The sequence below is a fragment of the Ictalurus punctatus genome, chromosome 12, assembly GCF_001660625.3.
Source record: "Ictalurus punctatus breed USDA103 chromosome 12, Coco_2.0, whole genome shotgun sequence".
Classification (NCBI taxonomy): Eukaryota; Metazoa; Chordata; class Actinopteri; order Siluriformes; family Ictaluridae; genus Ictalurus; species Ictalurus punctatus.
The window spans coordinates 5,066,205-5,210,383 of record NC_030427.2 but is presented as its reverse complement, the minus strand read 5'-3'; the positions used below and the strand labels follow the sequence as shown (position 1 = coordinate 5,210,383).

Genomic DNA, 144,179 nt, shown 5'->3' with positions numbered 1-144,179 from the left:
AGATGGTCTTCTGTAGCATGTCAAAGAGGAACTGCACCTGGAGCAGTGAGGTGGTATCGGCTGGGTGTGATGGCAAAGCCAGGAAGCCATGCTGGTGTGTGCGTGAGATCAGGTACTGTTCAAAGAGATGTGTCAGATGCTGTATGCAAGTCACCTGCAGAGTCAGAGTGCTTGAGCCATCCAACACAGAATCACCTATAAATGAAAGATAGAAAAAATGGTTAAACGCTGTATGGCCCCAATAGAGATTAAGCTTGGTGGAAGGGAACAAAAGGGACAGTACCATTATTCCGCAACAATGTGGCAAGGTTGTGCACAAGAGTGGACTGACACTTCTGGGTAGCAGACATCCTCAGGGAATTAACTGCCATTAAAATAAAATGTAAAGAAAGTACACATCTCAATCAACCAAATAACATTCATATGACAGATGGAGAACATGGTACAACTCGTCTAGGTTGGTGATCAGTTTTTCCTCAGTACTAGAAGACATCATTTAAAATTGTGATTTGGGAAAGCAACTGTCTCTTCAATTCTTCAATTTCATCTCATTTATAACACAAAACTGCAAAATAGCATTTTGAATTAAATTCCCATGCTATGTTTAAACACACATACGTACATGTTTTTTGAGTTGTCTCATATATATACACACACACACACACACACACACACACACATACATACATACATACATACATACATACATACATACATACATACATACATACATATATATATACACACACACACACACACACACACACACACACACACACACGTTAGACTAGACGACACGTTACCTAGCTTTCTGCCTAACAAGTTACATCAACGCATCAAACTTCGCTCATATATGTTCCTTTTCTTAAATGACAACGCTGATTACCTTCTGTGTCTACCAAAAAGCAGTCTGTGGACACAACGAAATCAATACTGAGACACTACAGTACGAGTCTAGTTGTGCTCATTTCAGCTTCCTTTTCACATTTTGCTGATACACTGTTTGTTGCTTACTGCTTCCTGTCATGTGAGGAAAACCGCCAAAATAAACAAACGGTGGCCTGGACATCCCAAACTAGTGGCATATGTCGAAACGCCAAGTGGTTGTCTGTAACCGATCAACACGTTACCGTTCTAGTTTTACCCAATATTGACATCCCAGCTCTCGCGGAAGTCTCCCGTATATTGTTAGCGAATCTTCTTCTTCTGCTTCTTCTTCCTGTACTTCCTGTATTGTCGGTTGGCAAACCAGGTTTTGGTGTATTACCCCCACCTACTGAACTGGAGTGGGGTACGTCAACGCTTAAGAAAAACAAAACAAAACAAAACAAAAACCTTATAATAATGATGATGATGATGAGAAATTAAATACTATTATCTTAGAATCTTGTATAATTTCCTGTTTCTTTTAGATATCTTAGCAAAGCTATTTAATTTTTTTTTATCCCCTCGCTGTTTACTCATTAGATGTTCCAAAGTCATATTCTTCTCACCTTCTTTCTGTACTTTTGTTTCCAGTATTTGTTATCTGTTGTATGCTGTTCACTGCCATAAACATGTTCAACATTTTCATTCATCCCACCTACATAATCCATTATTATGATTTTTTTTTTTTAATTTTATGCAGATTTCCATTCAATGCTGTGTGGCCTATTCTGAGTCTTGTTATAATTGCTTCGTCTCTTCTTATGAATGCAGTATCATTATTTTGTATTCCTACTTGGATTTTATACAGATGCCAACATCTCTCCTCCATATCCCACTGGTTTTGCCATGCTTCAATTAGAGCTTTTCTAATCGTTATTGGATCTGCTCCATTTATTATTATTATTATTATTATTATTATTATTATTATTATTATTTTCTCAAATGAATCGCATTTTAGAGGACCTAAACATACCCGAAAACTCACAAAACTTTCCAGACGCGTCAGAGCCGGTGAAAATTTACATCTGGTAGGGGTTCCAGAATTGAGTGTGACAAAATGGCTCGATAGCGCCACCTACAAAATTTCAATGATGTGCGCCTCACGCAACATTTCACCTACATGTACGACATTCAGTAAACATGTGTAACATGCCAAAACATACAAAAAAAAGTCTCTTGATCCCATGCCCTAAATTCAACAGGATGTCAACCATTTTGATTTTTCTCTTCAAGTTTTTGCCATTTCCAGGCCGAACTCTTCCTAGAAGTCATCCTCAAGATTTTATCAGATCAACATCATATTTGGTCAGTCTCATTTAAAGCCCTTGACAATGCTAAATTGCGAAGCTTTTGAGTTTTCGCTGCAAGTTGTTATAACTCAAACATATAATGTCTAATCTGCTCCAAACTTCAAGATTGATAAAAGTCCCAGCCTGAAGACATCTACATGCCAATATTCAGTTATAGTCATATAGTTATCAACATACGATGAGCAGGCTGCAGGCTGCAGCTCTGGCTAAAGGGGAGATCGTGACATAACACCCCCCCCCCCCCCCCCCCCCAAAGGGCACTCCAGAAAACACTCCTCTCCATTGGCGGTCCTGGCCCCCTGGCCAAAATGTCCAGCTGAGCAGTTAGGCAGAGCGACGTCCTCAACCGAGAAGGAAGGCAGAGCGATGTCCACAGTCGAGCAGGATGCCAGAGTGGCGTCCTCAGCTGATCAGAAAGGCCGAGTGGCGTCCTCAGCCGGGCAGAGAAGCGGAGTGCCTTCCTCAGCGGAGCGGTAAAGCCCAGTGATGCCCTCAGTGGAGCAAAAAAGCAGGGCCGATTCCTCAGCAGAGCAGGCAAGTAGTGCATGTAGTGCATGTTGATTGGCTGCTTCCGAGTATTCTTTCACGAATCAGTAACTGAGGCGGAAGCAACTGCAGTTGACAGAAGAGGGAGGAGAAAGAACAGAAACAAAACAAACACACTTGTCCATAGTAAACAATGTCTCAGTTATCAACATACGATGAGCATGTGCTCACTGAGCACTCACTCAACTTGCTCGTGCACACGCGCACCCCCCGGCACTCAAAGCGCGCGGCAGGCTGCAGCTCTGACTAAAAGGGAGATCGTGACACAGAACTGATGCGGGCAGCAAATACAAAAAAAAAAATTAGTCGGTCCACAAGTGGTAAAGAAGAAGAAGAACACCTACAAGCACACAGGAAAAACTACAGAAGATGGCGAAAAGTTTAGCTCCCCACTCTTTGAGAGGAAAGGTGGTAGGAGTCAAATATGGAAATACTTTGATTCTAGGCGGATAACAGCAAACATAATTGATGCTCTGAAGCCGGTGTGCAACTGATGCTATCGTTCATTTTAAACAAAGCGAGGAAACACCTCAAATTTGGCAAAGCAACTGAAAGACAGGCCCTATATTATGTTTGTTTGGGGCAGCTGGCATTGTGGCTGTGAAATCAGCTAATGTTATGCTCCATGTAATGTTTGCGATAGCCATTAATTGTTAACGACGTTAACACATTGCAATATCATAAACTACCTCCTAATGGACCACCATGCATCGCCATTCAGCCCGTGTCCTGTCAGCAAAATGTAGCCTAATGTCACAAATAATTATTGAAATATTAATGGTATTAATAAATCTTTTTGGCCTGCCACCATATCAGTCAATTTAAATTAATGGTTGCATTCAGAGTATAAGGGGTGGGTGGGTGTGTGTGTGCGTGCGCGCACGCGCGCGTGTTTAGGAGTGCAGCTTAGCACTTGTAGCCTCCACTGTTTCATTGTCAGAAGTGTTTGATAACTAAAATACCCCCCCCCCCCCTCTCTCTTTCTCTGTCTTTTTGCCAGTATCAGCCAGAGGAGGATGTCCTCGAGAAGAGTTTTTAATTGCACTTTTTAAATTTAATTTTTATACCACACCATGGTATCGACTTTGGTATCGAGTATCGTGTACTTGTGGTGGTATCAGTACCAACTACTAGATTTTTGGTATCGTGACGTCCCTAATTCTGTTTTTTTACTTCTTCTACTAATTTAAGGTCTACTGTTAGATTTCCATGTATCTCAGGAATCTCAGATTATGCCTTTCAGATCTTCCATCATGCCTTCCAGCCTGTTCTACAATTACTTCTATTAACTTTTAGTTCTGTGCTTAGAAAGTGTGGTTCTCCTCAGAGCACTTCAGATCGATCAGGGGAGCCTAAATGAACACACACTAACACATGCATGCTCAAATAGACATCCGAGTTTATTCATGCAGACCAAGAGTATTTTTACACATTGTTAACAGCAGTGCGTGTACAGTTTCTACTGGTGCAGGGGCCAGACAGATAGACAAAACAAAACACACAGCACACTATGAAAATAAGTCTTTTCAAGAGACAGAAAATACATGTGCCAGCTATAAGAAAGGATGGCAGTTGATCAGCTTATTTAAAGAGGTAATTAAATGTATACATTCATCATAGGTATTTAATAGCACAGAGACACACAAACAGAAACTATAACCCAGTATCCCCATATCTAAGGTGTCTTAATACAGTTCAAAATATGAGAGTACATGATATAAGAGAATTTCCTTTCATTTCTCTCTTTTATTCTTGCGTAGCATAGAATAAACCAAAAGGAATTCTCTAAAGTCATAGGTTAACATCACCCGTCCACAGAAAAGTCATGATATTGGTTTTGTGATGAGAACTAATACAAAAAAAACTATATGTATATGTGTAAAATGTGAATCAGGTCAGCCAGCGGGACAGGACTTCCTTCTTTGTAGACACGTTCACCCACGCTCAGACCTAGTCAGGGGTACAGGTACGTTCCTGAATGGGCAATCTGTCATAGAGAATAGGTGGAGGAAAAATAGAATGGACAGAGCTCATTTGTTAACAGCTTTTAACCAACTTGCATGTCTCCGGATCGGTCCTTCGGAGGTCGTAACACCTGGTCTCCTGGAACAAAAGGAGGTGTGGGTTACTGCGAGTGGTAAAGGTAATTTTAATTTAGCATGTACTTGCATGTCAAGCAATTTAGACACGTAGTCATCTAGATGAATATCGACACCACTTCCTGCAGACTGAGAAAGCTTAGTAGACATTTTCCAAGCCATGGGGAAAGTCGACCGAATAAATAACACCTCAAAGGGTGAAATGCCTGTGGTTTTAGATGGCGTCATTCGAATTTCAGTAAGAACGGCAGGTAAAAGGTCAGGCTAGGCAGTACTCCTTCGCCAAAATCCTGACGACAGTTTTAGCATTTTCCCTCACGCATAGAAAAGCCTCAACCCATTTAGAAAAACGGTCTACAATGACCAACAACATTCTATGCGGTCCAACGGTTGGCATATGGGTAAAATCGACCTGCAGACATTCAAAAGGCATCAAATGGCCTCTGCTTTACAGCAGAACCAGTGGCATTGTTTTGTAGACATATCAAACATCGTGAGAGATGTGTCTTTATTTGAGGACATAAGTCACGTATACAAAATTTGGAGGTCATATTAGACAACACTCCTGATAGGAACGTTGTGAGACACCGTCTTTGTTTTGACGATCGCGAGATTGGCAGGCTTAAAACACAATCCGTCTACAAAAACATACTTACTATTGAACAAAGGAGTATCAGAGAGATCAGATCGAATGCTACATGAAGAAACAATTTCTTTTAAACAATCATGATTTTCAGGTAAAGGAATGGTGTCATCCTGTGAATTTAGCAGACAAATTTAATGGTCAAATTTGCGGTAGCACAGAGAAAGGTTTCATAACCACTTCTGCGCTGAGCCATCATGTGTTGTATTTCAATGTTGGATAATACCTGAAGGGCCATGTGCAACACCAAAGGGTGACAGAAACCAATCATTCTGAATCTATTACCTACAGAGCAGCACTCCCAGCCACTGCCCAGCCACTGCCCGCAGACAGCCAGGTAATCCAGCATGTTCCTGTGCCACCCCCTGAGTGTTCATGAGTGGGCAGATGGTAAGGTTCACAGGAGTATGTGTCCCAGGAGTCAAAAGTGGATTGAATGTTCTACGATGGCCCTGAGCTGTTTTGTAGCGGGCAGTTGAGAAGTCATCACAACCGCCATCCGGCCGTCCGACAGCCTTCTCTGTCCTTTTGATAAGAGAAAACCCAAACATTTGACTTCTGTTTTACATAGGTGCAATTTTGTACGTGAAATCTTGAATCCATTGTGAGCCAGATGTTCTAGCAGTCTCAAGGTTGCAGTTCAGCAGCTTCTGACTCAGCAGTGATAAGAAGATCGTCCCGTATTGCAGTACACGAGCGTCGTCATGGAGATCTTGCAATGAGTCTCACCCCATGAGAAAACATGGGGCCAACGTAGCCCTTTGGCAGGCGTGTCCAGGTCAGCTGGCATCCCCATGCGTAAATGCAAACGTGGCTGAACACTGAAACAGCAGAGCACAATCTACCACGCTAAACCACGCATGGTGTGAAGGTATTAATGTAATGTAATAATAGAAGGCACATTGGAACAATAGGAGAAATACAACATTGAAACACAAGTTCCGCCTGAGGTCTTGTGTTGAACAGGCTTGGGAACAGGATTTATCAGGCGTGTTATACGGGCCTATACAGGGCTTCAAAACGCCTTGCTGTAACAGAGAATTAACAATAACATCATCAATGCCAAGGGCTTTCGATTCAGACAAGGGATATTGTTTTACATACACAGGATGAGAATGTTTTGACTTAGCTGATAGATCATTGCATGTCCTTGTGGTCTGCCCAGAGAGTTAGGCAGAGTCTGTAACCTTGGACCTGATTTTGAATGAGACACATTCTGACACATTGAACAGCTGATTTAGGAGATTTACTGCATTTCACAATTAGAGGTTTAGAAATTTAGAGCCCAAGAATGCAAAATTAAAAGGACACTCCGGCATGTTTACGAATTCATACGTGAAAATTAATTCATGATCCAAACGTTATAATAATTTGTACTCATATTCATAAATTCCCTGAATATTATATACAATGGCAATAGTAAGAAAGTCTTTTGTTTGCATTAAAATGACATATCAGTGTGCCGTTCTATCCGCGAGAGCAGCAGCAAGACCCTCTCTGGCCCACCCTGGCCCAGAGTACAGTAGTTCAATACATCCAAGGTGGGATTGCAGACATTGGGACCGTATGACTATATTTTATCTTGTTTAAGCCTATAAATTTCATAATTTCTTCTGCTTCCCATCGTATACTTTTTATATTTCCTCTTCTGTGTTCCCAAGATTTTGTAAATACTGCCTTGGATGTTGGATGTTCTTCATTATGTCCCTCCAGGGATACCTAATATACAATTTTTAGTTGTTTGCATCTTTCTTCTAATGGCATTTCTACCATTTTTACTTGCAGGGCAGCTTTGGGGGATGTTCTATATGCCCGCCGCATTATCTTAAAGTATGTGTCTGTACCACCTCAATCTTTTTCAGCAAGACTTGCTTGCCGAACCGTATATCATACTCCCATAATCTATGGCTGATCTAATAATAGCCAGATATGTATTTCTAAGAGACCTGCGGCTTGCACCCCATTTACTTCCTGCTAAAAATCTCATAGCTTTTAGTGCTTTCTTACACTTTGTCAACAGTTTTTCCACATGTGTATTAAATGTCAATTTTTCATACAACCAGACTCCAAAAGTTTTTACCACTGACACCTGTCGTGGAAATTAGACAACACTCGCAGACTTGTCCTCTGAGGTGAAAAAGTTTATTACAGAAGGATTAATACAGGATAGAAGAATGCAGGATAGAAGAAAGCACGATAGAATAATGAGAGTGCTCTGAGGCACTTGTGCTGAACATCTACTATATATAAGAAGCGTAGGGCACGATACACTTCTATGTACCAGTAAGGAACAGTTTGAGGCAGTTCAAACAAGCTTTGTTTCAGGGTCAAACCCTTAACAGAAAAACATGTTTGTGTCTCTGTAAGCAGATAAACATTCTGTACTAATCTAAATGACGTGACATGAGCTTCTTTGACGTTATCCGCAGATGAACATGAACAGAACAAGAACAAAACTATCACAAAGTAAAAATTTATTATTTCTCTCACATTTCCCCCTTTCATCATTACAAAATATGATAACTAAAATTAACAGAGAAATTACTATGTTTCGAATACATCAGAACATCAGAATTCTTTCACGGTTCAATTAAATTCATCATAAAACAGACATAATGAAGGCGTTAAGGCTGTTTTTGCATATATGGAGTATCCTGTGGTCAAGCAATCTCATGTAGGGTGAGAGTCATCCTGGTCAAAGGAATATTTACAATAGGCGTGAAATGGATTTCAATGGTTCATCATCGTCAATGTTATAGGGTGGATCTAGTACCCATTCACATTTAGGATACAAGTCAGGTTGGTCATCATAGAGATCGTAATCAGTCTTGGTCAACATCAGCGTTTAGGCATTAGTGATTTCAACGAGTGTGAGAGACTGCTCCGAACGAGAGAAACAATAAAAGGCAAAATGAGCAAGACAAGAAGAATCATTGCACCTTTTGGTAGACAGACGGTTAATATCCACGAGCCCCATCCCCCGTGTACTGAGTTCAGCCAATCAAACCTCGTCTCGCTAGTCTGCGGAGGGTTGCGTATCGCAGACCGTATGTGTTCAATGATAGAATAACCATTATGTGTCTGCATGACGAGGAGATGTGTTATGTTGTGTGGGTAGCACTGTTGGCAATGATTCTTATGCCTAAAGGCGATACAGAATGGTTTACAAAGGCGACCAATATCTTGGCATATGGGCTTTTAACTACTAATTGCCATCCAATCTGCACGATTTGGAATATTATAGCCTTAGCCTATAATAGCTCTTCGCCTTCTAGGACATCCATAAACCATTCCATTCCATTCCATCCAATATTAAAGTCTCTTCCTTCATGCACTTGCGATATGCAATGGAGGGTAGAGGGCGGCATAAAATCAACATAATTGTCCTTCATTTTATCATGTGCTGATGCCATCAGGCGATCTAGACTTGTTATACATGGACCATTGATAAACACAGCGCTCTGTTTCTTTAACGAACGGAGTTCCCAAAGATGAGTCATCAGTTACTGTTACTCCCTGAGATGAGGAGATTTTAGTGTAAAACACACATTAAGTCCCTGCCCAGTAGACTGACTAGACATGAAGACGAAATTAGGAATTGGTGGGTTACTCTTTTCTCATTTTCACATTCACAAACAAGCGGTTCAGACAAACGTTCTAATACTGAATGTCCCATTACACCCATGGAGAGCAGTGATCGTGAACTCATCTTAGGGGCTTTTTTAATTCACAGTGTTTTATTACTGAATACGTTGCCCCTGAGTCCACCAGAAAGGCAACATACATGGTAACTGTGTAAAGGAGAGGCACTGTATTTTAAAAGGTTAAGGGTCATGACTGGTTCAGACATTTGTGAATTGTCAGTCTGACTAATGTTGGATGTGGGTGTGTGCATATTTTCCTGTTCTTTGTGAGCTAACTCACAGTTTGGGTGTCTGATGTCATCTTTTCTGTTCCCAGGTGCCTCACCCTTCCTTTCCTCCGTTGGCTTCCTCTTGGTTCTGCTCTAGACAGTCTCTTGCAAAATGTCCAAGTTTTCCACAGATAAAACATGCAAAGTTGTACCTCTGGAGGTTGCCACCCAGCCTTCCTCGTCTGCGTCCTTTTGGTTTTCCTCTCCACCCTGTGCCTCTTCCTCTGCCTTCGTGTGCTGATGGCTTGCATCATGGTGAGAGAGGCTGTATGAAGGTCTCTTCCTCGCTTCTCCATCTTTCTTTCCTTTGCCTCTCGTAGGAGCTTCTTCGTGTGGATTGCATATCATTCTACCTGAGTCAGATTTCCAGTGTCCCAGGTGATGCTTTGACGTTTTACAAGAGCAGCAATCTTTGGTTTCATACCATTCATGAAGCTGTTTCTGAGATGTGCTTCCCATGCCGTGGCTTTGGCTTCTTGTCCATCTGCCAGTGCTACTGGCCTTAATTTGCATCATGGACTTCAGTGAGATAAGATAGATACTGGTACACAGTCTATGAATCTTGCTGCTTGCACTTTGCTATTTTTGTCAAGTCCATTCACACAGGAAAAAGCTTCAATTACTCGTTATTGGAGAGCTGCAATCGCTCCTGTGCAGGCTGCATTGCCATCCAGGTTCCAGTCTGCCATTGTCCAGGGTGGGTGGACAAGCACTGCCCCATCAGGGCCTGCCACTTCCAACATAGGTGCTATTATTACCTCATGTACAGATCTCTATGTATCTGGCTTGATTGGGGAGGTGTGGGCATGTGCTTTAGACAGTTGTTTTGTCCCCCTGAACTTGAGTCCTGATCTTGTGCCCAGCAGTGAGAAGTCCTGCATTTCATTTTCTGAGTAATCAGACAAAGCTTCCAGCGCAATGAGGTCTGGATAGAAATGTGGTTTGGATGATGGTGCTGAGGGACCCGCTTCTGCTGCTGATTGTGTTCGCCGTGGAGGGGTGGAATCCAGGTCAGGATCGGCTTTCTGTAACTTAGCACACTGAGAAACAGATGAGGGCCTTGCCTGACATTTTTTCTCTCTTTTATGTACCTCACGCTGACATTCACCAAATGCCTTCCAGTGAGCCAAAAACTGCACTTCGCTCTTTGTTTTAGGGGTCTCTCTCTCCTTTGTCTCCAAATTAAGTTTCTGTTGTTTTAACTGTCTGAGGCTAAAACTACCTATTTCTGGGAAAAAACACATTCTTTAACTCATACATCATATTGGTTCAAACATCCTTTTCCATAATTTACCAGCATAAGCTTGTGTGACATTAGGACCAACATACGAACAACCTGTGCCCTGTTTTAATTGCTTGTTTCAATATTCTTTTTGTGAAAGGATAAAATTCAGGCACACAAGGGCTATATGTAGTATATAACAGTGGTTCCCAAACGTTTTACAGTGACATAACCCCCAGGCATTTAATATCCTTTTGCATACCCCCTCTCTGAAACTGTGCTGTCTGACGATGGCATCCTCTGTATTGTTTTTATTTTTTTTTGGCCCCCCCAAGCATTATACCAGTTATATCAGCTGCAGCAGGAAGTATTAAGTCCACCACAATAGTATGTGGTTTGCCCGTCTTAGCCACTCTGCAACTCACCATGTAGGATGCTTCCAGACCCTTCCTATTTAGGGATTCCTACGCTGTTATAAAAGCCTTATTACCCCTGAGTTGTCTTAATTGTCTTTCAAAAAGCTCTCGAGGTTTATTTAGCAAAAAGGAAGTAGCATTCTTTGTTTCTAAATATCTGCACAGAAATGCTGGTTTCATGCAATTATGAACATTTACTATATATATGAAGCGCAGGGCACGATACACTACCGATAAGGAGCAGTTTTGAGGCAGTTCAAATAGGTCGAACCCTTAACAAAAAAACATTTTTGAGTCTCTGTAAGCAGATAAACATTCTGTACAAATCTAATTGACGTCAGAACCAGAAGATCTAATGCAGGGGTGTCAGACGTACGGCGCGCAGGCCCGCTAGTGGGTTCAATCCGGCCCGCAGAATGAATTTTGAAAGTGAAGAAATGCATAAAAGACACGAACTAGAAATTTTTAATAAAATGCTATTCCTAAATTATCCGCTAGTGGCACACTGTTGTAGTCAGAATAGAAGACGCGGCACACTCTGGGACTTGTTATTACTGTGTAGTCTACCCTACTTTCTACTCACCCCCACACCCTCATTAGTCAAAATGTCTTTGTCAAAAAGGAGAAAAGTGGATACAGAATGTAGAGTTTTCCAAGAAAAATGGACCGCTTCCTATTTATTCACAGAGATGAATGGGAAACCTATGTGCTTGGTGTGTATGCAACAATTTTCGGTGTTCAAGGAATATAATATTTGGCACCACTAAGAGACTCATCATGGCAAAAAATACGACAGCTTGCAAGGACAACTGAGAAGAGAGAAGATAAATGAATTGCTGGTGGGTCTGAGGAAGCAACGGTCCATTTTTACCTGGAGCTGAGAGTTCAGTGATGCAGCAGTAAAAGCCGGCTACCTAATTGCTAATGAAATAGCATTAGCATCAACACCGTATTTCAAAGGTGAGTTCGTTAAAACATGCATGATGAAGTCTGCAGAACTCGTGTTTTCTCAGTAATGAACATCAATACAACAAAACTGCGCTCAAGGTGGGCTGCTACTCAGGAGATGACGCCTGATATTGATGCACTTGTGCAGACCAAAAGATGCCTAGTTTCAGGAGCAAAAACAAAGTAGTCTAGACATGACTAACTCCTTTAAAATGCTGCTTCAGACACTGATTGCACTTAAAGAATACAGTCCTGTGAAAATGAATCCTTGATGTAATAATAGTTAAATGTAAATATGTAAATAGTTATATAATCTAAATATCAATCCTATTGTTCATACAATGCCATAAATTTTAAAGTGCAATACTACATTTTTCAGTTCCAAATACCTGTGACTTAAACTTTTTGCATTTGTACAAACACTGTGACCAGTTGTAATGCACACATGTAAATGATAATCAGAAGCAAATTGCACGTTTGCACATGTACTGCGAGAGATCTCTCTTTTTGCAAGCGGAATAGCGCCCTTTTATACTCTCCCCTCGCCTGCTGGATGGTGGAATTCTCCCATGCCGAGGGCCATTCACCGGCCGTGTGTGTGTCGCCGGCCCCGCCCCGCCGCCACATGTTCTCCGGCTGTCCAAAACATTGGTGGTGCAGAAGCGGAGCTGTCTCTTCAGCACCACCGCAGCAGTTGCGGGAGGAGCGATTTTAGTCTCTTGTGCGCCGGCTGTCAGTCCGTCGCGACAATACCCCCTCAGCTCCGAGCCTACTGCTGCCATGTGTCAGGCCCACAGTGCATCCCGTCACAAGAGACCATCTGCATTCCCATGGTGGGTCCCCGCCTGGTCCTGGACCTGGAAAGAGAAGTCCTGTAATGCGAGGAACCATCGGGTTACCCTGGTGTTAGTGTCCTTGGCCTTGGCCGTCCACTGTAGTGGGGCGTGGTCTGTAACCAGGACGAAGTGCCGACCGGCCAGGTAGTATCGTAGCTCTTCAATGGTCCACTTTATCACCAGGGCCTCTCTTTCCATGGCTGCATATTTCCTTTCAGCAGTGGACAACTTCCGACTGATGTAGAGGACCAGGTGTTCCTCTCCACCGAAGGTGTGTGAGAGAACTGCGCCCAGCCCGGTTTCGGATGCATCTGTGTGCACAGTGAATGTAAGTGCGAAGTCTGGGTTGCGTAGCACTGGGGTGCAGGTGAACGCTTCTTTCGGGGCTTGGAAGGCCCTTTCCGCTTCTGCTGACCACTTCACCCGGTCCGGCTGGCCCTTTTTCATGAGATCTGAGAGGGAGGAGGCTACAGAGGAGAAGTTAGGCACAAATTGGCGGTAGTACCCCGCCAACCCCAAGAAAGCACGTACCTGTTTTTTTTTTTATGTAGTCCGGGGATAGTCTGTTACTGCCTCAATTTTCTTCATCTGGGGCTTTGGTAGGCCCCGGCCGATACAGTACCCGAGGTACTGTGCCTCAGTCAGCCCCAAGTGGCACTTTTTGGTGTTGGCTGTCAGCCCGGACTTCCGGAGCTCTTTCAGGACCTCCCCTAGGGTGAAACAGGTGGTCCGACCAAGTGGAGGAGTGGATGACCCCATCGTCCAGGTAGGCAGCTGCGAAGGGACTATGGGGACACAGGACAATGTCCATCAGTCACTGGAACGTTGCTGGCGCCCCATGAAGCCCGAAAGGGAGAACCCAGTACTGCCAGTGGCCATTCACCATGCTGAAGGCCATCTTCGGTCTTGCCTCTGGGGCCAGGGCCACTTGCCAGTATCCTTTGGTTAGGTCCAGGGTGGATATGAACCAGGCCCTCCCCAGTCGCTCCACTAGGTCGTCCGGGATAGCTGTCAAATTCTGAGACCTGGTTCAGCTTCTGGAAGTCATTGCATAGCCGCATACTTCCGTCGGGTTTCGGCACAACTACGATGGGGCTGGATCAGAGGCTGTTGGATTCCTCAATGATGTTGTCCCACAGCATTCGGCCGATCTCCTCCTTGATAGCCTGGCGGCGGGCCTCCAGGACACGTTAGGGTCATTGTCGCACCACCACTCCCGGCCAGGTCTTGATCTCATGGTGGACCATCCCTGGGGAGGTAGAGAACACATCCGTGAATTGACCCACCAACTCTGATAACTCCTGTCTTTGCCTGGGAGTGAGGTCTTCACCCAGCTGGACCAAGGTACCCTCATCATGACCTGTGTCTCGGGCTGTGAACGCAGACACTACTGGCCCCGGCTCTACCCACTTCTTTAGCAGGTTTATGTGGTATGTTTGTGTCTCCACTCACTTAATGGGCTGTTGCAGGCGATAGTTTATGGCCCCCTTCTGCTCAAGGACCGTGTATAGCTCTTGCCTTCGGGCTAGGAACTTGCAGGAACTGTTCGGCACCAGTAGGAGCACCTGATCGCCAGGTTGGAAATCCCGAGGTTGTGTCGGGCGGTCGTACACTCGTTTCTGCTCCTCCTGGGCGGCTCTCATATGCTCCTGGACAATCAGGGCCACTCGGTCAATTTTCTCCTGCATCTCCTGCACGTACTCAATGACCGAGCAGAATGGGGAGGGCTTCCAGGCTTCCCAGGCCACATCCAGCAGCCCTTGGGGTCACCGTCCAAAGTGGAGTTCAAAGGGGGTAAAGCCCTTGGAGGCTTGGGGGCACTCCCGGACGGTGAAGAGGACGTAGGGTAGGAGGAGTTCCCAATTTCTCCCTTCCTCATTTACCACCCTCCGTAGCATCCACTTCAAGGTCTGGTTGAACTTCTCAACGAGCTCGCTGGTCTGGGGGTGGTAGACGGACGCCTTTAGGTGCTTAACCTGCAACAGCAGACACAGATCAGACATTAGTTTGGAGATGACAGGCATACCTTGGTCGGTCAAGATGTCCTTCGGTATCCCCACGTGGCTAAACAGGAACATCAGCTCTTTCGCAATGTTATGGGAGGTGGCTTTGTGGAGTGGCACCACCTCTGGGTATCAGGTGGCATAATCCAGGATGACGAGTATGTACTCGTGGCCCCAGCCGGATTTGGAGAGTGGCCCCACGAGGTCCATGCCTACCATCTCAAAGGGGACGCCTATGATGGTCAGAGGGATAAGGGGAGCCAGCGGGGGCCTCTCTGGGGCAGTGCGCTAGCACTGGGGGCACTGTTGGCAGAAGCCCCGGGCCTCTGCATCCATTCCCGGCCAGACAAAGCAGTCTTTTAGCTTTTCTAGGATGTTTTGTGCTCCCATGTGGCCCCTGAGCGGATGGGTGTGGGCCAGGTGCATCAGCATCTGCGTCTTGGTCTTGGGGACTACAAGGAGGTCCACGATCTCCCCTCAGTGACTGGCCAGTTGGTATAGGAGACTGCCCCAGCGAGGAAGTAGGAGGAGGGGAGCCTCTGGTTCGGGTTCTGGTCGACCCCTTCTATCTGCCACACCTGAGCCAAGCAGTGTTTTAGGCGGTCGTCCTCCTTCTGCTCCTACCCAAAGTTCCCCTGGTGGTTCACCTGTTGGAACACAGATGAGATCGGGTTAATATGTGTGTGCAGCTTACCTTCTACTGTGGCATCCCCCTCATCTTCCGCCAAGCAGGCCTGCCAGGCTCGTGTCTCTTTCGTTCACTGGGGCGCCCTGCTGGATTTTGGAGCTGGGCTGACCGGGAACCCTGGCCAGTCTCTTCCCAAAAGCAGCAGCACAGGGAGGTTGGGGATGATGCCAACTAGGAGTGGCCAGGTGCCTGTTTTACCCTGGATCTGGACCTTGGCTGCTGGGACTTCCCTGGTATCCCCATGGATGCAGGTTACGGTGATGGTCCCGTCCTGGAGTTCTTTTGGCAGGATTGTCGGCCGGGCGAGGGTCACCGTGCTCCCGGAGTCCAGCAGGGCAGTGACCGGGCTCCCTTCGACCCACACCGTCAGGGTAGGGGCTCTTGGCAGGTTCGGTGTGTGTGGAGGGCACACCCTGCCAGCCAGGGTTTCTGGGCCTTCTTTGGTGGCCCTAGGTCCGGCTCCGTTGGCAGGGGCTCGTCCCTGGGTCTCCCATAGGCAGGCGGGCTTTGGTGGTTCCCCCCTAGGGTAGCGCTGGCGGTCGGGCTGGTGGGGCAGGAATATTCTGGGCGGGCATCGGGACCACCCTCCTTCCCGGCCTAGTTCCAGGGTAGCCAAAGCGCGCTCCAGGGTGGCTAGGAGTTCCTTGGGTGTGCCCGGTTCCTGCACTCCCATGACCTGGCATTCTGTTGGTGGCAGAGCCCTTAGGAATCGGTCCATGGGCACCTTTTCTGCAACCTCGTTGGCGGTATATAGGTCAGGTTGAAGCCACCTCTTGGTTATGCTCAAGAGGGTGTCCATCTGCCCGTGTGGCTTGACCCCCGGCCAATAGTTCCACCAGTGGAACTCCGCCGCCACTTGGTGGGGGGGTTCGCACACACCACGCCAGGATCTCCTTCTTCACCTCCCCATAGTTGGCTGCTTCCTCCGGAGAGAGGGCGTAGTAGGCCATGTGCGCCTCCCCGGAGAGCAGTGGGTCGAGGTTGCGTGGCCACTCGTCGCTGTCCCAATCTTTGCGGCAGGCGATTCGTTCGAAGGTCTCTAGGTAGGCCTCAATTTCATCCTCGGGGGTCAGAGGGGGAAGCAGGCATTGGACCTCACGGCAGGGATCAGGGAGAGGCATGGCGGCTGTGGGGGTCATTGTTTTCAGGGCCACCATTTCCCGGGTCGTGGCCTGCAGGCTGTGCACCAGCTGCTGCGCCATGGCTTGCTGCGTCATGGCTGCTGCGTCATGGAGATTTGACTCCAGAAGATGCTGCAGCATGGGATCCATTTTATTTTATTTTATTTTATTTTATTTTATTTTATTTTATTTATTTATTTTTAAAGTGTTGTGTAGAGTGTGGGGCTTTAACAAGAAGGAAAAAAACAAAGGGGAAGGGGGGGAAGGAACTTTATCTCCCCCCTTTTTTTTTTTCAGGTGGGTGGGTCTGTGCTCATGCCCGCATCCTGCACCAGTTTAGGGAAACTAGCCAGCGGTGGGCGGAGAACAGACACATGGGAGGCTGTTTTGGTGTTGCCGTGGAGGATCTTATTCAGGACAGTCTGGTGGGTGTGAGTGGGTGCGTGTGTGTGCGTGTGCTTGCCTGTGGGCGTGCAATCATGTGGTGCGGGTCTCAGTTGTCTGCGGCCAGGGGACGGAGTCTTCGCTCGCATCTGAGTCGTCTGGGAAAAGAAAACACACACAATGATGATTAGTAAGCACGCACTCGCTGACAAGCATCCGTGAACACACATAGAGCCATGCGCACATGTACTGAGAGATCTCTCTTTTTGCAAGCGGAATAGAGCCCTTTTATACTCTCCCCTCGCCTGCTGGATTGTGGAATTCTCCCGTGCCGCGTGCCATTCACCTGCTGTCTGTGTGTCGGCGGCCCCGCCCCGCCGCCATGTGCTCTCCGGCTGTCCAAAACATTGGTGGTGCTGAAGCGGAGCTGTCTCTTCAGCACCACCGCGGCAGTCATGGGAGGAGTGATTTTAGTCTCTTGTGTGCCGGCTGTCGGTCCGTTGTGACAGAATGTCCTGCAGTGTGTAAGGATTCAAACAGTTCAGTTCGAAGCCTGGATGGTGAGTCATACAGTTTGCCGGGTCTGTAACCTGGTTCATTGATATTACAAACTAAGAAGGAAGACAAGCCAGTAATTGTTTATAAAAAATTGAAAAACATCGTATGGCCTCGTATTTGAAATGTTCAGATATGTGACAACTGCTAGTGTGGAAATGTTTCCCAAAAAGAATATTGAATAAAAACATGTTCACTTTATGTTGTAATTTATTATAGTACCTTTTTGTATTTCCAAGCAGCAGATGTTTTCATCTTTGCTGGGCATCATATGACAGTTTTCACATCTGCACCTAAACAAATTAGAAAGGTAAATTGCCTGAGTATCTATCTACATATAGCAGCTGTGTTAGCATGGTTATAGCATGGTTTTGCACTTCACAATGCGGCAGTCCGCCGACAGGGCAGCAGCGTGTCGGAATTTTATAACCTCATATCTGAAAGGTAAGAGAGTTACAAAATGAAAACTTACCACTGTGAAACGTTCAGCTCAAGTCGTGTTTTCAAACTTGCTTCCACTTGATCTGCTTGTTCATCTGCATTTTCAGATTCGGGATTGAACTGATATCGTAAAACTGACATGTTGTTTAGTTGCTTAGAATTTCTAAAGCTAACCCAAATGGCATTATATTCATGTCTCAAACGTGGGGGTTTTGGCCAATCACAACACAGCAGGTCAGCTGGTCAGAGAACTCTGGGCTTTTTGGAAGGAGGGGCTTTGCAGAAATCTGAGCAATTCAGGCAGCCTGGGTTTTGAGGTACTGCAATGATGTACATTATTTCATACTCACTTTTGTTGCCAGCGGTTTACACATTAATGGCTGAGTGTTGAGTTATTTTGAGGGGACAGCAAATTTACACTGTTACACAAGCTGTACACTCACTACTTTACATTGTAGCAAAGTGCCATTTCTTCAGTGTTGTCATATGAAAAGAGATAATCAAATATTTACAAAAATGTGAGGGGTGTACTCACTTTTGTGAGATACTGTATAGATGTCAGCAGCGAGCAGATTGTCTATGATGCAGTGGACAGTTGGAAAGAGATCGAACCAGTCGTTTGAGATGGGGAACACGTGAAGTGTGACAGGATTGGCAAAGATTCTGCTTAAACGCCGTATTAGGTGCGAGATGTCCAGCATGTTATACAAGTGCTTTACGGACTATGTCACTGTAGCTATCGCTGTAAATGGTTGCAATGTTGATCTGAGATGTTTAACAAAACTCATGAATCAGATGTGTCTTGTGAGAGGTATGGCGTGCAATTGGTCTGCTTTGTTGCATATGTGTATTAATACGTGCGATCCAATTTGTGCTTCTGTCACAAAAATACTAGACCTTGTGACTGAATGTGGCAAATGTATTAGAATTGTAGACATTTTATGTATGCATACATATGTGTATGGTTTATGTGTAATCCTTCTGTCAAGAAATGAACAGACTGTTTTCTGTTAAATAATCGATACATTTATTGCCTACATAGTTGAGAAAAACACTGATGTGTATAAAATTTCTACACTCCCTCGACGGTGTATGATAACATTGTTCTCTTTTACTTAAATAAATACCATTACATTTAAGTCCATCTGAGTTATTCTTTTGTGGAGACTAAAGTGTCGATATGTCGGAAGAAATGAAAAAAGTTTTTATTACACACCTTCTAACCTGGAGTCTTTATGTGGTAAAAAAAACGTTTAAAAGACAGCGTTTTTTAAAGCAACAGGAGTTCGTTTAACTGATAAACAAGTTTCGGATTGGCTTGCCGGCAAGGATGCTTACATGTTACACAGAACTGCGCTGTTAAAATACAAAAGAAATCGAGTTTTTGTTTATGGTATTGATATGCAGTTTCAAGCCAATCTGGTCGATATGTCTGGATATGCCAAGGAAAATGAAAACATTCATTTTCTGTTGACGTGCATACAGACCCTCCCTGCTATGGTGTTCTAGCAGGTTCAAGTACAAGACTTCGCTTCTAAGTGGCACCATGGAAGAGAGCGGGCCTGCACCCAGAGCACCAGTTTCTGAATATTAGCCGCCCAATAATAATACATGAAATTGGGCAAGCAGAGGCCACCACTTAGTCGACTCCTCTGAAGTGAAAATTTGGAAACCCTGGGAGTTTTCCCTGCCCATACAAAAGAGGAGATTAATTGGTCTATATTCTTGAAGAAAGATTTGGGTAAAAACAAAGGGATGGACTGGAAAAGGTAGAGGAATTTTGGAAGAATGTTAATTTTTACTGTGTTTATTCTACCAAGAGGGGATAATGGTAGAGCTGCCCATCTTTGGAAGGCCGACTTCATGTATGAAATTAAGGGTGTAAAATTCGCCACCATTAATGCAGAATAAGAATGGGTGACATTAACTCCGAGATATTTGAATTTTGAGTCCTCCAAATGAAAAGGTATTTCAGTCTGTTTTATTTTTTGGCCAGATTGGTTTATGGGTAAGCATTCACTCTTCTGTAGGTTCAGTTTATACCCGGAAAATTTCCCAAAGTCATTTAATATGCGTATTATCTCAGGACTAGATGCAATCGGATCTGTAACATAAAGTAGTAAGTCGTCAGCATATAGGGCTAGTTTATGTTCAATTCCTTTGCGAATTATACCCTGAAATACAGGAAGAGTTCTAAGCGCCATCGAGAGAGGCTCAATTGCTATGGCAAAAAGTAAGGGAGACAGAGGACATCCCTGGCACGTACCCCGTGACAGAGTAAAATAGGTAAGATTTAGCATCATTGGTATATATGGAAGCCTGTGGTTCCACATATAATAAACGGATCCATGATATCAGTCCATCCCCAAAGCCGAACCTCCTTAGCACCGTAAAAAGATATTCCCATTCGATCCTATCAAATTCCTTTTCTGCATCCAAAGAGATGACCACTTCAGATGAGGCACTGTTTTGTTTTGAATACAAAATGCTAAGTAAAGTACGAATATTAGAAAAGGAATGCCGTCCTTTTATAAACCCGGTTTGCTCCTCTGAAATAATGCTAGGGAGAACCCCCTCCAAACGAGAGGCCAAAAGTTTGGCTAAAATCTTGACATCAACATTGAGGAGGCTAATAGGTCTGTACGAATTACATAATGTTGGATCCTTCCCATCTTTGAGCAATAGAGTTATAGACGCTTGTCTCAATGTTTGTGGCACCGTCCCTAGTTCTAAGGACTCCTCGAATACAGCCAGAAGTAATGGGGCCAATACAACATGAAATTTCTTATAAAATTCGTCAGGAAACCTGTCCGGGCCAGGTGATTTCCTAGATTGCAATGAGTTGATTGAGTTAGTGATCTAAGGTTATGGGGCTGTCAAGCTCAGATGCCAATAGAGAGTCAACTCCGGGAAAATCAATATTTCCAAGAAAATGGTGCATGTTACCTGAATTGTCAGGAGATCCAGCTGTGTATAAAGAGAAGTAAAAACTTTTAAAAGTTGAATTAATTTCTACAGTATCCGAGGTTAATGCACCACTGGACTGCATAATCTGAGTGATAGAGCGCGAGGCCACTCGGCTACGCAGTTGGCGAGCCAACAACCTACTGACCTTATCTCCATATTCATAATAATTGCCACTTGTATGTAACAACAGCCTCTCCGCCTCACCTGTCGATAACAACTCGAACTCCACCTGCAAATTAAGCCTTTGTTTATGCAGCTCAGGGGTCGGGTTGAGAGCATATTGGTCATCAATGGCTCGAATATTATCCGATATCTCTTTTTTCTTATCCTTGCGTTGCTTACTGGCATGAGCAGAATAAGAGATTATCTGTCCCCTTAAGAAGGCCTTTAAAGTTTCCCAAAGTAAAGAGTAAGAGATTGTATCAGTTTGATTAGTAAGAAGAAAATCATCTATTGAAGTAGAAATATCCTTGCAAAACGCTGAATCGGATAGATGTAGAGAGTTAAGCCTCCATGGTGGACGAAAGGCGCGATGTGAAGGTAGAAGAATGTCAAGACTTAGAGGAGCATGGTCTGAAATAACAATTGGTAGATATTCAGAGTTTACAACCCGAGAAATTAGAGAGTTATTAATAAAAAAAGTAATCTATGCGAGAAAAAGATTTATGTACGTGAGAAAAAAAGAATATTTTCTCACTGTGGGGTTAAAATACCTCCACAGATCAATGTAACCATTCTGGTTACATTGTAAGGGTATCTGAGAGAAGACCACACATTTCTCTCACGCAAGCTGTTTCTCACCGCAGCAAAGGCCGCTCTCCTCTTAGCGACATTGGAGCTGAAGTCAGGAAATATGAAGACCTTAAGGACCTGATGGAAAAGTTGATTCCAATTCCCGCGTCGAACAACTTTTTCTCTGTCGTGAAAGTAGTGAAACCGCACAATCATCACTCTAGACTTCTGACTCTCTCGCTGCTCCTCCGAGGGCACGGGGCCAATGCGGTGTGCTCTATCCAGCAATGGAGCAGTCGTAAAGATTTCTGATCCGAGCACGTCCTAGAAAAATTTTGACATAAACGTTACCGGATCGCTCCCTTCTTCTCGTTCCGGACTACCGATTACCCGGAGATTGCAGCACCGCGAGTGGGACTCTAAATCCTCAACTTTCTCGGTGAGTTGTTTGTTAGCCGAAGTTAGCTTCAGCACCGTCTGTTCCAGTGCTACAATGCGGTCACTGTAATTGTTCAGGTGCTGGTCAAGCTCGTCCTTGTTATTCATGCCCGATTTAAAACTCTCAAACGACGCAACAACTGGGGCCAGAGCGGAGTCAATAGCTGCTTTCACCTGAACTGCGATGGTAGATGTTAGCTCCGCTATTAAAGTGTTGCGGAGATTTTCAAAATCCAGCGGTAGCTTGTCGCCATGACTCATCGTGCTCGGTGAAGATTTAGGTTTCCGTAGTCTTTCAGAAGCCATAATTCCTTTCTGGTTATAGCCGTGGACCGAGTAATTGAAAAGGAGCGCACCAAATGTCTTAGAAAAGATTCAGGTTGCCTGAAAAGTACAATTAAAAGATAAAATGCTCGGGAGCTCACTCCACTCGTGCCTTCTCACTTACATGCTCAGCCGGAAGTCCTCGGCCACTGTTTTTTAACAGGTTCCAGTTCACCCTGTCATACCGACCAGGATCCAAGAACACGAAAGCCAATGCCCTGTCTGGTCTGGACCACACAGAAGTTGTGAATAACCACAAAGAGTACATCATTCCCTCTCATGTATCATCAGTGCCCTAGAGTGGGCACTTGATCAAGAACTAGAGAACGTTCCCCAGTCACAAGTTCCCGAAACGGTACAGGTCACCCAGGGGCACAACGCACATACCATCTGCTACAGGGAAAGTACTGGTGGCCTAATATGGAAAGGGAAGTACACAGAGTGGTGGCATCCTGTTCCTTGTGTGCACAAAGTAAGGTACCACGGACACTTCCTGCTGGCAAGCTCAAACCCTTACCCTTAACAGAACGCCCATGGTCACATATATCTGTGGATTTTGTAACCGATCTACTCAAGTCCCAGGGAAACACAACCATTCTTGTCATGGTGGACCGATTCTCAAACTCAGTACGCTTCATTCCACTACATGCCCTGCCCACCGCCTTTATGACACCAGAGCTACTATTTCAACATGTTTTCAGGTATTTCGGCATTCCGGAGGAGGTAGTCTGCGACAGGGGCCCTCAATTCACCTCCAGGGTATGGTCCAGCTTTATGGAAAAGATGGGAATCACCGTGAATCTCACATCAGGTTATCATCCACAAGCTAAAGGCCAAGTGGAATGGGTCAACCAAGAATTAGGCCGATTCCTCCGAACTTTCTGTGCCTCTAACCCCGAAGATTGGAGCAAATTTCTGCCATGGGCCGAGTACGCCCAAAATTCTCTCCAACACTCTGCCACAAATCTCACCCCATTCCAGTGCATACTTGGATACCAACCTCCACTATTTCCCTGGAATGCGACTCCCACAGAATCACCTGCAGTATACCATTGGTTCCAACGTAGTGAGCAAGTCTGGGCCGACACACACCAGCGCCTGAGATGGACCACACACACACATACAAGTGCAAAGCTGATCACCACCGCAGTAAGCATCCATGTTACCAACCCGGCAATAGAGTATGGTTATCCACCAAGGACTTAAGACAACCACATAGCTGCAAGAAACTCACCCCGAGATATACTGGGCCCTTCAAGATCCTCAAACAAATCAATGAAGTTACCTATCGTCTGGAACTACCACGACACAGCCGCATCGCCCCCTCCTTCCATGTGTCACGTCTTAAGCCAGTTGTCACCGGACCTCTAGCCAGGGAAGTGCCCTCCAAAAGCCCTTCGATTCCACTGGAGATTGATGGACAACCAGCTTACTTTACTATCATCAACTCTAGGCACAGGAGGGTCAGGCTTGAATATTTAGTCGAGTGCGAGGGCTACGGAACAGAACAACAATGCTGGATTCCAAAACAAGACATATTGGATCTACAGCTCATTAAGGACTTCCATGCAACTCATCCTGATCTTCCGGTTCCACGACGCGGGGGAGACACAGAAAGAACTTTGCTCCTGGAGTGAGCCCTTGGGGACTCAGTTTCCCAAGAAGCAACACACACCTCCCACACACGCATGCGCTCACCTTCCCTGGAGTTCTAATCACACACACCTCTCACCAATCTCACACACACTCACACCACAGCATATAGAGACTCTTTCATCACAATGACTTTGCGAAGTATACGTTCAGTAGACTTGTTCTCTGTCGTTTTCCAAGCTGTTGTTTCTAGTGTTTGTTCGCTTAGTTTCCTTGACCTTAGCTTACGTTTCCGACTATGAATTCTGCCTTGCCCCCTATTGTTTTGTTAGCCCGATTGCCTGACTTCTGCCTGCCTTACGACCACGAACTTTGAACACCCCTTTATCTACGTATTGATCCTGTCGCCCACTTCTGCTTCCGTGATCCCCACGGTATGTGACAGCCAGAATGACCGCTGATACAGGTCGATAGGGGTTACCCCACATCACCCCTGGACATAAATTAGGTGTACCTACAGAACTGTTGGTCAGGGGAACACAAAGGTCATAAATCATCAAACAACTTTGACTGACAGTTTGACAACATGTATAACTACTCTCTGCTGATTTTGTTACTTACCTTTGAAATAGCTTTTACAAAAATCTTCAATTTGTCCACGAGCATTACTCACCAATTTGCTTGCTTCAAATTCAATTATGTATTACTGTCACGTGGTGTCTCAGAGGATCGTAAAAAATTAAGTTGCGTTTACTAAATTCCAGATTAATGTTGAATTCACAGAAATTTTACGTTATGAGTACATTAAAAAATCTTGTGTTGCAAATATACTGTAGCTTTAAATTAAGTAAATGTAACTTTTTAAGTAAAATATGTTTATTTTAATGATCAGTGTTTGCTGAAGGCAGGAATATATTTTTTTCAGTGTACTTTGAAATTTGTCCAAAATTTGACCTGCTTGTGGCACTAGAGCTTTGAGAGCTTGGGGTGCAGATTTGGTGTGTTTGTAGCTGAATGTGTGCTGAAGCTGCGTGCCAAATCTTTACTACACAGTTCTATTGGCTGCTATAATAAGCAGAATCCTTAGAAAAACAATAGGCGCCTTGCGCCATTGGTGCTCAGCCCCTAATAATGAGAAAAGGTAGAATAACAATAATGTCTATGCACCTTCAGTGCTTGGCCCCCTAATAATAATAATAATAATAATAATAATAATAATAAACACGATTACATGCTTTGAATATGACACAAAATAGAGCAGTAGCAAAGCTGAAGATGGTGTAGTTAATGACTGTATTCAGATTTACAGAAAGTTATAAAAGACTGTAATATTATTACCACAATTATATATTTCTCAGAAAGCATTACAAATCTACAGTGACACCTTTTGAAAATGACAGTAACAGTAAGAACATCTGTAATAATGCTGTAAAAACAAACATCCATTAGTGTACATTTTTTAATTATATTAAAAATGTCAAATATGTCATTTGGCCAGGGGTGCCCAAACATTTGCATACAACTGTTATACACTGTCAGTGTGAGCCCGATGTATATGCCATATTATTGTGAGACCATTTCTCTTGTCCACACATAAACTTCCTATGAGATCACTGCCTCTTCGTAGGATATAAATAAATACACTTGTAGGTTCAATAGCATTCACTATCCCTAGCCAATATAGCAGCTTTGTTACAATGCCGTTAAACTAGTAGCGGTCTGTGCATTTAGACTCACTTTAGGTGTGCTTATGTAATATTTTATTACAATTATTCCTAGGTAATATCATTTTATACAATAATGATAAAAATTTTCATATTTTTGTCAGTTCCAGTTTGCTAGCTAATATAGCTAATTCAGATAATTAACTCATTCAAAACTTTACGAGAAAGTCACAATGTTCACAAAAAACTGCCACTGACTTTGTCCAAAGAATTCGTTCTTACACAGTCCCACTAAACTTAATTGTGACTGGTTGGTTCACTATTCAGTCAGTCCAATGACCCAGTGATTTCCGACTACTGTGCCGGCTCACACTAGTGTGCCGTAAGAGATGATCAGGTGTGCCGTGAGAAATTATCCAATTTCACTTAATTAGTCTTAAAATTATTTTTTTTAAATGAACATTTATTAATTATTATCTGCAAATAATATGACATTGTCGAGTGTCAAGCTATCTTTCGTTCGGATTTACTTTCATCGGGGATGAGACAACACCGACTCCATTATGCTTGGTGTGTGGCGAGAAGCTGTCCAACAGCGCCATGGTGCCAAGCAAGCTTAAACGCCATCTCCAAACGAAACACCCCTCGCTTCAAAACAAACAGATGGACTATTTTGTTTGCCTGTGTGAAAACACAGAGAAACAGGAAACTTTTATGAGAAAAACCACAAAGGTAAATGAGAGACCTCAAAGGTAGTTACCTAGTTGCTGAACTTGTAGCTAAATGAAAAAAGTCCCACACTGTGGCAGAGACATTAATACTACCTGACTGCAAAGCCATTGTCAACGAGATGCTCGGCCCTGACGCAGTTAAAGACATATCTAAAGTACCGCTCTCAGATAACACAATTGCCAGATGTATTGATGACATGTCTACAGACATCGAAAGTCATGTTTTGGAAAAGATACACATCAGTAGGAAATTTGTGTTGCAACTTGATGAGTCTACGGATATTAGTGGACATTCTCAGCTCTTGGCCAAAGTGCATTTTGTGGATGGAGATGTCATTAGCAAAAACTTCCTATTTTACAAGGCACTGCCAGAACAAAACAACAGGAGAGGAAATTTTTCGGGTCACATCGGAATATCTTGACCAGGGAGTACTTACGTGGGAAAATTGCACAAGTATTTGCACTGATGGAGCCTCAGCCATGGTTGGGCGCACCAAAGGCTTCATTAGCAGAGTGAAGGAAAGAAACCCAAATCTTATTGTTATGCACTGCTTTTTGCACTGTGAGGCCCTTGTTGAAAAGACTTTACCAGCAAAACTAGTTCCTGTGTTGGATGATGTTGTGCGCATAGTGAACTTTCTAAAGACACGACCTTTGAAAAGTCGTATATTTGAATCTTTGTGTGAGGAAATGGGAGCGGAGTATAAAGCCTTATTCCTCCATACGGAGGTCCGATGGTTGTCGCGCAGCAAGGTGCTGGCCTGTGTGTATGAGCTGCGGGAGGAACTTAAAGTGTTTCTGATAAAGGAGAGGTCCGATTACTCAAATCTGTTTGCAAGTGATGAGTGGTGTGCAAAGCTGGCATACCTGGCAGATATATTTCATTATCTTAATGAACTGAACACACGGACGCAAGGCCGAAATGAAAATGTGCTTACAAGCACAGATAAAATGAATGGATTCCGTTTAAAGGTGCACCTCTGGCAACAACATGTGCAAAGTGCCAACCCTGATGTTCCCATCACAGAGAAATGGCAAGATCACACTGCTGCACTGTGCGAGGTAATAGGTAAACATCTGAAAACTCTTGAGGAGAAGTTGTCATTTTATTTCTCTTCAGCCTCCACCGAATGCCTTGACTGGGTTAGGGACCCCTACAGCTCAGCATCAGTTGTTGGAAAGGACACGAGTTTACAGGAGCAGGAGGAACTAACCGAATTTAAACAAGATCGTGGTTTAAAGCTAAGATTTGCTGATCTTCCTTTGGACAGTTTTTGGTTGTCTGCTGCCAGGGAGTTCCCCATTCTGGCCAACAAAGCTGTTTTGACATTGCTCCCATTTTCCACAACATATCTGTGTGAGCTGAGCTTTTCAAGCCTAACCGCTATAAAAAAAAAACTAAAAAAAAAAAACTAAAAACAGAGAGAGACTGAGAACTGTTGAAGACGAGCTTCGTGTGTGTCTTTCGTCAATTCCTGCCAGGATTTCGGCTTTGTGTTCATCTAAACAGGCCCATGTTTCACACTGAGTGAGTATAAATAAATTGAGAAACTATATTGTAATTATATATACTGTATTAGGCTACAGAGTGTCATTTTGTAACATTTTCCAATGTAAAAAAAAAATGTGCCGTGGCTCAAAAAAGGTTGAAAAACACTGCAATAACCAATACCTCAACTTGCTATTAATGTAAAAAACGCCCCCCCCCCTTTTCTTTCTTTCTTTCTTTCTTTCTTTTTTATTTTTTTTTTATCTCAGACATTAGTGATTGTCTAATACAGGGTCAATTCAGGCCATATAAACGTGTCAGACAGAATCACTTGCCCGCAAATCACGGAGGAAAAGTGCACATGTCCCCATGTCGCTGCTATGCTTCTGCCTACAGAAACGAAGCAGCTTGCGCGCATTTTTATATCGACCCAGATGCGCGCGATCCTCTCAGGATGTTGTGGTATGATGTCAGCGCTACACGAGCACCGATTGGACATTGTCTGCGAGCGCGCTTCTGTTGCCACTTTCTTTACCTGAAGCCGACGGAGGAGTGTAAAATACCCAATTACAATGTCGTACGTAATGCTGGAGTTGCTGTTGTTGCTGGGGTTTGCGGACGCCTCGCGTGCCGAGCTCGTGTTCCGCTGCCCAAGCTGCAGCGCCGAGCACCAGGCGGCGTGTCCCACTCTCACTGCAGAGAACTGCGGCGAGATCGTGCGTGAGCCGGGCTGCGGCTGCTGCCCAATCTGTGCACGCCGGGCCGGAGAGCTGTGTGGTGTGTACACACCGCGCTGCGCCAGCGGCCTCCGCTGTTACCCCGAGCCGGACTCGGAGCTGCCGCTAGATCAGCTAGTGCGCGGCCTCGGTCGCTGCGCACTCAGAGCGGACTCTGAGCCCAGCACGTTGAGCGCTGAACTTAGCGGTGAGTCATCCACCCATCTATCAATTATACATAAATTCGAGATGTATGCATGGATTCGCCCATTTTGCGCCAGGATTCATTGCACGACTTTAATAGTGTGTGCAAGACTCGCTTTTTTCTAAAACTTACACACACACACACACACACACACACACACACACACACACACACACACACACATTGTCTACTATCATAATTTGCTGTTTTAATATATTCGTGTTTATTTCTATAGCAAAAGATAGAGATTGATTAGAAAGGTGGACTTCGCTCCTTGACCCTTTCTGGCTGTAAATTTTTCACAGTGGGTGTTAAAGGAGTGTGGTTTGCGAGAAATCTCTCGCAGAGTGCCCTGTAGCTTAAGACATGTCAGGGTAAGAGAACAAATAAGCACATTTCATAGGAAAGACAGACTGGATCAAAATATTGTTGGAACATTTGGTACAAATGTGGTGCAAAAGAACATTTTTGCACTTTCAGGTCTTACTCTGCATCTCATTATTGTAATAGAACTGACACGTCTGCCTTTCAAATTAGACTCTTGGAGAGGATAGACTCATGAGGTTTCTAAAGGAAACAAATGCCTAATCTTTATTTTAAAAAATGGTGAAAATAACGAGTTATGTCAGTGCTGCTTATATTCATTTATTTTTTTTCAGTTTGACAACACTTTGTACTTGTGTTCATTTATTGTAGTGAGATTTTTTTCTTAATCACTTTACACATAATATATAAAGAAAGACTCTCAGTATAACACTATTTTGTTGATGTGATCACTGAAGAACTGAAAGGGGTCAAAAACATTTATTGTGCTTGTTTGGTTGTTCTTGTAAACAGATCTCATCTTATATAAAGAGGAAGCAGTGGTCATCCTTGGACAAATAAAACAGGCCTCAAACAGTCCCTGGCCACCTGGTAGAGCAGCTCAAAAATAAATTACCCATTTAGGAGGTCTATTCAGAGGTCTGATGAGAGAGGTTACCCGACAGACTGAAAATAGTCCCAAATAATCCCCTTGCTCTCTTTAAGAGCAGGTATGGCTAGCATCCCTGCTTGGTGGTTCAACAACTTGTATGCCAAAAATCTCACTGCACTGGGCTCCAAAATAAACTTGCAAGCTCCCTGCAGCTTGGAGATAGCACAAACAATGTCACAAATGTTTTTGAGCTGTGTAAGGCTGGCAGTGATGTGTGGGTGTACAGGAGGCATTAGCAGAACCGAGGAGCTCAGCAGAATTTGTAGAGGTCTGTTTTTGCATGATCCCCTCACATGGCTGTTTGCAGGACCAGGCTAAAGATGACAACTGTCTTCAAGTATGTAGACCATCAGTGTTTTGCATATCAGGTAGTAACAAATGTTCCTCCTGCATTCATGTAGTGGCTTGATTTATTGTTTATCTCTCTGTAAGCCTAAGATGGCTCATAGCAACAAGTCTGAACTATGATGTCAGCATGCTTACTTATTCCTTCTGTTTGGGACAAAATGACAAATGAAAGTGGAACAATACTAAAAGATTTTTGCAAGGTTTTGGTTTTAAGGTTATTAAAGGTTCTACACTCAGTGTTCAGTAATTGTGGTCCAAGCACTGACGATACAGGAACCCTGTTATTTTTGTTAGGATTTTCTGCTTCTTCTTCTTCTTCTTCTTCTTCTTCTGCAAAACTGATGGTGCAGACCAAACCATTGGACCTACAGATACGAAACTTGGTCAGTATGTAGTACTCCCTCTCGCTTATCAGGGAAGAGAGATTAGCCTGATAATTTTATGTTTTGACTCATATGTTGAATTCCAGAAGTTCTACAGTTAAAATGTATTTTTGCAATGTATTCATAGGCTTCTTCCAAACAAAAAAAATCCCTCAGAACCATCTAGCTCAACCCACTTGATTGTTTAGCTAATTTTTATAATACTATGAAGTACCTACTTTTGAGGACTTGTCCTAGGATGTTTGTCCTATCTTCACAATTTTGGTGTCAAAGCTACCCAGCAGAGTGTGACCCTCGATAATTATCAAAAACACGCTGAGATTTGTAAAGAATATGGTTGTCACGTGTCAATCAATTCAAATTCACAGCAAATCAATGAGGCAGAATGTAATTTACTCATACAGCTTTAACTCATGTGTCTCATGGATTTGTTTTATTTACAGGGCAAGATTCTGAGGTCATGTGCAAAGTTTGATGTGTAGTCATGCATAAGGAGCTGGGCTAAGGTTAGATTACATCTGATCGAGTTGAAACTTGGTATACTGCATCTACATGCTGTGTGTATGTGTGTGTATATATGAATGTCTCTCTCTCTCTCTCTCTCTTTCTCTCTCTCTCTCTCTCTCTCTCTCTCTATATATATATATATATATATATTTTTTTTTAAAAATTATATTATATGATAATCTGCAAGTGGATTTTTGACAAAGTCCTGGTTACTTAAAAACCTGGCTGCCATTGGCCAGTCATCTTTCAGCAGGCATTTGACAAGGTAAACACTGAGCTATTCTCATGAAACTTGAAATTATGTTCCCTCAAAGGACCCCCTATTGTCTCACTGAACTTGGCCTCTGGAGGCACTATTCATGTTTTTGCACGTGAAAACAAGCATATCTTTTGTAAAATAAGGGGTACAGTGAAACTTATTTTTTTCCCATGCTTTGTCTCCTTGCCCCCTTTATTGCCTTTTGGACCATTTAGTTCTGCCCATGCACATTTTTTGATAAGTTGCTTAATATACAAAACCTACTTTTGAGAACTTGACTTAGGATTTTTGCCCTAGCTTCACAATGTTGGTATCAAACTACTAGAGAGTGAACCTCAATGTTTTTTTCTCTTTCGGCTGCTCCCATTCGGGGTCATCACAGTGGATCACTGGCCACATATTTTGATTCAGTTCAGTTTTATTTGTATAGCTGTCACAGTTATGGAGACTTCAGAGACGGATGCACGTGCAGATTTAAAGTTTTAATAAATATGAGGACACAACATAAAAATACAATACATACAAGGCAAGAGAGCATAACCTGACAACAGAGGAGGAACAAAGCAAGACAAAGAATGTGGTGCAAACTGATTACATTCACACAGGTGCACGTTAACAGGAATAAGGATCAGGTGCAGGTGGTCATGTGACTGTGATGCAGAGGTGCAGTGGCTGCTGGGAACTTAAGTCCAGAGCTCCCTCTGGCAATACATGACAATAGACATTTGTCACAAAGCATCTCTACAGAAACGTACACAGTAAATTCAGGATATACATTTTAAATTGATAAATTTATCCCTAATGAGCAAGCCAGAGGCTTTTATCTCAAACCTGGTTGCTTCTGTAGATAAAGCATTAATTGTTGGTGATTTTAAGATTAATTTTGATAACCACTGAGAACAGGCGGTTGTGTCCATCTTAGATTCAGAAGGGTAATAGGATTCAGAATGTAATAGGACCCACTCATAATGGAGGTCACACTCTTGGCCTCATACTAACATACAAATTAAATATAGAAAATATTGTAATTTTTCCGCAGTCTGAAGTTGTCTCAGACCAATATCTTATCTCTTTCAAAATACGTATTGATCATAATATTTGCATCTCACCTCGCTACCACGTGAAACGTACCTTCACACCAGCTACTGCACCGAGCTTCATCAATAACCTCCCAGAGACGTCACTTAGATTTGGATCACCGTCTGATCCGATAGAACTTGATCAGGCGACTGAATGCTTAGAGTCAACGCTCCACTACACGCTAGATAGAGTGGCTCTACTCAAAAGAAAAATAATTAGAGAGAAAAAGCTAGCACCCTGGTATAACGATCAAATCAAACGTGTACCTTAAAACAGACCACTCGACAATTAGAACATAAATGGCGTCAAACCAAATTGGTAATATTTCAAACAGCATGGAAGGAGAACTTACTGAACTATAGACAATCTTTTAGTGATGCTAGAAAAGTCTGGCTCTCCACCTTAATAGAAGAAAACAAAAACAATTTGAGATTTCTATTCAACACAGTAGCAAAATTAACTAGGAATAAAACCACCGAAAGAAGCACCCAATCACTACATAGCAACAAAGATTTGTTTTACTCCTCTTAGAGAGACCAAATTAGCTTCATTAATATCTTCAGCGAAATCATCAACTTGCATACTCGATCCTTTCCCTACATGTTTCTTTAAACAGATTTGTCCTGGAGTAATTGAACCCCTTCTAAATATAATCAGTTCTTCCCTAAGCACTGGCTACAGTGAGGGAAAAAAGTATTTGATCCCCTGCTGATTTTGTACGTTTGCCCACTGACAAAGAAATGATCAGTCTATAATTTTAATGGTAGGTTTATTTGAACAGTGAGAGACAGAATAACAACAAAAAAATCCAGAAAAAACGCATGTCAAAAATGTTAGAAATTGATTTGCATTTTAATGAGGGAACTAAGTATTTGGCCCCCTCTCAATCAGAAAGATTTCTGGCTCCCAGGTGTCTTTTCTACAGGTAACGAGCTGAGATTAGGAACACACTCTTAAAACGAGTGCTCCTAATCTCAGCTTGTTACCTGTATAAAAGACACCTGTCCACAGAAGCAATCAATCAATCAGATTCCAAACTCTCCACCATGGCCAAGACCAAAGAGCTCTCCAAGGATGTCAGGGACAAGATTGTAGACCTACACAAGTCTGGAATGGGCTACAAGACCATTGCCAAGCAGCTTGGTGAGAAGGTGACAACAGTTGGTGCGATTATTCGCAAATGGAAGAAACACAAAAGAACTGTCAATCTCCCTCGGCCTGGGGCTCCATGCAAGATCTCACCTCGTAGAGTTGCAATGATCATGAGAACAGTGAGGAATCAGCCCAGAACTACACGGGAGGATCTTGTCAATGATCTCAAGGCAGCTGGGACTATAGTCACCAAGAAAACAATTGGTAACACTCTACGCCATGAAGGACTGAAATCCTACAGCACCCGCAAGGTCCGCTGCTCAAGAAAGCACATATACATGCCCGTCTGAAGTTTGCCAATGAACATCTGAATGATTCAGAGGACAACTGGGTGAAAGTGTTGTGGTCAGATGAGACCAAAATGGAGCTCTTTGGCATCAACTCAACTCGCCATGTTTGGAGGAGGAGCAATGCTGCCTATGACCCCAAGAACACCATCCCCACCGTCAAACATGGAGGTGGAAACATTATGCTTTGGGGGTGTTTTTCTGCTAAGGGGACAGGACAACTTCACCGCGTCAAAGGGACGATGGACGGGGCCATGTACCGTCAAATCTTGGGTGAGAACCTCCTTCCCTCAGCCAGGGCATTGAAAATGGGTCATGGATGGGTATTCCAGCATGACAATGACCCAAAACACACGGCCAAGTCAACAAAGGAGTGGCTCAAGAAGAAGCACATTAAGGTCCTGGAGTGGCCTAGCCAGTCTCCAGACCTTAATCCCATAGAAAATCTGTGGAGGGAGCTGAAGGTTCGAGTTGCCAAACGTCAGCCTTGAAACCTTAATGACTTGGAGAAGATCTGCAAAGAGGAGTGGGACAAAATCCCTCCTGAGATGTGTGCAAACCTGGTGGCCAACTGCAAGAAACGTCTGACCTCTGTGATTGCCAACAAGGGTTTTGCCACCTAGTACTAAGTCATGTTTTGCAGAGGGGTCAAATACTTATTTCCCTCATTAAAATGCAAATCAATTTCTAACATTTTTGACATGCGTTTTTTTTCTGGATTTTCTTGTTGTTATTCTGTCTCTCACTGTTTAAATAAATCTACCATTAAAATTATAATCTGATCATTTCTTTGTCAGTGGGCAAACGTACAAAATCAGCAGGGGATCAAATACTTTTTTCCCTCACTGTATGTACCTAAATCATTTAAATTAGCAGTTATTAAACCCCTGATTAAAAAACCTGACCTTGACCCCTCTCAAATGTCCAGCTATATCAAATCTCCCCTTCATCTCCAAGATATTAGAAAAGGTTGTAGCACAGCAGCTATGCTCGTACTTACAAAGGAACAACATTCATGAAATGTATCAGTCGGGGTTTAGACCTCATCACAGCACACTGACAGCGTTAGTTAAAGTAGTTAACGACCTACTACTGGCCTCTGATCAGGGTTGTGTCTCGTTGCTTGTATTACTTGACCTTAGTGCAGCTTTTGATACTATAGATCATACTATTCTCCTTGATAGATTAGAAAATGTTGTTGGCATTAAGGGAACAGTCCTCTCCTGGCTCAGGTCTTATCTGACCGATCGTTATCAGTTCGTAGATGTAAATGGCGACTTCTCGACGCATACCGAGGTTAAATTTGGTGTTCCACAAGGTTCTGTTTTAGGCCCACTGCTTTTTACATTATAAATGCTACCTCTTGGTCAAATTATTCATAAACATGGAATTAGCTTCCACTGTTATGCTGATGATACACAGCTGTATGTTTCAGAAAAGCCAGACGACAGACAGCAGCTTAATAAAGTTGTATGTGAATGTGTAAAAGACATTAGATGTTGGATGCTTATTAACTTCCTCTTACTTAATTCTGATAAGACAGAAGTACTTGTACTAGGACCACGTGTAGCTAGAAGTAAGCTTTCTGATTACACAGTAACCCTGGATGGACTTTACGTTTCATCATGTGCAGCAGTAAAAGACCTTGGAGTGATTATTGACTCCAGTCTACCATTTGATGCTCATGTAGATAATATTACTAGGATAGCCTTCTTTCAACTCAGAAATATTGCTAAGATAAGAAATATATTGTCACAACACGTTGCAGAAATTTTAGTTCATGCTTTCGTCACCTCTAGGCTAGAATATTGTAATGCCTTACTGTCTGGATGTTCCATTAGGAGCATAAACAAACTCCATTTAGTCCAGAATACAGCTGCTAGAGTCCTAACTAGAACCAGAAGATGCGACCACATCACCTCGATCTTATCAACACTGCATTGGCTCCCAGTGAAATCTCGCATTGATTATAAAATACTATTATTGAGTAATAAAGCACTAAACGGTCTCGCGCCACAGTTCCTAAGTGAACTTTTGGTTTTCTACGATCCGCCACACCTACTTAGATCAAAAGATGGAGGCTATTTGACGGCACCTCTGAATAGCGAAGGCTACAACAGGGGGAAGAGCTTTCTCTTATAGAGCCCCACAGTTATGGAACAGTCTTCCAATTAGTGTTTGGGACTCAGACACAGTCTCAATGTTTAAGTCTAGGCTTAAAATGTATTTGTTTTCTCAAGCCTACCATGACTAGACTTTCTGTTACGCTAAGCACAGTCTTAACAATCTGCTCTCTCCCTGTCCCCTTCTGTCGAGCCACACATGATTTTATGGAGATACTAGAGATCCTGATCCTTTCTGCTCTCCGGACCTGCCTGATCCGTTCAAATGCCCTATCTCTGGATGGAGCCCTCATCTACTCAAATTCTTGATGGACACACTCACTGTGGTTGCTGGGACTATGGCTGCTTCTAAGGCCAAACAGTCATGCAACCCTCCAGTGGGCTGGGTTTGTTTCCCTGACCAGGAATCAAACATATTTTTATTGCACTTTCACATTTAAATAAACAGACTGCTTCTTTCAGCTCCATGTTGTGCTTCATTCCGGCTAATGTACAAATCTTTGCATGTTCATTTAATCGTGGGCAGTCAAAATAGTAATTGCAATTGATATCCGATTAATTGTGCAGCCCTATATGAACCTCGATAATAATCAAAAACATGTTGGCATTTATAAATAATACGGCCACCACGTCAATTAATTCTAATGATGTAGAGCCCAATTTACTTAAACAGCTATAAGACAGGGTTATCTTTGAAATATTGCTGCCGAATTTGGTCATAATGTCTCATATACCACTCCCTACTCAGCCAAATGAAATGAAAAGAAATGATTGAAGTCATGAAGTCAAAGAAAACAAATAGTGCAAAGTGAACTAATGTAATAGTGGCCGTAATGACCATATAACAGATCCATACAGTTCAGTCAGAAAACGGCACCCCCCCCCCCCCTTATTTTTTATTTTTATTTATTTAACAAAAATAGAAAACAAAATAATAAAGGGGAAGAAAGAGGGTTTTTTTCCTTAGCGGTGAAGTTTATGGCAGGGTTCACGTGAGTGTTTAGATAGCAAAAACATTTATATATTTATAGGCAACTGGAACCTGTAAGTAGTTCAGATAGGAACTATTGCAGGATGAGACAAATAGTTGTTTATCTGCTAACTGTCCCATGCCCATGTCCTGAACAAAGATGTCGACTTCTGAAACAGAAGTCAGTAGTTTCTTCTCCACATTCGGAAGCGTGATATGCAGCTTGGCCGAGTAAAGAAGGGCGGGTTGAAGGCCTGTTTGTAGCGTTCGGACATAGTGCCTTTGAATTCAGCAAGCAGCTTTAAAACATCAGGCTGTAATCCTCATAGATGCAAATTGTGTGGCCTTGGTACACCAGATCTCCTTTTATCCAAGACTCACGGACAACTGTGTAGGAAAAACAGAAACATAGGATGACCGGCTGCAGTTTCTGGTCTCGGCCTGGTTTGGGCACGGGGCTCTGGTGTGCTTTGTCCAGTTCGGGAGGTGAGGGGAGAACCCAGAATGTCAGTGAGGAGCTGGAAAAAATCATGGCTGGACGCGGACCTTTGATCGACTCTGGTAAGCCCACTAACCAGATATTCTGGCATTTGCTGCAACCTATAAGGTCAGCAACTTCAGCCTTTAACCACACTATGACTACGTTTACATGGACAGCAATAATCTAATTACTGACCTTATTTTGAATAAGACAATACTGTGGTTAAGGTGTTTACATGAGTTGCTTTTAGAATATTCCTTTCATGTTCCCGTTTTACATTTTATAGAACAAAGATTGATTAACAGCACACGTCATTACATCCCCATGCCATGCTGTCCGACGTTCAATCCAGAATTTAATGTATAAACATAGTTTGTCTTCGTTATGGAACCGTATACAGTTTTGGGCATTTCATTTTTAATTTTACGAAAGCTTCAAGTGCAGTTAAGTATTTGCCATGCTAATAGACAACTGCTTGAAGCCATGGGCTGCGTCTGAAACAGCATACTTGCCTACTATATTGTAGCCAAAAGACATGCATTTCACTGACTATATAGTAGGTAAGTACGCAATTTTGGACGCAGCCATGCTCTCTTGTTTCCCGTCAAACGGTTGAGCATTGCTGTGTATGTATCCTGTCGCAAAATGCGGTGAAAACTCCCACACCACATTAATAATGTGTTATTAAGGTGTTTACATGTCTATAATGCACTTTGATAATGCGACTAAAACAGAAATACTCCAAATGTTTTAATTCGATTTGTGTTTACTTTGAGTATGACTTTAGTCGGATTAAGGTAATCAATAATCGCTGTTTACATGGTAGCTTCTTAATCAGAGTATTGTCTTAATCGGGTTAATACCGGATTATTGTTGTCCATGTAAACGTACTAATTGTCCCTCTCTTCAATGACAACCATACTGTCTGAACTGCTGAGTAACCTTACCTCATATGCAATCAGATTTGGTTCTTATGCTTGTTAATCAACCCTGTTGGGCTGGGCCTTGTTTTACTTTTTTACTTGTTTTAAGTTTGTGAACCCTTTAGAATCTTCTACATTTATGAATAAATATGACCTAAAACATCAGATTTTCACATAAGTCCTAAAAGTAGATAAAGAGGATCTAATCCATTTTTTATTTAAATATACAGAATATTATACTTGCTCATTTATTTATTGAGGAAAATGATCCAAACCTATGTTTTTAATATTTGGTGTAACCCCCTTGTGCAGCAATAACTGCAACTAAACATTTCTGGTAAGTGTTGATCAGTCCAGCACAACGGCTTGGAGGAATTTTTTTGCCATTGCTCAGTACAGAACAGCTTAAACTCTGGGAGTTTAGTGGGTTTCCTCACATGAATTGCTTGCCTCAGGTCCCTCCACAACATTTCTATTGAATTAAGGTCATGAATTTGACTTGGCCAATCCAAAACATTAACTTTACTCTTCTTTAACCATTCTTTGGTAGAATGACTTGTGTGCTTAGGGTCGTTGTCTTACTGCATGATCCACTTTCTCTTGAGATTCAGTTCATGAACTGTTGTCCTGACATTTTCCTTTAGAATTCTCTAGAATAATTCAGAATTCATTGTTCTGTCAATGATGGCAAGCCATGCAGGCCCAGAAGCAGCAAAACAGGCCCAAACCACTATACAACCACCACCATGTTCATATCTGGGATAAGGTTCTTATGCTTGAATGCAGTGTTTTCCTTTCTCAGAACATAAAGTTCTAATTTGGTCTCATCCATCCATTAAATATTTTTCCAATAGCCTTATGGCTTGTCCATGTGATCTTTAGCAAACTGCAGACAGGCAGCGATGTTCATTAGACTCATGAACATTAAAATTAGCCAATGTTTGAGAGGCCTTTAGTTGCTTAGAAGTTACCCTAGGTTCCTTTGTGATCTCATGGACTATTACACGTCTTGCTCTTGGAGTGATCTTTGTTGGTCAGCCACTCCTTATGGGTAACAATGGTATTGTATTTCCTCAATTTGTACATAATCTGTCTGATTGTTGATTGGGGGAGTCCAAACTCTTTAGGGATGATTTTATAACTTTTCCAGCCTGATGAGCATCAACAACTCTTTTTCTGAGGTCCTCAAAAATCTCCTTTGTTCACACCAACAAAGGAGATTTTTGAGGATGTTGGCTTTTTTGTTGGACAAAAAAGCCAACATAAGTTACACATTCATTAGATTAAGCAATCAGAATTAGATCAACAATTAAATAAATAAACTTTACATTTAACATCATGAAGTTTGCGCATGGCTCCGTCTAGCTGTCTGATGTTACACACAACACCAAAAAAATCAAAATCTTAAAAATACAACTTAACATGAAAAGCAAACATACATTGGATATTAAGAAGGTTTTTGTGTATTTTGTAGTAAATCTTCTCAAAGAAAAATAAAATACACTAAATCCTTTGCAGTTTGGTTCTCAGATAAATGTATTAATTTTTGAAGATGTTTATGTATTTTTTACTGAAAAAACAAGACAAATATACTGATGCTGTGTGACATGACCAAACATTTGTTTTACGTGTCCGTTGTTATATTTTACTTCCCTGAATTGCCAACTGTAAACTAATGTGTGAAACCTAACTAATTAGCCAGCTAGCTAGCTACCATTCAACATTGTGCCTAGGTAACTAGCTAATAAATTAACTATTGTGTTGCTGCAGCTAACTAGCTTCCTAACGTTAGACAAAGAGAAGTGACAGCAACACTAATGTCCTTTGAGACATTAGTTAAAGTGTTGAATAGGTACTTGCCATTGAAGTTTAAGTGGACGACGATGATGATAAAAACACACTGGCTGTGTCCAAAATCGCATAATATGCCTGTATGTACTGCATTTGAGGAAGTACGTACTAATCAGTATGTGTGTGTATTATGACTAGAATCCCAGACATACTACATCCGCCATGTTAGCATTGTCTGTGTGACTTTCGACATAATCATAAACACAAAAATCAAGTTACATGTAATATGTGCTCATGAAAAGTGGTTTACAGCTATTTTGAAAATCGGATCAAATATAGGTCCAATTTTGTACTGTAAAGAAAAATAACAAACAATGTGTACATGTCAGACACAAAGCTGATTTGACTTCCATTAATTGAACTTCAAATTTAAGCTAAATTTGAACCAATAGCCACACCAGTAGCAATTTTTGGAATTTTTGGAAAATAGAAATGTATGTTTGTAAGTCTAAATCAGAGCTGAAAATAGACTTTACGCTGTATAAAACTTTTACACTAGAAATATTGATTTGCCTAGAAAGTAGCAATATACACTGAAAAATGTTTTTTTGCATGAACCCAAGTTCTGTAGGTGCTAAGTTAAAGGCTGAATACATCTCAAAAGAAAGCTATAAGTGAAGATAGCCAGGGTACCATGAAAGTGGGTTCTCACACAATTTCCAATATTTTCCTGTTAATGGAGAACATGTAGTTATTTAAGCTGCAGACTGTAGAGCTGCAACAACTAATCGATAATAATTGATCGCTGTCAATGAATCTCATTATCGATTAGTTGGTCTGTGTGTGGCATGAGGCACATTTACTCTGCATTAATTCTGTTCTGAAAACACGCATCGGAGAGTACAGACCAAAGTTGTGTCCCAAATGACATACTATACACTTACACTATGCACTATATACTCTACCCTTTAGTGTATGAATTTTAGATGGGAATTATCATCTCAAATGGGGCACTAGCATTAATATAAGCCATTTCCCAGTCGATGGCCCGTGATATCAAATGCACATAATGCGACGCCACTAGCTTTAGGAGAATACCAAGAGTCAACAAAAATGCATTTCTTCAGTTTGTCAGCATTACATTTTATGCCCAACATGACCTCAGTCACCATCAGCTGAAGGCGTAATCATAAATTGAGAGCAGAAAAAAGTATGTGACCCAAGTCTGCTAAGGCATGGGAGCTTTTTATATTAAATGCCACGAAGAAGACTGTAACCTGCAAACTTTACAAAGTGAAGCTTGTGTAGCACGGAAGCACAACAGTGTTGCACGAGCACAAACTTATGTTTATATCCAAAATGCTACACTGTGCAAGGGGTTGGGGAAACTGTTTTTATTCAATTTATGTAATTCAACATGCCATTTTACCTTGAGAACATTCAGCACTATTATACTTCCATACCACACGCACAACTTAACACACCTATTGAGCAACAGACTATTTGGGATTTGCCAACCATGTCTGTTGTGGTTTCATGTAGGGCTCGGTAAAGGTGGCTTGTGTGGTTGTTTTCTTAGCCTTAGCATAATACCGGACCTGCATCCCCACTTTTGCTTCCTCTCCCTCCTCCGTCTGCGCCGCCTTCTGGACCCGACAACAATCCACGGAGAGCCCGGCAATCTCACTATGTCGTCTGGGATGTTGTGCGTGTGATGAAACATTCTCGTAATAGGTATGCGGTGTTGGTCCCCAATATCCATAAGGTTCTGACTTGTATAGCGGATGTTCGTGGAACCGATAATGCTCAAACAAATAATAAAGAAATAATACAAAAACAACGAAAGAGAGCACTGGAAAGGAGAGCCGTGAGCCGCAGCAACTGTGTGTGCCGCCATCTTGGATACCATCTTGGATCCAAGGTCTTGGAGGGTGGACAATTTCCCATAGACAGACTTTATGACAGACTTTAGGAACATAGTGTGAGCCATGACAAATTAATTTACCTTCTGATAAACTAAATGTAATATTTTCAGTTAATTTTACAGACTGTATACAAAAAACAACCGTTAACCTGTTCCACCTTGTAAACAAATACAATAAACCTCAATGTTCAGTGTTTGAAGTCTGCTCCTCTTAAATATATTTAAAGCTACACTATTAGACATTTTCCACTGTCATGGTTCTGGGCTGGAGTCAGTTCTCGAACCACTCTGTGTATATTGTGTATATATCTGAATAATCTCATATAGGATGTGATTGGGTGAGTTCATTTACCCGTCAGATGCAAAGTACTTTTGTTTAATGGTGTTCATTACTGATTTTTACGACTGAAACTGATCCAGATACCAATCTTTTTTTGTTTAAACTTTAATCAGGAGGTCAGTCATAAACAGTTCAATGTAAGCTCTCTGCTCATGGTCACTGTTAATTGAATTAAAATAATAGCAATGAGAAATACTGTTGGTTAATTGATAAATAAACAAGCATAAAATATTTATTTTTAAATATCTTAAACAATAGAGTCCTAATTAAAAGTAGATTAACACAAGCATGATCCATACTAGGAAAAAGGCTAATAGCTTTCTAAGGAAATAGAGAACTAAGCTTAATGTCAAATTGATATTAAATGCATGTGATTGGCTGTAAGTGTAGGAAGCGCTTGATTTGAGTGGAGAAAACAGCAGAGTTTTCTATGAGCGGAGGACGAACTTTAAACGTCAATATCGCAGTCGATCACGTTCATTTAATTGCGGGCAGTCAAAATTGTAATCGCGATCGATATTCGATTAATTGTGCAGCCCTAGTTTCATGTAACTAAAATTGAGGAAAAAATCACCAACTGAAGGCAGAAACACATACATGTTATAGCTGCAGAAGTCTTGAACCATGGTTTTTATCACTGGTCACAAGAATCTTGAATGTTTCTAGGCAGCAAAGCGACTAAACCCATGCCAAGCCAGGTAGACACTATTCTTCACTCACTTAGACTTTGTGCTCACCTATTAAGTTCCAAGAATAGTAAGGCTGACGTCCTCTCACGAATTCATGTCAGTTCATGCACCAAGGCACCCAGGCATCACAAGGACTGGGAGACTAGTAGAGAATAAGTTCTGGTGGGAAACATTTAGACAAGATGCCAAAAAGTATGTTAATGCTTGCTCTGTCTGTGCCCAAACCCATAACTCATGACAGTTACCCACAGGCCCTTTGCAACCTTTACCCATTTCACAATGACCTTGGTCACATATTACAATCGATTTTATCACTGATTCGCATTATTCACAGGGTCACACCACCATACATGACTGCTTCTCCAAGCCTGCCCAGAGCCCTTGAAACTGCTGAGATCTTGTCAGATCTCTGGCAAGATGTTTACAGGCTATATGAATTGACTGAGGACATAGTCTCAGATTGTGGTGTTCATTTCACCTCCTGGGTATGGCAAGTCTTTTGCAAAAGACTTATCAGTGTCAGTCAAATTACCATCCCCAATTTAATGGCCAAACAGAAAGACTCAGTCAAGATATAGGGAGGTTCCTGAGGGCTTCCTCCTGCAATCACCAGAATGACTGGAACAGGTTTCCTCCCTTAGATGTATATATCCAGAATTCCCTCATCCACTTGTCCACAGGCCTCACTCCATTTATGTGTGTGCTGTAGTACCAATCGCCACTGTCTACATGGTCGGGAGAGCCATCTAACGTGCTAGTGGTAGACAATTAGATGAGATGCAGCGCACATCTGTCTACAAAGAGCCGTCCAACTACATAAGAGCCTAGCAGACAGCCTAAGGTGCCCTCATCAACCTCTGCAACCTTGCCAGAGGGTCTGACGATTCACCTGAGAACTCTGACTAAAGCCTTTCAAAAGTCCCTTCAAAGTGATGAAATAGTTGAATTCAGTATTGTATAAACTAGAATGACCCCCACAATATAGAATCACACCCACATTCCATATGTAATTACTCAAACCATGTATCTCCATACCTACCCACCTGATGACTGGAGTTGAACCATCCCCTCCACTGGAGATCGAGGACACACCTGTGTACACAAGATGCTCCTCAACTCCAAGCAGTTGGGTATCACCTTATATTACCTGGCAGACTGGGAAGGCTCAAGAAACACTCCTGGGTTCCGGCAAAAGACATTCTTGAAAATTTTTTTGGGTTTGCAATAATAGCTTTTTTTTCCCTCATAACTTCATCACCCTTGGCCAATTTTCTTTCCCCTGGAATTTAGTTTTTGTGTAATTAAGAAATAACCCCCTGTCTGCCAGTTGTGTGCCTACTGTGGCCAGGCCTGATTTTCCTCCATAATGTTCATAGAAGAGCCAACTCCTAAAGTACCTAAACACCTGTCCCTTTTAATATCCATTTAGTGGAAGCCTGTTAATTCAATGTGGTATTCTTCCACTTTCACATGATACAGTTTGTATCATTTGTAAGATTTTGTATCAATTGTAAGATTTTGGTAGGCTGTTCTTACAAGACCACTTGCAGCTAATTTACCTACTCTCCTTTAAACACTCATTTTGGCTCTTTTTTGGGGCAGGTGAGGTGCTGGAGCTGCCGGAAGCAGAACAAACTGAAGTCCCTCCAATCAGAAGGCCCACAAAGGACAGCCAGTGGATGGGCCCTAAAGAGAGTGCGGTCATCCAGCACCGGCAGCAGATGAAGACCAAGATGAAGTATAAAACAGAGGAGCCCAAAGCACAACGCAGCAAGCTGGTAAGTGATGGAAAATGCAACTGAAATTGTGCAAAGTAATGAATAAGCTATAGTCAGGAACTGAATATGTGAAAAAAAGAATATGTAAATTGCCTGGTAGGTCTGAAAAATAAAGTGTCCACTAAGTATACATAGAGTACATAGTCAAAGGTTTGTGGACACCTGACTATGCCCAAACATGTTCCAGCATGATAATGTCCCTGTGCACAAAACGAGGTCCATGAAGACATGGCTTGCTAAAGTTGGAGTGGAAAAACTCAAGTGGCCTGCTCAAAGCTCTGACTTCAACCCCACTGAACACCTTTGGGATGAACTGGAATGCTTACTGCATCCCAGGCATCCTTGATGGTGTAGATCTGAGTTTTCTACAAAGCATTTACTTAACCCTTTAAAAAGCTTTTAATTTACATAACCTATATTTAAATTAAACCAAAAACACATGTATGCTGTAAAAAGGTGTTGTCACCACTTAGCTACGATAAATAATAATACATGTTTTTAATTGACATTATGGATGCATGGATTTGCTAAATACACTATAAAATAAACAGAGGTGTGTGGACACCAGACCACAGATTTAGTCCCCTTTTGCTGTTTTAATAACCTTCTGGGAAGGCTTTCTACTAGATTTTGGAGCACGGCCGTGGGGATTTTACCATTCAGCCACAAGAACATTAGTGAGGTTTAGGATGTCGGTCAAGTAGGCCAGGGGCGTAGTTCGCTTTCCAGTTCATCCCAAAGGTGTTCACTGAGATTGAGGTCAGGGCTTTGTGCAAGCCACTACAGTTCTTCCATTCCAACCTTGGCATCAGTAGTACTGATGTACTCTCAGTAGTTACTTCTCATTTACTAAACTTGAAAAATGAGCCCACTCTGGCAGTGCCGATAGCCCACCAACAGAGAATGATGATCAGAGTGAATGCAGCATGCTAGTGACCGCTATTAGCTGATGTAGGATCTTCTACTTGACAAAGCTATTTGAGTACCTCACCTATTTTGTGGTATCAGTCCCAGATGAATTAGACATTTGGAGGCACAGGTTACCCTTGTCTGACATCATTATTCAGAAGTCTTGAGTTTATTCAGTGACTTGATTTAATTGAGTCTGTTTGGTTAAATGATTTGCTGCAAGAGTCATTTGTCATCACACTATTGCTGAAACGTTTCATTGCAGAAAATGCAAAAGTGGACAGGTTGGCATATGCAGGATACACCACTGGCCACACTGGTGCCACTGCAAACACAGAACACTAAATGATTTGTGTCAGATCAGAGGTTGACCACATTTCCAGGACACGATTAAGTGAAAATGCTGAGGCATCTTACAGTTCATTGTCTGCCACCACTCAAGAGGAGTCCACCCCACAAAGTTGCAAGACTGACCCTGACCGACTGTTGCCAAAAGATTCAGAATATTTTCTGATAAAAAAAACGTAGTGAAGTATAAGCCAGATGATGGCACATGACATAAAACTCACGTAATGCAACACCACTAGCTTTAGCAGAATACCCAGGCTCATTGTTTCCTTTTATGCCCAACATGACCTCAGTCACCTCAGTGACAGCTGACAAAATTGTGTGACCTCCAAGTTCTCTAAGGTAGTGCAGCATTTTGTATTAAATGTAATGTAGAAAATTGTAACCTGCAAACTTTGCAAAGTCGGAGCTTGTGTAGCGCAGAAACATGAATGTGATGCAAGAGCACACACTTTGTTTATATCCACTGTTCAAGGGGTTGGGGAAACTAGTGAGAGTTGCTTAACAGGTTCAGTTTAAGTCAAGTTTGTCACTATATTATTTGCACGCTTGCAGTGTAACTTCTGTTGTTTATTATAATGGGAGTGATCTGTAAGTGTAAGTAAATCTATTAGTAATTAGGCCGTGTTGCTCCTCATTCACAGTGTAGATGTAGTGATCAACAGTGGGAGCGCATGTAAGATCTGTGTAAGATGTGTAACAGAAACCATAAGGTGCAGGGATTGTAGTTAAATTATCGGTTGCTTTTTTGTGCTTCCATGAAAAATAATGCATAAATACTATTATAAACTATATAATATACAATTATATAATTATGTATAAAAATGATTTTTAAGTCTGAAGTTTATATTTGTAACAGTTTGTGGAATATTTAAAAATAATCAAAAAAGCTATTTTATGGTTTTTAAACCGTTTTATCTAAAAAATAATTGGCCGATTACTCGATTATGAAAATAGTTTGTTGCAGCCTTAATCTAAATTCTTTTTTTCTTTGCATTTTGTTCAGCTGATTTTTAATGGGCGAAAATTATGGTCAAAGAAAACTGTACATGGTCACCTCACAGAAATATAGTGTCTGTAACAGAACGTACAGTATATGGGAGGGAATATAAGACTAAAACCAGGCTATTTTTATATCAATCATTGTAGCAGGCTCTTTCCCCAGGCAGTGCAACTGTCGTCAAATGTCATCACATTGAAATATTGGTAAGATATTATATGCCACACAATGTTTTAGTTTATCACTAATGTAATGTATTGTTTGTTTGTTTTTTTTCTTTAACACTATCTTATAATGTATGGGTTACATAGAAAATAGACTTTTTGGATCAGATTCCTTCAAAAATTCTATAAAGGGGTTCCATATTTTGAACAATTTTCAGGTTTTTCCTTAACAGTATGTGTGAGTTTTTGCATAGGCAGACAGTTAGACAACTCTAGTAACCACTGTTCAAAATTAGGGCTTTTTGTCTTTTTTCAGTGACGAGCATTTGGGAATTACATTTGGGAATATTTTGTTTTGATACCAATGACAGAAAGTCTAAAATCTTTTCCCAAAAAAGTTTGGGGACACTTCCATAAGCAATGATATAAAGTTCCTTCCTCTACGTTGCATTTTATTCATTGTAGGGGAATGTTGGGATTAAATTTATGTAGCAATTCAGGAGTTATGTATACTCTCATAATCCACTTGTATTGCAGGAGTTTAAACCTTATGTTAATGGTTTAGGTTTGGGCTTTTAAACAGATACTTTGCCATTCCTCATCTGTTATATTGTCACCTAAATCTTGAGACCAGGCCAGATGCTTATTTTCAGTAGTTTCCCTATTGTTAGAGGTAATTAGTCTATAAAACAAGAAGATTTGCCTACCACCATGAAACTGGTTTAAGGTGATTCTTTCTAAAGGTGACAAACCTGGTAAGAGAGGCGAATGAACTTGTGCCTTATTAATAAAATTCCTAATTTGTGTGTCATACTAAACAGTTTTAGATCTTCAACTGAAATACATAAAACAAAGGCACTCTGTGTAAACACACAATACAGTTTTTATTTATTTATTTATTTATTTATTTTATTGAAGCAAATAAAGTTTAATAAAAAAAAAAAAACTAATGAAACTTAAAATCTGGTTGTGCCACCTTTAGCAGCAATAAATGCAACCAAACAATTCTGATAACTGGAGATCAGACTTTCAATAACTTCTAGGATTAGGACTTACTCCTATGCTTTGGATCATTGTCTTGCTGCATAATCCAGTTGCATTTGAGTTTGTCATGGAAATTAGACAACACTCGCAGACTCGTCCTCTGAGGTGAAAAAGTTTTATTACAGAAAGTTGGTTAATACAGGATAGAACAAAGCAGGATAGAATAATGAGAGCGCTCTGAGGCGCTTGTGCTGAACAACTGCTATATATATGAAACGCAGAGCATGGTGCACTTCTGTGTACCGATAAGAAGCAGTTTGAGGTAGTTCAAACAGGCTTTGTTTCAGGTTCTCAGAAGATGTGCAGACGAACCTTGAACAGATAAACATGTTTGTGTCTCTGTAAGCAAATAAACATTCTGTACTAATCTAAATGACGTGACATGACCTTCTTTGACGTTATCCTCAGATGAAAATGAACAGAACAAGAACAAAACTATTACAAAGTAAAAATTAATTATTTCCATCACATTTCCCCCTTTTATCATTGCAAAATATGATAACTAAAATTAACAGACAAATTACTATGCCGTGAATACATCAGAGCTTCAGAATCCTTTCACGGTTCAACTGAATTCTTCATAAAACAAGCATAATGAAGGCGCTAAGGCTGTTTTTGCGTATATAAAGTATCCTGTGGTCAAGCAATCTCATGTAGGGTGAGAGTCATCCTGGTCAAAGGAATATTTACAATAGGTGTGAAATGGATGTCAATGGGTCGCCATTGTCAGTGTCGCTGGGAGGATCTAGTACCTAGTCAGGTTTAGGATACAAGTCAGGTTGGTCATCATAGGGATTGTAATCAGTCTTTGTCAACATCAGCATGAGAGACTGTTCCAAATGAGAGAAACAATACAAGGCAAAATGAGCAAGACAAGAAGAATTATTGCACCTATTGATAGACAGACGTTTAATATCCACAAGCCCCATCCCCCAGGTACTGAGTTTAGCCAATCAAACCCTGTCTCGCTAGTCTGCGGAGGGTTGTGTATCACAGACCGCATGTGTTCAATGATAGAATAACCATTATGTGTCTGCATGACGAGAGGATGTGTTATGTTGTGTGGGTAGCATTGTTGGCAATGATTCTTATGACCAAAGACGAAACAGAACGGTTTACAGAGGCAGCCAATGTCTTGGCATACGGGCTTCTAACTACTAATTGTTATATAATCTGCAGCAATAGTCTACTAAAGAACTTCGCGGGCTTATGTGGGACCTATTGAAATCACGTCGCCTTAGGCACTTAGACCCGTCACCACGATCAGTTAAATACCAAATTTGGGTAAAAGTGTGTGCGTCATGCATTCTTTCTGCCGCAACGATGTGATTGGCGTGATTGACAATAAGTCTTCCACACAGTACACTCCAATATCACGATTTGGTTTATCTTTCCATCTTAAGGGTCTACCCCCCTGGACCCCCAGTGTCCAGAGAGACTGGCTTTGTGGCCTTCTTTGGCAATATTCTGTAACAATTTAATGGTGTCAGTTTCACACTGTGCCCTGGAGAAAGCATTGAAGGTGCTAAGCTGTCCTTTAGCATTTGGTTGTATGTTAGTGACTCACAATACCTCTAACACAAGCGAGTGAAAGTGTCAGGACGTCCGTCAAATATGAATGCAAACCGAAACTGACTGTCTTTAAGAAGAGGTATACTGAAAAATGCATTAGCTAAATCTATGACTGAAAACCATTCGCTATTTGCTGGAACCTGGCTTAATATAGTGTAAGAATTTGGCACATCTGGAACTCTCTGTTTGACTGCTGCATTAACCGCTTTCAAATCTTGTACAAATCTCCATTCATCAGGTTGCAGGTTTTTTTTTGCTTCACTCACTGGAAATATTGGAATGCACACTGACGAATCAGGACCGGGAACAATGACCCCTGCTTTAAGTAGTGAATTAAATACTGGCCTAATTCCCTCAATAGCTTCTGATTTAAGAGGGTATTGAGATTGTCTGGGTCTAAAGTCAGATTTAGGCCTGATTACAACCGGTGGTGCACTTCTAATCAGGCCTACGTCATGTTTCCCTTAGGGCCACAGCCCGAGAAGCACCTTCTTCAATTGTTGGTGTATCTCTGGGGTGTGGGACTTGTCCCAAGCTTCAGAAACATTCCCTTGTCATGACAAATGACATCCCGGTTAACCCTGCACATTTCCAGAAAGAATTTTTTATAAACTCCCAGTGTCGGATTGTACCATATGTTGGAGGTGGGTTTCTGTTCCCAATCTGTAATTTTCCCATTCTCACATAATCTGACCCATGGTCCCACGACTTTCTACTGTTTGTTCGTTATTTTGGCTAAAGAGACGTGAGGTGCTGGTTCTGGGACAAAAAATACACACATCTGTGTGTCACTTAATTTGACTGAACATGCACAAAATTTGTCACACCAATATAGGTACAGCTCTTCCCTTTCTGGGATATCCATAAACCATTCTTTTTCAAACTCGGAATCTCTCCCTTTTTGCACTCGTGTAGTGCAATGGAGGGCAGAGGACAGCATAAAATGAACACACTTGTCCTTCATTTTATCATGTGCTCCTATCATTTTATCATTTTAGCACAGGCTCTAGGCTTGCTATGCATGGACCACTGATAAACACAGCACTCTGTTTCTTTGACAAACGGAGTTCCCTGAGTTGAGGAGATTTTAGTGTAAAACACACATTAAGTCCCTGCCCAGTAGATTGACTAGACATGAAGACGAAATTAGGAATTGGTGGGTTACTCTTTTCCCATTTTCACTTTCACAACATAGCGGTTCAGAGAAACATTCTAATACTGAATGTCCCGTCACACCCATGGAGCGCAGTGACCGTGAACTCATTTTCAGAGATTCTTTTAATTTGCAGTGTTTTATTACTTTGCTCCTGAATCTACCAAAAATGTTTCACTTTGTCCATTAATTACAAGAGTTAAACATGGTAACGGTGTAAAGGGAGAGGCATTATACTTTAAAAGGTTAAGGGTCATGACTGGTTCAGACATTTGTGAATTGTCAGTCTGACGAGTGTTGGATGTGGGTATGTGCATATGTTCCCGTTCTTTGTGAGTTAACTGATAGTTTGGGTGTCTGATGTCACCTCTTCTGTTCCCAGGTGCCTCATCCTTTTTCCGCAGATAAAACATGTGAAGTTGTATCTAGGGGGGGTTGTCACCTGGCCTTCCTTGTCCGCGTCCTTTTGGTTTTCCTCTCCACCCTGGGTCTCTTCCTCTCTTCTCCATCTTTCTTTCCTTTGCCTCTTGTAGGAGCATAACGTGGATTGCATATCGTTCTACCTGAGTCAGATTTCCATTGTCCCAGGTAATGCATTGACGTTTTACAAGAGCAGCAATCTTTGGTTTCATACCATTCATGAAGCTGTTTCTGAGATGTGCTTCCCATGCCGTAACTTTGGCTGCTTGTCCATCTGCCAGTGCTACTGGCCTAAATTTGCATCATGGACTTCAGTGAGATGCAATAGATACTGGGACACAGTCTCTGAATCTTGCCGCTTGCATATCGCTATTTTTGTCATGTCCATTCGCACAGGAAAGATGTTCATCGATGAGCGCTGGGATTTGTGCTCTGTACCTTGCGTTGACTCCATCATCCCACTGTGGGTTGATCAGGTGGACATCGTCCTCCGGGAATTCATGTGAAACCTTGACCCAGTCTGTGCCAAGTTTCGCTATGAGCATTCATCGTAGTTCATGAGTGGTAGGTCTGAATTCCCTGGAGAATATCTGAAGTTCATCCCCAAACTTTCATCCTCCTACATCGCAGAGTGCCAGCAGATGCGTCATGCTGCTCTTGATGTCTTCCAATGTCCAGGGTCTGTGAACTAGCATAGGGCCTCCTTCACCGGCCACTTCTAGCATTGGGGCATTTACCACAGCGTGCACTGTCCCTTCACGGTCTGATTTTGTTGGTCTGAAGCCCTCAGGCAGCAATGTTGTTGGTCCCTTCACTTGGAATCTCGTGTGTAACGCCACCGGTGAAGTTAGGACGGCTGGCGCATAATTCGGTGGGGGTTGGTGGCTCAGTTCTGACAGGTTTGGATAGAGTGGCATATGCTGGGCCACTTCATCGTGAGCAGGTGCCTCTGAAACTGCAGGTTCCTCCCTCCTTACTAGCTGTGGGTGTCGTGGTGGGGTGGAGTCCAAGTCAGGATCGGCTTAACTTAGCACACTGAGAAACAGATGAGGGCCCTGCCTGACATTTTTTTTTCTCTCTTTTATGCGCCTCACGCTGTCATTCAGCAAATAAGTTACAGTCAGCCAAAAACTGCACTTCACTCTTGTTTTAAGGGTCTCTCGCCCCTTTGTCTCCAAATTAAATTTCTGTTGTTCTAACTGTCTGAGAGTAAAACTACCTTTTTCTGGGAAAAGACATTCTTTAACCCATACATCATATTGGTTTTTACACTATTTAAAAAAAATATATTTAGACCATCTGTTGTTACCCAGATGAGGATGAGTTCCCTTCTGATTCTGGTTCCACTAAGGTTTCTTCCTCTTAACATCTTAGGGTGTTTTCCCTTGCCACTGTCGCCACCGACTTGCTCAATTGGGATAAATTTGCACTTTTAAAATCTGTATACCATGTTTATATATTTCTGTAAAGCTGCTTTGAGACAACGTCCATACGGATTTCAGGGTGAAACTTTTTCACGAGCGTCCTCCGGTTTGCTTGTTGTCCAGAAAAGCTGAAAGACTCACGCAGCCCAGCCAGGAGACGCCAAAGGTTGTGGAAATTAGACAGCACTTGCAGACTTGTACTCTGAGGTGAAAAAGGTTTATTACAGAAAGATGGTTAATACTGGATAGAAGAAAACAGGATAGAACAATGAGAGCGCTCTCATTGTTCTATCCTGTTTTCTTCTATCCAGTATTAAACAGGATTTGTTTCAGAGTCTTAGAAGATGTGCAGGCGAACCTTGAACAGAAAAACATGTTTGTATCTCTGTAAGCAGATAAACATTCTGTACTGATCTAAGTGACATGATCTGGCCTTCTTAGGCGATATCCTCTGATGAGAATGAATAGAACAAGAACAAAACTATTACAAAGTAAAAATTTATAATTCCCCTCACAAGTTTCAACTTATGGCCTGAAGACTGGATATTCCCCTGTAGGATTTTCTGGTAGAGAGCAGAATTCATGTTTCCCTCAATTATTACAATTTGCCCAGGCCCTGAAGCAGCAAAGCATCCCCACACCATCACACTGCCAGAAGGATCACTACTGTGCTGAGTTTTTCCATTTGGGGATAATGGCTCTCACTGTGGTTGTTTGGAGTCCCAGAGCCTTTGAAATAGCTTTGTAACCCTTCCCAGACTGATGTATGTCAATCACCTTCTTCCTTCTTCCAGCAATCAGGCTTGGTTGCATCTAGTCCAGCTGAACTTCATTATGAATGCAATTTCATAGATTTGGGGAATTAGTAACTATGAGGGCAAATACATTTTCACACAGGCCCAGTTGGTATTAGATAACTTTTTTGCTTCAATAAAAACACGACCATTTAAAAAATGTATTTTGTGTTGACTCAAGTTGCCTTTGCTTCATCTAAGATTTTGTTTTAATTTCTGAAACAATTCATTATAAGAGACAAAAACAGAAGATATCAGGATCGGGGCAAATACTTTTCACAACACTCTATGTTGTTAGTTATTATATCTGCGGTAGGATTTGAATATAAAATTTTAATCCTTTTTCTAAAATAAGGGTCAACACTGGCATCAAAAAGAAAGTCCCACTCCACCCTATCAAGAGATTTCTCCGCATCTAAGGAAAATAATGCTGTATCTGGGACTTCTTTTTTAATGTGCATGACATTTAACACGGAACGTATATGGTATTATGAAAAGCTTGTCTGCCTTTCACAAAACCATTTTGATCAGGATCAATCAATACTGACAGATATTACCAAGACTGCTGGCCAATACTTTAGCAATTATCAGGTGTCTGAGTTAGGCTAATGGGTCTGTAAGAGACACATTTCATAGGTAATTTCCCTGGCATAAAGATTCAAGTTATGAGGGCTGAACGTAAGGAAGAGGGAAGTTTTTCACTGTCAAATGATTTATTCATCACGTCAATCATTTTATTGTGAAAGATTTTATAGATTTTATAGATGTCTATAGGTAGGCCGTAAAGTTTTTAAATACTTGTTCATTCTTTATCATCAAATAATAGTTAAACAAAGCTATGAAATAACCTATTTGGGTGCAGGCAAAAAGCCTGCACCCAAATGAAATTTGATGCAATATCTGGATACCAGGGTACCACATCTGCACAATGTTCTCAGAGAGACTAGTTAGTGACCTTTTTTGAGAACGTGATCACGATGTTTCTGGACTCAGACAAGATTATTAAAAAATGGAACTTTACTAAGATGTGGTCACAACATTATCATAATGTCACGCTGACGAAAAGAAGACTGACTGGCGATGTCATCAGAACATATTATGTTTGCAAAAATGGCATCCATGGAGGAGTGGCGAGGCAAAAACCACTGCTAACACAGAAGAACATTAAGGCTTGTATGAATTTTGCCAGATTTTAAGTTTAAGTGGGCAATTAGTTTTTCATATTGGTGATAGGTGTTGGATAACTTTTTTGCTTAAAAAAGAAAAAATAATAAAAACTGTGTTGTGTGTTTGTTAAGGTTGCCTTTGTTTTATGTTTGAAGATCTAAAACTATTTAGTATGAGATGTACACAAAAAGAGAAGATATCAGAGAATACTTGGACCACGAAGCCATTTGACTTCTCAAAACCAGTAGAGTGGCCAATGTGGAGCTTCTGTTTTGACATAGCAACTCGACAAGGAGATTGGCGTAGAACAAGTTAACTCACTTCTTTATGTCTTGGGCAGTGAAGCAGAGCCAATTTACAACTCTTTTGTGTATGGCACTTTTGTGTATATCACGACCGAAAGGTATCTGGAGTTTGACTACAAGACAGTAATGGACAAATTCAATGACCACTTTACAAGCAGATCCAAAAGTCAGGAGAAACAGTTGAGGCTTTCATCAGGAGCTGGTATGAACTCACTCAGTAGTGTGAATTTGGGCATATTAAAGATGACCAAATCTGAGACAGATCATTCTGATTCAGATCATCCAGATCATTCTGGATAGTGATGTTTCACAGAAGTTGCAGCTAGAACCTGAACTGAGTTTCCAAAACGCTATTCATTTAGCATGCCAAAGTGAGCAAATTATGCAACAAAGCTCAGACATGTGACAGGATTGTGCAGTGAATGCCATGATACACATTTTACAACAGCCTCAGTTCAAATGGAGCACCACAGGATGCCAATAGAAGAAGAGACCAACTCAGTGGGATTTTAAACAAGCTTAAGATAAATACTGGGCCAGACATCATGGTGATGTCACAGCAAACATTTTTTTTTTTACTTTTGCAGTGTCATTCTCTTAGTAAAAATACCGCCGAAGTCACTTGTTATGAGTACAGGAGGTGAAGTGGTATGCTTGGGGATATGTTTTGGCAAAAAGCAGTTAAAAAAAAGATGCCAATATTTGTAAAAGGGCCATATGTGCATAAACTTCTGGGAATGAACTACAAATGGGCCTCATTGTGAGGGTAGATAGCATTGACACAGAAGTGTTAGGTGACATATTTGGTGAGATAGGACTTCTGAAGTGTGACCAGTCAAGATCAAACTGAGAGCAGGTGCACAGGCCTATTTATTAACTGTAGCATGCCGTATACCTTTTCGCCTTTTGCCAACGGTGGAAGCTAAGTTGAGAAGCACGGGACTAGTAGAGGAGGTTACAAACCCAATGGACTGCTGTGCACCCATGGTGCCAGTTGAGAAAAATATGAAGATTAAGTGAGAGTGTGCATTGATCTCAAATGTTTGAACCAAGCTGTGAACCATGAAAGACACTTTGGTGCTTAAAAGTTTGAACCCTTTACAATTTTCTATATTTCTGCATAAATATGACCTAAAACATCATCAAAAGTCCTAAAAGTAGATAAAGAGAAAACAATTAAACAAATCAGACAAAAATAGCATACTTGGCAAGAGTATGTGATCCTTTGCTTTCAGTATCTGGTGTGACCACATTGTGCAGCAATAACTGCAACTAAAAGTTTCTAGTAACTGTTGATCAGTCCTGCACATTGAGGAATTAGCCCATTCCTCAGTCCAGAACAGCTTCAACTCTGGGATGTTGGTGGGTTTCCTCACATGATCTGCTTGCTTCAGGTTCTTCCACAACATTTCGTTTGGATTAAGGTCAGGACATTGACTTGGTCATTCCAAAAAATAAATTTTATTGTTCTTTAATCATTCTTTGGTAGGAAGACTTGTGTTCTTAGGGTCGTTGTCTTGCTGCATGACCCACTTTCTCTTAAGATTCAGTTCATGGACAGATATCCTGACATTTTTCCTTTAGAATTTGCTGGTATAATTCAGAATTTATTGTTCCATCAATGATGGCAAACCATCCTGGCCGAGATGCAGAAAAGAGACACAAACCATGATACTACCATCACCATGTTTCATAGATGGGATAAGGTTCTTATGCTGGAATGTAGTGTTTTCCTTTCTCCAAACATAGCACTTCTCATGTAAACCAAAAATTCTATTTTGGTCTCATCCGTCCATAAAACATTTTTCCAGTAGCCTCCTGGCTTGTTCATGTGATCTTTAGCAAACTGCAGACGGAAAGCAAAGTTCTTTGGAGAGCCGTAGCTTTTTCCTTGTTCTACACTATCTACCCTCAGATCTATGGCCTTTGAAATCTTCGGGCCACTTGTCTGCGGAAGTTTACAAACATTGTGCTGCTCTGGGGATTGCACATCCCCAGTATGTGCATCGAGGATCTCGACAAATTAGATCCTTGGCTGGCTCCTGGACAACAACCATAGTCCGACTATTTGGTCTTCGTGTCATCGTCTCTTGATATGCGCAAAAAAGTTTAATCAGACTATTAATCCCAACAATGCCAGTTTTTTGAGACCTGCCTCTTTTATTTTGACGAACAAAATGGATGTCTCGACTATTGATGGCCCTTACAAATGCTCGATCGATATCCAACGAGTCCTTCATTTGAATTTATTGCGTCGTGATCACTGGAATTTGTATTTATTATAGAGACCTGGTTAAACCCTGTCGAGTTAATGGCTCTGGGAGATTCAACACCAACAGGCTGTGACTTTTTAAATTCTCAACCGACTTCAGGGCGAAAAGAGGAGGTGGAATGGCTATTGTTTTCACAGACTCTTTTAAATGTAGGACACTACCTGTGGATACATACTCAAGCTTTGAGGTTCAGTAATTGAAGGTTGACGTCTCAAGTCCCATTTACTGGGCACTTCTGTACAGACCTCCCAAATTCAACAATTCTCTGACTTTCTCTTTGGATTAGTGTCTTGTGGTGACAGATTTCTGATTCTTGGGGACTTCCAGGTGAAGGCCCTAGTATGAGTGGTGGTAAAAAGAAAGCAAAGATGGTGAGCTCGAGGCAATACAGCGAAAGCTATTTTTCGTTCTGATTTACTTTCACTGGGGATGAGACAACACCGACTCCATTATGCTTGGTGTGTGGCGAGAAGCTGTCCAACAGCGCCATGGTGCCAAGCAAGCTTAAACGCCATCTCCAAACGAAACACCTGTCGCTTCAAAACAAACCGATGGACTATTTTGTTCACCTGTGTGAAAACACAGAGAAACAGGCAACTTTTATGAGAAAAACCACAAAGGTAAATGAGAAAGCCCCCTTAGACAGGAGTGTAGGAAAATGGAGTGAAAATGGAAAAGTTTCATTTGACACTTTAAGAGAGCGCCTAATGTGTTACTGAAGTGCAGTAAAGAAGGCAAAAGCAAAATCATTTCTGAAAATGCAAATCGGCCAAAAGTTCTGTTTAAGTCAAGTACTGCTTTTCTGAACGCCACACAAGAGACCTGTGAGGATTTGAAAAGATTTTTTATTCACAAAGTGGAGCGGATTAAAGGTGCAATTATACCTTCACATGTTCATCAGCCACTAATTTTTAGGCTGTGCAGTTCATTGAATCACTTTGAACTGGTCTCAACTGTGCAGGTATCTGATATAGCTCTGAAGATGAAGTGTTCCAGTTGCAAACTGGATGTTTTGTCCCCGAATTTTTTTTAAAGATGTTTTTTTTACAACCAATGGTTCCAGAGTGACAGCAATTATAAACAGTTCATTAGTAAGTATTGTTGTTCCAAGCTGTCTTAAACATGCTATTGTACATCCTCTGCTAACAAAACATTCTTTACATCCAGCAGTTTACAATAATTATAGACCGATCTCTTTAATCTTTAATTTACAAGATTTTAGAGAGAGTTGTCTACACACAGCTCTACTCCTATCTAAATAAGTTCAGCATCTTAGATAAATTTCAATCAGGCTTCAGATTTCTACACAGTACTGAATCTGCACTGTTAAACATAACTAATGATAGTTTCCTTTCCTTGGATTCAGGATTACATGTTGTTTTAGTTTTATTGGATTTCAGTGCCGGGTTTGACACAGTTGATCATGATATTCTTTTAGATCATCTGCAGTGTATGGTTGGCATTAAGGGCATGGCCTTCAGTGATTTGCTTCTTATTTGAAAAGAAGAACGTTTTCTGTTAACTTAGAAATCTTCTCCTCTACATCGGCTCCTTTATGTGGGGTCCCTCAAGGGTTGATTCTAGGATCCTTACTATTCTCTGTGTACATGCGCCCACTGGCCTAAATTTTTCAGAGATATGGAATGTCTTGTCATTGCTATGCTGACAACTCAATTTTATTTTCCAGCATGCAATGGACAAAAAAAAATCATCAATAGAGAATGTCCTAAATTGCTTTGCTGATATTAAGTGCTGTCTGGCAGACAATTTCTTACAGTTAATAAAAGCAAAACTGAAGTTCTGATTCTCAGCCCCTCCAAGTCCTCTACTTGAACTGACAGCTAGGTCCGCAGTTGTTAAGTTTGCAAGATCATGCAAGGACCCTTGGAATGATTTTGGACTCATCACTACTTTTAAATAGACAGATCAGTGCTGTTGTTAAGAGCAGTATCACGATTTCCCCATGAGCCAGCACTGCAGTATTCCAGCGTGCTCGGAAAACCGAAGCGCGAGCCTGTTGCGCGAGCGCTTAGCGAACGCAAGCTTCTAGGTCTTCTATGAGATTGACTTTGTTTACTTTGGACACGTGCGTTTTTTACGGTTATGTACTTTCTCCGCCCCTGTTTTGTCATAGGTTGTTTCCCAAATGTGTTTCATCATTGTTTTCAGCTGTCCTGTGTGTAACCCATGATTACGTTTGTCATTTAAACCCCTCGTGTCTCTTAGCACTTTGTGTAGTATTGAGTTTATCTCTTTACCAAGCGGTTGTTCATTGTTCTCGTTCTCGATTCATGGTTATTGACTTTGTTTCTCATTTTGTGTTTTGCCTTGCCCTGTTTATGCCCGTCTGCCTGACCTTTTGCATGTTTCTGGACCATGCATTGGATTACCGTTTTGGATTTGTCTGCCTGCCTATCTCCCTCTAATGAACGTTGTTAACTGCACTTGCATCTGTCCTAACCTCCATTACGTCCATTACGTGACAAGCAGCCTGTTCTATCCATGATCAATTGCAAAATTGATACTTTTTGAAATTGAAACACTTTCTGTCTAAATCAGATCTAGAAATTATGATTCACCGTCGTGGTTAGATTAGTGCAACTCAATGTATACCAGACTGCCTCAAACTGCCTTGTCCCTACACTGGCTCCCCATAAAATGGAGGATAGATTTAAAAATTCTGCTCTGTGTACTGTATACAAAGCTCTATCTGGTCTCGCGCCTCAGTATCTCTGTTAGCTTCTTGTCCCTTATTCTCCTACTAGAGCACTTCTGCTGAAAGATCCTCGTTGAGCGATTGTGCATTAGCTATTGTAGGTCTTGTAGCTTCTGCTTCATATCAGGTCAGCTTTGCATTTTTAAAAACATATTTTTATTCATTAGCTTTTGAATAAATTTTAATTATGGAAATATATTTTAGGATCATGTATTTATTAGTATTTATATAAGGGTATATTATGCATATTGTGTTGTGATTCAAATGTGTATTGTAAGACACTTTGATTCAACTCCTGTTGTTATAAATGTGCTCTATAAATAAAGGTTGAGTTGAGTTGAACCCTGCCATGCACGCCATTGTTGTTCAGTGTTCTCCTGATGGTGGACTCATGAACATTAGCATAAGCCAATGTGAGAGAGGCCTTTAGCTGCTTAGAAGGTACCCTAGGTTCCTTTGTGACCTCGCAGATTTTACACGTCTTGTTGGTCGACCACTCCTGGGGAGGGTAACAGTGGTGTTGAATTTCCTCCATTTGTACATTATCTTGTCTGACTGTGGATTGGTCCAAACTCTTTAGAGATGATTTTGTAATCTTTTACAACCTGATGAGCAACAACTAATTTCTGAGGGTCTCAGAAAAATTTTGTTCCTGCCATAAAACACTTTTCACAAGCATGTGTTGTGAAGATCAGACTCTGATACATCTCTGTTCTTTAAATAAAACAACGTGCTCACGCATACCTGATTATCATCCCATTGAGTGAAAACACCTGACTGTAAAATCCAAGAGGTTTACATACTTTTGCAATTCACAGAAATAATGTCACGTGTTCCTTGTAATGAAGGTTAGGCCCGATGCAAGTGCAGAAAAGAGCATTTGATAAAGAAAGGCAGGCAGACAAATCCAAATCATGAGACAATAGAGTGGTCGAAAAAACGGGCAAAGGCTCAGGTGATCTACAGACAGGCATAAATTAGGCAAGGCAAGAAACAAGAAAGAGTAACAAGAAACTAGATCAATGAACATGAATCAAAATGCGGAACAAGGTACAAACGTTTGGTATGGTGATAACAATCAATACTGCGTGAAGTGCAAAGAGACATGAGGGGTTTAAATGACAAACGTAATCAGGGGTGAAACACAAGACAGCTGAAAACAATGATGACAATCAATGACAGTACAGGGGTGGAGACACTACATAAACCATAACAAAGCACTTGTCCAAATTAAACAAAGCCAATGTCACCAAATATATGTGTTCGCTAAGAGCTCGCGTATTGGCTCATCCTCCCCCCCTAGAACACACTACCCTCTGCTGGCAGTCCTGGCCCTCTGGGAAAAATGTCTTCAGCTGAAACAGGAGACTGAGCAGCGTCCTCAGCTGAGCAAGGATCTGAGCGGCATCCTCAGCTGAGCAAGAAGGCGGAGCGGCAACCTCAGCTGGGCAGGAAGGCAGAGCGGCGTCCTCAGCTGGGCAGGAAGGCAGAGAGGCATCCTCAGTGGAGCAGGAAGGCAGAGCGTCGTCCTCAGCGGAGCAGGAAGGCAGAGCGTCATCCTCCATCATCTCTGCAGGCTGAACTTGGTTGTCTATGTCAGCAGACTCTGATGTGAGCAGAACTTGGTTGTCCGTGTCAACAGACTCGGGCGTGAGCAGAACCTGGTTGTCCGTGTCGGCAGGCTCGGGCGTGAGCAGAACCTGGTTGTCCGTGTCGGCAGACTCGGGCGTGAGCAGAACCTGGTTGTCCGTGTCGGCAGACTCGGGCGTGAGTGGGAGGTCACCTCGTCCACCTTTAGCAGGAACTTGACTGGGGAGGCCGCCTTCTCGAACTTGGATGGGAACTTGGCTTGGGAGGCCGTCTTGTCGACCTCGGATGGGAACTTGGCTCGGGAGGCCGTCTCTTCAACCTCGGACAGGAACTTGACTTTATGCTGGAGCTCTGGAGATGAGACAACCTCATGGGTCTCAGGCTGGAACTCTGGGGATGAGACCACCTTGTGGGTCTCCTGCTGGAGCTCTGGGGATGAGACCGCCTTGTGGATCTCATGTTGAAGCTCTGGGGAGTAGGTTGCCACGTTGACCACCAACTGGGGCTCTGCAGATGAGGTCGCCATGGTGACCTCCAACTGGAGCTTGGCAGGTGAAACAACCTCATGGGTCTCAGGTTGGAGCTCAGGGGAGGAGGTCGCTACGTTGACCTCCGGCTGGAGCTCACCTGCTGAGACCACATAGTGGGTCTTAGGCAGGAGCTTTGGAGAGGAGGTCACCCAGTTTGCTTGCTCATAATAGGTGGTGAACGGCAAGTCAGGTTTATCTATGAGGCAGTCCTTCCCCAAAAACTCATCCAGGTTGGGGGCATACTCTGGACTCCCAAACTCCTTTATTAATAGTCCCACAAACTGAATTACATTGTGCAGACCTTTGGATTCTGTACAGGCCAGATGGTGGGCTTGGCCAAAAAGCTGGGAGAGTATGAACCCTAGCCACTGCTTCTGGTCAGGCTTGGGGTGCGCCAGGCTATAAAAAGGCAATTGCTAGTCAAAGAAATAATACACAGGGTAGCCAAAAAATGCATCATATGGCTCTGGGGGATCCGGGGATACCCATTGAGGAAGCTTAACTACCTTGGCATGATGTCTCCGCCATCTTCCTGCTGCATCCATGGTTAGGCGTAGTATACTGTCACGTATTCCTCGTAATGAAGGTTAGGAAAGATGCAAGTGCAGAAAAGAGTTTTTAATAAAGAGAGGCAGGCAGACAAATCCAAATCATGAGACAATAGTGTGTTCGAAAAAACATGCAAAGGGTCAGGCGATCTACAAACAGACATCAGTTAGGCAAGGCAAGAAACGAGAATGAGTAACAAGAAACTAGATCAAGGAACATGAATCAAAAAGCGGAACAAGGTACAAATGCTTGGTATGGTGATAATCAATACTGCATGAAGTGCAAAGAGACACGAGGGGTTTAAATGACAAATGTAATCGGGGTGAATCACAAGACAGCTGAAAACAATGATGCAACACACATGGGGGAAACAACCAATGACAAAATAGGGGCGGAGAAAGGACATAAACCATAACAAAAGCACTTGTCGAAAGTAAACAAAGTCAATGTCACTGAAGACCCAAAAGCGTGCGTTCACTAAGAGCTCGTGTATCGGCTCGCACAACAAGCTCGTGCTTTGAGCACGCTGCATGCTACAGCGCTGGCTCATGGGGAACTTGTGACAAATGTAATATTGGATAATTTTCCTTAATAAATAAATAATCAAATATAATATTTTGTCTCATTTGTTTAATTAGTTTCTACTTTTTATTTTTAGGACTTGTGTGAAAATTTGATTGTTTTAGGTAATATTCACAAACTTTCACGCACCACTGTACATCCTGCACACACCAGAGTATATTTCTCTAAGCCTTGCTGGTGCCAGTGTATTCTCCACACTGGATACTTCATGTGGATTTTGGGAAATTCAGCTAGATCCAGCTAGCCAGAAACTAACCACATTTATCCCACCCATTGGAAGATTTTCCTTTTGATATCTTCAATCTGGAATTATGTCAGCTCCTGATATTTTCCAGAGACTAATTTCCACACTGCTGAAAGACCATGATAATGTTGTTGTGCTGATGGATGACATTCTAGTCTATGGTGCAAGCATGGAAGAGCAAAACAAGCACTTAGAGGTGGTGCTGAGGACCATGACGGCATTTGCTTTAAAACTGAACAGAGCTAAGTGCTGTTTTGGCAATTTAAAGATACAATATTTTGACCACATTATCAGTGCAGGTGGTAAAAGGCCGGTCTCTAGCAAAGTGAATACCATCACAGAGATACCAAGTCCGGGTAACACTGAGGAACTTTGCCAGGTACTTGGTCTTTTGAACTACTTGAGAAAGTTCCTGCCAGGCCTTACACTATGGTAAACCTAATTACAGACTCACTCAATAAAGCACGTGAGTGGGGTTGGGTTAATGTCCAAGAACAGGCATTCCACAATGTCAAGGCTATGCTCGTGTCAGCACAGGCACTTGCATATTATGATGCCATGTGCAGATGCAGGTGGCTATGGTTGAGGTGCAGCATTGCTTCAAGAACATCGTGGACAGTTTTGCAGACGTCTAGGCCTGTGAATGTATTTTGGGACGTGTCAAATCCTCACTTTCCTAAGGGTAGTGGCTCTGAATTCTAGAGTTAAGGATATCCACTCGGATAGTAGAATCCAGTCCGCTGGGGCGCAGGGCGACCTTACGTCTATCCGTATCATAGTTTCCTCCTTCTTTTCTTATGTCTAAAGTAACTATTGTCCAAAAAAGTTTCTAAGATTTATGAATCCCCCATCTTTGTGTTTGGTTTATTAACCTTTTAATAATAGTACAATAAACTTCAAATATTACAGAGTAAATCAGTATCAAAGTTACAGTATATGATCTAACACAAGAGTTCACCACAAATGATCTTGGCAAAATTGTAACAGTCATACACCTCCTATTTATACTAAAAAAGAGGCACTTTTTGTACCTCAGCTCAGGTACTTTTATACCTTTTCCTAGGTACATTTTATGCTTTTTACACTTGGTTGTGATTTTAAACATAACAAGCAGGTATCTAACTATCTCGGTTAGGTATTGAAAGTGCCTGACCTTTTGTGAGTACACACACATTACTGTGGCTTCTCAAGTGTCAGGCTAACACACACACACACACACACACACACACACACACACACACATACACAGACGCGACCTGTCACACACACATAGACACTTCCTGTCTATTTCTGTGCAAAGCTGTCAAACTCATAAAATTTGCATTGATTTTGCACAGAATCACATAAAGCTCTTATTCTATCTTGATTAATTTTCTCAGCCTTTTTTACATAAAATAACATCAATATTTCTATGCCATTTATCAATTCTGCTCTGAGTATGTCTCAGAGCTACCATGTTAGCCATTCTTAGTCCAATCATTTCACTTTTTGGTTTGTTGTGAACACGATCCAGTTTCTCCACTTTCTAGTCTTTTCTGTCTTTCTACTCTTCCCTTTCTTTGATTATCTCTGCGACGAGCTCTTCGTGCCTTGCGGCTCAAGTCTTTTTGCTGTGCACATAACGTCCAATAAAGTTACAGAGTGAGAGGGGATCTGTGTTTTTTCATCCTGGTGCTTGGGGCCTGTGGATATATAACAAATTTTTCAGTCATTATATATACAGGGCATGGACTTTGTTTATCTTGAGACTGACCATAAACCCTTAGTGCTTTTGATAAATAAATATGACCATGGCAAATCTCCACCAAGGTGCTGAGTAGGGATGCACCGATACCACTTTTTTTCAGATCAAGTACAAGTACAAGTACTTACATTTGGGTACTTGCCAATACCAAGTACCGATATGAGTAATTCACATTTTTCGGGAATGCCCCACGTTTGAAGCATGTCATAAAATGCACCTGCTATGGTTTGGCCAATGTGCGAACCCCTAAACTGCGTTGTTTATAAAACAACTCTCTGGGGAGTAAAATCCTCATCAATCCACTGTGCTGTTAAACTTCTAAGAGACATTGGGCTGACACTGCCAATCCAAATATCAGTGGTGAAGCTGAAGGCCGAAATGTCCTGCAACAGGTTACTGATGTGCTTTTTCACCGTCATGCAGCTTTGGTAATGCGGTATCTGTAATGTGGTGACGGCTGGGAATCTCATACTTCGGCTCAAATAGACCAAGAAGACGACAAAATCCTGTATTATCTACAACTGACAACGGTTGTTCATCAAGAGCAATGAACCGGGTAAGAGCTTCTGTTATTTTTACTGCCCGTGGGTTGTCTCTGGACATTATCTCTCGCTTCTCCAGCATTTGCTGCAAAGTTGGTTGTTGCTGTTTCCCGCTGCTAGCATTAGCGAACTCTTTGCACTCGTTTGTTCTTTAGATGTATAATCAAATTGCTTGTGTTAAATGAGCTATTTTTTACCCCTCCTCTTGACAGTTTAGCAGAGCATAGTTTGCAGTCTGCTCTACTTTTATCATCATCACTTATCTTAAAATGTCTCCAAATTGCTGACAATGCTCCTCTTCTGACTACCTGCTTAACTGACGAGAGGTTAGGCTATGTTACGTTGTCATAAAGTGGTATCGGTGCCATTGTATCGGGGTATTTTTACAGGTACATGAGCACAGCGTCAGGCCAACACCCGGGTACTGGTATCGGTATCTGTGCATCCCTAGTGCCGAGACTATTCTTATTCTTTTGAAGTTCAACATGACAGCTGAGTACATCCCAGTGAAAGCCTGATTGTTGCCTACACACTTTTGAGATGCTCACTGAGTGATGTATGTCGTGGAAATCCACCTATAAGAATTTGAATAGCCAGAACTCAGGCAAAACATGTATTGCTTTATTAGTAAGATTCTCGAGAAACAAGAGGCACTCTGTGACAAGTCAAGAGCACTTCTGCTGAAGCTTCATTACAGTGGTTATTTATGGGGTTTGTTAGACATGACTCAACTCAAACATGATCACATGCTTCTGGCACCTTTTGTGCAAAAACAGGATATGTTGTATGGGAAAAAATCTAAAAATGCTTACATGACTAAACAGGGGATACATAAGTTAAAATAGACAATAAGTCTGGGTCACTCTGCCCTTCCTATATCATGAATGGAACATAAATGGAACACTGAAGTCTAGGTCATTCTGTTACTGATGCATCATCGACAGTGTTATAAGTATAATAACAGGAACAAAAGAGCACTGCTTGTCTTGAGTCTTAAGTTCACATTTAGTACATTCTTAATGTGAATATATGTTCAATTGTTGGTAATGATAATTCGGTAATAATCAAGTAATATATTATATTACTGCGTAATGACAATTAATCAGTATTTATTAATTATAAGTAAATATTATCGCCACAATGTACAGTGATCGGCCATAACATTAAAACCACTGACAACTGAAGTGAATAATGTTGATTATCTTCTTACAGTGGCACCTGTCAAGGGGTGGGATATATTAACAAGCATAAGGATTTGAGTAACTTTGACAAGGGTCAAATTGTGATGACTAGACAACTGGGTCAGAGCATCTACAAAAAGGCAGGTCTTTTGGGGTGTTCCCAATATGCAGTGGTTGGTACCTACCAAAAGTGGTCCAAGGAAGGACAACCGGAGAACCGCTGACAGGGTCATGGGCACCCAAGGCTCAGTGATGTGCATGGGTGGATGTGCATGTGTGTCGATTACCTGTGGAAGAGATGGCATCAGGATGCACTATGTCAAGAAGGCAGGCAGGCTCTGGGCAGTGTTCTGCTGGGCAACTTTGGGTACTAGCACCCATGTGGATGTTACTTACATGTACCACCTACCTAAACATTGTTGCAGACCAAGTACTTCTCTTCATGGCAGTGGTATTCCCTAATGGCACTGACCTCTTTTAACAATATAATGCTCCCTGCCACACTGCAAAAATTGTTCAGGAATGGTTTGAGGAAAATTAAACTCTATGATTAATTTGAAGACAATACACAAATCAAATGAGACAAAGGTGTTGACCTCCCTAAATCAGGCAATGGCTATAAAAAGTAGCTAGATGTCAGAAAATACCCATATCCAATGGTAGGACAGTAATTAAGTAGTTTAAAACGATTGGGGTTAAGTAATAACTAAGTAATTAACCTTTCTTAAAGAGGATGCATTTTCATTTTATCCAAACACAGTGAGGAAGATTGTTGGTGAAAACAATTCTCAAAGAATTGTTTAGAGGGATTTGCAGATGATTTTGGAGTCTCCATATCTGCTAGGAATCTTGTTGGGATACATGGTATCATGGACATCATGAAATAACAAGAAATATTTTAATTAAAAATCTGGCTGCTAAGAAACTGCAGCTGGATCATGGTTGGATTTTCCAGCAGAACAGTGATACAAAACATATGTCCAAATCCACAAAAAATGGCTCAGCATAGCTCAAGTTTTTCATAAAATGTCCACAGAATCAGTTTTTTTTTAGATTACAGTACCCTCACACATTGAAAATCTGTGGGCTGAACTGAAGAGGAGACTCTATAAGATGTCTACAACCTCTTACCCTGAAGCATCTGCAGTGATTCTGTATTGAGGAATGGTCTCATATTCTGTGCTCTGTATTCTCCAATCTCATCAAGCATAATTAGAGAAGACTCCTATAAAGTGTTATATTGGGTTGGGAAGTACTGAATGCAGGAGTGCCAATAATTGTGACATATGTGGCATCCTAATCTCCATATACAAATTAAAGTGATTGATTTTTTTAAAGTGAAAGTATTTTATATACTTTGCTACGAAAAAGTAATTTAATGCAGACCCAATGTAAGAAGACCTGCAAATTTAGAATATATAGAAATATACATTCAAAGACTACTTTGTTGGGCGCATCTGTACATCTGCACATTCATAGAGCCAATCATGTGACAGCAACATAATGCATAAAATCATACAGATCAAGAGCTTCAGTTAATGTTTACATAAAACATCAGAATAAAGAAAAAGTGTGATTTCTGTGACTTTGATCATGGCATGGATCCTGGTACCATATGAAAAATTAGTATCACTAACTTTTTAAAAACTTTTTTTAAGAAAAGGAATGCAGTTTGTTTCATTGGGCAATCCAGGGAATAAAATGCATATACTCACTTAATGTGGCTTGAATAGCTTATGAGTAGCTTTGGATTCACATGCAAATTTAATGGGCAATTAATGGGTTCACTTACAGAAATTTCGTCATTTGACATGTATTGCGAGCCACCAATTCAAAGATCTACATCAGAAGTTTCTTTTGCCCAACACTTCACCACTTCACCCCCTCTGCCAGAAACACCAAACACTTCTTCAAATTCCCAACATCATGTCTCTCCTCCTGGGAGTGATTGTACCAGATGTGTGTTTAAATCGAATGTCCCTGGAGAAAGAGAAAACCTATACCTAGATTCAGCGGAACCAGACAGGAGACCAAGACCAGAGTGCTTTTCTGTGCTTTTGTTTAAATGTAATCCCACATAGTAACTTCCTGAAATTTTTCCACTCTAAAATTGCCACCAGTCTTCGACAATTGACTTGTTCAATTAATGAGCAAAAGGAACCATGCTCCCCGAATACTGTGGGCCCTCCACATACACTGGTATGTAGAGGGCCCGTAGTATTCGGGGAGCATGGTTCCTTTTGCTCATTGATTGCTCAGGTGGAGGAATTGCACGTCATGATGAGATTCACAGCGTTACTTGCCACTGAAAAACTGAAATGACTAAATGCACTTTAGTCATTTCAGTCTTCCAGTGGAAAGTCATGTCTTGAATCTCATAATGATGTGCAATTCCTCCACCTGTCAACTGGATCCTGCGCCAGCCAACTTACTTAAAGTGTGTCTGCCGTCTATCTCCCCTCTGATAATCTCAATAATTAACACTTCTCTCACCACTGGTGTGGTCCCCCCTTCATAAAAAATTGCCATTGTCAGGCCAACACTGAAAAAGCCAGGACTGGATCCTGATGACTTCAATAATTATCGACGTATCTCTAACCTACCATTTATATCAAAAGTCCTAGAGAGGATAGTGGCATCTCAGCTCCAGGATCACCTAAAAATCAATAATCTGTTTGAGCCATTCCAATCTGGATTTCGCACTAAACACAGCTCAGAAACTGCCATGGTTAAGATAACCAGTGACCTCCTTTGTGCAGCTGATTCTGGACTACTCTCCATTCTCATCCTCCTAGACCTCATTGCAGCCTTTGACACCATCTCTCATCGGATTCTTCTAGAATGTCTAGCTAACACTGGCGTCCTTGGCACTGTACGTCAGTGGTTCGCATCCTACCTCACTGACAGGACACAATTTGTCCAAATAGTCACCAAGGGAGTTTCCCAGGGCTCAGTTTTGGGGCCTCTCTTATTTATCATCTATCTCCTCCCACTTGGCAATATCCTTCGAAATCATGGTGTTCACTTTCACTGCTATGCTGACGATACTCAGCTTTACATGTCCACGAAGCCCTCAGCCTCTCTTCCTCCCAGTACAATCATAGCCTGTCTTCATGACATCAACTTATGGATGGCTAAGAATTATCTAAAATTAAACAGCAATAAGACTGAGCTACACGTTGCAAAGATGAACACCTTCACCCTCTCCACTGACTGCTGCACTATACCATGCTCCACTCAGGTTAAGAGCCTTGGTGTCATTTTAGATAGCATTCTCCCCTTCACTGCACATAAACAATGTTTCTTGCAGTGTCTTTTTCCATCTATGGAACATTGCAAGACTATGCCCATCCCTCACTCAACACAGCACAGAAGTCTTGGTCAATGCTTATGTTACATCCCACATTGACTACTGCAATTCCATCCTGTCTGGCATCTCTAATAAACTACTTCACCGGCTCCAAATAATACAAAACTCTGCAGAAAGGATCATTACATGCTCCAAATCAACCAGCCATGTAACACCTCTGCTCACCCAGCTTCACTGGCTTCCTGTTGCCTATCGAATTAAATTCAAAGTTCTGCTTCTCACATTTAAGGCAATACATAATCATGCTCCCACTTACCTCACTAACTACACCCTTCTTAGCTTAGCAGTACTGGACATGAACTATACCACATTGCCCCTAAGCTCTGTTATTCACTTCCCCATCACATCCGCAACTGTGAATCCATTTCAAGATTCAAAATTCTTTAAAAACTCATCTCTTCAGGCTTGCATATTCTCTGTGACACGATTACATAATTCTTAATTATAATATGTGTTTGTGTTTTAATATTGTATAATGTATATATTGCATATGTATAATTGTGTGTGTGTGTATATATATATATATATATATATATATATATATATATATATATATATATATATATATATATATATATATATAAAATATTGTGTTTTAGTGTTTTGTGAATTGTATTTGCATTGTAAGTGACCTTGGGTGTCGTGAAAGGCGCTTGTTAAAAAAATAAATTGTATTATTATTATTATTATTATTATTATTATTATTTACAGAAGAGAAAGCTAACAACTAATCAAACAGGTACTGCTCAATGAAGAATTTGTATCCTTAACCCCACAAACCCCGACACTTGGCGTTCCATTCCGCCGGCGAAATGGAAAATGACTTATCGGACATTTTCAATTAGTATAAACAAATTAATTATTTTAAAGCTTTTTTGATAGTAAAACACCATATACAACTGCCACAATAAAATTATAACATTTAAACCAAAGATCGGACTTGTATATACGTTTACTACCTTACGTTACCTACATAGACGAAAATCCAGTTCGCTCGCGGTTTTATAAATCACGCACATTTCCATCGGTATAAAGTCCATCAGCTTTATTGAAGAAAACAAATGCAAAGTTCCAGATTTAGTCACAAATGTCCTCTTCAAAATGCATTAACTGTTTTGATATCCCACCCCTCTGGAATTTAGTAATTAACAATAAACTGAACTGAGACACATTCTAAAAAAAGCTAATCTGCTTTGGCTATGCTGAACAACCTGCCTCCTAAATTTTAATCGGGCAGTCTAACTTGATTGACACCCACATGGACCAATTGTAGATACTTCTAACTTTCAATCAAGCCCAAACTCAACATGATTGACCACTCAGAGGCTGAGAAAATCAAAAGCGTATTCAGCACAACTAAACCTTTTACACGTGCATCCATTGGTGTTGAGTTGTGTGTTAGCGGTACAGGCCGATCAGCACAGCGCTACAGGGCCGTGCAGAGAAACTATCAGGAAATGGCTTCTCTGCTCTAGCGGTCTTCCTGCAAAACTTTATACAGCAGGTTTTTGCATGCTTGGCAGTTTTTTTCTGATCGCTAGTTTTCTACTGGTTTTCACTCAGCATGTGATTTATCGGCGTCTTATAGCGGCGGCGTGCTCCCGAAAAAGCCTGAATGTGTCACAGCTTCTGGAGCAGTTATTTCGGAGTGGCTCTTTTTTTTTTTTTTTTTTTTTTTTTTTTGGAGGAAGACGGTGTGGATTGAGTTGAGGAGTATTCCAGCATGGAGTGGGCACGTCCTTGGCAGGTACGTAAATTATGTTGATTTCTTTTTTATTATTATTAATTTTGCTTGTAGCATGGAAATGTATTTTTTTTGCATGCAGTATGAAATTCTTGAGTTTTGCATGCAACACGGCAGAAATATTTTCTCATGCAACACGGCGGTGTATGTTTGCTATATACAATATGGGACGGCTGTGGATCAGATGGTAGCGCGGGTTGTCCACTAATCGTAGGGTTGGTGGTTCGATTCCTGGCCCACATGACTCCACATACCGGAGTGTCCTTGGGCAAGACACTGAACCCCAAGTTGCTATCGATGGCAAGTTAGCACCTTGCATGGCAGCTCTGCTACCATTGGTCTGTGTGTGGGTGAGTGTGTGTGGGTGAATGGGAAACAGTGTAAAGCGCTTTGGATAAAAGCGCTATACAAGTGCGCCATTTAACACAGCAGTGTTTGTTTTCTACATGCAACATGGCACTGCATTTTTTATAATAATATACAATGGCAAATGCACCAGCATTGGTTATATAGAATATATATTATACATAATATGTAGAATTATTATTATTATATAAATATAAAAGCCATTTTAGTATTTACTATGGGTGAGTTTGGGTACTTATTGTACTTTGTATTCATGATTATTTATTGTTACAGAGAAGAAGAAAAATGCTCCTGATCCTCCTCACACTTCTTCTGAGGCCTTCTCCCACACACCCACATGGAGGTTTCCACTGCAAAACTGACAGCTCTATCTACCCACCAGAGAAGTCAGAGGAGAGGGGTCACTCATGTGCCTATCATTTGAGCCATTAGGAGAGCAAGTGCTCCTTCACCTGGGGCTCTGGCACTATTTTTAATAAACATTATATTTTCTGAAAGTATGTTTCAGACTTTTTGTGTGTGTGTGAAATTACACATTGTGTAACAGAATTCATGCTACTGCCATTTGTTTTCATTTTGTGCCATTTGGAGACATTTGGTGTCATTTGGAGAGGTTATTTTGTGCCTTTTAAAAAAAATGTTTTCTATTTCTAGAACTCTGCAATTTTTAAAGGCTTTGTCCCATTTTTATAAGCTTTGTGCATTTAGAGAGGTTTTATGTCATTTGGAGACGTTTGGTGCCATTTGGAGATGTTTGGTGCCATTTTGGAGAGGTTTTTACCTGTGTTTGGATAACCTTACACACAATTTTAGTGGTTAGAGATAACTTCCTCATATTTTGGGTGTTCATGGACAAGTACTTGGGGCATCTTTGAGACCAGGACTGGGATTGATATCAACATTTGCTGTGAAGATATAACATTTGTGTTAAAAGTAAACATTTTTATATATATATATAATTTTTAAAAAAATTATGAATATATTGCCCCAGGTAGGCTAGGTAGAAGAAGAAATATTTGAAATAACTGCTAATTCTTAAAGTCTTAAGTGTCTACTTTCATATGAGCCATTAAGCACTACTGTGGTGTGTGATATCACAAAACAAATCAATGCTGAACACAGGTACCCCCAAAACAGACAAAAATGCCATTTTGGCTCCCGCGAAAAGAGGTTAATCAATTTTAGAATGTGTCATAAGTGAAAATTCATCTGCAAGTCGTTGTACAAATTAAGTCTGGATCACTAGAAAACAACTTTTATTATGTTTAGATCATTAGAAAACAACAAAGAAAAACTTAATAATGCATGGCCGCTTAGGGCTTCAAATTCAACTAAATCATCAACATTATTGCGATAATCATGCTGTTTTTCTACCATTATTTTTTATGGTAGAAAAATAATAACACACGTGTGTTACTCTCAAAATGATACTTTTTCATAATGCCATGACTTTATTCTCAATATATTATGACCTCAATCTCATAATGTTACTTTACTTTGTTAAATGTGCTCTTGTAGCTGGTCCACCTGCCCCGAGTGGGGCTCGAACCAGTGTTGACTGGTATGGGAAGTAGACGCGTTAAAGAAAACTTTAGTGTATAGCCTATAGTATACTGTAGGTCACAGGGGAGTGATGTACCAGCTAGCCTCCATTACTGTTCAATTAAATTATGAAATTACTATCACTATAACATTAACACTATAATAAAACAGTGGTCAAATATCAGAGCCTTAGTTTTTAAATAACATATTGACAATCCAGATGAGGTAATTCGTTTAACTGTTCAATGTAATGTAATGTCATGTTCACTACACCTTTAGAAATCAGTTTGCTCACTCAAAGAATGTGACACGACTGCCACCTAACCGTCTTGTCTTGCCAGCGCTGACTGACTGAGTGACATACTGCAGCGTACCATGGCATACTGCAGGATCGCATTCTATTTCCCACACATTTTTAATGTCCACATCTGTATACTTATGCTATACCTACCTATTTTGTGTCATTTGCATAGGCCAATATTTTTTCATGCCACCTGCTCCTGGCTTACCTGGAAGGAAAACATATATATAGAAAACATGTATCAAATTATGTAAAACTAAGTCCTTTGGGTTTTGTATGATAGAGTCAGTGTCAGCTGGAGCTGGAGCAAGTACTTGAGAGGATCTCCAAAATGGCCTTCCAAGACAATCGTGGCCTTCTGGAGGACCTCTACTCTGTGCACATACCCAACTGTGACAAGAGGGGCCAGTATAACTTGAAACAGGTAAGAACAAATAATCAAACCATTTAGATTAGGCTCAAATCTGAGTGCATACTAATGTATAATAATTTTTAGTAATGGTCTACTAATAATGTATACTTTGTATTCTTAACTTGCCTTGGCATTTATGTATGCTTATGTTTACAACCACAGGCAGGGGATTTATTTTTTATTTGTTCAATTTACATGAGTTATTAAATATATTAATTAAAAAATAAATAGGAAAAAATGATTTTCTGATGTTTGTTGAGCAAAGGAACAGACCTCTTTGGCGGTTGGGGTGGGGGAATCCGGATATAACCTTGAGAGCAGCCAGACTCAAAAGGGAACCCATCCTCATTATTAATCATTTCACTTCTATAACAGTAAACTCAGGATCACCTGTATCACAGGAGTAGCATGTGTAGCTTGACATACAGAGAGAGAGGTGGGGAGAAATAACAGATTATTAGGTATGCTCTTGTACTGTAATGGTTTAAGATGATGTACATTAGGTATGCTCTTGTACTGTAATGGTTTGAAAAGATGTACATTGTGCACAGAGTGCTAGCCAGGACTTTGGCAAGACTAGCTATGACAGCATAACTAAAAGGGAGCGCCAGAAGTTAACACAGACATGAGGGTTCCCTGGGACATAAAGCAGCCAGCCACTCAACACTCAACAAACCTGAGTGAACACATGAGACTGGGGGGTGACAGCATCCAAACATCACAGTTTACCAAAACACTCTATGCCCATGAATCCTTCAGATCTGTAACTTTACCTCAGAAAAAATCTTATTAACAAAAAGCTTGACTAAACAAATAGGTTTTCAGCCTAGACATAAAGACAGAAACCATGTCTAAGTCCCAAATACTAATTGGAAGCTATTCCTCAATTGTGGGGCTTTGTAAGAGAAAGCTCTGCCCCCTGCTATAGTCTTCATTATTCCAACAAAGGTACCAACAAAGAGCCTGCACCTTTTGATCGAAGGAGGCATGTTGGATCATAAAAGACTAAATGTTTGCTCTTTATAAACCATTCAATGCTTTATAAGTCAATAGTAGTATTTTATAACCAATGCAAAATTTTACTGGGAGTCAGTGCAGTGTGGATAAGATAGGGGTAATGTGGTCATATTTTCTGGTTCTAGTAAGGACTCTGGCTGCTGCATTCTGGACTAAATGGAGCTTGTTAATGCACCTACTGGAGCATCTGGACAGCAAGGCATTACAGTAATCCAATGTAGAGGTAACAAAAGCAGAACTTGGGGGAGAACTCAGGGGAGCAGGACCTCTGCTGGGGGGGTGTAGTGTCTTGGGCTGATGTGACAATCACTTTATTAAAATATCAATGTCATTGTTGACCGTCTCATGTGTTTCAGTGTAAGATGTCAGTGAATGGACATCGGGGTGAGTGCTGGTGTGTGAATCCCAACTCAGGCAGGCACATCCAGACCTCCCCAGTGATGAGAGCTGACCCCAACTGCAGTCAGTACATCAATACCTTAGAGATGGAGACACCTTCAGCACCACAAAACTAAAAGCATCAAAGAGAATCCGTACCTGTAGAGTCAGTATTTTAACTTCCTAAACAATCTACCAGTAAACTTGTTTATGTATGTGTGTGTTCATGTTTTTCTAGAATTTTAATGGTATAAAACATAACTTGTAGAAGTGTCAGTGATTTTATTAGCGTGAGACCCAGCATTATTAGGGGGTTATGTAATGGGCGATATGTAATACAGAAAACTGGTTTTATAATCACAGGTTTTAGACATTGAATTCATCAGACAGAATACTTATGGGTAATTCTTTTCCACATACTTTATATGGACCAAGATGTGTTTAAAATATTTAGTTCCCTATTTTTGGTGCTATTTTTCAAAATTTTCACAAAAAATTGTAACCCATAACAGTGATTTTAGACCTATAGAAAAACATAATATTTACACTATATATCCAGAGAGCTGCACAGTATCCACAACATATTTATACTGTATCATATTGATTCCATTGTTACAGCCAGGTTCATAAATATTTGGACGTTGACAAAGTTATTGTTATTTTAGGTGTCTACATCAGTAAATTGGAGTTGAAAATAATATTATCAAAGTGAATATTATCAAAGTGCAGACTTTCAGCTTTAATTAGAGGGTGAACATCCAAATCAGGTGAATGCTCTCTGAATTTCTATATGTGGTCAAGTATTTGGCCAATTGGCTGTTCAGCTGTTCCCTATGGCCAAGTGTATGTTAGTTCCTTATTGTTTCACTTAAAGTGTAGAGTTGATGTCAAGTGTGGCATTTGTATTTGGAATCTGTTGTTGTTAACTCTCAATATGAAGCCCAAAGAGAGAGAGCAAAAACATTAGGTTTGGCCAAATTAATTACTTGGTACATTCTTAAAAAGAAAGAATGCGCAAGTGAGCTCAGGAACACAAAAAGGCCAAAAGACCACAGAAAACAGCTGAGGTGGATGAAAGAATTATTCTTTTCCTGGTGAAGAAAAAATGTTAATAGCATTTGTCCAGATCAAGAACATTCTACACAAGGTAGGAGTATCTGTGTCAAAGTCAACAATCAAGAGAAGCCTTTACCTGAGTAAATACTAGAACACCAGCCTATACACATATGAGACAAAGATCAACTTGTACCAGAATAATAGGAAGAGAAGAGTATGAACAAGGGAAGGATCTGCTCATGATCAAGCATGATCATACCATGAAGCATCAAGCATGAAGCATTCCACCTCAGCTAATGTATGGCTGCCAATGAAACTGGTTCCCTTGTTGTGTGATGTGACTGCTGACCCTTCAGAAAAAATTTGAAGGGTTTAGGGCTGTATTCTGCTCAGATTTGGCCAAATACTTGGGCAAAACCTCATAGCGCACATGAACAATGACGCGTACCATACTTCGAAAGCAACCCAAGACTTTTTTAAGGCAAAGAAGTATAATGCTCTACAATGGCCAAGTTAATCATCAGACCGGAATCCAATTAAGCATGCATTTCACTTGCTGAAGGCAAAACACCGCAAGAATGAGCAGGAATTGAAGACAGCTGCAGTAAAGGCCTGGCAGAGCATCATCTGGGAAGAAAGCCAGCATCTGTTGATATCTATGTGTTTCAGACTTCAAAAGGTACTTGACTTCAAAGGATTTGAATCCAAGTATTTAAAATGACAATTTAATATATGGTTATGTTCATTTGTCCAGTTTATTTTGGTCCCTTAAAAACAGGTGCGGGGTCAGGGGAGTCCACATATAAAAAGTGCTGTAGTTCCTACATTTTTCAGCTTATATGGATGTAAATATGCTCAAATTAAAGTCTGGAAGTCTGCATGCACTTTGAGGTCATATTGAATTAATCTATTCATTTTTTTAATTTCAACTCCACTATATTGTATACAGCTAAAATAACAATAGTTATTTTATGTAATGTATTTTATTTCAGTTAGAATATTTTGGTGGTGACATGAGAAAAGTGGTATCGAGATTATATATACATTTTAGACTAACCCCACTTTGGTCTGATGGTGGGTATTCTAAGATATTGGTATTGCCAAGGCCAAGATTATATCATCATATGATGTATTGTGCAGCCCAAAAATCAGGCATTTCAGTGCTTTTTGTTCTGTCAGGGGATCACAGGGAACTCACTAAAATAGTGCCTTACCAAATCAGATCATGCTCTCTGATTTTAATATTTACAGTAGTCTCCTTTCAGATCATTTGGGCCTCCATCTTCAAATCTGAGAACCACTATAAAAATATATAGAGTTGGACCATATGCAGATACACAGCAACAGTGTTGCAAACATGTTACCATGTAATTTGACCCATTTATATTACACATGTGTAGATCATAAATGATTCTAATGGTATAAAGGTCACTGAAGAAAAATAATCTTTACACTAGTTTTGACACCTAGTGGTCATATCCATGGAAAGAATATGTAATTACAACTTTGTGTAGTGATATATGAATAGTGTCTTCTGTAGTTCTTCTTCTTAAGAATATTTTACATATTCATTCTGTTTTCTGAATGTACAAGTAATACAACATGAATAATATTCAGTCTTTTAATTATTTCAAGGTCTCATGTGTAGTAGGACATTAAAACTGGTATTAATCTCTGATTTCTGGTTTAATTGTTACTCATGAATCACATCAGTTTTCAGGACAGCCAGTTACTGAGTCTGAAATATTTCTTGATGATAAAAGTGCCCCCCCTCCCATATCGCCATCAATTTGATTGTAGCCATGGAGATTTGAAAATTGTTTAATATGTGTTAATATGTACATCTCCGCGTTGATAGGGGGCAGTAGACCAAAATAAGAGCAGTTACTTTATTGAGATTGGGCCATAATCAACCAGTAATTTCTTTTCAAGTGACTGACGGTAGAAAGTTCCATAAATAATGGTATGGGATTTATGAATGGCTTGAATATAGTCCCACCATTGATCGGGCTTTTTGTTTCACGTGTCGCTCAATTGATGGCGATGAGTCTAAGACGGACACATTTCAAATGACTGGATTTACCAACTGGAAAAAAGCCACTGAAAAATGAACATCAGAAAAGCAGTGTGCACATTTCTGCTGGTTTAAAAATGAAAGGTAATCAAGAGACACTTTAAACGGGAAGCGTAGCCACACAAATCAGCAGTGAACACGTAAAGAGAGTGGATGAGAACAGAGAATATCTGAAAGAAATATGCGAGACTTTGCTCTTCTTTTGCCGATATTGCTCTTCGTGGTCACAATGAAACGGATGAATCAGAAAATCGGAGAAATTTCTTACAGTTGATGGATTTAAGGGCCACTGAAAACCAACTAATTAACCGGCTATTCAAAAATTGAGAGATCATTTAATTATGTTTATAACTAGCACCAGAATGAGTTGATCAATATAATGGCTAGTCAGGTTAAAAGTGACATCATAAAGAGTGCATGAAGCCGGAATTTTTGCCCTTATCACGGATGAAATGCAAGACATAAGTAGGCATTAGCAAGTTGCAGGGATTTTAAGATCTGTCGACAGAGACCTCGATGTCCATGAATCATTCATCAAATTTTATAGGACTGACAGAACAGATGGTGAATCTTTGGCCCTTCTTTTAAAGAATGTACTGACAAGCTTTACTCTTGATATCTGCAACTTGAGAGCGCAATGTTATGATGATGCAGTGAGTATGCGAGGAACCTACCGTGGTGTAGCTACATGCATTTTAAGAGAAAATCCTCTGGCGTCCATGGTTACTCGCATATCCTCAACCTCTGCATTGTGGATGTCTGTCGCAGCAATACAGCTGTGAGACACATGCTGACCAATGTTCGATCTCTCTATAACTTCATTGAGGGGTCAGTGAAACAACATGCAGTTTTTGAGTCTTTGCGAGAACGGAGCAGAGACTTTTCAGGTAAATCTACTACACTGAAATCTCTAAGCAACACAAGCTGGAGCTGCCATGCAGAGGCTCTCAAGGCCATACTTGATAACTTTGAGACTATCGTTGACACTCTTAGTGAAATTTCTGAAAACGATGTGCGAGTCGGTGGACAGGCAAGTAGTCTGCTGACATCTGTGACCGATTTTCACTTTTTATTCCCTTGCATTTTAATGCAACGAATTCGCATACAGTGCAATGTACTGTCCAAAGCGTTACAGTCATCCACCTTACATTATACCAGTGTAAAAAGCCTAGCACCACAATCTCTGCTCTTTTAGCAATGAGAACTGATCACCACTTTCAGCAGCTTTGGGAGTTCATAGTTGAGTTGTGCAATAAGAACAACTACCGCGGCCTACAATGTCCATGGAGGAGAACCACCAATGCAATGGTACCTGGACCGAATTCAGCCTCAGCTCAGGACTATTACAAGGAATTGCATTTCAGCATACTGAACAACACTATTAAAGAAATCTGTGAGCAATTTCAGGAAAATGACATTAACACTTTGACTGCACTTAATCACATCCTCAGCTCTAATACGGACACCGAAGAGGACCTGACATTTATTTGTCGTCACTATGGATTTCCAGAAGAGGAGACGAATTGTCACTTTTCAACACTGTCAACTGGAGAAGCGAGTTTTGAAAAACGACTGTCACTGTTCAGAGTCAAAGCTAGTCCACAGTCTTGTAAACACTGGCAACCTCTTGAAGTTATTCTTGACTGTGCCGATGAACAATGCATCGTGTGAAAATTTTGTCTTGCTTCCGTCGACTGAAAACATACATGAGAAACACCATGAGACAGGAGAGACTGTCGGACATTGCAGTACCGCACATTGAATGGGCCATTCATGTGGATTTGGATAAAACAGTTAATCGCTTTGATGTCATGCCTGGTGGATGCCATTTAGCTCTTCACTACGGTATGCCGTTGTTTTGATACTTAAACTTGTTTGCTTAAAATTTCTGCGAATATTTTGCTGAGGCAGATACTTAATTTTTCCTTGCCTCCCCAACTCGAGAGTCAAATGTCGCCCACATATATATGTATATATGCTTATGTTGCAGTATTGGATTGAACACACTACTGCATTACTGTATCGATATAGCACATACAATGAAGTAAAAGCAGTTCAGTTGAGCCACATGCAGTCTCGTCATTATAAACATTAAATGGTGTCAGAAGGGACAAAATATGATCATTTATGGAGCAGTTGAAACCCCTCGGGAGCTCTGAGCCTAGAAGGAAATGTAGCTGAGAACTGGAGAGGTTGGATCCAAAGATTTGAGTTGTATCTTATTACAAGCAGAGTCTCTGAGAAATCTGAGAAAATAAAGTGTGTCACTTTTCTACATGTAGCAGGAGACGATGCCATCAAGGTATTCAACACGTTTGCATTTGATGACGATGTTGATGATTTTGACATATTGAAAGAGCTGTTTGCAAAATACAGTGAACCATTAAAGAATCTGACATCTGAGACAAGATCACAAGGCCAAACTGAGTCTATTGATACTTGTGATGAATTTAAAGGACAAAGCTAAGGATTGTGAGTTCAGAGAACTGATGGGAGTCATTGCTAACATACCGAATTGTATGCGGTATTACAAATGATCAGCTTAGAGGCAGACTGTTACAAGAATCTGACCTAACGCTACAGAGAGCAGTGGACATTTGCTGAGTCACTGAAGTGAGTCATAACCAATTGAAACACTGCAAGAAGAAACAGAAGTGCCCTTGCATAAAATTCACAAGCAAAAATATGTAAAAAATAAAAATAAAAAAGGAAAAAGAATGTTTTCAGCAAAATACTGTGACCCACGAAAGAATGCTGTGCAAAATACTGTGAACCATGACAGGCCATTAGCAGAATGTACAAGATGTGGATATAAACACGGACCCCAAAAATGCCCTGCATAGGGACAAATAAGTTAAGTCTGTCACAAAAAGTACAGTTTTGCAAAAAAATAATAATAAATTGAGTCGCAAACACATAAAATACATGGAATTGATCACACAGGATTAAGTGGTGAGGAAATGTTCCTTGGAACAATTGAGATGAAAGCGACTGTGCTGTACGAAATTGATGAAAAGAAAGAACTGCAAACATGACAGGAACCTTGGATTGTAACTCTCAAGGTAAACAACCTTGAGATTGTCATGTCTCTAAGAGATCTGGATGCTTTGAAGCTTGACAGAAATTAAATGTGTAAGTCCCGCTGAAAACTAGTGACGTATTTAGGCCACAAGATGTAGCCATTGGGTCAGCAATGCCTTGAATGCCAATTCAAAGACAAGTATTACACTCTGGAATTTCAAGTCATAGAGCAAAATGCATTTGCAATTCTGGGCAGAGAATCGTGAATAATCCTCCCAGGAAAGTGCCAGTGGCCCTGAAAAAAGGACATTGAAAAAGAACTGAAATGAATGGAAAAATTGGGTGTAGTCAAAATACAAACCAAGCGCACAGAATGGGTAAATAGCATGGTGATAATTGTACAACCCCAAAAGAAGATTAGGATCTGCATACTGTAGACCCTCAAGATCTAAACAAAGCAATAAGAAGGGAACACTATCCTCTCAGATCAATTGAGGAAGTTGTTGCTTGTAGACAGTATCAAAGTGTTAACCCCTCTTAACAAGTCATTGCCTGCCAAGCAGAATGCTCTTCCCAGAATTCCATTGACACTAGACGTGATGTTGCTGGTTCAGATGTAACTTCCTCTGGCCAGAGCACTTTGGTCCTTCAAAGATACAGAAAGAAACAAAATCTGCTGCCCTTACCTCAGATAGCAACCCTGATTCCACATTGTGAAAAAAGACCTCAAAGCTTCTGATGAACTAAACCCACCTGAGGTGCAACGTACAATTGTCGAACACATAATCAAAAATTATGCTTCTGCAGTACAAGCTCATTCAAACTGACTGTGCTCTTTCTCATGGCAGATCCCAAAACCCCTGGTGAAGCCGGTGCCTCATGATGATTCCTTCCCTCCAGATGTTCAGAGGAGGAAAGTTCTTGAAAGCCTCTTGCCACCATCCTCAGATGTGGTTAAGCAACTTGGCTCTAATGCCACTTCACGAAATTATGTTAAGCTCTTGACTTAACATGGAGTATGGTGGAGGATGGTGATGAGATCTTTGTTTGTTTTCTGAACACCCACCAACATGCAGGCAAAAAAGCTTCTGACTATTTGCAAAGACTGCAAACGATCCTTAAAGCTGCTGTCAGGCGGGATGGAGTGAAATATTTTTCTGCGAACCTGTTGAAACAGTTTCAGTGTGTGTGCTGGAACCAATCTTTGATACTGACACTACAGCTTGAATCAAAAGCAAAGACCTCACTTGACTTTGCTGAGCTGTTATCCCTGCTCAAAACCGAGGAAAGCAGGTGGGCCAATAAACTTGATAGAAAGCAACATCACATAGGCAGCCCAAAGCAGAAAGTTTCAAGTCACACTCGTGTTATCACTGATGTTTCTGCCTATACTGACCCCAGGGTGCTAAAAGCTTGCCTATCTGAAACTGAGGCATTACGAAAACAAGTGGCCGATCTGAAAATGCAATTAGTGTCTTCTAAGCCAAGAAAGGGGAATCACATGAGTCCAAGTTGGCAGCAAGCCCACCTGATGTGCCTGTTAGAGCAGAGTGTGCAGTCAATCACACGTAAAACTCTGAAAACTGTGGTTCTGCTTCCAATGTGGAGAAGATGGTCACATCGCTAGACTATGTGCAGGTTCAATTAATAAAGCTCTAGTGGATCAAAAATATAAGGAGCTCAAAGCCAAACAAGAAAAATGGACAATGAAAAATGGAGTGCCTTTAAACTGGGTTGGGGTTCGGTAGTGGGACATACTGGGGCCCTTTGTAAATAAGAAAAGTCTCAACTTGCCAAAAATGGGAAAGGCAGCCAATCAAGCCCATTCTATTGATTCTGTTAATTGTGGTCAAACAGTTTCTGGTATTATAAGGTAAAAATGTACTGCTGAGATTATCCTTGAAGGAAACTCCTGTATTTCCGTTCTTGATTCAGGGTCACAAGTGACAAAAGTGTCAAAGTCTGTCTATGACACTTACCTGTTCTCTCACCCAATCCTTCCCCTGGGAAATCTTATTGAAGTTGAGGGAGCTGGGGGAAGATGGTGTCGTATCTAGGTGATATAGAATTGGGCATACATTTCCCTAAAGAAATTGCTGGAAAAGCTGACACTGTTACTACATTAGCGTTAGTGGGCCCTGATTTCAAATTCAATCTAAAAGTAAACCATTTGTCACGTTTCCAGGTAGATTCGGAAGCAATCGCAGATATACAACATTGTATTAAACAAATAAACAACAAAACAAAGACACTAAGATAACTTGGCAAAATACTGTGGCAAGAAACAAAACACAAGGGCACACGGTGGCTTAGCACGCGGAAGAAGATGGATGGATGGAAGAATGGATAGTCTAAGACAAACGTAAGACAGAGAAGTAGTGTAAACAATGGCGATATATATAAGTGTGCTCATTAACAGGAATGTGATTCAGGTGCAGGTGGTCATGTGACATGTTATAGTACAGTGATGGGCTGATGGGAACTGAAGTCCAGAGTTACCTTGATATATGACACCATTCTTAGTTTTTGTTATACGTACATATACACACATACATACATACATACATACATGGTGTAGAAAAGAAAAACAAAATTAAAGAGTACAATCACCTAAACAACCCCCATCACGGCTAACCAATATCTATATCCGGTTATGTATATATTGTAAAATCCAACAACAAACACAAAAATTCAAGTGGGAAGTGTCTGTAACTCCATAAAATATTAAATAAAGGGTTGCCATTTATTTTAAAAAATTAAATAAAACAACTTGTAAGTACATCCCCTCATCGTATATTTTACTTTCTCGAGTTTTAAAAAAAAAAAAAAAAAAAATCATATCCTTAAGCCACTGGAAGATGGATGGATATTTAGTAGACTTCCAATGCAACTGTAGGTAACGCCTTGCTATTAGGAATGTGAAAGCGATAATATCTTTATGTACAGAGCTTAATGGAATCCCAAATATAGCAATCAATAACCAAGGTTTTAAATCTACTCTGAGAATAGTGGACGATAGTAAAGAAACCAGTCCAAAAACCATAGAGATAAGGACCAAAGAAAAACATATGACCAAGATGACAGGGAGAGCCATGGCATTTATCACACTTGTCCTCTACTTCTGGATATATTACAGAAAGTCTCGACTTAGACAAATGGACCCTATGTAAAACTTTGAACTGGATGAGCCCAAGACGAGCACAAGAAGTGGTAGACTGTATCCTACCTATAGCACGTTCCCAATACTCTTCACTTATTTGTACCCCTTTCCCATTTCCATTTCCCATGCATTCTTAATTTTGGTACTCGACTGACTACCTAAAGCCAGAATAAAATCATATATTTTAGAAATCATTCCTCTCTGAAGTGGATTGTTTGACAACAAGCTTTCAAAAAGGCTGTTCAGGAGGTGCAGAGGGGAAATTAGGAAAACATCTAGAAACAAAATTTCGAATTTGAAAATAACGAAATAGATGTGTCACAGGGAGGTCATAAGTAGATGACAAATTGGCAAAGCTATCAAAGACACCATCGGCATATAGATTTTTTAATTGTTTAATGCCCTTGTCATACCACACTGAAAATGTAGAGTCCATACACGATGGAGGAAATAAGTGACTGTTGCTTAAAGGACCCAAAAAGGATGCACTTACAAATTTAAAGCGCTGTCTAAATTGATACCAAATCTTAAGGACAACGTGATAATCAGTATATATAGAGAGTTTTGTAGGTAGTGAGGAATAACGTAAAGCAGGTATAGAGGATTCCCTACAAGTGATAGTTCCAATTTACACCAAGAAGATCCAGGAGATTTAACCCAGTAGCAAAGTTTATGGATGTGCGCAACCCAATAATAGAATTGAAAATGCAAGTCCTCCACTCTACAATACTACTCTGCTAGTCTACATCTCTGCAATAAAGTTTAACGAACCCTTGGTGGCTTCCCACCCCAAATAAAAGAACAAATTATTTTATCCAATGAATTGAAAAATTGTTTTGGCAGAAAAAGAGGAACTAGCTGAAATAAGAAAAGAAACTCCGGTAATATATTAATTTTGACAACATTGATCCAGCCAATTAGAGAAAGGGGGGGGTTACCCCAATTTTGAATGTTGGATTTAACCTTTGAGATAAGTGGAGAGAAAGTAGCTGATACAAGATTAGATATCACGTAGATATCAGATATCAACATATCACGTTGATACCTAGGTATTTAAACCCTGAATAACTAAATTGAAAAGGTAGATCTGACTGTTGGAGAGAAAATGCTGCAGTATTGACAGGAAACCAGTCGCTTTTGTACCAAATTTAATTTATAACCCGAGACAAAACCGAAGGTTTCCAGAACACCTAAGACAGCAGGAATAGAGGCAATAGGATCGGTTACATACAATAACAAAGCATATAGCAAAAATTTGTATTCTACACCGTATCGGACTATTCCTTTAAATAAGTGGGAAGTTCTTAATACTGTAGACAGAGGCTCGATAGCGACAGCAAAAAGCAGAGGGGATAACGGAAAACCTTGGCGACACCCTCGTCCGAGAGCAAAATAATCAGAATAAATATCATTCGTATGAACCCTGGCTTTAGAGGATGAGTAAAGGAGGTGAATCCAAGAAATAAATTTATCCCCAAATCCGAATTTCCTCAAAACTGCAAACAAATACTCAAGCCTGTCAAATGCTTTTTCAGCATCTAAAGAAATTACAATCTCAAGAAGCTCAGCCGAATGCTTTGAATAAATTATATTAAAAAGTGTACGGGTATTGAAAAACAACTGACGTCCCTTTAAAAAACCGTTTTGCTCTTCAGATATGATATAAGTGAGCACGTTCTCTAAACGAGATGCAATTACTTTCGCCAACACCTTTACATCTGCATTGAGCAGAGACAGCGGTCTATAAGAACCACAGGAGGTTGGATCCTTACCCTCCTTAAGAAGGAGAGCTATAGTGGCTTGTGTCAGAGTTGGCGGCAAAGACCCACATTTCAAGGATTCGTTGAACACGGATAAAAGCAATGGTGTTAAATTCCCAATAAACGTTTTAAAAAATTTAATTGGAAAGCCGTCCGCCCCAGAGGCTGTTAGATTGCATAGTTTTCATTGAATTTAGAATTTCTTCAACCGAGAGTGTGGAGTCCAGTTGCTTGGCAGTATTAGAATCAATAACAGGGTTACAAAGGTTTTGAAGAAATGCATTCACTTTAGTATTGTCAGCAGGAAATTCAGATTTATAAAGTGAAAAGTAAAATGATTTAAAAGTAGCATTAATTTCCATGGGATCTGTAGTGACAATATTATAAGTGTATTAAATACTAGGTATGAGACGGGAAGTGGCCTGTCGCCGTAGCTGATGTGCCAGTAAACGACTAGGTTTGTCACCATGTTCATAGTATGAACCACGAATATGTACAACAAGCGCTCTGCCTCTTTAGTCGAAATAAGATTCAATTCTGCTGGTAAGTCGAGACGCTGTTTAAGAAGTTCTGGAGAAGGGTTCAATGCACATCTTTGATCGAGGTTACTGATCGCAGATGTGAGTTCATTAAGTCTAGCCGTGCGCCTTTTATTAGAGAAAGTGGAGTAAGAAATAATCTGCCCTCTGATATAGGATTTAAGTGTCTCCCATAACAATGAATAAGAGGTGTCATTCTGATTGAAGAAAAGAAAGTCATCAATAGAAGTTGAAATGAACTCACAGAATTCAATGTCAGCCAAAATAAGAGAGTTAAATCTCCAAAGTGGCGGGCTATGTTTATAAACAGAATGTTGAATATCTAATTGTAGAGGCGCATGGTCAGAAATTTCAATACCCAAATAGTCAGAAGAAACTACACAAGAATTAAGAGTGCTGTCTATAAAAAAAATAATCAATCCTCGAATAGGAATGATGCACCTGGGAGAAGAAAGAAAACTTTTTATCAACGAGACCGTTCTGACGCATAAAATCGGAAAATGTTTTAGACATACCAGATTGATTCAGAGAACGGGGATTAGACCGATCCAAGTTTGGGTCAAAAACACAGTTTAAATCCCCTCTGAAAATCAAGAGGTGAGTATTTAAAAACAGGAGGTTGCTCAACAATCTATTAGCAAATTCCACATAATCAAAGTTCGGAGTATATACATTTACCGACAAAACCTGTCTTTGCATTAAGGTACCAACAACTATAATATATCTACCATTCACATCAGCAGTAACGTTAGTGGACAGAAACTGTGACTTTTTGCCAATTAAAATAGCGACCCCTCCTGCCTTCGAATTAAAGTTCAAGTGGAGGACTTGACTCACCCAAGGGCAGTGTAACCTATGATGATCTTTAATACGTAGGTGAGTCTCGTTCAAAAATTCTATATCAGAGTTTAAACTTTTCAAATGTGTAAAAACCTTAGATCACTTGACAGGATTACCCATACCTCTGATGTTCCAACTAATAAATCTTAGAGGTGTGCCTGTCCCAGCTGTGCTGGGATCCATATTACTATTAACCATTTAAATAAAGTAAACCACAGTTATACAAATAGCCAATTAGAGCTGAAGTGGGACCCCCTCCCCCCAACAAACACCTAAACACACACACTCCCCCAAAGTCTCCATATAAAAAAAGAACAAAGGAGACAGCAGTGTTTCCCACAGTAACCAAAAGTTAATGCCACGAAGTTGACACCTAACCTCGTTAAACGCAGCCCGATCCCGGACTATCTTGGCTGTGTGGTTTGGGAAGACTGAAATGGTCAAATCTCTCACTCTAATCCATTGGAGCTGTCTCGCGTGGGGTAAAATGTCAACACAATCACCGTGATAGTGGAATCTGCACACAATAACTCGTGGTCATTCACCAGGCTTGGGCTTAGACTGAAGGGTCCAGTGGGACCGGTCCAAAACCGGCTCCTGCTCCAGATCAAACGCTTCCTTCAGCAAGGCCGCTACAGCAGCAGTTGTACAGGTGTCAGGCCCCTCTGGAACTTGCACTATCCTAATGTTATTACGCCGTGACCTAGATTTCAAGTCCTCACATTTATTCTCCAACTTGGTTATGGTAGCAGTGAGAGACTCGATAGTAGTGTTCATCTGAGCTAGGTCATCGGTACAACCGGAGAGAACATGCTCCATTTCCCCAACAGTACCTTTCAGTGTTGATATGGTAGCATCGGTAGCAACTTTATAACTAACCAGCTGTGTCCTCACGGCTTGCAGGTGAAGCTTGATAGTAAACAGAGCATCCCCGAGCGGCAAGGCGGATTCAGGGGAAGAAGGCAATGCGCTTGCGGCTGTGGTCGCAGCGTGTACCCTAGGCCTCAGTTGTGTCTGAATAGTACTACCAGCTTTCATGTTTTTTCCAGCCATTTTAACGTATTTCAAAGTTAAATGTGCAAACAAAAAAACAGAGTAGAGTAAGTCAAAATCTATTGTATGACCGAAAATTAATTACAATTTTAATCGAAATCCGCAGGAGCCTCCAACTTCGCATCCTGCTCCATTGGCAACTCAGCAGCGCCCCCCGATATTATCTTTCTAAAATTCATACACTAGATGGTAGAGTACAAAGTGCATAGTGTAAGAGTATAGTACGTCATTTGGGACACAACTTATTTAGTCTCCAATGCGTGTTTTGGGAAGAGAAGTAACAGTGAGTAAATGTGCCCCTTGCCACGCGCAGACCAACTAATCGACAATGAGATTCGTTGACAACGATTTTTATAATAGATTATTATCGATTTAATCGATTAGTTGTTGCAGCTCTAAAAATCACCTTTGATTTCAGTGATTCACCTCTCTCTGAAGAGTGGAGGAACAGAGTTTCAAAAGCACATAACTCCATTCCGGAAGTTTTTGCTATGGGAGATCTTGATTATGGACATACCACTGTGGTTAAACACCAAATCCGTCTTTCTGACCCAACCCCTTTTAAGCAGAGGGTAAGGCCTATTCATCCTTCAGATTATGAGGCTGTCACACTTCATCTCCAGTAACTTAAAGAATGCACACATCATCTGCGAGGCGCTTGGCATCCCCTATAGTAGTCGTAAAGAAGAAAAATAGTTCCATTCGACTGTGTGTATTATCGAGAATTGAATAATCAAACTATAAAGGACGTATATGCACTGCTCAATATTGAAGAAACATTTTTTACCTTACTTGGATCTAAATGGTTTTCCATTATGAACTTTAAATCAGGGTAATACCAGGTTGAGGTTGAGGAAGAAGAAACATCAGACATATGCGTTCATATCACCCATGGGATTCTAGGAGTATAATTGAATGGCACAGGGAGTGACAAATGTGCCAAGCACTTTCCAGCACATGATGGAAATCTAATAATTTTCTCTAATAGTCTGGAGGAACACAAAGAACATCTGAAGAAAGTTTTGACCAGACTGAAAGAATTTGGCTTAAAGTTGTCACCAGGCAAATGTCTATTCTTTATGAAATCAGTTAAGTACTTGGGCATATATCCTCTGAAAGCAGAGTAGAGACTGACCCAGATAATATTTTGGCGCTTACTACTTGGCCAAAACCCTTGAATATCATAACATGTACAACATAATAAAAATGAACAGTATTTGACAGTAATTATTATGTTTATGTTTATGATTGACATATAATAGCTTATGCCTGTTAATGAGGTCTAAAATGTTACTACAGTTGATATTGGCAACAGTGAAGCATCTATCTCAGTGACCTCATTTACATGGACAGCAGTAATCTAATTATTGGCCTTATTCTGAATAAGACAATATTGCGATTAAGGTGTTTACATAAGTTGATTTTAGAATATTCCTTTCATGTTCCCGTTTTACACGTTATAGAACATAGATCGATTAATGGCACACGTCATTGCGTCCCCATGCCACGCCGTCCGACGTTCTCTCCAGAAATTCACGTATCAACATACAGTTCGTCTTCATTATGGTACTATATAGTTTTTGATGTTTCATTTTTAATTTTATGAAAGCTTCAAGTGCAGTTAATTATTAGTCATGCTGTACGTGCAAATAGATGACTGCTTGAAGCCGTGGGCTACATCCGAAACCACATACTTACCTACTATATAGTAGCTGAGATACATGTATTTTGCCTACTATATACTGTAGTAGGTAAGTATGCAGTTTTGGACGCAGCCATGCTCTCTTGTTTGCCGTCAAACGGTTGAGCACTACCGTGTGTTTATGTGTCCTGTCGCAAAATGGGGTGAAAACTCTCACACAACGTTAATAATGTGATTAAGGTGTGTACATGTCTATAATGCACTTCAATAATGCGACTAAAATAGGAATACTTCACATGTCTTAATTTGATTTGTGTTTACTTCAAGTATGACTTTAGTCAAGATAATCAACAATTGCTATTTACCTGGTAGTTTCTTAATCAGAGTATTGTCTTAATCAGGTTAATATCGGATTATTGTTGTCCATGTAAACGCACTGAGTGATATCTATCTGATGTTGTTTTAGGTCATATTTATGCAGAAATATAGAACATTTTAAAGGGTTCTCAAACTTTCAAGCACCACTGTAAATGTAAACACTAAAACAGTAAAATACTTACAGTAAAGTGTAGTAACTATTTAAATATAGATAGTAAGTATAGAATTGATGTGTAATCCACTGCATGTATTTGATTTTCCATGAGCGAGCTAATGGGTGTTTGACCATACCAAATTTCCTAGCACACCTAATTAATGAATTTTGCATGTTTCTGAATACATTTCATGGGCAAGCAGAGTGTTGAACACCTGGAACTAATGCTTACTTAATTTTAAGTCTAATAATCATTTTATTACTATTGTGTAGAAATAAGTCACCATGGCAGCAAAGTACATGCTGATGTAATCTCAAACTTGATAATGCAGGTCACACAGACAACAAATATCCACGTTTTTCTTGTTACAATCAAGTAGATAATTAATGCTTTTTATTACAAAAAGGAGACAAAAAATAACACAAACTATGCAGTGAATAAATAGCACACACTGATATTCTGATATGAAGAAATTTGCTCATTTATCACTTTCTTATGAACCTAGAATTATTTTCAAATTGAAGAAAATCATATCAAAGTTTCTTAAAACTGTTTTTTTTTTTTTTTTTTTTTTTTTTTAACAGACATAGAATTGATCCATTTGGTGATAAAATGTTACACAATATATTTATAATTTAGTCTAATATAATTTGGCCTGCCACTAGCACTGCCAAGCTATCACTGTTGGGCCCTTGGGCAAGGCCCATTTATACAACTGAGCCCAATTGCTCAGTTGTATAAATGTAAGTCACTCTTATACTGAGGAATGGGCTATAATTCCTCCAAGCCGATGTGCAGGACTGATCAACAGTTACCGGAAATGTTTTGTTGCAGTTATTGCTGCACAAGGGGATCACACCAGATACTGAAAACAAAGGTTCACATACTTTTGCCACTCACAGATGTAATATTGGATCATTTTCCTCAATAAATAAATGACCTGATATTTTAGGTCATATTTATGCAGAAATATAGAACATTCTAAAAGTTTCACAAAATTTTGAGCACCACTGTTGCGCTTGTGGCTCCATTTTAAGTGGTCCAATACAGGTTGCTTGACCATTTTAAATTTTCCTCTTTTTTGACTGATTACCTCTATGTATAGCCATTGCAAAACCACCAGGTTTTATATATATATATATATATATATATATATATATATATATATATATATATATATATATATATATATATATATATATAATTATTATTATTATTATTATTATTTTATTTGGTTTAAGTACGATCTTTGTGTAATGGCACACATCAAATTTTGGTTATACAGCTGTTTACAGGAAACTCAACATATAAACATTTTGCACATTCTTTTTCCTTAGACTTAGAGCTTAAGTTTAATTGTAATGCTAAATATTGCTCACAGTTCCACTACATTGTTTAGAGCCAACCTCCAAACTTACTTGCCTGTAATTTTCTAATAATATTGAAGACCTTGGTTAGCTTGTTCAGGTTGTGTTTGATTAGGGTTGGAGTCAATGCTGCAGGACAGATTTGAAGACCCCTGATCTATCAAGTTGGAACAGGTGTACAGTTTGTATGTGTGAATAGATTTTATACAAATATGGAATTACAGTGTTCAGTTGGGTGTTTTACAAATGAACAGTGTCATAAACAGATATGGTGTTGTTTCTTTGTTTCTCCTGTGATAAAAGCAATAAGTGACTTCTGGGCTGTAGTTACTCACTGCTTTGCATCGAGGTAATCACACAAAACAAAAAAATCATAAACTTAAAAATGGTCACACAACCAAAATTACAATTATTGGACCACTTAGATGGACTGATTTAACAGTAACATTACAAAATCTAGTGGAAAAGCCTTCTCAGAAGAGTGGAGGTTATTATCAAAGCAAAAAGGGGACTAAATCTGAAATGGGAAAGCACATCCAGTAAATAGCTTATTTTATTAGCTTCTGGAAGACTTAACTGAGATTGAGAAATGTATGTATGTCAGCTCATCCCAATTACACAGGTTTAGCTTTAATTATATATGATTAGCTTTCTATAGTCATTGACCATTGCCATTTTTGGGGGAAGGCATAGGGCTGCTATAATATTAGCACTGACCATTTACCCTGCATTAAGAAAAATAGCAAACAAAAAAAAAAAGAGCCACACATTTAAGATTATATGGAAAAGTGCTCTGAAAGTACTTAAAGTGCTCTAGTACTGAAAAAAAAATCTTTTCATAATTCCATTGTTTGCTATGCATCTTAGTACAATTTATTAAACATATAATTATTGATTATTGATTGTTTGCTGCTGAGATGACTTATATTTCAGTCCCAAAAATGTATGAGCTACGAAAGGACATGAATTAGGTACATACAAATCTTATGTATACAAATCTGTTTTCTAGCTTTGACTATACACACATGAATGAGAGGCTTTTTACAGATTCTTTAGGTGATTTGGTAGTTAACAGAATATGGCAAAAAGCTGGAGATTGGACCTCTTATCAACAAGGAGACTCTTCATTTGTTGTTGCTGTTGTTCTCTGGGTCGCTGCACTGGATGTTGCCTCCACTGTAGTCAGTTCCCAGCATCATGGCCCCATATTTATCTACGCACCAGCAAATGCCTCGCTTCCGCCCTCTGGAGGGTTTACACTGCAACATAAAGTAGAGGGAAGTACCATTTAATGGTTAGGTAAAAATACGCTTAAATTTAACAATCTCTGTACGAGTCATACCATACAAATTCACATGCAGTTTACACAGTTGAAAAACATGACATTGTATTAATGTGGAAGTTACTTTGGAATTAGCTGTGGTCTATAAAGCTTTGGCCAGAAAGTTTGCATAATGCTAAATGGTGGTAAAAAGCTTACATCACTTGGCTGCCAAATCTCTAGTAGGGCTGCAACAAACTTTTATTTTAATAATCGATTAGTTGGCCGATAATTTTTTTCGATTAATCGGGGGGGGGGGGGGGGGGGGGGATGAGGGACGACAAACTTTCAGTACCATTGTTTATTTAATATAAAATCCACAAACTGAGTGTTACAAATATAAACTACAGACTAAAAGTTTACACAACTGTTTCTCCAATTATATAAGACTGAAAAGAACCCTATACACACAGACACACCAGAGTATATAGTATTAATTTAGGACTATATATATATAGGGATTTCAATGTACACCTTCCATTACATTACATTTATATTACATTTATTCACTTAGCAGATGCTTTTATCCAAAGCGACTTACAAATGAGAAAGATACAAGCAAAGCGATATATCAAGCAGAGAACAATACAAGAAGTGCTACCATACAAGATCTATTAATTGAATTCCAGAATAAGCAAAGTGCAGAGTAGAGGTGTAAGTGCATTTTTTTTTTTACATTTTTAAATTTTTTATGAGTTTATGAGTTCCAGCCAAACCGAGTATTTGAACAGACCATGTTATATATGTATGCGTGTGTGTGTGTGTGTGTGTGTGTGTGTGTATATATATATATATATATATATGGATATTTGGTGGAGGACATGCTTTAGCTATATGACAAATTATTTTTTCATTCTGTTATATAAGACTTAAAACCTGTTTGCGCTTGAAGAAGCCTTTCTTGTCACAGTTTGGCAGATAGAGAGACAGAGCCATGACTCTAGGCATGTCCTTCATCCTCTGGACAATTATGTCCAGCTTCCTCCGACACAGTCCCTGTAATTAGCACAAATCAACCAAATATTTTATATAAGTACAATATATACTCTTATACCAAGGTGCCATAACACTACAGAATGATCAAGTGGGACCATGGTGAAAGCTAACAGCACAATTCCCATTAGGTAGTAATACCAATTGGGAAGCTTTGCTTGCTCATTGATATGATCTCTGAGACTTACCATTTCAGGTTGGGCTTTCTCTATTCTGATGCGGGAATAGTCCATATGGCCCATGGTCCTGAGCTTGGACTGTAGCTGCTTCCTATCCTTATGAACAGCCAGGACCTTCTTGTTATTGAAGTGGTCTCGAGGAAACAATGGCACCTTGGAATGGTGATGCAGATCCTCAGTCACTGGCCCCAGGACATCCTCTTGATCTATGGATGGGAATCAACAAATTATAAAGCTAATTTGCTTACAGCAGAAAGCTTACACATGAGCAACACAGGCATCAAAATGACGTTTCAAAATTCACAACCATAATTTTGTTTATGAAGATTCAAATTATTCAAAAATGTGGCAAGATATAAAATACAGCAGAATGGATGCCTCGCCAAATGGTAGCCATTTGGATAATACAAAAAGTTTTCTTTAGGCATTAATTTACTGATGACTCTCTACCTCTCCACCTGGCACCTTTTCGTTCCTCTAAGCAGCGTTGGGGAGTAGTTAACTAAAATTAGTGACGCTACTAACTTAACTACATTTTTCAGTAGCATGACAGTACCTCTGCTACTTGAAAAATAGTGTAGGTTTTCCAGTAACAAGTTAAGTTTTTTTTATTCAAACGAGTAGTGGTGTAGCATGACCATTTGTTACTTTTTGTCCAATTATAACAGTGCGCTTCATTGCATCTGTGGTGCCCACTTGCTTCACAGGAATTAAGAGCCTCATTGGACCTGTCCAAATACCCACACTTGCAGTCTTTGCAATTAATCACTTGTCTACTTACATCATGTATTTCCTGTATTTGGCACAAGTGTTCAAGTAGCCGTGAAGAGAGCAAATGTGTGTAGAACTTCATTACCCGATGGGACACACTTAGCAAGTGCAAAAATGTTGGTCCAGTTTGTGACAGCAGTACTCGTCGTTGTTATTGTTCTTTTAAGAACTTACTGTTACAGAACAAACAACTGACCTAAATCTGATGAGTGAATTTTGGGTAAGTGAATGTATTTTAAGTGGTTTAAGTGGTTAATAAAAAGCATTTGCAAACATTTTACAAAATACATGTTATCTCTGCTGTCTGTACCAATAAAATGTGCAACACTTTACATTTTTCTAGCAAATTATATTTAATATCTAATTAATTTAACTTACACTGGAAAGTTTTCCTTGACATATCACAATTTTGGATCATGAATGAATGACACTTAGCCTCGAATACTGTGAAGTGTGGATTTAGTGTGCTTTAAGAGCACTGAGCTTTGGAATTTTTAAGAAGTTTGTTATGTGATGTTTGGGGTGGGTAAATGATAATACCATAATGAATTAATACTGGCATTTATTTTCTGATACAGAGAATATTACAGGCGCTTTGTTGTTAATAGGAAACACAATTCAATATTTACATTTATTTACAAAGAAAAGAAAATAATTCAATAAGTTTATCAAAGGCCTGTTTCACAAAGCCAGTTTTGGTGACTACCCAGGTAAGTTTGAGTTTATTTTGAGCAAACTCTGATTTTGGTGGATTGGTTTTTAGTTGGTTTCACCACCATGGTAACTTACGCTACATGGCTAACCTGCTCCGGAACATGTTTTATTCTGGGTAAGAAAACTGTAACTTCAACCAGGAAGGGAAAGACCTTTTACAGACAGACACAATCTCCTGGCTTTTCCCAATTACCATCTGTATGAAAGATATGGATTTTCAGACCTCTGCTGGCTTTTTGAGCCACACATTAAAAAGCTGACATGCCGAAGCCACTCTTACCGTACCGCAAAATGTATGTGTTACTATGCGGTTCTTTGCAAGTGATACACGTCATGTCAGTGGCATTATTCCTGTCCTAATATATTTTCACACATTGATATTTATTTTATTAATATTTAATTTAAAAAATTATATTTATATTCAATGAAATGCCATGAAATATGTTGGGGTTATAAGTTTTAAATCTACCTAATGTGCCCATTATTTTAAATGAGTAGGCTACAGTGCATCCAGAAAGTATTCACAGTGCTTCACTTTTTCCACATTTTGTTATGTTACAGCCTTATTCCAAAATGGATTAAATTTATTATTTTCCTCAAAATTCTACAAACAATACGCCATAATCTCAACATGAAAGAAGTTTGTTTGAAATCTTTGCAAATTTATTAAAAATAAAAAAACAAAAAAAGCACATGTACATAAGTATTCACAGCCTTTGCTCAATACTTTGTTGAAGCGCCTTTGGCACCAATTACAGCCTCAAGTCTTTTTGAGTATGATGCTACAAGCTTGGCACACCTATTTTTCGGCAGTTTCTCCCATTCTTCTTTGCAGGACCTCTCAAGCTCCATCAGGTTGGATGGGGAGCGTCGGTGCACAGCCATTTTCAGATCTCTCCAGAGATGTTCAATCAGGTTCAAGTCTGGGCTCTGGCTGGGCCACTCAAGGACATTCACAGAGTTGTCCTGTAGCCACTCCTTTGTTATCTTGCCTGTGTGCTTAGGGTCGTTTTCCTGTTGGAAGATGAACCTTCACCCCCGTCTGAGGTCCAGAGCGCTCTGGAGCAGGTTTTCATCAAGGACGTCTCTGTGCATTGCTGCATTAATCTTTCCCTCAATCCTGACTAGTCTCCCAGTTCCTGCCGCTGAAACACATCCCCACAGCATGATGCCGCCACCACCATGCTTCACTGTAGGGATGGTATTGGCCAGGTGATGAGTGGTGCCTGGTTTCCTCCAGACATGACGCTTACCGTTCAAGCCAAAGAGTTCAAACTTTGTTTCATCATGGTCTGGTGGTCCCAAACTTCTTCCATTTACAGATGATGGAAGCCACTGTGCTCAAGTGCTTTTTTGTTTTTTATTTTTAATAAATTTGCAAAGATTTCAAACAAACTTCTTTCACATTGTCATTATGGGATATTGTTTGTAGAATTTTGAGGAAAATAATTAATTTAATCCATATTGTAATAAGACTGTAACATAACAAAATGTGGAAAAAGTGAAGCGCTGTGAATACTTTCCGGATGCACTGTATATCTCTGGATTTAATTACATTAAATTGTTTTATTGTTATTACTATTAATATGAGTAATATTGTATTATTATTATTAGTAGTAGTAGTAGTAGTAGTAGTAGTAGTAGTAGTAGTAGTATTAATATACATTTTGAGTATTAATTGCTTTTGGATGGTCTATAAATAAAGCAAGACTATAAATTCCTAATTGTTCTGAATTATCTTTAAATTGTGTTAAAAAATTTTTATTCACAATTATACACAGTTATTCATAAGCTGATTCACAACCATGACATACGAAAAATGTACCCTATTTAAGTAGCTTTAATGTAGTTAGCTTTCTTTGTCTGCATATATATACAAGCTGCATATATATATATATATATATATATATATATATATATATATATATATATATATATATATATATATATATATATGCAGCTTGTATATATATGCAGACAAAGAAAGCTAACTACATTAAACTTTAATTGAAAACCATTAGTCAAAAAACAGCAAAAAAAAGAAAGAAAAGAAAGATAAACAAACAAACACACAAAAAAACTATTCTTCTAAATGCGGTTTCTTTTCTGTCATAAGAACAACACAAAAGGGTTTGGCGGTTGGGCATTTTCAGTAAGAATGACAGTGAAATAGTGTTACTAGTTTACAATATAAATTAAACTAAAACAGTCTCTTGGGCATCAGACAGTAACTGTAGATTTAAAGGTTTTAAATTCTCCAGCTCCCTAGTTTGTAAACAATTTTGAAATCAACTGTATTTTTCTCTCAACATTATAAACAATAATACACATTCATCAAAACCTGAAAATGAATTAATTTTGCAGAAATGTTTGAGGGGAAAGGCAGATTCAAAATATTTGTGTAATTTTACAAATTGTACAGTAGCATAGAACAGTAAATATAAGTAATGACAGGTGATTTGAGACATGTTTTGTTTTAATTTTACTTATCTGTGGTTAATCAAATTGGTTAGCCGTAAATAAACAGTTATGCAAAAATACAGACATGGACATTAAAATAATTTCATGTTAACCAGTGGTGGCTCGTTCATAGGGGTAGGTAATGTACATCCCCATCATCACCCATTCAATGAGTAATCTTCATAAATCTCTTATTCACAACTTTATACATTTTCAATTCTGTTGAAATACTACTTACCTCTTTTGAGTGACAAACAATATAAAATATGTTGTTTGACAGACATAAGCTGATGTTCCCTTGATTTGCTCACCTTTCTAGATGTTGCACAATCATGGTGCAGCATGGTTACTGCCCACTACCCATAGAGTTATCATTACACCCAGTGATCAACAATGGGACTGCAGCAATCACTAATAGTGGCCCATTGGGGCAGAAATTATGCTGCTCCATGCTTCAGGGAGGAATTATGCTGCTCCATACTTGGGGGAGAAGCAGAGGATAAGAGAGTTAATGACAGGATTGCAAGGTTTGTGGTTTTTACTCCAAATTGAGGTAGTTTAAAAATATTCCACAGCCTCCAGTGTCTTGTTTTATAGCAAGTAATCAGAATTAAATATAATAAATTGCAGCAAAGACAAAGTGTAAATGCACACAGTGTGTGACTATGGAGTGACCTTGGAGAGGCGCATGTGCGCTTTTGTTTGTTTGAGTTATGTTTATGTCTTTTATATCCTGTTTGAGTTTTGTTTATTATTAAACTTTATGTTGATGTTCAGCCGGTTCCCGCCTCCTCCTTGACCATCTTGAAGTGTATTAGTCTGATAGCTGATTTTCAATCGCATTAGAATTTTGTGTCTTGAAGTAGCGAGCAATTGAAAAAAATTTTACTGAATTGAAAAAAATATAATATCCGGTCTCTAATGTATAATCAGGTCTCTAGGGTGTATTATGTAACCGAACAGCAATTAAATTATGGACATATTATGTCACATAAGCAATTTAGGCTTTCTATCTTTAGTTAGTTGGTTAAATGAAATAAATATGCTAATTATGACTGACTCTTACAAAAATTGGTTCTTTGGATATTTAAGGGCTCTTCTCTTCCTAAAGGGGATCTAAGTACCTGTAACCCTCTTTTACAGTATATGAGGGTGACCTCTAATCGCCCCAAACCAATATATATATACACACACACACATATATATATAGACGGCACCCTATTGTTATTCTACCTCTTCTTTTTCTCTTTTTTCTGGCGATGGTGTCTATGGCAGCCCATAGAACCGTTTGGTAAAAAGTTGTGAAATTTGGCAAACTGGTTGGGGAGGGTCAAAGGAACATTGTGAGCATATTTGAGCCAAGTGCTGCCAATGCTCTAGTGCCACCATCAGGCACCATCGGACACAATACATTTTGCCCATAATGGGCTAATGAATCAGTATTGCCGCCAAACCCGAAGTGAGGCTGCATTTCAGCAACGACTTTGCGCACTGTCACAAAACCTGGTATGCATCTTCAGGACTGACCATGACCTGAGGTTGTGCAACACTTTTCATGACAATGCCACCTACTGGTCAAAAGTTACAATAGCATGGTAAACTCATGCTGACTCATTATTATCATTATCACGTGTCTGAACAAACATTATCAAATGAATATTGATATTCAAAGTGTTCTCCTGTAACACACTGGCAAATGCAAAAAAAAAAAAAAAAAAAAAAACAGGACGTGAGGGTATATCTCACCACTTCATCTACATATCATCATGAAACTTGATATGTATCTTCAGGACCATGCCCTGAATATGCACCCAAGGTGTTTTATGACTGCGCAACCTTAACTTAGATTTTTTTTTAATATCATTTGAAGAATTTGTGGTTCCCTGGTGGACTAGTGGCTAGGATGCAGTGCTCTCATTGCCACTGGTCTGGGTTCAATTCCTTGTCAGGGAGGGTTGCACGAGCCTATAGATATAAGCTATAAAAGTTCTAAGTTATAGCTACAAGCTATAAAACAGGCATCATATCGTAAAAAAATCGCCATAACGCTACCATACATATCGTAACATTTGTGAGTTTATATAGTATATATACAGTGCATCTGGAAAGTATTCACAGCACTTCACTTTTTCCACATTTTGTTATGTTACAGCCTTATTCCAAAATGATTTCAATTCATTAGTTTTCTCAAAATTCTACAAACAATACCCCATAATGGCAACATGAAAGAAGTTTGTTTGAAATCTTTGCAAATTTATTAAAAATAAAACACAAAAAAAGCACATGTACATAAGTATTCACACCCTTTGCCATGACACTCAAAATTGAGCTCAGGTGCATCCTGTTTCCACTGATCATCCTTGAGATGTTTCTACAACTTGATTGGAGTCCACCTGTGGTAAATTCAGTTGATTGGATATGATTTGGAAAGTCACACACCTGTCTATATAAGGTCCCATAGTTAACAATGCATGTCAGAGCACAAACCAAGCCATGAAGTCCAAGGAACTGTCTGTAGACCTCAGAGACAGGATTGTATCGAGGCACAGATCTGGGGAAAGGTACAGAAACATTTCTGCAGCATTGAAGGTCCCAATGAGCACAGTGGCCTCCATCCGTAAATGAAAAAAGTTTGGAACCACCAGGACTCTTCCTAGAGCTGGCCGGCCATCCTAACTGAGCGATCGGGGGAGAAGGGCCTTACTCAGGGAGGTGACCAAAAAGCCGATGGTCACTTTGACAGAGCTCCAACATGTCTCTGTGGAATGAGGAGAACCTTCTAGAAGAACAACCATCGCTGCAGCACCCCACCAATCAGGCCTGTATGGTAGAGTGGCCAGACGGAAGACACTCCTCAGTAAAAGGCACATGACAGCCTGCCTGGAGTTTGCCAAAAGGCGCCTGAAGGACTCTCAGACTATGAGAAACAAAATTCAGTGGTCTGATGAAACGAAGATTGAACTCTTTGGCCTGAATGGCAAGCATCATGTCTGGAGGAAACCAGGCACCAGTCATCACCTGGCCAATACCATCCCTACAGTGAAGCATGGTGGTGGCAGCATCATGCTGTGGGGATGTTTTTCAGTGGCAGGAACTGGGAAACTAGTCAGGATCAAGGGAAAGATGAATGCAGCAATGTACAGAGACATCCTTGATGAAAACCTGCTCCAGAGCACTCTGGACCTCAGACTGGTGCAAAGGTTCATCTTCCAACAGGACAACGACCCTAAGCACACAGTCAAGATAACAAAGGAGTGGCTACAGGACAACTCTGTGAATGTCCTTGAGTGGCCCAGACAGAGTCCAGACTTGAACCCGATTGAACATCTCTGGAGAGATCTGAAAATGGCTGTGCACCGACGCTCCCCATCCAACCTGATGGAGCTTGAGAGGTCCTGCAAAGAAGAATGGGAGAAACTGCCCAAAAATAGGTGTGCCAAGCTTGTAGCATCATACTCAAAAAGACTTGAGGCTGTAATTGGTGCTAAAGCTGCTTCAACAAAGTATTGAGTAAAGGCTGTGAATACTTATGTACATATGCTTTTTTTTTTTTTTTTTTAATAAATTTACAAAGATTACAAACAAACTTCTTTCATGTTGTCATTAAGGGGTATTGTTTGTAGAATTTTGAGGAAAATAATTAATTTAATCCATTTTGGAAACAGGATGTAACAACAAAATGTGGAAAAAGTGAAGCGCTGTGAATACTTTCCAGATGCACTGTATATGTATATGTATGTATGTATGTCTGCATGCAAAATACCACAATAACAGCTATATTCACACAAACACAGGTTCTTCAAATTGCTTCTATAAAAATTCTTTAAAAAAAAAAAAAAAAAAAAAAAGTTATTTATAACTTTGGTATCATTTGTCCTTAAATCATGGATTTATGGATTTATGTATCTTTAGATCCAGTGCAGCATACCAAGTCGAGTGAATTGTGTTAAGATGTTGTATTTTAAATTGGCCACCGGGAGGCACTATCAAGTTTACATGTGTATAAATGGTTGTATATTACACTATTTTACCTAATACTTAACCATTTTGCCTCACGAACCACTGTTGTCGATGAAATATTTGTGATTCTGGGGAAAAAAAAAAGAGTATATTATAGTAGCCCATAGAACCGTCTGGTAAAAAGGTTTGAATTTTGGCACACTGATTGGGGAGGGTCTAAGAAACAGTCTGACCAAATTTTGGAAACATGCTGCCATCACTCTAGAGTCTAATTTGGAAGTATATTTATGGTCATAACTTTTAAACTGTGTGTCCAAAATTTAAAAGCCAGGTATCCCAGGATTCCCTAGGTCAAGTTGAGTTCAACACACCCTACGATGTCAACTTCTGCCTAATCAGATTTTCTGCCATCTTGGATTTATTTAAAAAGTGTTTTTTTTTGTTTGTTTTTTTTTTGCTAGTCCTCCCACAAAAAATTTTTAATACTCCAAGCAGTTTGTCTGTAATGGGCCAATGAATCTGACAGCAAAGCTGCCAAACGGGAAGTGAAGTTGTATCTCAGCAAAATGCTTAAACCTAACTGACATTTTTACTACTCCTCCAAATTTTCTTAAAAAAATTTGGCTCACAACATATTGAGACCTATCTGAACAAAAGGAAATGCTAAGGAGGCACTCTGTGAACTGTATGCGGTGATTAGCGAACTGCAAAACAAACACCCAGATGGACTGTTTATCGTTGTGAGAGATTTTAACCATGCGAGTCAGTGCTCCCTAAATTCTATCAACATGTGAACTTTGCGATGAGAGGGGCAAACGTGTTGGATCTTGTTTACACAAACATCCCCGGCAAGTACTGGGTGGACCCCCCGGCAAGTACTGGGTGGAGCCCCAACCCCATCTCTGCTACTCAGACCGCATCTCTGTTATGCTAATCCCAGCATACAGACTGCTTGTCAGATGCTCCAAACTGGTTTTGAAGCAGAAATCCTGGCCAGCAGGAGCCATTTCTGCTCTTCAGGACTGTTTTGTGTTTCTGTTCAGGGAGGCTGCAACCGAAAGCGACTCCACCAATTTGGAGGAATACATGGGGTCAGCGATCAGCTACATCAGCAAGTGCATTTATAATGTCACTGTCTCCAAGACAATCACCACATGCTCCAACCAGAAGCTGTGGATGACTGTGGAGGTGCGTGCACTGCTGAGGGCCCGAGACTCTGCCTTCAGGGCAGGTGACACGGTGGCCCTAAGTGCAGCGAGGGCAAAACTGTCCAAGGCCTTCAAAGAGACAAAGCATGCACATGCCCAGAAAATCCACAGTGATGCACAGTGGCAACACAAGGTGCATGTGGCAGTGCATTCAGGCCATCAGCAACTACTGAACAACATCACCCACCTGTGACAGCGATACCTCACTTCCAGATGTGCTCAACAACTTTTACGCTCAGTTTGAGGAATGACGTGGCGGCAAGGAAGACCACCCCTCCTCCCAACGACCAGGTGCTCTTTCTAACTAAGGCTGATATGAGGAAAACTCTACACAGAATCAACCCACGGAAAGCTGCTGGACCAGGCAACATTCCTAACAGAGTGCTCAGAGGATGTGCAGACCAGTTGGCATATGTTCTCACTGACATCTTCAACATCTCCCTAAGTAGCTCTGTCATTCCAACATGCTTCAAGGCCACCACCATTGTCCAGATGCCAAAGAAGTCTTCAGTGTCCTGCCTCAATGACTACTGTCCCATTGCACTTACACCCATCATCATGCTCATCATGAGGCACATCAAGACCCTGCTGTCCCCCTCACTGGACCTAGTTTGCGTATCACCCCATCCACTCAACAGATGATGCCATTGCCACCACAAAAAGGACACCTACGTTCGAATGCTATTCATAGATTTCAGTTCAGCATTCAACACAATCATTCCTCAGTGCCTGGTTGGAAAGCTGAGCTTGTTGGGCCTGAACACCTCTCTCTGCAACTGGATCCTGGACTGCCTGACTGGGGAGACCTCAGTCAGCCCAGATAGGGAACAGCACCTCCAGCACCACCACACTGAACACAGGGCCCACAGGGCTGTGTGCTCGGTCCAGTGCTGTTCACTTTGCTGACTCAAGACTGTGCAGCAGTGCACGGCTCCAATCACTTCATCAAGTTCGCCCATGACATGACTATGGTGGGTCTCATCTGCAAGAACAACAAGTCAGCATACAGAGAGGAGGTGCAGCGGCTAACAGACTTGTGCAGAGACAACAACCTGTCTCTGAACGTGGAAAAAACAAAAGAGATGGTTGTTGACTTCAGGAAAGCATGGCATGACCACTCTCAGATGAACATTGGCGGCGCCTCCATAGAGATCATCAAGAGCACCAAATGACTTGGTGTTTACCTCACCTGGTCCCTCAACACCAGCTCCATAACCAAGAAAGCCCAGCAGCACTTCTACTTTCTGAGAAGGCTGAAAAAAGCCCATCTCCCACCCCTCATCCTCACCACGTTCTAAAGAGCAACCTTTGAGAGCATCCTGAGCAGCTGCATCCCTGTCTGGTTTGGAAATTGTACCGTATCGGATCGCAAAACGCTGCAGCAGATAATGAGGTCAGCTGAGAATGTCACTGGGGTCTGTCTTCCCTCCATCATAGACATTTACACCACACGCTGCAACCGCAAAGCCATCAGCATTGTAGATAAGCTCACACACCTCTCACACAAACTCTTCACCCTACTGCCATCTGGAAAAAGGTACCGAAGCATTAGGGCCCTCATGGCCAGAATGTGTAACAGCTTCTTCCCCCAAGCCATCAGACACCTTGGGGGAATTCTATCAACTAATCAGCTTTTTGGACCGTTCATCTGATTTTCACCCAAATTGACTCAGATCATCTTCAGTCCATGCCAGCAGTAAGTTATGGATTTTGTGTTAATAGACCAAACCAAGCTGTTGGTCATGCTCTGATGCTTGCTTAGCTATGGGGTCAAGCACAACAGAGGCAAACTAAGTAGCTACTTACTTTGCCTCTGTTGTGCTTGGCCACATAATTGCTGCTTGCAGCTATATTTATTCTTATTATTCTATTCGGAAATTGGTACCATTTTCAGAGGTTGCCATTTTTGATGCAGAAACATGAAATTTAGCACAGACATACCAAAACCTCCAAAACTATTGGAATGGTAAGTCCCATTATTTTCTTTTTTCTATACACTGAAAACATTTGTCCTTATAGTCAAAAGAAGAATGAGACAACAGAGCAGAATTTCAGGTTTCATTTCCTGATATTTACATCAAGATATGTTCAACAACTTAGTACATGGCACCTTTGGTGTCAGTCCACCCAGTTTCAAGGAGCAAAAGTATTGGAAAAGAAAGTCTTAAAACAAATTAAAGTAGGTAGCACTTAATATTTGACTGCATATCCCTTGCTTACAATAACTGAATCAAGCTGGTGATCCACATGGGCAACAACACCTGTCAGTCATTTGTTCAATTACTTTTTTATTCACTTGAAAAATGGGTAGGTTCAAACAAAAGGTGTCATGTTCTAAGCTGTTTAACACATACATATGTTAACATCAGGAAATGAAAGCTGAAATTCTGTTTGTGTGTGTGTGTGATTGTGCCCTGCGATGGATTGGCACCCTGTCCAGGGTGTACCCCGCCTTGTTCCTGATGCTCCCTGGGATAGGCTCCAGGTTTCCCATGACCCTGAAAAGGATAAGTGGTATAGAAGATAGATGGATGTCTCATATTTATCTTTTGATCTCAAACCCAAATAGGTTCAGTGTATAGAAAAAACAATAGAATTGGCCGTGTCGTTCCAATTCCTTCAGAGGGGACTGTAGATTCAACATGGTAAAATGGTGCTTGTGTTTTTGGAAAAGATCAGATTAACAGTTGCCACGTAGCAAGACTCCAAAGTGGGTCATTTTTTCATAGTGAAAACTTTGGGGTTCTTTTATATTTAGCCAGAAGGTCATGCAGACCAAAACAGAGGAGATACAGACATGAAACTTGATCTTTATGTAGTACATGGGGAATAGGCAACACTCTAGAAACCACTTGGAACAGCATAGCAACAACCTAGCAATACCATATCCACCAAATAGAATAGCATAGTAATCACTTTGTAACACCCTAGTAACCATCTGGCATATCATAGCAACCACCTAGCAACACCCTAGCAACCAAATGGGTTAGCATAGCAACCACCTACCAACACCCTTGCAGCCACCTGGGAGAGCCTAGCAACTAAATAGTTATTTATACTTACTAACTAACTGGCCATTTAATCTTAAATGATTTAATCTTTGAACATTTTAACCTTTTAACGTATTATAAACTTTAAATATAATGTTTCTACATTTTTAATGTATAACCTCGTAACACATCAATGCTAGCTCTAATGTTATTAAAATAAATATCAAACATACTGCATTAGTTTTTACACGGGCTTGTCTACTTTATTACTTATATTATTTGTTACATCAGTAGGCTAAGGAGCAGTAGATTTCCAGCTCGATTTCTGAAATGGTATTTTTTGTAACAGGGGCACAATATCTCTTATCTTAAATAACATACTTCTGAATGTCGAGTCCTGTAAATTTCCAATGGGCCTAAAAAATCCAACTGCCTAACCAGAAAGAACAAACAGTACCGGTTTCCTGTGGGCTTCCCTCAGCATGAGCTGTAAAAACTGCACATGTCTGCAATTGTAATTTAATTGGGTCGATTTTATGAGGATTTTGCATGTGGTAGATTTTACTTACAATTTTGTGCTTCATAATATGCACAATGTTAATTAACATTTAATGTTTTTTCTAAACTGTTTTTTACTATATGAATTAGGTAACTGGTGTAGATTGAACTCAAAATCACATACTGCAGATGATAATTATTTTAAAGTAAATGTTAAGCACTTTGTGTGTATTATATTTATTGACCCCCAAATATTTTTACACAGTACATTACCCACAAGTTATGGACATAATAAAATGTCCAAATGTTACAGTAGTCCTAAACTGTAAATCTTGAATTATAACAAATGTAGAGTGGTTGCAGAAAATTCATAATCATTATTTTTCCCATTTTAATAACTTTCATTGAATAATAATAATAAGGGAAGAAAAGATTAAGCCAAATGTTTTCAATAGCTGCATCCCTTTAATTGAAGATAAAGTTGGCGGATGCCAAGTTAAATTATTTGAATGTGTTTCACCATCAAATATGGAAGAAACAAGGTTATTGTACCATATAAGACTACCACATAAGCAAATCTCCTGACACCACTGCAAAAAAAACAAACAAACAACAACAACAACAACAAAAAAAACAGTACAATACTTCATCCAGGGGCTTCACCTTGCTTTCTTAATCTGCCACTGCATCATAAGGTAGTTTATTCTAACAAGATTTCAGTTATGAGGTCTTGATAAGATAGCATTATCTCCTAATCTCGGAGAACTGTGCTTGGAATTTATGATAGTCTGAGTGCTGGCATGCTCTTTTCTGGAGATGAGTTTATCTGTTTTAGACCATGTTCACTTCAGCCCAAAGCCTAATACAACAGATTTTGCTGAATCACCATAGAGCAAATCTCAACCTTGCATAATATGCAATCAGCACACGGAGAGAGAGTGTAAGAGAGTATTCAGAGGCAGAATGGATAAAAATTAGAAAGAGAATCATAAGACATTGCTACATATAAAAAAACACAAATATATTGTGTTATGGTGTAATAAAAGCAAGTGCACATATAAAACATAAAATTAGAATCTATGGTATATATTATCTTGTTCCACAAATGTTCTTTAGATTATTAGTTTTTAGTAACCTGGAACCTTTTATGCTAAATGGATAGAATTTTCCTCCGAAAACAACAAACCAAAGACCCTTTTAGGGTGCTAGATGGTGATAGTTTGGTCTAATTGTCTATACTACTTTCGAATAATTAATTAGACAATATTTGTTCCTGTATCATGTAGAAAATATGCCGATTTGTTTAATCTTGGCCAGTTGTTTCCTATAAATATTATATTGTGATCTTTCAGCAACGGTACACGCATTTTACAAATTATAAATTTTCTTGATACACGTTCCACCATCTCATTACTGCCGGTAATCAGTGTAGGAACTTACCCTGGGCCGGCATGTAGCCTTTCTTGTTCATACACAACCCCCTGCCGTGTAGCAGCGCATGCAGCGGCTTCTCCTCACCGAGGCGCGGTAGGCAGCGCAGACCCGTGGCGCACGTGCCCGTGTAGACGCCGCACTCATCTCCTAACCGCAGCGCGCAGGTCAAGCAGCAGCCGCAGCCCGGCTCCTTCACCGCCTGGCAGCCCGTGGGTACGGGTGGACACATGGAGAGCGCCTTCTTATCGCACGGCTCGCACGGCACATAGGAGGTGAAACAGGCCGGCATAAGCGCGATCAAGGCGCACGCACTAAAGAGTGTCTTCCTCATCTCCAGATCCATGGAACAGTTAGCTGATGGGGGAATAAACTGATTAAATCGAATCAGTTCGGAGTACGGATCATACGTCAGACTCCCAATGTCCAATTTAAACGTTATGGAAGTTGGACGGATCCAAATACAAATGCACTGATGATACGATTGTAGCAGCTTCGCGCTCAGTCTCGCGTTTGAATGAAAATTCCGGAGTTCATCAGCTGAAAACGCGGCTGTCACTAACACTCTCCACTAATCACTGGGGTTCAGTGGGGCTATGAAATGCGATGATCTCTGTGCTTCTTTTCCAAATTAGAGCGAGGAGCTGGAGAGTTCCAAGAATCTACGTTCGGATGCAAGAACTCCGCACATGTTAGCTCGGTGAAGGGGAGACGCGCTGCACTCTATTTAAACCTCCCCGACTCCAAAGGCGGGTCTGCGGAGCTGCGATCCATTGCTATGTAAACACTGACGCTTATTAAAGGCCTGTAGTTTGTCGGACAGTCAGTTTTACACACATTTAGCACTTGCCTGAAATGCAGTGGATTTATCGATGAATGTTTGGTGTACAGATATTGCCTCTTTACTTTTGCTATGGAGTTACGAGTCCAAATAGTTAAGTAATAGAAGCACAAGACCACCGATATTAAAGTCTAATAGACTGCCAGAAGTGCAGTTAAAGTAGTGGTGCTGTTGAGGCCATGGCGATACGTACTTGCTGTATCTACTCAAAATATACACATTTACATTTATTCATTTAGCAGAAGATTTTATCCAAAGCAACATACAAATGAGGAAATACAAGCAAAACGATATATCAAGCGGAAAACAATGCAAGTAGTATACAGTGCCCTCTTTCAGTGCCACATACAGTGCCCTCCACTAATACTGGCATGCTTGGTAAATATGAGCAAAGGCTGTCTTTATTGTTTAACCCAGGGGTTCCCAAACTTTTCCAGGGCAAGGCCCCCCAAATGGCATTAACATTTGATCGAGGCCCCCCCTTTTGCAAGATGTCTTTAAAACATATGAAAAATACAGACTTCTGAATATATCCCCCTTTTTTATTATTAATAATTAAATCTTACATCTTTACATTACTGTGATTGTGCCCTGCGATGGACTGGCACCCTGTCCAGGGTGTACCCCGCCTTGTGCCCGATGCTCTCTGGGATAGGCTCCAGGTTCCCCGTGACCCTGAAGAAGGAGTAAGCGGTAGAAGATGGATGGATGGATGGATCTTTACATTACATTACATTAGGAATTGTTTTTGTGTGTGTGTGTGTGTGTGTGTGTGTGTGTGTGTGTGTGTGTGTGTGTGTGTGTGTGTGTGTGTGGTTGTCTGAGAGTGAGAAAGAGAAAGCATACTAGGGGGAGGGATGGGCACACCAAATTGTTGAGGCCCCCTGGGCGGCCCCCACTTTGAAAACCACTGGTTTAACCTTTTGATCATTTGTTAAGAAAATTCACAAAAATACTCTCATGGATATCAAACAATTGCTCACTCTAAAAAATGGGTTATTTTTTTTCTACCCAAATGCTGGGTTGACCCTTTTGGGACATGTAATTGGGTTCATTTCTCATTCTTCTCTATAGTTTTTGGGTAGTTTTATGTAACCTAACCGCTGGGTTAGTGTCTGGGTCATTTTCACTTTCAGTTGAATCATTGCACCCCTCCCCCACCCAACGCATCAGCCCAGCTACTTGGGTGAAATCAACTCAGCACGGACTGCGTGAATTCGCCTCAGGTGGAGGTAGCGGTTTTCAAATGGACCGACTGTTAGATTTATTTGGAGAAACACACTCAGAAAGGTTGTTCATATCCTATACAATTTTTGTGTTAGTATATCTCAACACGTTCAATACACTAAATTATCCAATCCAATAAATGTGTTAAAAAAGAAGAAAAATTCACATAAGTGATCAACACAACATATGTTAAATTATTGTCCAATCACATTGCTGACTGCGCTGAGGGCATCATCATCCAACTCACTTCAACGTAAATGTTCATTGCTTTGACCTTTTCATTGTGACAGCAGGGTCAGAGTCCTGAAGCAAACAAACCAAATGACCACAGGTAAGTTAGCATTCATCATTATTTAGCATTAATGCTGTTGAAATAGCCTGGCCGAGTTTGTGATATGTAGGCAGGGACCTCTCAAATATATATTCATTGGAAAACAGTAACTCAGCGAGTGATAATTAACTTTACCTATCACTACGGCTACAAAAGTGAACATTATGTACTGCTTCCTCAGTGTTGGCATTATGCTACTAGCATTGTGTGTTTATGTTGGATCTGAAATATGGACTGAGGTTTTCTATAATTTTCTGCATCTTGAAATCTGCATCTCATCTGAGGCTCTTATCAGAGGATGCTGTCACCAATCACAGTAGGAATGAGTGATGCTAACATAGATGTTCATTTGAGTTGATAACATTACTTTAGCATGCAGCTCGTGGTAATGTTAGATATTCCTATTCCTTTTTCAAAAGTTAATGATAGCCTAGCATTACAGCTATTCACTATGATGTAATACAGAGAGTGGATTAATGTTAACTAAATTTTGCAAGTATTTTGGACAAGGGAAGCTGTAGTAATTAGCATTAAGAGGATGATTTAGGGCCATGTTTCGTCATGCATCTGGCGAATGTTAATGCTGGTTAAAAGCTCCAGACAGTCAGTGGCTAACAGAACTCAGCAGTAATGTCGAGGCCAAAATTTCTTCACAAGGTTAATGTGACAAAACGAGAGGTTGGGGGATTAGGTTGTAATGTTTTCCACTATCTCTGTTGATTGACTTTTTTTTTTTTTTTTTTTTTTTTAACTCACGGTTAGATGCTAAAGGCAGGAAAATCAAAATTTGCAAGTTAGCTAAATTTTCTTGGTGAGGCTACAGCTCCATTTTGTTCATTGGGAGAGTGGAGGTCACATTTTGAAAAATACACAATATGGGATTCTGTAATACAATTTCTCAGTTGAAGCCCAAAGGTATTTGTCCATATTTTGTAGCTAACAACTAACCAACACTCTTTTTGCTCTTTTACAGCTTTTCAAATGGAAGGAAGTGGGTCTCCTGTCTTCCCAGATGGCAGGGAGATTTGTCAGAAGATGCAGCAGCTCCAATTCTTACATATGTCAAATGTTTCAATGATTTTAATAAAAGTCACCTGAATTGCATGCAATTGTTTGTTTATTTTGTGAGCATTTTAGTAGAATTTTATCATACAAACAAATAGAATTTTAGGATAATTGTAGGGGTAAAAGTATAAACAACACATGTTCGTGTTATTTTTTTAACACATCTTTGTGTGGAAATTTACTAACACACAGCATGTGTTAAACATACTAACACAAAATGTGTTGTCCTTAACTAGACATGCAGGTGAGTTAAAAATGAACACACTGAGTGAAGGTTAATTCACTGGATCAGAAGTTAATCAGTAATTTACTTCAACGTCTATATAGAACCACTACTTTAGCAGCTCTAGCAATACATTTCTGAACACCTACTTCTGTATAAATAAAGGAGATACCATGTTGACATATTTGTTTATAATGTGTTAATTTATGAAATAAAATTAACCCAACATTTTTGTGGAAATGAAACCGTTTCACTTTGCTGGGTTAAAATTAAGAACACAACTTGATGGGTTAGTTTAGCCCAAAATGTGTTTTGTTGGGCTAAAAATAACCCAATTTGGATTGTTTTTAACCCAGTGTTTTTAAGTGTGCAAACACAACACAGGTTTATATTTTTAAAAATCTTTGTTAAATATATGTGTTCCACAAAAATTGGCAGCCCTATGAATTCACATGAGAAAAATGTATTTGAAGTATATTCCCATTGATATATATATATATTTTTTTATGTTTCACAGGGGTATAAATATGAGGTAACACACAGGCCAAATTCCCATAGTCATAACAATGGGTAAGACCAAGAAATACAGCTGTGATGTGTGGCAAAAGTTGTTGAGCGTCACAAAATGGGAAATGGCTATAAGAATATAGCAAAAGCATTGAAAATGTCCATTTCCACCACTAAGAAGTTTCAGTCAGCTGCAAATGAATCATGAATCAATCATGAATCAACCTGGAATTGGATGTGTGTCTATATCGTCTCAACGCACTGTGAAGAGGATGGTTCGAGTGGCCAAAAAGTCTTCAAGGATCACAGCCGGAGAATTGCAGAAGTTAATTGCGTCTTGGGGTCAGAAAGTCTCCAAAACTACAATCCGAAGTCTCCTATATCACCACAAGTTTTTTGGAAGGGTTTCAAGAAAAAAGCCTCTACTCTCATCCAAAAACAAACTCAAGCATCTTCAGTTTGCCAGACACTACTGGAACTTCAAATGGGATCGGGTTCTATGGTTAGATGAAACCAAAGTAGAGCTTTTTGGCAATAAACACCAGAGGTGGTTTTGGAGCACACAGAGAGGTAGCCATATGGAAAAGTACCTCATGCCCAGGGTTAAATATGGTGGTGGCTCTTTAATGTTTTTGGGGCTGTTTTTCTGCCAGAGGACCTGGACATTTTGTTAGGATACATGGCATCATAGACTCATCATGGACTGCCTCTGCCAGAAAGCTTAAAATGCGCCATGGTTGGATCTTTCAGCAGGACAGTGATCCAAAACATACATCAAAATCAACACAAAAAGGGTTTACTGACCACAAAATCAAGGTCTTACCATGGCCATCCCAGTCCCCTGACATGAAACCCGTAGAAAATCCATGGGGTGAACTGAAGAGGAGAGTCCACCAGCGTGGACCTCGAAATTTGAAGGATGTGGAGAGATTCTGTAAGGAGGAACGGTCTCAGATCCCTCGCCATGTATTTTCCAACCTCATCAGGCATTATAGGAAAAGACTCAGAGTTGTTATCTTGGCAAAGCACAAAGTATTGACTAAAAGGGTGCCAATAATTGTGGCATACATATATTTAGCAAAGATATTTTTTGTATAAACCTGTGTTTTATTTGCAATTGTTTGATACAGTTCTGCCAGGAAGAATGGGCTAAAAATCCTCCTGAACGAAGTGCAGGTCTGATCCACAGCTACAGGAAGTGCCTGGTTGAGGTTATTGCTGCCAAGGGGGGGGTCAACCAGTTATTAATTCTAAGGGTTCACTTACTTTTTCCACTGCCATTTTGAATGTTGAATGAGTGTGTTCAATAAACACATGAAAGATCAGAAATTTTTGTGTGTTATTATTTTAGGCACATTAAATTTATTCAGAAAACCATGAAATTCCAAAAAGTTCACATACTTTTTCTTGCCACTGTATAAATGAGAGCAGACTATTTTTGTGAATATTTTGAACAAAAGATCAAAAAGTTAAACAGTAAAGACAATTTTCACAGCCTTCCCTGCTCATATTTACCAACGGTTCCAATATCACTGTATGAATATTCTGTATACTGATCCAATTGTATTAAAAACATGCAGCTGATCCATATATATATTTTAGATTATTAATTTAAAAAAATAAAATATGATGCAATGTTTATTTGAAAAGGCTTCTGACTGAATTTGTAAACCTCAAAATCAATTAAGTAAAATTCCAGTCAATCCAGCAGGACTGAAAATTCAGCAGCACATGAAAATACACTTTCATGCTGGACTCACTGCATATAATCTGTCATATATTAGTATATTGATATTGATAGTTGAAACTCTTTAATCTTACTTTGCCACTTATAGCCCAAAGTGCCACTTATAGCCCAAAGTGCCACTCATTGCCACTTATAGCCCAAAGTCACATATTGTTCCTGTAATTAAAGCATCACACACATAAGGATCACATCTCACTTATTGGTGTTTCAAAACATTTCTAACAAATTCTTGATATGCCTTGAGACTCAATATCTCATGACTGAGTGACAGTTTTTCCCCCTGGTGAGAGTAAGCATGTGATTTGCCCTGAAAATAGCATCAGAGAATCCTCAACTACAGATTTTAAGGTCTCAATTAACATGCATGTAGATGCTGTTTGGTTTCGTGTTCAGGTCTAGTTGTTTATCATTACCAATGAATTTGAACTTCCATACCTTTTATATTTTGTCTGCCAGCATGTAGTCTACAGTGAGGGACAAGGTCTTATAAGCCATGTTTTATGATGGTTAGCTAAACAGGTCAGCAGGACATATAGTAAGTATTTTAAGACATTACTAGTCAGCTCTATGGGTTAAACAGGAGTAAATTAGAAAGTTAAAGTTCATTGATGAACTTTGATGTTGGCTTGACAAAGCCCACTAAACATGCTAAAAGAGTTAAACGAAATTACAAGGTTTTGTTTTCACTGATCTCAATTTGTAAAAGCATTTAACAGTTAAGAGAGCAAAGGTTAAAAGTATAAAAGATTGTAAGATTCTATCAGGTTAACATAATTATCATAAAAAGAAGATGATAATGAATTACAGTATGTTGGCTTTGTCAAGCCAACATAATGAGATATAACAGAAATCAGATAACAATAATTTTGTGCATTCTGCAATGTCTAACAGCTATCTCCTAAAGAAGTTGCAGAGAAATTGTGCAGCTTAAACAAGTTCTTATTGTTGCTAATATTTAAGTAGTGCATTGCTAGGCAATTGCCATTGTATCACAGCTGGTTCCTATGGTGTTTCAGTTCAATCAGATTTGCGATACCTAACATACAGGTATTTGAACTTAACCTCGACCCCCAAGGTGTGCTCACACGCCAACCTTGTTACCTTAGATAGCAGAGATTTAGTCCTGAACATGTCCTTTAAGTTTTGTGCAAAATCATCTAATGTGAGTAAAATAAGACCCACCTCATGATAAGGCTTTTTTCTTTCTTTCTTTCCTTCTTTTTTTTTTTTTTTTTTTTTTTTGAAATATTAGCGTTTTTATTAATTATTAATAAGATATGGCAAAAATCCTGGGAGTTATTTGCAAAGGTTTGGTTAGCATATTAGTGAAATTAGTGACATTTGTGTGAGTGGTGCTAAATGGGTCAAAAGGTCAATATTTGTGGAATAAGCCAATGAATCAGGACAAAAACAGAATCTTGACTAGACACCATATTTGACATGAGATTGGCTTGTTTATATATGAAAAAACTTGAATAGTACCCACCAGGGTCACAGTGATTTCTCATTGTTAACTTTATCAAATGTGGCCTCTTTTAAAATGACCAGGTCATCATTAACACATACACATTAGGTATCAGACTTAAAGTTTCTTTAGTTTTCAGTTTTGTCAGCTCCAGTCCCCGTCCCCCCACCCCCACCCCCACCCCCCAATTGATGACTACACCCAAAATTTTCCAGTTATCCTCATAACCTTGTCCTGAAGGAGCCTAAGTTTCATGTAAAGAATCATGAATTACAGCTGCTTGGTTGAATTAGGCCCCACCCCATTATAATTGATTGGCAGGTGGTAGCTATATTATTCATAAATCAAAATAAACATAAGTTAAAATAAACATGTTTTTGACAAGTTTTAAGCAGGAAACTCTCCTGAGCCATTTGACACCAATTTTCTGAAGATAGGACAAAAAAATCCTAGGTTTAGTTCCCAAAAGTAGGTTTTGCATGACTGCCCCTTCAAATTTCACAACTAATGTAATATATATATACCAAGGTATTAGTCAAATGTGCGCAGGAAGAAAAGTCCATTGAATCTAAACACGAAATACAGTTGATTAAGACAATTGTTCTGGTCATTTATGTCCTCTACCTTAATGAATTGGCTTTGTTTTGTGACAGCCAATAATTACACAATAGACAAACTGAGTAGGAGCTGTTAAGTCCTAGGGTTAAATCATGATTCATAATTTTGTTTTATTTACAGTGCTAAGCTCTTTAACTCATACCACACATGAACCTTCATCTCAAGTCTGTCTGCCCTTAACGCTACAAGTAATTCTCGTGCCATACAGTGTCACTGACTTTTGGCAAGTTTCACTTGAATGGATAGATGGTGCCCTATGGCTTTGTTGGCATGAGTCAAGCATGCTAGTTTGACTCGGAGCACTCCCTTTTAGCTATTCTCTCCAAATATGGATACTGTCAGGCTAATCTATTCAGAGAAGTCTTGATGAATCAATAAAGCAAGCATGGGGACAACCCTTTCATTCGTCATTCAGTAACTTTATCCTGGTGAGGGTCATAGTGGATTCATGGTGGAACCAGAGCCTGTCCCAGGAAAACTGGGCCAGAGGTAGGAAAACACACAAGATGGAATGCTAGTCTCAGGGCACCATACATTTGAACATAAAGCCACACACCTAGGGGCAATGTATCCATCGAGACACGGAGAGAATATGCAAACTCTGCACAAACACTGAAGACAGATCCATACAAACGTTCACACAAAAAAGGTGCAAATGTAGAAGGAATTCTCAGCCTGTTTTATCAACAAGTCATCAAGCATTTGTCTTACAGTCTATGTGTGATCTGAAACAAAGCTGCTTAAATCAAGAATTTTGGAAGTACAGTAAAGACTCGAATGACCCAGCATCTGCTTCTTGAAATTCTAATACTAACACTTCTAACACTCCATTTTCCTAAATTGTGACATCTATAATTTATTACCTTTTAAATGTAAGGTTAAGAACAAAGGTTGTGCAGGACACTCAAGTGGAAGGCCCACATACTGTATGAGTGTGACGGCCAGGTGTCCACATACTTTTGGCCATATAGTGTAGGCACTTTACTTACACCAAGTGTTTAATATTTCATGTGATTCTAAACGGGTCAGAAGGCTTCGCCTTCCATTTGACTTTGATATCCAACTATTCAAATACAGTACTGTATGTGCTCACATGGCATAGTTATTTCAGCAAAAAGAAGCAACCTGCAATCACTGTAATATGTCACTGTGAACTCTTGTAAACACACACCTTTCATTATACAGATTTGAATAATTTTTTTTTTTTTTTTTTTTGCCTGTCAGCTATTTCTCTGATCAAATCAAATGTTTAAAAAATTGATTGGTTTCCTGTGATAGGCTGGATGAGAGACCATACCGAAGCGCACCCTGTACAATTCTGGAATGATCTTTCACCTCAGTCCAAATGCACATATGGTACTGTCCCAGCAGCAATATTAATATCAATTTAATTGTAACCTGTAATTGGGTTTAATACTAACCCAAATTCACCCATAATTTCTAAATTCTATATTGCTTGGGGGCTTATGCACCTTATATGTAGCACATGCAGACAAGCTCTTTGCAAACGTTATGTATGCACTAAAAATTCCTGGAATTTTTCTTACTGGAATTCCTACTTAAAATAAAAAAATAAGAGCGTATCAAGACTTTCCCATGCCATTTGTTGATAGGATATCAGCTGTTTTTTCTGCCCTCTGTCTGTCAGTTAACCCTAACTAAGAAATCAAATGAAATAGTCAGGGTTCAATCTGTCCTTCGACTGTTAATTTGGCAGCAACCTTTACATTTTGTTTCAGAAAAAATGTTGTTGGTTCTCTGTTTATTGCAGCACTAAAAATATAGAGATCATCTACAAACTAAAACCATGTAAATGTATTAGTTATCACTATCCAGACAATTAAACAACAATATGTTGTGAAACATTTGGGTTTTGTTTGATTGGAAAATAGGAACCTAATGGAGAAATACTGTTTGCTTTTTGTGTTACAGTTATCAGTAATCATGTTTAATTAAATATAGAAATAGTGGGGCTTAGTGGTTAGCAATTTTGCCGTACCTCATGGGTTCAGGGTTCAAATGTGTGCAGAGCTTGTGTTTTCTCAGGGGTTTCCTCCAGGTACTCCAGTTTCCTCTCCCAGTCCAAAGACATGTGTTTTAGGCTGGACTGACATTTCCAAATTATCCATTGTGTATGAATGTGTGTGCAATTGTTCCCTGCATCGAGCTGGACACACTGCTCAGGCTGTGCCCTGAGTTCCTCCAGGCTCCCCTGTGATGAATAAGTAGTACAGAAAATGGATAGATGGAAAAATAAAAATACAATAAAAAGTGTCTATAATATGTATATCTCAAAGAGTTCTTGTATAATGACCAAGTACATGAAATTTGATCCTTATGATGACTGATACCTGTATGTTCTGCATGACCTTGCTTTCAAGGTAGTGGGAAAGTGGAAAAGATACAAGATAGGATATGCTACTACTTAAATAAGCAGTAATATGAGTAGGACATAGAAGGACCAAATTTCCACAGATACAGCAGATCATTATCAGATTTGCTAAGAGAAAATAGAACATTTCTGGGCCACGAAGAGTGGGAAAAAAAAACATTGTGCTTACAACAAGATAGCCTCCATCATACATACAGTACACTTCATGGGCAAAATATTGTGGCCACCTGACCATCACACCCATATGTGGGCCTTCCCCAAACTATTACCACTAAGTTGGAAACACTCAAGTATATAGGATGTCGTTGTATGCTATAGCATTAGAATTTCCCTTTACAGGAATTAAGTGTCCTAGCCCATAACTGTTCTAGCATGACAATGAAAGAACTTAAGGTCCCTTCACAGAGTCCTGCCCTTTACCCCAATAAACAACTTGCCGACTGTGTCCTAGGCCTGCTTGACAGACATTAGTGTCTGACCTCACTAATGATCTTGTGGCTGAATGGTTATAACAGCAATGGCTGGACTATATCCTATCTGGAATAGGATGTTCATAAAACACATGTGGGTGTAATGGTTATGTTGTTCTTATATCCATATAGTTTACATTGTTGTAGTGTTGTATAAAGCCATGTTTGGTTACATATACTATAAGCACCAACATGTGATGCAGTAAAACATTTTCCTACAGAGTGCTTTCTCAGCTAGCCACTTGCTGTGACTGGTATGACAAGGTCACATTCAACATGGTCAACTGAATTACCTGCAATTAATTGGTTATGAAAAAGCACCTCCCTGTAATCCCATTCATCATGATTTGTAATTTGCCAAAGAAAAAATTAAAGAATGCAAAGGAAAGTGGATTTTTAAACAATCTGCTCCCCCAAAACACTTACTTGTTTGAGCCAAACAACATGTAGACTGTTATTCGTCAAAGCTTGTCTGACTCATTGTCAAGGTCGTTTCAGATCAACACCTGCAAGTGACCACTAGGTGTCACCGTGGAGAGGGGTGTCGGATCGTTTCGAAGCCTCAACACAATACGGCACATTTGTTTCAAATGGTTCAGTGTTCCACGAAGCCTCGCTCTGCCCACCACTATGTAAAAACTCAACAAAAACATCATACAATTTTAGAAAAATGTATTCAACAATAACACCAGTACATAAAATGTACATATCTGACTCATGGCTCTGCTCTCGCTTTTTATCCCTGAGCAGCCTTGACGATGTTGGAGCTGTTATCTGTCACAATCAGCAGCACCTTGTCTTCTCCTATACCCCATGCATCTAATGTCTGACTCCCCTGTGTGTGGGTGCTCCAATTGGTGCAGGTTAAGCAGAGCATGGTGAACCTGGCCTTCGGGTGGATGATAAAAACAAGCTTACACACCCATGAAAGATGCTGTTAATCCTCTCTTGCTCCAGCCATCTACACATAGGGTCAGCTTCCTCGCATCCTTAATGATTTTTTTTCATTTCTGCTTTGCCGTATCCATCTTAGCCCCAATAAGGCTGTTGACTCTTGCAGCTCCAGGTGTTTTGAACTTTGGTTCAAGTAAAGTAGAAGGCAATCAACTCACAAAGTTGTGTAGACATCCCAGTATCAATAAACATAATAACCAATGCTTCCTGGTGGTGTTCCTGTGTATTTACTAACCAGCAGCTATTGGTTCGCCGGTGAAAGCACTGCTGTAGTGTTCTCTGTCGTGCGGTAGTCTCCGTCATGCTGCCTAGCTCTGTACCGGGGTAAGCTTCTGTTTCGGGGGAGGGGGTTTGGCGTTCTCCTTTACCTTATTAAGGGAAGCTAGGTTAGCCTCCTTGTGCGCACTTCTCAAATGTACTTTCAAATTCGTGGGATTTTTCCCTTTAATAAATAAATTGTCCACATATTTCACCACCTTCCACTGCAAGACACGTGCTTTTATCTGACACACAGTCATATTCAAAGTAATCCCAAATAGGACTCTGCTGCTTTGTTCTGACTTTCGGTACCGCCATGATGCCAGGCGAAGAGCATGGACTATGCTGTGTTTAATTTGACATGGAATGTCATAATTTCTGGGTTCCCAGTCAGAAATGTCAACCTGAAAGATATTTGCTCTGTGAAAGACATTTTTACTCTATAGTTGTATTTTATTTTAGTTAGATTTGCAAACAGTTTTAGTTAGTTATCGTTTTTTTTGTAATGCCTCGTTTTTATTTCGATTTCAGTTAGCAACAATGTTTTTAACACGTAGTTTTCGTTATTTTGTTCGTTTTTGTTTACGATTATAACCTTGGTGGGTATATATACACTCGCCGTACAACATTAAGAAACGTAATCTTCGGAGAAGATGGACATTTTGACAAGACAATGACCTCAAACATACAGCTAACTGAAGAAGGCCTTGCATGACTTGAATTCTAATGAAAATCTATGGAGGATTTTGAAAGTTAGAGTCCATCAGCAGGACACTCATCAACAACAATTGTCAACAACAGCATTGCAACAAAGTAGTGATGTTGTTTATTTGTGGTGTCATTTTTCACTATAAATTTAGTTGTATTTTTTAACAATATCCTAATTTCTGCTTAAGAAATACATACTGTTTGTTCACAATTTATAAGTACAAAGTCAAAAGACATTATGTGTGTAGCTCTGAAGTGAATAAGAGCACTGGAAATATATTAAATAACAAATAGTGTGTGAATACTCATTTTATGTCACTGTAAATGAAAAATAACAATATATTGAATACTTTCCTAGGAATTTGTTCTGAAACATAATACATCCATTACATTTAACAAACCTCAATAAGATAAACAAAAGCACCATATCTGGAGGTAATGTGAGATAAATGACAGAACATGACAGATCTGAGAAAAACTCTTTCTAGAGCTGTGAGAAGTTTCCAAAACTGCTGCATCTATAGCAATGAGGTCTTTCCTCTTTTTATTTATTTATTTATTCATTTGTGTAATCCTATTTGGTTTCATCTTCATATTTCATATTTAAGTTTGCATGTGTCCAGCGGAACTCTTAGAGCTATCATGTAGTGTGAAGTGGAGACAGATGCAATTGCAGTTAAAGAGCAGACAGACAATCCAAAACTTGAATCAAAGTCACGTTTTGATAAACAGAACAAAAACGCCTTGGTAAAGTAGAGGTGACAAAACATTGAACATTACGTGAGGAACACCCAAAGGACCCCCCAAGGGTGCTTCTCCACCCGGCAGGCATTGTCTCTCTTGAGGGCTTTTCCCCATGCAGCTAGGGAGCAGATATGGGTTATCTTGACAATAAGCAAGCAGTGACGGGCTCACTGGGGTCTGGTGACAGGGCTGAGACAGGCTCTCCAGAGTCTGATGGCAGGGTAGAGACAGGTTCACTGGGGTCAGGTGGCAGGAACGAGGCTTGGGAGCCTTGCTGTGAGCAGACCTCTTCTGTGAGCAGGTCTTGGGAGGCCGCCTCATCATCGTCAGGTGCGAGCAGGACTTGAGAGGCCCTGCCATCGGCCTCAGCCAGAAGCATGATATGGGAGGCGGTCACATTGGCCTCTGGAAAGAGCTCTGAGGGCGGCTGGAGTTTTGCTGTGGAGGCCATCCTGTGGCCTCTGGAGGGAGCTCTGCAGGGGAGGCCACCTTGTCGGCCTCAGGCTGGAGCTCGGCAGGGGAGGCTGGAGCTTGGCAGGGGAGGCTGCCTCGTTGGCCTCTGGAGGGGCCGAGCCACGACAAAAAGAACACCAGTCATTAATTCTTATCAGGCTAGGGGTCCACAAGGATCTCAAAATATAATTGACACTGCAACAGGTAATGTTCTTCATAAACAGTGGATCCATGAAAGTCTATTGAGGAAAATGGATCAAGTCATGCGCCGGCATAGTTGTCCTGGAATTACTCCACTCTCACCTTCCTGCTGCATCCATGCTGTTGGCGAAGTAATCTGTCATGTAACGCTAGTGATGGGCACTTTCAAAACACTGCTTCATGAAGCTTCAAAACCTTAGCGAATCTTTTGTTTTGAATCAGTGGTTTGGTGTGTGTATCAAATTGGGCAAGTCACATGATTTCAGCAACAAGGTTTCGTTACGTCATTACTGTTTCGAAATGTTTCGAAAATTCCATAGTTATCCGCTAGGAGGTGTTGATTTCCAGGTGAACCAATGAAACAGTGTTTAATATATAATTTGAACTGTTCTCTGGTCAGTTTTATTATGTAGGTTTATAAAACTGAAATTATTCAATAGTCTTTATTCTGATCCATGGTCAGTGCTTGCCTCAGGATGCATTGTTAATCATCTGATATGAAATCCCAACAAATTTCCTGATAAAAATAAAGCAGACATGGTCAGATGTTATTACATAGGCGAGAGAGAATTTGGACAGTTTTGCATTTATTAAGCTTCATTTTTCATGACCAAAATAACCTATAGTTATTCACAATGTGGAGCCTACAGTTTACAAAACCAAGCTCATGTAGTTGTCCGACAGATGTTAAAAATGCAACGCTTAAAAAAAAGCACACAACAATAATTAAAAAAAAAAACACTACTTTTTAAATGTCTCTTACAACAATGTGGACAGGTACACTTCAGCCAGTATTCAAACCCTAGGCAGCAGCACAACAGTCAAGAACTCTATCGGCACCCCCACACACACTTAACTGTTTGAGCCAAACAACACGTAGGCTGTTATTCGTCAAAGCTTGTCTGACTCATTGTCAAGGTCATTTCAGATCAACACCTGCAAGTGACCACTAGGTGTCACCGTGGAGGGGGGTGTCTGATCGATTCGAAGCCTCAACACAATACGGCAGATTTGCTTCAACTGCTTCAGTGTTCCATGAAGCCTCTCTCTGCCCACCACTATGTAACATGAAGTTGAGATGAATGCAATTGCAGTTTTATTTTATTATGCAGCATTTTATTTAAACAGCAGGAAGAAAATCCAAAATGTGAGTCAAACTTGTGAACAGAAAACAAGCAAAGGTCAGGCGATTTACAAACAATGATATCAAGGATAATCTAAAAAGAATAAACCAGGAACCAAAGCAAGATAAAGAACATGATAATCAAAACATGGAACAAAAATTGCTTGGTAAAGCACAGGTGGCAAAACACTGTACATATTTTGTGCAGAACAATGACACACTAGGGGTTTAAATACACAAACTAATTAGAGGGTAAATGGAAACAGGTGTGAGCAATGAGGACACAGGAGGGAGACAACCAATGAGAATACATAGGTGGAGACAGGACATAAACCAAAACAAAACACACATAGCAAAGTAAACAAAGACTTTACATGGAAGCAGGGGAAATACCTGACAACAGCTGTGATAGCCTATGGTGATTACAATATGGGTTACACTTACAGACCTTTAATAATTTAACTTTCATATGTGCTTGCTTCCGAAGCTGTGAATAGTGAAACAATGCTAAAATCTTTCGATTTTACACAATTTTATATACATTCCATGTTTATTAATTTCACTTTCCATTAATTTCCAAATCTGTGATTCACCTTATTTGAAGGGCTACTTCAACATTTAAATTTTTTAATGTTTTTAAAAGTTAATTATGTTGTTTATTATATGTAATAACATAGGTTAACACACTTTAATGTTCAAAAAATGCATTATTTTTCAAATACTGTACATTATTGAAGTTCCTCTATTTGCAGCTGAAACGCTCATATTTCTGCAAAGCCCCTCCTTCCGAAAAGTCCAGAGTGTTCTGATTGGCCAACTGACCTGTTGCTTTGTGATTGGCCAAAAGCCTTGCGTGTGTCGGGAAAAGTAACAGTCCTTCGTTTTAGTGTTAGTTTTAGCATTAGCTGTAGCCTCCAAAGCATTTCTAAGCTCCTAAGCAACATGTTGTCTGTTTTACCATATCAGTTCGAGCCTGATTCAGAAAATGCAGATGATCAAGCAGAAGTTTGCAAAGAATACTTGAGCAGAATGTTTCACAGTGGTAAGTTTTTATTTTGTAACTCTATCACCTTTCAGATACGATGTAAATTCCAACCCCACTGGCAAGACTAACTATGCTGTACACAGCTACTCTACATAGGTACTCATGCAATATATCTTAGGAAAGCTAGGATTATTGTGATTTGATTGATATAAATTGTTTCAAGATACAATCACAACAGCAGCTACAATCAACATCTCTGTCAGACCACCAACATACAAACATTTAAAAATCTGAGGGAACTTAGCAAACTTTAGCTAGCATGTTAGCAAAGGTCTACAACTGAGCCTACAACTCCACATTTGAACAGTCAATAGCAGATACTTCATAAAACAATCAAAACACACTTACAAGTTCTGATTTAGAAGCACACAATTGTTCGAGCAAAGTGGGCCCACTTTTCAGGAGTAGCCTTTGTGTATAGCCTGCCTTGTAATTGCCCAGGTGCAGGAAGCTGTCCTCTGTAAAATGCGCTGTGCACAAGCAAACATTTGAGTTGTACTACTCAGGAACAGTGTTATAAATAAACAGTAACCACTGATTTCAGCAATTTCCGGAAGGCTAAACAAAGAGGTTTTGCTTTTGCACCAAAACACACAGCGTCACTGCAACATGCTGTCTGAATTCACTGAAGCCTCGCTTTCTTTCTTGGTGGCTGCCTTTGGGTAGGTTTATGCTGATAGTGCAGGCTGTGATATAGAGAATTTATGGAAGTAAATATGGACTTCAAACGGTGGTTTTCGGGCAGGTCTGCAGCAGTGTTGTGTGTTAGAATAAATCCCTTTGGGGGAAAATATGAGTTTTGGGACTTTGCAGAGCTTATACATGCCCAAACAGATACATCACACTCCAAAACAGAAGGAAAATATTAAAATCATCTTATGACCCCTTTTAATTGTTAGTAATGTTTGGTTTTCCAGAGATGCAGTGAAACAGATGCAGTCTGGAGCAGTCCAACAATAAATCGAATAACTTTCAACAAAGATCCAGATTTCCGGATTGTTTGCTCTAGTGCCAGACAAACCAGCCACACCTTAAACAAATTTGTTTACAAGATCTGTAAGGAAAGCATCATCAAGGGGCTCTAAATAGGCCAGTTTCCAAACAGGTTATAAGACTATGCTGTGCATATTTTTATAGAGATTCTGAACTTCACATGATTAATGTAGCAGAATATTGTATTATGTACTAAAAGTTGATATTAGTTACAAATATGCTTCCCATGCGCACCCTTTGGGGTACACCCAGAATTTGGTTTGACAGTGATGGTGAAACACATCTTCAGTGGAAGAAGGACCAATAACATCACTCCTGGACTTTTTCTCATTGAAATAGATTTGCTGGGGATTCTCTGTAATATTATATAATAACATGGTCTCAACAGTATGTGCTGTCTTAGTAGGAAGCCTTACAATGTGGGTATGTAAATTAAAGTAGGAAATCCATCCATCTTCTATACCACTTAATCCTTTTCATGGTCATGGAGAAACCTGGAGCCTATCCCAGGGAGCATCACACACAAGGCGGGGTAGACCCTGGACAGGGTGCCAATCCATCTCAGGGTACAATCACATACTGGGGGAGGAAACCCCCACAGTACAGGGAGAACATGCAAATTCCTGGGGGGGGCATTTGATCATCCTTAAACTCCAGTTTTAAAACAACGCAGTTTTGAAATTATGCACTCCCATTGTTACCAGCTTGCTTTCTAAGATGCTTTTGAAAAAGGAGAGAAGGCAAATACGCTGGTATTCTATGCAGGTACTAAAAAGATATCCCCAGTATCTTATTAGCCAGCACTCAGTCTTTGGATAACAAACTTGACAAACTTAATATGAGAATCACGGGACATACATAACTGCTGTGTGCTGGCTTTCTGTGATGTCTCACAGAAAGCCAGCGCACAGCAGTTATGCATGTCCCGTGATTACACACAGCAGTGTCTGAGATTCTCTGTCTTTTGTCAAGATAGAACACTAAACTCCACTAAGAGCAGAGGTGGAGGTGTTTGTTAATGATAAACACTTGTTGGGGCACAGAAGTTACAGTCTTAGCAACACACTGCTCTCAAGAGCTTTAACTGCTTTCAGTTAAAGTGTGCCCTTTCTACCTCCCCCAGGAATTTTCATTCATCCTTAAAGTAGTCTACATTCTGCCTCACATGGACAAAACAAAAGCATTGGACTAACTGTACAACACCATTAATGGACTAGAAACTGCACACTTTGAGGCTGCTTTCATCGTTGTTGGTGACTGTAATAGGGCGAACATGAGGAAAGTTACTACCAGCACATTCATTTTTCCAACACAAGGAGATCAGACCTTAGATCACGGCTATTCAGCACTAAAGGATAGCTACAAACCCCTCCCCCACCTTGCCTTTGGCAAAGGTGACCATGTTAGCATATTGCTGTTACCTGCCTACAGACAAACAGGAAAAACCGGTTCTTATGGCAGTTCACAAATGGAGTGAACATGCTATCTCCAGACTGCATGAATGCTTTGAATCCACAGATTAGCAAAGGTTTCATGATGCAGCAGGAGACAACACAAATGAATACACAGACTCTGTGATAAACTACATTAACAAATGCATTGAGGATGTTGTCCCAACAGTCAACGTAAAGTCATTTCCCATCCAGAAACCATGAATCAATGGAGAGCACGAACTGCACCCTTCAACTCTGGGCACCTGATTGAATACAAGAAGTCCAGGTATGACCTTAAAAGGGCTATTGGGTTTGCCAAAAGAGACTTCAGGGACAGAGTGGAATCAGTCTAGTGCAGCTCTGACCCCATACGTATGTGGAGTGGTCCGCATTCTATAACAGATTACAAAGTCAGGAAAAGCAGCAATGTGCCTATGTCTGCCTGCCCTCTTGCTCTAACTACGTCTGAAGTGAGCAGGGCCTTCAAGACAGTCAATGCTCAGAAGGCACCAGGACCTGATGGCCTCCACGAATGTGTCCTGAGGGCTGCTGACCAGTTAACAGATGTTTTCACTAACATCTTTAATCTCTCTTTGAGTCTGGCTGAGATCCCCACATGCTTCAAGCAGACCACCATCATCTCTGTCCACAAGAAAACTACTGTGTCTTGCCTGAATGATTACCGCCCTGTAGCACTGACATCAGTAATCATGAAGTGCTTTGAGCATCTTGTCAAATCTTATATCTGCTCCTCTCTACCTTGGACCCATTCCAGTTTGCTTACCGCTCTAATAGATCCACTGACAATGCCATTTCAATGCCCACGCACTCTGCTGTAAGAATTGGTGGAGAGAAACACCTATGTTCATATGCTGTTTATTGATAATAGCTCCATGTTCCATGCCATCATCCCTAGCAAACTATTCCATTCAATGTAATTAAATTTTATTCGTATAGCACTTGTAACAATGGGCATTGTCTCAAAGCAGCTTTACAGAAACATATAAACACAGGATACAGATTTTAAGTGTGTGAATTTATCCCTATTGATCCGGTGGCAACGGTGGCAAGGAAAAACTCCCTAAGATGAAATGATGAAAAAACCTTGAGAGGAACCAGACTCAGAAGGGAACCCATCCTCATCTGGGTAACAACGGATAGTGTGAAAGTAAAAGAAAGTTCATTATGGTTTTAACATGAATTCTCTTTGTTGAACTAGTCCACTGTTCACCAAAGGAAACCCGAGTGCAAAACTGCATGTGGTACTTGCCGTCCAAGCAGGACCATCCTAAGCAATCTCATTTACTACTTTAACTAACGCTGTCTCTGTGCTGTGATGAGGTCTAAACCCCGACTGATACATTTCATGAATGTTTTTCCTATGTAAGTACGAGCATAGCTGCTGTGTACAACCTTTTCTAAGATCTTGGAGATGAAGGGGAGATTTGATATTGGTCTATAGCTGGACAGTTGAGAGGGGTCAAGGTCAGATTTTTTAATCAGGGGTTTAATAACTGCTAATTTAAATGATTTAGGTACATAGCCAGTGCTAAGGGAAGAACTGATTATATTTAGAAGGGGTTCAATTACTCCAGGACAAATCTGTTTAAAGAAACATGTAGGTACAGGATCTAGTATAAGTTGATGATTTTGCTGAAGAGATTAATGAAGCTAGTTCGGTCGCTCTAAGGGGAATAAAACATTCTAAACATTGATCTGATATTGCTATATTATCATCTACACGGTTAGTTATAAAACTGTCTGGTTTTTAGTTAATAGTCTGAATTTCATATCTAATATTTTCAACTTTACCAATTAAATAATTCATGAAATCTTCGCTGCTATATAATAATTGTGATTGTGTGCCTGTTTTTGTGGTGGTTTTATTCCTAGTTAATTTTACTACTGTGTTGAATAGAAATCTAGAATTGTTTTTGTTATCTCCTATGAAGGTGGAGAGATAGACTTTTCTAGCATCACTAAGAGATTTTTTTCAGGAGGCTCTCCTTCCATGCTGTTTGAAATATTACCAATTTGGTTTGACACCATTTATGTTCTAATTGTCGAGTGGTCTGTTTTAAGGTATGTGTTTGATCATTATACCAGGGTGCTAGCTTTTTCTCTCTAATTATATTTCTTTTGAGTGGAGCTACCTTGTCTAGCGTGTAGCGGAGTGTTGACGCTAAGCGGTCAAGTTCTATCGGATCAGGCGGTGATCCAAATATAATTGATGTCTCTGGGAGTTTGTTGATGAAACTCAATGCAGTAGCTGACGTGAATGTACATTTTACGTGGTAGCATGGCAAGGTGTAAATATTATTATCAATACGCAGTTTAAATGAGATAAGATAATAGTCTGAGACAGGTTCGGATGGCGGAAGTGTGACTATATTTTCTATATTTAATCCGTATGTAAGTATAAATAGAACTAATTGTCAAGCTGAAGGATCTGGGACTTAACAGTCACATGTGTAACTCTGAGCCTCATTACAAACATTTCAATGCCTAGTGTACCCAGTGTAACTGGGCAAATGGCAAATAAATGACTGCTGACTCTCTTGACTCATTGTGATATATTTAGATAGTGGCTTATGTCAAATAACAGTTTTAAATTTCAATGTAAATTTAATTATAAATTTAAATATTAAATGTAAATGTGTGTATTTTGTATTTTCAGATATATTGCAAAGATTGAGTGAGGAAGCTTGGTATCGAATTCTGAAATTAGTCTCCACTATGAAATTACAGATGTACATACAGTCCCCTTCTGTTTTTGCAATAGAATCTAGACATTTGGGTTTAAGATCAAAAGATGAATATGGGAAGAGAGTTTAAAATTTCAGCTTTTATTTCCTGGTATTTATGTGTAGATGTATTAAACAACATAGAACATGGTACATTTTGTATCAGACAAAAATATAGCAAAAATATTGCAACATGTGACTAACAGGTGTTTCTTGTTTCCCAGGTGTGTCCTATTAGACTGATTGTTTAAGCAATAAATAGCTCTGAACATATAATCTTGGTTTTAGCCTTTAGTTTCACTTGTAAAGATCGCATTTGTTGTTAAAAAGGATAAGCCAACATGAAGATCTGAGAGCTGTCAATGGGAGTAAAACAAGTCATTTTGAAGCTGAGAAAAGAGGGGAAATCAATCAGAAGCATTGCACAAACATTGGGCATGGCCAATACAACAATTTGGAATGTCCTTAAAAAGAAAGAAACCAGATCTACCCTTCCCCCATTCCCCAGATTTGTACCTCGATACAATCCTGTCTTTGAGGTCTCCAGACAGTTCCTTGGACCTCATGGCTTGGTTTGTGCCCTGACATGCATTGTTAACTGTGGGACCTTATATAGACAGGTGTGTGAATTTCCAAATCATGTCCAATCAACTGAATTTACCACAGGTGGACTCCAATCAAGTTGTAGAAACATCTCTTGGATGATCAGTTTCCACTGATCAGCTGAACTCACCAGGATGCACCTGAACTCAATTTTGAGTGTCATGGCAAAGGCTGTGAATACTTAGGTACATGTTCTTTTTTGGTTTTTATTTTTAATAAATTTGCAAAGATTTCAAATAAACTTCTTTCATGTTGTCATTATGGGGTATTGTTTGTAGAATTTTGAGGGAAATAATTAATTTAATCCATTTTGGAATAAGGCTGTAACATACCAAAATGTGGAAAAAGTGAAGCACTGTGAATACTTTCAGATATATGCACTGTAGCACTTTTATCCAAAGCACTTTACACTTTGTCTCATTCACCCATGGTAGCAGAGCTGCTATGCAAGTCGCTAAATTGCCATCGGGAGCAACTTGGGGTTCAGTGTCTTGCCCAAGGACACTTTGGCATGTGGAGTCACGCAAGCCGGGAATCGACCCACCAACCCTATGATTCATGGACAACCCGCTCTACCGCCTGAGCCATAGCCGCCAATGATGTTTACAATGCAAAATTTGATGGAGAAGATAAAAATAATGATTCATTTTCTTTCGATATTTTATATACGGGTCGTTAGATCTAGAATTCTGTCTACTATAAATCACATACAGAGATAAAGTAGTGCAATAAGAGTACATTTATTTGAATGAATTATAATAAATAGTTATTAGAGAGAGAGAGAGCGAGCAAGCGAGCGAGCGAGAGCGCATGAATGAATAACCTGCATCTGTGCTCTACTAGTGTTGGGTCCAAGTCCACCTTTGTTGAGTTGGAGTTGAGACAAAGTCCTTAACCAATCGAGTCTGAGTCCAAGTTGAGTGCAGCAGAGTCCAGAAAGTAATTAAATTGAAAAAAAAGTGAAATTGCAATTGTAAACTCAACACTGATCTGTTAAATTCATATTTTAACCTTCACAAACCAATGGCAACGTAAACGTAACAAAAAATACCACTATTACAAATCAATGGCACTATTTTGCCATTGCCACTTTTTTTTTCATGTCATCTGTACCTCTACTAGTTTTCTATCAAAAAATGGTTTCAAAGAAAAAAATGCTATAGAGGTATATGTAGAACTTTTATTATATTAGAAGTGTATGAAAATACAAATAAACCTGTTTTGTTTTTGTATCACAATATATTGTGTCCTCCAGATCAAGTTGACATTTCAATGATTTGATGCCTCTCCCCCACAGTTATACAGGCTGAGAGAGAGAGAGTATAGAGTAGAGTTACATTTAGCAGCATGTCATAACAACAAGCTTCATGCTTTATTACTGCTTTTAATCTGTCTATGAATGACAACAAACTCATTTCTGAACACAGCTCTGTTCTTGAACATTTTGTAATTTTAATTCCTAAAATGGAAAAAAAAAAAAAAAAAAACTTCCTATCAGCAGGGTGATGTTTTTTATTATGATATTTACTATGTTAAGAAGTACATTTCACATTTTACGTGAAATTCTAGACTGGAATTACCAAATACAAATGTTTAGGGGTGGGCGATATGACTACAATCTTATTTCACAATAACGATGCATTTTCTCAGGTAGGTCTGTCAGTAGTATTTAAGTAAGAAATTCTGCGGAAATTTAATAAAGCAATTAAATGTAAAACAAAATAGACCACTGTATGACATACAGTGATTCTTATTAAATTTACTGAATTTATTCCATCAAATGAGAGAGTGATTGCTTTTCTCTTTGTCTTTTGTTATTTGATTAACATTAATGACACAGACAAGTTTATTAGAGTGCTGTCACTTTAAGACCTAATTTAAGACCAACTGTTTACATTCACTTAAGCGATAAACGACTGTGTTTGCATGAATACTTGGCCAGACCTGCAGTTTGACATGATGTTTGTGTGTACTTATTTGACCGTCCAAGCGTAATAAGTCATTAAAGAGAATTTAATAGACTATGCATGAATGCTGCTCACTTTCCTATAGTGAAGTGTACTAGCGGCAAAACTCTTTCATATGATTCATTTTACAATGATTAAACTATTATAGTAGTATTATTATAGTGTGTATATATGTATGTATGTGTGTATGTGTGTGTGTGTGTGTGTGTGTGTGTATATATATATATATATATATATATATATATATATATATATATATATATATATATAGATATATAGATATATATATAGATATACTAGTAGAAGATAAACTTCACCACAAAACTCATCTTTCAGATAATCAGTTTCAATACAGAGTGAATATTCCTTGCAGCCTCAATGCCCTTGTTGTCCAGCATAATCATTTCAATCCCCTGAGTGGCCATGTCAGAAAGGAAGATGCCCGGTAGCGCTGGATGATGGGGGTTGAGCTTTAGCTTGGCCCACAGGCCACCCAGCTTACCCTGTCTTTGGAGTCTCTGTAGAGTTTATCAGCTGTGTAAAGTGATCGCAAGGTTGTGATAAACAACCAACCTTAACATAACTAGAAAAACCATAGCTAATCTGGAAAGATGCTGAGCCTCGCATTGTGCACAGGTCGCCATCTTGGTCAGATCCACAATAAATCCAAAATTACCTACTTCCTGTTGGGCAGAGCTAATGACTGCCATTTTGAAAGTTGTACGGCATTCAGTGCTTGGGGCCTAATAAATATAGGTGCAAGCAGCGATGACAGGCCCAAGCACAACAGTGCCATCACCACCCAGTAGATGTATGAAAATTATGCATAGTGAAGCAAGTGCAGTAGAGTAAAACATCCAAATATACAAAGAAAAGAGTATTAAAGTTGTGTTACCATGTATGATGCGTTACCACTGTAACACTATTTAAGATATCAACACTCCTTTTGCAATTTTACAGCAGCTTTGTCTCAACAATATTGTGACCAAGTTTGAAGCGATTCATGTAAATATAAAAAGACTATTTGAAGGCCTGTTTTAAGTGACACACTTCCTGCTGGCAGTTGGTGGTGCTATGACCGTGATTCACAATGATCACAGCCATTTGCTCAGCCCCCCATAACGGCTCAAGTTTCATCTAAATCAGTCGCTGCATGCAGAAGATATAAGACACTTCCATTTTTCTTTTTTTTTGCCAGAAACTTCCCTCGCCATAGTGAAACTGTTTGAAATATCAAAAGTCCCTTTGGAATTTTGCATCTTCAATGTCTTGGCATAATGTTGACCAACTTTTGTGAAAATGTAGAGCCTGCAATTATCAAAAAGTCCAAAATGGCTGACTTCCTTTTTGGCGGAGCTAATGAATGTCACTGTGAAGAGTGTCTAGCTTGATGAGAACAATATATCTACTGACTATGGTAGTGACTGTAGGTAAAACTGACAACACCAATTTAGACAAAAGGGGGCGATACAGAGCCCCCTTCCACTCCCATGCCTTAGCTTTTGCCTATTCTTAACGCCTGACGTGTGTGCCAACTCACATCCATTTTTTTTTTTGCCATAAACATGCTGCCTCACCATGGAAAACCATTTGAGATATCTTCATTGTCTTGCCATTATGTTGACAAAGTTTGGTGACAATAGCATGAATCCCCTAGAAGGAGTATTTAAAAGTTCACCGCATGTACTTTTCACCAAATCCAAAATGGCCGATTTCCTGTTGGACGCATGACTCTTGTTTTGGTTTGTTCGCTTCCTGTTTAGACATTGGCTTATGTGCGAGGGTGTAGCTTAATTTGAGCCAGGTGTCCATGTTTAGTTTGATTATGCTTGTTATTTAAACCCCTCGTGTGGCTGCGCACTTTGCGCAGTATTATATGTTGTAACGTTAAGGGAGTATAGCTACAGCTCCGTCTGTGAGTGCCAATGCGTGTAGCATGCTAGCGGTCTCATGTCTCTGTTCTGTTCTCGAGTGATGCCTAGACTATAGTTCCATGTTTACCCCAGTTGATCTTATTCAGCATAGACCGCGATCCCTGCGTATCATTACAGAATACTGCGCCACCCCCATGGAAGTAGCAGGAGGGTACCGTATGGGGAGGCGCTCAGACTACTGGCTGCATTTCCAGTCCTTGCAGTTCCCGCAGAGGTTCGCGGCTGAGTTCCCACCAGTGACAGCGGGATTGGGGAGCTACCCGCTGGACTTCCTCTGCCAGTGCCAGGTTTATTTCTGCAGCCTGGCGTATCCCAAGCCTACCAAGAGCCAGTGGATCGGGTTCTTGGTGTCCCGGTTTTGCGGCCTGGCAAGGGACTGGGCGGAGGAACTGGTGAGCGCTGGGTCTCCCGCTCTCCAGGATGTCACACGGTTCCCGGAACTATTCATTGAGGGGTTCTACCGGCCAGGACATCTTCGGGGTCTGGATCTGCTGGGGTGGCGGGTCAATGGAAAGCCCCAGCCTGACCCGCCCTTCCACCTTTTCTACCAGTGGGTGGACATGCTCGACTCCGCAGCTCCCGAGCCCCAGCCTGAGGGTAATCTGGCGACCTTGGAGCACCAGCCAGAGACCCGCGGGGAAGTCTCTGCCGCTGAGGAAGAAATAAACCAGCCGCGGAACAACACTCCACCTTGCTGCCCTGCTGAAGGTCCTGTCACCCTGCCCAGTCTGGAAGTGAAGGTGGGCCCGGAACTTTTTTGGGGGGCGCAACGGTGCCAGCAGAGCTCCAGCCTGAGGCCTACAGAGAGGCCTCAGCTGTGGAGCTCCCGCCTGAGGTCAACATGGTGACCTCAGAGCTACAGCTTGAGGGCTACGGGGAGGTCTCAGCTGTGGAGCTCCTGCACGCCGAAGAAGCTGTCCCACTGCCTTGCCCGGCCGAGGAGGCCGACCTGCTGTCCTGCCCAGCTGAGGAGGCCGTCCCGCTGCCCTGCCCAGCCGAGGAAGCTGTCCCGCTGTCCAGCCCAGCTGAGGAGGCCCTCCCGCTGACCTGCCCAGCCGTGGAAGCTGTCCTGAGCTCCAGCCCAGCTGAGGAAGTCCCCCCAAGTTCCAGTGCCGCCGGGGGTGGCACCCCGATTCCAGTGCTGCCGGGGGCGGCATCCAGCAACCCAGTGCCGCCAGGGGCGGCATCCAGCAACCCAGTGCCTCCGGGGGCAGCGTCCAGTGTTCCAACACCACTAGGGGTGGTGCTCCGCCAGTCTGCTGCCCGGCGGAGGCCGCCTCGTTTTCCGTGACAGTGGGAGACAGCTTTTACAGGGGCCCAGGGCCCTGTTGGAGGGGGGTTTTTGGCGCTCCAGGAGAGGCGCCTTTGTAGGAGGGTTCTGTTATGCCATGGCCAGCAGATGGAATACAGAATACAGCACTTCGCGCAGTATTATATGTTGTAACGTTAATGGAGTATAGCTATAGCTCCGTGTGTGAGTGCCAATGCGTGTAGCATGCTAGCGGTCTCATGTCTCTGTTCTGTTCTCGAGTGATGCCTAGACTATAGTTCCATGTTTACTCCAGTTGATCTTATTCAGTATAGACCGCGATCCCTGTGTACTGTTACAAATATAACACACAAGTAGGCAGGAGAAAACTTGAGCTGGTCAATTATGACAGAATTTAGGAACACAGTGTGAGCCATGACAAATTAATTTGCCTTCTGATAAACTAAATGTAATATTTTCAGTTAATTTTACAGACTGTATGCAAAAAACAACCGTTAACCTGTTTCACCTTGTAAACAAATACAGTAAACATCAATGTTCAGTCTTTGAAGTCTGCTCCTCTTAACTATATTTAAAGCTACACTATTAGACATTTTCCTCTGTCATGGTTCTGGGCTGGAGTCAGTTCTCGACCCGCTCTGTGTATATTGTGTATATATCTGAATAATCTCATATAGGAGGTGATTGAGTGAGTTCATTTACCCATCAGATGGGAAGTGCTTTAGTTTAATGGTGTTCATTACTGATGCTCCAATCAGGATTTTTACAGCCGATACCGATCCAGATACCAATCTTTTTTTGTTTAAGCTTTAATCAGGAGGTCATAAACAGTTAAATGTAAGCTCTCTGCTCATGGTAACTGTTAATTGAGTTAAAATAATAGCAATGAGATACTGTTGGTTAATTGATAAATAAATAAGCATAAAATATTTATTTTTAAATATCTTAAAAATAATAGAGAGTCCTAATTAAAAGTAGACTAACACAAACATGATCCATATTAGGAAAAAGGCTAATACCTAACTAAGCATAATGTCAAACTGATATTAAATGCAACCCATAGTAATTAAACATTACTTAATTTCTCATTTTATTTATATTTAATGAAGTTATTATAATATCTATTTTTTATATATTAAAATATTTATTTATAACTAAGCATATTTTCTGTCTTTACATTTTATTGGTTTTATTTTTGTTTGTTTATCAGTTTTAGATTGGTTCCCCCAGTACAGTGTACATGTCTGCTGATAATATTGTGTTTTGGGGAGGGGATTAAATCAAAACATGGAAACTGACGTTGACTTTTCTTGTGATATCTGGCAACTATAAGTTTAAATGAAGTGAATTAGGAAGTCAAATGATGTGCAGAGTTACTTGTCATCATAATGGCTTCTTTGCAGTATTTCCACACTTGGTCGGTTGACTGAAGAGATGAAAAGCAGTGTGAAAGTAACTGTTGTACGGTGTAGATGCATTTTGGACTTCCTGTAGTTTTTAATCCCGATTGTATTATACAACTCCGAACAGGTCACTCACACCGGCGCGAATAAATATTTATTCACAGTCACACAAAGTACTTTTCAGTCACAAATGCGAGTGAAATTGTCACACTGTAGAGCCCTGAGTTTATAGGCAAAGTTTCTTCCATTCGGCGTGATGACATTTAATGGCCCCGACAACCTCTGTAGTGCCATTTAGCATCATGTTAATGTCATGATTTCTGCTCGCGCAAAGTGCTGGAGCTCGAAGCGAAGCTGGCAGCTCGAGGGCTAAAATGCTAACTCCATTTCGGGGTTTTGGCACTACAAAATGATGTCATCCCTGTGCCGCTCTATGGTGATTGGCTGTAAGTGTAGGAAGCGCTTGATTTGATCTGCAGCGGAGTTTTCTATTAGCGGAGGACAAACTTTAAACATTAATATTGTAGTCGATCATGTTCATTTAATCGTAGGCAGTAAAACTCGTAATCGCTATCAATATTCGATTAATTGTGCAGCCCTACTCTGACGTGTATGCTGGCTTTCATGAAATTTTAAGCATGCTAAGAGCCTCAAAAACTCCAGAAGAGTATTTATGTTTGATGTGTTCTCATGGCAACACTTTTTAAGGTATCAAAAATCCTTTAATAATTTTAGATCAACCATGTCTTGACATCATTTTGACCAAGTTCGATGCGATTTGGGTAAATATGAGAAGACCAATTTAACAGTCTGTTTTAAGTGACACACTTCCTGCTGCCAGTTGGTGGTGCTATGACCATGACTCACAATAGTCACATACAGTATCTCACAAAAGTGAGTACACCCCTCACATTTTTGTAAATATTTGATTATATCTTTTCATGCGACAACACTGAAGAAATGACACTTTGCTACAATGTAAAGTAGTGAGTGTACAGCTTGTGTAACAGTGTAAATTTGATGTCCACTCAAAATAACTCAACACACATCCATTAATGTCTAAACTGCTGGCAACAAAAGTGAGTACACCCCTAAGTGAAAATGTCCAAATTGGGCCCAATTAGCCATTTTCCCTCCCCGGTGTCATGTGACTTGTTAGTGTTACAAGGTCTCAGGTGTGAATGGGGAGCAGGTGGGTTAAATTTGGTGTCATCGCTCTCACACTCCCTCATACTGGTCACTGGAAGTTCAACTTCAATTGACTTGACTGACGGGGTTATACCTCCCCCTGAACAAAAGGTGCCAAGTGTTTCCAAAAGTATATGGCAAAAGAAGTTGGCAAAAACTCTGAATTTGAACATATCTCTAATTCTGCTGCTTATCCACAGAAAGTCATACAAGGCTCTTTCCATCAGAGTGATGCGCGATTTGTTTTTAACAGAACAGACAGTGTGCAATGAACAGTGTGACAGCAGTAATGATGAGCAAACTGAAGGATGTGCTGACATGGACAACAAATGACTTGGATGCTGTTCTCTTGCATGGTGATGAGCTGTTCAGTCAATGCGATTACAGAGCAAGATTGGTGATCCAACACAGCATGGTTATGTTGTGATTGCAGAATTGCCAGTAATGCACACACTTTTTCAATAAATTATGGTGATTCATACACTGGATGTATTGTTGTTAAATGTTATGATGAAGCACTGCGAGATGTATCTATGTCTATAGAAGCACTTCAGAGGGCTTTGCTTCGGTTTGATACATGTTTGTTGAACTTTAAAGACAACATTTGTGCATTTATAAAGGAGGGGTCACTATTTGCTGTAGTTGATTCTTATTCATGTAATGATAAAGATATGGCTGAATATGCTAAAGGCACAAGCATAGTATCTTACTGTAAGGACATATACATGTTGTTAAGCTTGCTTTGTCACTGAATGCTCAAGGAATACCATTTGAAGTGACTGGCGGGAGAGCAAGAGCAATTGGTAAGGCCACAACTATTGAGACAACTTGTACGTCTGGCCAACAAGGCAGTGTTGCACTGTTTCACCTAAGAGGACAGATGAGCTGAGTAAGTCTTATATTGGGACTGTAGTAAACAAAGCTGTGTGTGCAAAACAACGACTGCAAGGAATGAAAGGAGACAAGAGCAAAACAAGACAAAACTAACACCAATGAGCCAGGTACATGTTCATTTACTAATGGATGTTGTCATTGTTGGAGATGCCATAATTAATTACTTCAGTTTTAAACCTTTAACATCTGAAGTAGACCTTTTTGCTGCAGCAGACATTTTTCAAATAAATGTGATGACCTTTAATCATGACAGATGGAAATCACATATCCCAAGTGTACAGTTATTGACAGATGCAATCTATCTGAAGTACTGTAATGGCAATCAGTATGACATAGTTACATGTGTGTCACGTTTCAAAGGTAGATGCAGAAGCAATTGCAGATTTCAAACATTTAATAAACAAACAGACAAAAACAACAAAGACACAATAACACAAGGCAAAATACTGTGGCAAAACCCCAAACATCGACACATGGACAAAAGCATGGAAAGACAATTCCTTGAGACAAAGAAGCAGTGCAAACAGTGGCTATACATATATGAATGCTCGTTAAACAAAAACGTGATACAGGTGCAGGTGGTCATGTGACAGTAATATGGTGCAATGGCTGCTGGGAAATGAAGTCCAGAGTTACCTCCTTGATACATGAGAGAACCCCCACCAAGGGCGCTGCACTCCCTCCATCTGGTGGTCCTGGCTCCTCGGCCAAAATGTCCCCAGCAGAACTATGAGACTGAGCGGCGTCCTCAGCAGAGCAAGAAAGCAACACAACGTCCTCAGTGTAACAGGTAAGTAGATCGACATCCTCAGTGGAACAGGTAAGCAGAGTGACATCCTCAACGGCGCTGGAGCTCAGAGTGACGTCCTCAGAGGGGCTGGAGCTCAGCGCAGTCTGTGGGGCAGGACAGCGGGACAACTTCCTTCGCAGGACAGGAGATGGGAGCGATGTTCTCCGCGAGGCCCGAGGGAAGCTCCAAGATTTCCACGAGGACATAGAGGGGAGCGAGGTTATTATTGGAGTGAATGGACGGCTGGAGTGTCTGCCCTGAGCGTCTCTTAACGCCATGGACGGGTTTACATTGGAGTCAATCGAGAACCCAGAGCGTTTCATACAGACGTGGAAGGGTCCCTTTTGCGTCAGTATCAGATGCCTAGGGGCGTGACAAATCGTCTGTATTTTACGAGTTGGGAATGAGAACAGCAAAAACGTAGGTTAAGACAATAATGCACCTATCACGTTCTCGCGAGTTTGACACGTGTACTAAAGTGTTCAACTCATGTTTATCTAAATGTGTTTCTGTGGGAGAGAGAAATAGTTTATATGGTTCATATCACTAATTGGATAATTGGTTTTGACAGGTCTAGGTCAAAGGTCATCATGAATTATAATGATCTTGGCAGGTCAAAGGTCATCATCATCAAATATCATCAATTATAATTATGTTAGCAGGTCATCATCATCAAATATAATTATGTTGGCAAGTTATCATCATCAATTATAATGATGTTAAATCCGGTTCCAGTGCAATCTCACACACACACACCAGTTCTTTCACATAGATTGTATTCATACATAGTATGGTGCATTCCCATGAATATCCCCTGAGTCAGGCCTAGGACAAAAGGTTAATGATAATTATCATTAGATGTTCTTTCCTATAGATTTCCAGTGCATTCCACACACACACACACACACACACACACACACACACACACACACACACACACACACACACACATACATAAGGCTGTTGAAATGATTAATAATGAATTTCCATACACATCCAACCAAAAACATCACACACACACACACACACACACACACACACACACACACACACACACACACACACACACAGAGAGAAGATACCCTGACCAATCAGAACAAAAGAAATTAAAATTGCTCCATCCATTAGGTGTCGGTATATACACCATAAGTTTATAGAAGAAGAAGAAAAACCCACCCACACCCACCGTCTTGATTTAAAATACTCTGTGCTTACAACAACGTGTATGAGCTTTCAACATGGCTGATGCTTGTCCTAATGACCAAAAAAAGCTCACTCTTTTTTGGGAAGATTAGAAAAAATTTTAGAGCATGAAAAGATTCAATATTGGGTAATGTCAAACGGATGTACAGCCAAATTTTTTTCCGATGCAGAAAAAGGAACCCTTTTGCTTTTCAAGTTCTTGGTCCCAGGTCACAAACTTTGGAGCCGTGCTACTGAGAGCGTAATTTTAACGAGGGTGACTGGAAAAAGGTCAGAAAACGGTGAAAGGATATTGACTACATTGTTAGGATGGACTTCTTTTCCCTGGATGCGTACAGGCGTAAATGGAGCAGTACATCTCTGCAATGTAAATACCACATCAGAGCTACAAATTTCTCCAAGAACCAGGTTTCACTGCACTGTGTTGCTGTATTAACCAGTGACGATGCACTGGACCAGCTGGCACAATCTACAACGCTACTTCCATCAAATCGATGAATTATTCCAAAAAATTGGAAGAAACAAAGAAACAACAAAAATAAAAGTAAGGCTACAAGATCTCTTCTGAGATCGTCAATATACTACTCTTGAGCAGAAACTCCACCTTCCCCAAGACCCCTCCCCACTTGATATATAAATGAGTCTGACTAGATATCGAGTCAAAGTGTTCTGAGCATCAGCAAGCAATATGACTTGTGAACTCAGCCCCGTTTTCTACAACTTTGATGCTACCCCGGATGATGATGATTATGTGAACAATTCGGGTTTTGAAGACAGCAAAAACCTAGGAAAAAGAAATCTTACCTATCTGACAACAAACGATGAAACTGACGGGTGTATAACCAACACCGTGCTAGCCATCATACGTGCGGTTACGGGAGAACTGTTGGACAGAATTATCCAACAAGATCTGAAGGACAACTGCCACAGCTGCGCGATCGATCACCGAGTCAACTGCAACACGCATGTTTGTTCGATCCTGACGAGTACTATCTGCACCTAAACACCTACAGATTGCTGAAAAAAACCATGGTTCAAATACACATTGGCAAGAGGTCTGAAATTGTGTGGTATCAAACACATTCCATCCCTGTAAAAAATTCAAGGTATTGCTGAAGCCACAGTGTGTGAATGGCGAGATGAGCCTCACATCAAGTCGTGCTGAACGAGGTCAAGGAGAAAACCAAAGACATTTTCAACGAGCAGGTGTACGAAGACGTTGTGGACTACTGGTCCTTTCACTCATCTCTGGAACCCGCTGACCAGCTGTATACATGGGAAACTTCAAAACACGCCACGTCTATTCTGACTGCGAGAAAAGCCTGAAGCCAAACGAACAAAAATGCTGTAGACATTGGTAAATAACGTGTGTCCTTAACACATTTGTGTCTATCAAGTTTTATCTTACACGTATTGATAAAACGTTTGAATGCAAAACTAATCATGTATCTAAACATCATGTTTCTAATCATGTGATTTAAATTGTTTAGAAATGAAAATGTTACTTTGATT

General features: G+C 40.4%; 3 protein-coding genes and 1 long non-coding RNA gene across 14 annotated transcripts in view; 1 reads left to right on the top strand and 3 right to left on the bottom strand.

Annotated features, from left to right (window-relative positions):
- stk11ip (serine/threonine kinase 11 interacting protein) overlaps positions 1-1,232 on the bottom strand; it is a 70,043-nt gene extending 68,811 nt beyond the window's left edge. For 2 of the 7 annotated variants that reach the window (XR_006983400.1, XM_053683904.1), the window contains exons 1-3: positions 1,145-1,231; positions 284-364; positions 1-195 (exon numbers count right to left, since the gene is read on the bottom strand). The exon at positions 1-195 is cut by the window's left edge and continues 8 nt beyond it. Coding sequence is in view for 5 of the 7 variants with exons in the window: in XM_053683904.1 (XP_053539879.1) it covers positions 1-195; positions 284-364; positions 1,145-1,157 (289 nt within the window). In the remaining 2 variants the exon portion in view is untranslated. Of the gene's footprint in view, positions 196-283; positions 365-886 lie in introns of all 7 variants that reach the window. The other 5 variants (XM_017481496.3, XM_053683903.1, XR_006983399.2 and 2 more) reach the window with 4 other exon arrangements.
- Positions 1,233-28,457: 27,225 nt separating this feature from the next.
- igfbp2a (insulin-like growth factor binding protein 2a) lies at positions 28,458-113,367 on the top strand. 4 transcript variants are annotated; one of them, XR_008397278.1, is made up of 6 exons: positions 28,460-28,914; positions 44,747-44,922; positions 74,780-74,920; positions 76,282-76,469; positions 112,232-112,272; positions 113,246-113,367. XR_008397278.1 is itself a non-coding variant. In XM_053684164.1 (5 exons), exons 1-4 carry the CDS (start codon positions 28,563-28,565, stop codon positions 76,438-76,440), a joined length of 828 nt encoding a protein of 275 aa, XP_053540139.1. In that variant the 5' UTR covers positions 28,460-28,562; the 3' UTR covers positions 76,441-76,469; positions 83,303-91,499. The 4 variants fall into 4 exon arrangements, 2 of the variants coding, with proteins under 2 accessions (XP_053540139.1, XP_017337885.1); XR_001814271.3 differs by lacking the exons at positions 112,232-112,272; positions 113,246-113,367 and adding an exon at positions 76,051-76,148 and having other exon boundaries at positions 28,458-28,914; positions 76,282-76,408; XM_053684164.1 differs by lacking the exons at positions 112,232-112,272; positions 113,246-113,367 and adding an exon at positions 83,303-91,499.
- Positions 56,880-74,757, bottom strand: LOC108273245 (uncharacterized). Of its 2 annotated transcripts, XR_008397279.1 has the most exons (4): positions 74,647-74,757; positions 67,583-67,676; positions 67,359-67,460; positions 56,880-65,388 (listed from the first exon to the last, which is right to left on the bottom strand). It is a non-coding gene; the product is annotated as an uncharacterized LOC108273245 (long non-coding RNA). The 2 variants fall into 2 exon arrangements; XR_006983398.2 differs by having other exon boundaries at positions 67,359-67,676.
- Positions 93,180-110,588, bottom strand: igfbp5a (insulin-like growth factor binding protein 5a). The gene is made up of 4 exons (XM_017482450.3): positions 109,883-110,588; positions 95,851-96,047; positions 95,546-95,665; positions 93,180-94,607 (listed from the first exon to the last, which is right to left on the bottom strand). The coding sequence occupies exons 1-4, from the start codon at positions 110,217-110,219 to the stop codon at positions 94,473-94,475; spliced, it is 789 nt and encodes a 262-aa protein (XP_017337939.1). The 5' UTR covers positions 110,220-110,588; the 3' UTR covers positions 93,180-94,472.
- Positions 113,368-144,179: the final 30,812 nt, after the last annotated feature.

Excerpts from the sequence above, each read along its gene's own strand:
- igfbp2a (XM_053684164.1), top strand. The coding sequence starts at position 28,563 with ATGTCGTACGTAATGCTGGAGTTGCTGTTGTTGCTGGGGTTTGCGGAC. Across the intron at positions 44,923-74,779 it reads AAGCACAACGCAGCAAGCTG|AGTCAGTGTCAGCTGGAGCT; the intron begins GTAAGTGATGGA and ends TTTGTATGATAG. Across the intron at positions 74,921-76,281 it reads GCCAGTATAACTTGAAACAG|TGTAAGATGTCAGTGAATGG; the intron begins GTAAGAACAAAT and ends CATGTGTTTCAG.
- igfbp5a (XM_017482450.3), bottom strand. The coding sequence starts at position 110,219 with ATGGATCTGGAGATGAGGAAGACACTCTTTAGTGCGTGCGCCTTGATC. Across the intron at positions 95,666-95,850 it reads AGAAAGCCCAACCTGAAATG|GGACTGTGTCGGAGGAAGCT; the intron begins GTAAGTCTCAGA and ends TGCTAATTACAG. Across the intron at positions 94,608-95,545 it reads GCTTCTTCAAGCGCAAACAG|TGTAAACCCTCCAGAGGGCG; the intron begins GTTTTAAGTCTT and ends TTTATGTTGCAG.